This window comes from Marmota flaviventris, chromosome 9, assembly GCF_047511675.1.
Source record: "Marmota flaviventris isolate mMarFla1 chromosome 9, mMarFla1.hap1, whole genome shotgun sequence".
In the NCBI taxonomy this organism is placed as follows: Eukaryota; Metazoa; Chordata; class Mammalia; order Rodentia; family Sciuridae; genus Marmota; species Marmota flaviventris.
This window is the reverse complement of record NC_092506.1, coordinates 76,978,170-77,122,348: the sequence shown is the minus strand read 5'-3', so window position 1 is coordinate 77,122,348 and position 144,179 is coordinate 76,978,170. Positions and strand designations below refer to the sequence as shown.

The window sequence follows — 144,179 nt, the reverse complement described above, 5'->3', positions numbered from 1 at the left end:
CGCAAAATACAAGTTTTATTGAACAAAAAATGACTAAATTTGTCATAAATAGGACAATTTTAATATCATCAGATGGATTTCAAAACAACTGAAAGGTAGTAATCAGTAAACATGACCCAGCCATGTTTGTGTCCTACTAGAGAAGAGGTCTAGATATCAGAAGGCTGAAATCCAACTTAGATTCAATATATGGTCTCAGCAGTTAATGTAAGTCAGAGATTCTTTTCAGTAAAGGGTGCATATGTTGCTTTCCCTCAAATTTGATGTGTGATAATGAAGTGGGCACAATCATAGCAAAGTGATGTCTATTTATTAATGGTATTAAAAACAACTCAAGAAGAGATTTCTACTAAAGAAAAAAAGATTTTTGTTTTTTTTTCTGGAAAAACCATTCAAAAGTAGATATTAAATCACCCATTAACAAAGCACAGAATACCTTCAGTTTTCTTCTGATTGCCAGGATAATTTAAAGATTTCTTCATGCTAATGAGGGCACAGGAACCATTCTTCATATATGAGTGAGGCTGAGATCTCTCTACTCTCTATAGTTTCTTAGAGGAGGAGTAAATAGAGAGATTGATTAGGTACATAATCTTTGCCCAAGGCATGCAGATACCATTTACTACTCTGAAATTTTTTTTCAGTGAACAGTGGAATGATTAAAGGATGGGTCAATCACTATGTGAGCCTTTCTAATGAAATTAGAAATAGGATATTTGGAGGTGATGGTGCAACTGAAAATCACCAGACACTGGAGAGTTATGTTATATGGGGTGTAGAGGCCTTTAACTCTACTAGTAGTGGTAGACACTACTGGGAGGTGGATGTGGAGAACACCTCCAACTGGATTATAGGTGTCTGTAAAGATTTTACACGGGACAATTTTGAAGGTAAGAAAGGTTTTTGTCTTATTTTCCTTGAAGAACAACAACCACTATAGTCTCTCCACCACTCCCCATCCTTAATTCATTATTTGTAAAGGCCTGAGGGTCGGGGTGAGGTATTTCTGGATTATGAAAATGAAACTATGAGCTTCTGTGATGCTTATCAAGGTTACCTCATATACAGTTACTTCTGTTCTGCATTCACATTCCCTCAGACTTGTATTCTTTTCATTGGTTCTCCATAAAATTGAGGTTTTCCTGGGTATGGTGTCACATGCCCTTAATCCTTGTTACACAGGAAGTTGTGACAGGAGGACCACATGTTTTGAGGAAAGAATGGGAATTTATAAGAGAGATAAAAATGGGGGTCAAAAGTCAGGTATAGACTTTAGTAGAGCACTTTCCTAACCTGTGTGAGTCTCTGTGTTCATCCACAGTAATGAGAAAAGAAAAAAAATATTTTTAAAAATAAAGAAAAACTGAGAAAATTCATAAAAATATGATAATTCACTGGTGAATGCACATGTCTGAAGAAACTGTGTTTTTGGGAGCTTCTCATGTTATGTTATATGTCTACATATGATGTCTGGGGGCCTGTTTTAACTTAAGGAAGTATAATCATTTTATGGTCATAAGTTGTGACAACCACATTGAATTTACAAATTTGTTTATAAAATTTTACTTTAATAAAATATTGTGAAACCAACCTGATGTGATTTGAGGTTATTTTTCAGTCCCTTCAAAGAAACTCAATACCTATTAACATTAAATCCCCATTCATTCCCACTTCCCACTACCTGGAATTCTCTTAACTCTTTAGGTTATTATGGATTTGTGTATTCCAGAAAGTTCATGAAAATGGAATTATATGTGTTGCTCTTTGTATCTTCTGTCAATTAGTATAAAACCTCCAAGGCTCATTAACATTGCAAACTATGTTTTCAATGTACTTTTTAAAAATCAAACCTGTGGCAGGAGGATGAAATTATTTATATCTTAGCTTACTAAAGAACAGAAAGCAGCTAAAGTGATTAGATTTCTGTCAAGTCTGACCTAGTTATGTAGATCCAGGTATCTGACCGATTATCATTTCTGCAAGTCCTAATAATTCATCACATTTCAGTTCAAAGTTTTTTCAGGAAAGCCATCCCTGCCTCCATATACCAGGGTGGTTTCTCTTACTCCACACTCCAAGTATACTATACTATCTCCTAATATTCAACAAACTCTCATCAAATTGATGTTTACTTATTGACACTAGACTCTAAATTCCAAAGTCAGAAGGGTGGTATTTGTCATATTTACTACCATATTCTCATTATCCAAAACACAGTTCTTAGAAGGTAATAGATGATACAAATGGAGTGACAGAGTGCATTAATAAACTAATAAAAGTTAGTATCAACAAATACCAGTATAGAATTAAGAACACTTCCCAAAATGGAGCTAACAAGGGAAGAAAACACTAATAAGTAATTTTAATAAAAGACAAGTAATAGATTGATTTCCAGATTTGTAATCTTCTATGGGCTGGATCTGAAAGTCCGTGAAAGGGCCATGTCTTTAAAGACTCCTTCTTGAGATATGCTGTTGGTTCACCAGTTATACAACCTTGGTGGTATACAAAAAGAAAAATGATTTCCCAGGTGGGTGGCCCAGGACCGCATGGTGAATAGACCCTCTGGGACTGAATTGCAGATGACTTAGAAGTGTTGAAGATGAGATGCAGATTTTTGTCTTAGTAGTGAGTCATATTCCTGAGCCCTCCTCACCTAAGTGTGTCTGTTTACTTTCTTACAAATCCACATCCAATGAAGAAAAACATACCAGTTCAAAGTGGTTGTGTTTTCTTAGAAAGGAGAAGACAACCACACCTCAACTTTGCTTTCTCCTGATCCCTATGGCACACACCTCCTCCATCAGGTGACTGCCATGCGCCATACTCAGAGACGAGAGGTAAAAATAGAAGCACGGGTAAGACTTGTGGATAGAATCTGAGCTGCTGCTCCAAGAGTAGCACCTAGGGGAGGCCCAGGTCATCCAAATGTGGGGCATGAGGGTGATGACCAGAAATGTGTTTGGAAGGTTGAACTGAAGATGCTACATGTTGCGTTAAGAAAAAAATGGTTTTTCTCACACACCTCACAGTGGATGGAATCTGGCACTACTGGGATAACAAAGCTATTCCACCTTCAGAAGATTTCCCAGAGGAAGCTGAAATCTTATGGCATGCATAGGGCCAGCCTTCAGAGTGTCCTGAAATTGGCCACCTTATATGTCTTGCTCGGCATATGGAGATTTTTATGCAAAATTTTAAACCATGGACATCCCTTTCATGATCGCATTTGATCACTAGAAACATAAAGATAAGAATATGGATGTGAATGTCACCATATGCCCAAGCGGGACTGATTGTGGTACCCAAGATGTAAGAGCAATTTTGAAATAGTCCTTGCCAATTGAGTAAACTGAATGCTAGGGGGCACACAGTTACCCTGACTTTGGAAATGCTGATCTCATTTTTGGCCTTTTTGTATCACATGTGTTCAGCATTCTCTTTTTAACCAATCAGAAAGTTTCTGTGAACTGTATGATTTTTAGAAATCACACACATGGAAACTACACTTTGAGTGATTTATAACCACATGAAAAAAAAAAAAAAAACAGTGTCAACAGTGTAATTTTGTAATGACTTAGAAAATGGTGAGGAATGGCAATGAAAACATAATCTCCAATTTAAGATTGGAAGACCTGCAGATGAGAAATATAATTTTTAAAAGTCATGTTTCCAAACACATCAGACTATTACTTTTTTTTGAGAACACACTCTTATATAGAAAAATTACCACATGTATATATTGGAAATATAGGCTTACCATTTTTTACTTAATTTTTTGTCATCAACCCTTCCACTAAAATAAGCCTTGGGTGAGATAATTAGGCCCCATGACCATGTTTAAAATTTATGAGACTTTTTTATTATTATAATTCTTTCAGTGGTGGTGGGAATGAATTCAACTCAGTTCCACCAGAACCCACTGTTCCCTAGATTTAGCACTCTATCAATGAGCTCAGCCTTAGACTTTTCTGTGCCATGCTTGGTGAGTTGTGCACACCTGTATTCCCTAACAGCTTAGAGTTAGAGGTAGGAGGGTTGTAATTTCAAAGCTAGCCTCCACAAATTAGCAAGGCGCTGAGCACCTTTGTGAGACCTACTCTAATATATATATATATATATATGAGAGAGAGAGAGCACACAACTGAGAGAGACTGGGGATGTGGCTCAGTAATGAAGTACCCCTGGATTCAATCCCTGCTACAAAAAACAATCATTTATCCAACATGCACCATATGAAAAATATTTTTTCTGTTGTTCTCCCAAGAACTGTTCAGAGAGGAATACTATATGAGAAATAAACCTTCATATAATTAAAATCATGCAATGTTTGATTTTGGTACCTTTACCAAAAATCAGTTGATTTTAGATGTGTGGGCTTATATCTGGGTCCTCTCTTGTAATCCGTAAGTTATTTCCTTGATGATTCTAAGGAAAAAAAATGAACTATTAAAGTTTCTTTGGGAATAAGGGCATGTAATCCTTTTAAATGAATATTTCTTCGATACTGTGTGTCTTTATTGAAGAACATGATCCAAGCTCAATATCAAATGATGTATCACTTTCTCTTTGAAGAAGAGAAATTTCAACTGGCGACACCGGACAGAGAAGCAAAGAAAATTTTTCAACTCAGGGACAGTGAAATCAGATTGGCCCCAAAGAAGGAAAGGCTGAAGAAAATGTAGAGATAGTTGAATGAGATGTGACACAAACCTTAAATGACATTGTTTCAGGTGAGGAGAGAGGATCCATCCTCAGAGATAAGAATAATGGTTTGGGCAACATTGCTTGCCGAGACCACTATGCTCAGTGGAGGGACATGTGATCCTTCATACCCAATCTTACATTGGGTCAATCACTTGTTTCTGTGTATTCTGGTAATCTTGGAAAATATTCGGCCTTTTAGTAGCTAACACTGGACAAAATTATTTTCTCTGTGTCCAGAAGACTATTCATACAGAAAACTCTGGCTAAGGGGAGATTAACTTCATTCTTTTTTCTCAAATTATGTGACCTCATTCACCACATTCTGTTGTATTACCAGAAAGCAATTTCTGAAGACACTGCCTAAGCAAAGTTGCAGAATTTGTAACCAATTCCCATGCTTTCTGTTTTATGTGCTTCCCTGTTTGGTTTTAATTGTTGTCAGTTTGGCCAGACCTCTCCTTGAGATTAAGACTGTTAGATGAGTGACACTGGGTTTCTGGGTCCCATCACCTCAGTGCACAACTTCTTACTGAGCTCCCTCATTCTCAGCACACACCAAAGATGTCTCTCATGGGCTAGTTCTCTATCAATAAAAGCTCTGACTACTACTTACAAGGAAATAAGAAAAAAAATACTTTATTAAAATAAATAAATAATACTAATGCAGCAGAAGGACAGAACTCTCTTGATTAACATTATTTTTTTTTTCTTGCAGGAATTGAAAAGCACATAGAAAAGGTATTTTTACACCATGATCTCTTATTTTTGAGAAATTTGTTTTCTTGTTTATAGTGAAGATATGTTTTGAATTATTAATCATTCTCTGTGGCTATTTAACAAATTCTCTGAAAATAGGCTGTGAGGGAATAGGTAATTTGATTCAGAAATTTCCTCCTTTTGTGGGTGAATTTAAATATACTTATTTATTCTGGGCTTTGTTTCACCCACTTGTACTATCCTCTCCAGCACCACCTAAACAGTCATAAAAAGAGATTTGTTCACAGGCACCCCAGAGAACCCGTACTTTTGAGAAGTAGAAGTTGAACACACACACACACACACACACACACACACACAAATAAATAAAAATAAAGAAAAGAAAGAAAGAAAAAAGAAACATTCCATAAGGATGGGAAGCAGGGTGTGTGTGGGGGGGTTCATCATGATGGTAGCAATATCCAGATGCTGTTCTATCACTGCATGCCCTAGGTATAGGGAGAACAGAGAGTGGAAGTGTTGCCTGAGAACCCTCAGGATCAGGAATGCAATGCTGTACTAGAACCCTTCCATAGGCAAAGATGAGTAAAGTCTCTGATCCAAGGAACATTTCCCTTTAGTACTTGATGACTACGTCATTGTTGACTTCTGTGGACTGAAATTCCAAAGGCTGAACTTTCTGCTTTCTCTAAGATATCCAGGATCTTTGTATTTTCCAGTGTCTATTGAGAAATAAAAGGAGGGAGTGATATTAAATAATTTTAGAAGTTAGATAATGTCAGAGAAGAATGAAGGCATTAAATTTTGATATAAATTAAATTTACAAAAGCCATAACATTTCTTATATCAGCAGGAGTTTAGAATAAAATATATACCAAATTAACCCCCAAATGGAAAAATTCTGTTATTTTTACAGAACAGAGTTGTAGAAAATTCAAATGCCTCAGCTGGTAAACCAGGAGAGCTCACTTCAGGGCACATCACTGGAATTCTGTACATGCTGAATACCTTCAGGGGTAAAAAACAGTCCTCTTGCAATCAGGCCTCAATTTCTTTCTGAATTTCTTTTTTGATCTCTTGAAATGAGCAGTCCCCGTGTTTAATTATTTTTAAATTTATTTTTAAATTATATATATGTATATGTATTTGTAATTCTTTTTTAATTATTCTAATTTGTTATATAAGACCCCAGAATGCATTTCAATTCATATTACACATATACAGCCCCCTTCATGTTCAAAACACTAGAACAACTAGGGACATCAGGAACATATGTCAACATTATAAAAGCTATCTACACTAAGCCTCAGGCCAACATTATTCTAAATGAAGAACAGAAACTCTACCCAGAGCAATTGGATGAAAGAAATTAAAGGGAAATGGATAGGAAAAGAAGAATACAAATTATCACTGTTTCCTGACAACCTGATTCTGTACCTAGAGGATACAGAAAACTCCAACACAAAACTTCTAGAACTAATAAATGGATTCAGCAAAGTAGCAGCATGTAAAACCAACACCCATAAATGAAAGGCATTTCTGTACATCAGTGAAAAATCCTCTGAAATAAAAGCGAGGAAAACCACCCCATTTACAATACCTCAAAAAATAAAATATTGGATACCAACTTAATGATAGAGGTGAAAGACCTCTACAATGAAAACTACCGAATACTAAAAAAAGAAACTAAAAAGACCTTACAAGATAGAAAGGTCTCCCTTGTTCTTGGAAAGGCAGAATTAATATTGTCAAAATGACCATACTACCTAAAGCACTATAGAGATTTAATGCAATCCCAATCAAAATCACAATAACATTCCTCATAGAAATAGGGAAAGCAATCATGAAATATATCTGAAAAAATAAGAGACCAGCAAAAAGAGTGAAGCAGATGGCATTACTGTACCAGAACTTCAGCCAAAGTGCAGGCAATAGAAACAAAAACAGCATGGTATTGGCACCAAAAGAGACTTGTAGATCAATGGTACAGAATAGAGGACACAGAGACTAATCTACATAATTACAGTTTTCTAATATTAGACAAAGGCACCAAACACATACATTGGAGAAAAGATAGCCTTTTCAACAAATGGTGCTGGGAAAACTGGAAATCAATATGCAACAAAATGAAATTAAACCCTTATCTCTCACCATGCACAAAACTCAACTCAAATTACATAACAAACTTAGGAATTAAATCAGAGACAATGATTCTACTAGAAGAAAAAATAGGCCCCAAACTTCGTCATGTCAGAGTATGCCCTGACTGCCTTAATAAAACACCTATAGCACAAGAATTAAAATCAAGAATCAATAGATTGGATGAATTCAAAGTAAGAAGCTTCTTTTTAGCAAAGAAACATTCTGTGAGGTGAATAGAGAGACTATATTCTGAGAGCAAATTTTTACCACACATACATCAGATAGAGCACTAATCTCTAGGCTATATAAAGAACTAGAGATATACACTACAGTTTATTTGTCAAACCTGACAAATAAAAGCCATCTCTCTATAGACAAAGAAGAGAGGCCAATCCTAAAATCTTAACACCAGGAAAAAAAAAGAAAAAAACAATAAGTGTTATAAGGAGTGGAACAGACACTTTGCAGAAGAGGATATACAATCAATCAACAAATATATGAAAAAAAAGTGTTCAACATCTCCAGCAATTAGTGAAATGCAAATAAAAACTACTAAGATTTCATCTCACTTCAGTCAGAGTAGCAGGTATTAAGAATGCAAACAATAATAAGTGTTGGCGAGTGTGTGGGCTCTTTCTCGTCCATCAAGGAGGTCCACAGAACAGGGTAGAGGAAAGTGTGGCTGTAGAGTTGCTAATCAAGTCCTCTGTAGACCAAGCAGGAAACAGGTCTAATTTTATTATACAGTTACCATGTATATATACTCAGGCAGTAGCTAAACAGATTACAGGGTGCCACCAATGCAATTTCTGCTAACTATCCTTGCAGCAACCAATCAAGAAGTGGGCTGTGGGGCAAGCACAGGGACAGCAACACATGGCCTCATGCCCAAGGTTGTGCTTATGGAGTAAGCAGCCTGCGGCTCATGTACCTAGCAGGAGGAGAGTGGCCTGCCACTCAGACGCCCTTAATGTATGTCATGTATGCAGTACTCCATACATACAGTAATCCAAATCTCCCCACAGGTGAGGATGTGGGGAAAAAGGCCACACTCATACATTGGTGGTGGGACTGCAAATTGTTGCAGCCAATATCCAAAGCAGTATAGAGATTCCTTGGAAAACTGGGAGTGGTACCACCATTTGACTCAGCTATCCAACTCCTCCTTTGATATCCAAAGGACTTAAAAACTGCATACTACAAGGACACAGCCACATCAATGTTTATAGCAGCACAATTCACAATACCTAAACAGTGGAACCAACCTAGATGTCCTTCATTAGATGAATAGACAAAGAAAATGTAGTATATATGCACAGTGAAATATTATTCAGCATTAAAAGAGAATAAAATCATGTCATTTGCAGGTAAATGAATGGGGTTGGAGAACATAATGCTAAATGAAGCAAGCCAATCCCCCCCAAAAAACCAAATTCTGAATGTTTTCTCTGATATAAGGATGCTAATTCATAATGAGGTTGGAGTGGAGAATTGGAGGATTAGATGAACACTAGATAGTGCAAAGGGAAGCAGAAGGTATGGGGGTAAGAAAGGCAGTACAATCAGATAGACATCATTACCCTAAGTAGATGTATGAAGACATGAATGAAGTGACAATACACTACATACACCAGAGATATAAAAAAATTGTGCTGTATATGTGTAACATGAATTGTAATGCAGTCTGCTCTCATATATAACAAATGAGAAGAAAAAAATTTTAAATTATATTACTAACTGAACCAACATATATGGAGAAGATATAGCATGCCACTCATTGTGCTCAATCCTGAGATTATGATCATTTCCTTTACAAAACCTAAAATGTATGTGAAGACAGATAATGAATATTTAATTAAATGTATCAATTTCCAGAAGTGCCAGTATTTCCTTAAATATGAACATTATCAATACCCTATTAGGTACCATCTGTAATCAATATCTTGACAATCCAATATGAAAAATCTAGTTATCTTGTTCAATATATCTTTGCCTTTTGTTGATAATAGAAGATGCAAGCATTCAAAATTCCATTTTAATTAAGCTCATACCAGAAGGGGCACTATCCAAAAATAGTTTCTAATAGTACCTACGAAGTATTTTTTAACAGTATCATTTGCATCTTGCAAAACACACTTAACAAAGCAACATTGTTGATTGATATAAACACTTTTCAGTTTTTTCTTCAAAGTTGGAAAGTGGACAAGATAGGTTTTTCTATTGGAAAAAATAATTTCACTAAAACTACTTGACCTGATAGCTATACTTTTCCATCATCCTTTGATTAATATATTGCATTGCTCTTTGAATCAAACTAATTTGCCATTAATTCTCAAGACGTTATAAATTACATTTTTTTTCCAATTATTTCTAGTTTTAGAGTCTTAAGACACTTTTTGTCAGGCATCCGGTTAACTGAAACTTCTCTAAGAAGGATTCAAAATATTCTTCAGGTAATTGAAAAAAAGAAATTCTTGTAAAATGAAAGAGAATTAGATGAAAGGTCCAAATAAAATTGAGAATCTATAATCTCTATAATTAGTTTTCCTTATAATGTAAACAACTTAATTCTTATTGTTGGATCTAATAGGCCAGTGTTAAAAAAGAAAAAAAAAGAAATGAAAAAGTTTGATTTTGGGGGGGACTTTTAATTTTTGTACAATTTCAAATGTTTGGCAAATTGGCTTGACATGGTGGTGTATGCCTGTAATCCCTGGATATATTTCTTGTGTTCACACTTAACAAACTAAACAATTACCCTTTTCTAACCGTATATTTAAAAATGTATTAATTATCTAGGGAAGTGGTTCCTAGCAGAAAGTCCCCAGACCAATAGCATCAATATCACTTGGCAACTTGTTAGCCATGACAAGTAGTTCCAATCCTGGAACTACTGAATCAGAAATAAAGCAATTTATGTATATCAAGTACCACAAGTGGATTCTGATCAATCCAAAGATTAAGAAACACTGAAATGAAGTGGCAGCCTGTAATTCCATCTACTGTGGAGGCTTAGGCAGGAAGATCACTTGCATCCAGGCTTGAGCCAAGTAAGTTGGTACAAACCTGAGCAACATAGAGAGACTTCAGTTTACAAACAAAGATTTCAGAGATTTGTTTGTGTTTGTTTGCTTTTTAGTTATGTGAAGGTTTATCCTGTCATGTATTACTCATTTTCTCAAAACAGTTCTTGGGAGAACAAGAGAATAAATGTTCCACAGCTGCATGGTGAATAAATATTTTTCTTCTTTTTTTGAGCTCACAGGACAGTGAATCCAGAGGAACTTTACCACTAAAGCATATGTCTGGCCCTTTATATTTGCTATTTTGAGACAGTTTCTCACTAAATTGCTTAATTCCTCATTAAATTACAGAGACTGGTTTTGAACTTGCAATCCTCCTGCCTCATGCTCTCATCAGCTGGGATTACAGGTGTGCACCACCCAACCCAGTTTGGATAAATCTGTTAAAGTTGCATTCGATAGGCTAGGGCTGGGGCTTGATGACAGAGTGCTTGCCAACCTAGGGAGCTCTGGGCCCTGATGGGCCTGATGAGTTGAATTCACTCCCGGCATGACTAGAAAATTTTTAAAAAGTGTTGTAATTTCAACGTGGTTATGAGGCTTAACTACCTCACTGAGAAGTATTTCTTTAGTGGAGGACTTGATAATAAAATATAAATAAGGAAGAAAAACCTAAATTCCCAATATAAAAATAAATTTTAAAAATATTTTTACACATCATAGAATGTCTCCTCGAGGAAAGGTAAGGATTTAATATACTCGGAATAGGACATTTTTTAAAATTATATTTCTTAGACATAGCTCTTTAATTTATAAAGTCTTTACAAAATTAAATAGTTGATACTGTTTTTTTCATGTGCTTATAGAGCCCTAAAAGTGTAGCTTCCATGTGTGTGACTTCTGAAAATCATATCTGTCTCATAATCTTTCTGATGTGTTAAAAAAAAGAGAATTCTGCATACATGTGATCCAAAAAAAAAAAAAAAAGCTAAAAATGAAATCAGCATTTCCAAAGTTGAGGTTACCGGGTGCCCCCTAATGATCAGATTCTGCAACTGCCAAGGCTACTATTTCAAAATCACTATTGAATCCCATACTCCACAATCAGTCCTGTTTGGCATATGGCTACACTTATATCCATATTTTTACCTTTATGTTTCTAGTGATCAAATGCTATCATGCAAGGGATGTCTATGACCTACAAGTTAACATAGAAATCTCCATACGCCCAGCAAGACATATCAGGTGGCTGATTTCAGGACATTCTGAAGGGCTGGCCCTATGTACTCCTTCAGATTTCAGCATCCTCTGGAAAGTCTTGTGGAGGCCAAAGGCTCTGTTATTCCTGCAGTCCCAGATACCATGCACTGTGATGCCCAAGGTGTGCCACCAAATCAATTTCCACCTGTAGGTGACACTGAGCTTCTTCAGACCAATCCTCCAAACACATTCTTGATCATAGCCCTCTTGCCCCACATTTGGATGACCTGAGCCTTCTATAGGTGGTCCTCCTGGAACAGCAGCTCAGATTCCTTCTCAGTTTTACTCATGCTTCTATTTTTACCTCTATTTTCTGAGTATGTCACATGCAGTCACTACTGAGGGGGGTGCACTGGAGGCCACAGGAGGCAGCAAATAGTTGTTGCCTTCTCCTTTTTAAGTAATTGCCATCCTGTTGAAATGGAACTTTTCTTCATGGATTTGCAAGAAGTGCACTGAGCGCCTACATGAGGAGGGCTTAGGTATCTGTCTCACTGCCAAGACAACAATCCATGTCCTATATTCAAGACTTTTAAGTTGTCTGCAACTCAGTCCTAAAGTGTCTACTCACAGTGCTAGGCCATCCACCTGGGGAACCCTTTTTCATCTTGCCTACAACAAAGGTTGTATACCTGGTGAACCAACAGCACATCTCAGGAAGGAGCCTTTAAACACATGGCTCTTTCAGATCCAACCCATGGAGATTATGAATCTGGAAATCAATCTATTGGTTGCTTTTTGGTGACATCATTCATTAGTATTATATCCCCTATCTTGTTAGCTGCATTGTTTGGGAAGCATTCTTAATGTTATAATATTATTTATTAATACTAACTTTTAAAAATTAATCCACTCTTTCAATATATTTGTATCATGTACTACCCTTCTCAGCATTACATTTTGGGTAATGAGAATACAGTAGTAAATAAGACAAAAACTACCCTTCTGATATGGGAATTAAGAGTCTAGTAGTAATAAGTAACTATCAATTTGATGACAGTTTGTTGAATATTAGGAGATGGTATAATACACTTGGAGTGTGGAGTAAAAGAAACTACCCTGGTCTATAGAGGCAGGAATGGCTTCCTTGAAAAACCTTTGAACTGAGATGTGATGAATGACTAAGACTTGGAGAAATAATAATCTGTCAGATACTTGGATCTACTCAGCTAGGTCAGATTTGAGAGAAATCTAAGCACCTTTATCTGCTTTCTGTCATTTAGGAAATTATAAGTCAGAGTATCTTTCTGCCACAGCTGGGCTCAAGTATGTTGATTAAAACAGTTTGCAATGTGGATGAGCCTTGAAAGTTTTATAACAAATGATAGAAAACCCAAAGAATCACAGATATAATTTTATTTTCATGAACTTTCTGGAATACACAAATCCATAAAGACTTAAATAGTTAAGCAATTTCCATGTGGTGCTGACTGGGTATGAATGGGGAGTTAATGTGAGTAGGTATTGAATTTCCTTGAAGAAACTACAAAAATAACCTCAAATCACATCGTGGTGGTTTCAAAACACTTTATTAAAATAAAATTATGAATAAATTTATAAATTCAATATGGTTGTCACAATTTATGACCATAAAATTATTATATTTCCTTAAGTTAAAACAGGCTCACAGACATCAAGTGTAGACTTGTAAAATGACATGAAAAGGTCCCAAGAACACATTTTCTTCAGACATGGACATTCATAAATTAATGCTCATTTTCTTTATTTTTTATTTCTTTTTAAAAAAAATTATCTTTTTTTTTTCTCAGTACTGTGGATGAACCTAGAGCCTCACATAAGAAAGCGCTACAGATATAATTAGGATAGGCTACACCTGTCCTTTTACCCCCATTTTTATCTTTCTTTTAAATGCCCATTCTGGCCTCAATGTCCTCCTGTCTCAGCTTCCTATGTAGCAAAGATTATTGGTTTGTGACATCATGCCCAAGACAACCTCAATTTTATGGAGAACCAAAGAAAATAAAAAGATTCAGAGAGGGCTGGGGATGTGGATCAAGCAGTAGCGCGCTTGCCTGGCAGGTGTGCGGCCTGGGTTCCATCCTCAGCACCACATACAAAGAAAGATGTTGTGTCCGGAGAAAACTAAAAAAATAAATAAATATTAAAATTCTCTCTCTCTGTCTCTCTCTCTGTCTCTCTCTCTCTCTCTTTCTCTCTCTCTCTCTCTCAAATATATATATATATATATATATATATATATATATATATATATATATATATATATATATAGTTCAGAGAGGAGGTGAAGCAGGAAGGAGAGAAAACTGCATATGAGGGAACCTTGGTAACCATCACAGAGTCTCATACTTGCATTGTCATAATCCAGAAATACCTCAACCTGATCCTCAGGCCTTTTCACATAATGAGTTAAGCATGGCAAGTTGGTGAGCCCTATGGCAGTATAACATAACACCCCAATGTCTGGAGATCTTCAGTTTCACCATTTTCTCCAAATATTCTATTGCTGACTTCATCAGAAAGGTTCATATATTGATTGGTCCTCCTTGAATCTTTCCATTACTCACTATAAAAAAACCCCAAATATCAGATCAGTTAATGGCACTTTCATGTCTTGGGCAATGATTGTCTACCTAATCAATCTCTTTATTTGCTCCTCCTCTAAGATAAGGTAGAGAACAGAGAGATTTCAGACTCATTTAAGTATGGAAAAGGGTTCCTATGCCCTCTTTAGCACCCAGAAATCTTTAAACTACACTGGCAATCAAAAGAAAACTGAAGGTATTTCGCCTGTGAAGGGGTGATTTAATATATGCTTTTGGATTGCTATTTCAGAAAACCCAAAAGTCTTTTTTCTTTAGTAGGAAACTCTTCATGTTTTGTTTTTGATACCATTAATAAATAGACATAACTTTCCTATGATTGTATCTGCTGCATTATCAAACCTCAAGTAAACTGATGGAAAACAAGGTCTGCACACATCACGCAAAAGAATCTCTGACAGGCTGGGGTTATAGTTCAGTGGAAGAGCACTGGGATCCTCACACAAGCTCATGTGAGGCACTGGGATCCTCAGCACCACATGAAAATTAAAATTAAAATTAAATGAAAGTATAAAAGAGTAAAAAAGAAAGAAAGAAAGAAAATCTTGGGCTCTCATGATCTGTTGAAACCATAGCCTCCTCCTATCTAGACCTCTTCTCTAGTGGGGCACTAACATGGCTGGGTCATGTTCGCAGATCACTTTCCTTTCAGTTGTTTTGAAATTGTCTCATTTTTGGAAAATTCAGGCATTTTTTTCTAGTAAAAGTTGGATTTTATATATAATAATTTCTATGTGCCCATTGCATATCATAAATACACTTGGAACATAGAGAAGATTAAAAACCAAAATATCATATAAATCTTCAAAATTAAAATAAACTGAAATAACACAAAATATTGATGGCTGATCTGAGAAGTAAGCACTGTGTTGCTTAATATCCACAAGGGTTGAATACTATTTCTTCTCTTGTACTGTCTGTATCAGAACTAAATACAGACAATACAAGAGAAGAAATAATATTAGAAAAGAAACAGAACTGTCTGTATCACCACAGAGTGATGATGGATTTGGGAAACAAATATTTCATCAACAAAGTTAGCCTTTATATGACCCCTGAGATTTTTGATAAATTTTCTGTGTGTATAGTACTCTTAAAAACAAAAGAACTTTGTCTCATTTATCTTCTAATAGGCTTACAATCTCTCAAGATTACTAGAATATACAACAAGTGATTGGACAATGGTGGGCATGAAGGGGAACATGTCACTCAGCTGATCACAGTGGGCTCTGCAGGCAACATTGCCCAGACAAGGATTCTTCTCTCAGGATGAACCCTTCCTGCTCATCTGGAGCAACTCCACATTGGACTTGTGGCTCATCTCAGTAATCTCCCTGTACATTTCCTTCAGCCTTTCTCTCTGTTGGGTCTGAGTTGCTGAAAAATATCTTCTGCTTCTCTGAATAGTTTCTCCAGTTCAAATAGCTCTTCCTCAAAGAGAAACTAATGCATCATCTGATATTGGTCTTGGATCATATTCTTCCTTGAGGTCACATAGTCCTGCAGAGATATTCATTTTAAAAGGTTTACATGTCCTTACTCTCAGAAGAAAATGTAAATCTTCAAATATTATTGTTTTAGCATCAAGAAAGTATGTCATGTACTTTCTGTCTCCCATCTGCAAAGGGTCTTAAATATTTACTAATACCATCTACTGTATTTTCTATTTTTCTTGCCTATCTCCTGTTTAAATCAAGACCTGTAAGTAGTCCCAGGCTATCTCCCTAATGATGCCCCTTCAATATTCTTAATTCATTATTTTCTCATTTATCTGCATCTTCCCCAATTTCTCTTGTTCCTTTGTCTGATTCTTCTAAATATTTTAAAATATTTACATATCCACTGAATTATACACTTTTAAAAAAGTACTCCACTTTGCCCATGTGTAGAATTCTGTTTCCCTCCTTTGCTTCCAACTAGGTAGTTAAGTACTGTCTTATCCTCAGTGTCTGGGAAAATTTATCCAAAACTTCAAAGTTGGATAGTAATACCAGTCATGTCTCATTCACCCCACATACCAGCATTTTTTCACATTACCTTGTGTTAGCCAAATCTGTTTGTGTAAAAGAAAAGTGACATAGATAATTTCATAAAGAGAAAAATCAGCCCCAAATCAGATAGTTTTTATAAATTATAGAGAAACAAGAAGAATTAAATACATATGTGTGTGTGTGTGTATATATATATATATATATATATATATATATATATATATATACTCACACACACATATATATATATATACTCACACACACATATGTATTTAAACAATAAGAAGAATATGTATTGTATGCACACATATGTATATAGTCATATAATATTAAGAATAATGACGTATGAAAATCAGGGTGTTAGAAGCATAATGAATGAATCTACTTCAAATATAGTAGTCAGATCTATTCTTCAGTGTTTATCTTGTTCTCAGTTGCTTTTGCTTTTACTCTTTTTGTTTGTTTGTTTTGGGTACTGAGAACTCATCGCAGGGGTGCTTTACCCCTGGGCTACATTCTCAGCCTATTAAAATTATTTATTTTGAAACAGAGTCTCACTAGGTTGCTAGAGCTTCATATAATTTCTGATTCTGGCTTCAAACTTGCAACCCTCTGCCTCAGCCTATGGAATCAGTAGAATTAAAGCATGTATTACAAAGCACAGCTCTAGTTCTCAGTCTTAAGTAACAACCTGGTTACAGATTATCAGAAATGGAAAGTATTAATGAGAGTGAAATAAGCTAGGCACCATAGGACAAATACTGCATGATCTCACTTACCTGTGGAATCTATTAAAGGTGTTTTCAACTACCCATATGGTAGGATGTTACATCATGTCCAATCAGAGAAATGAAAAAGTTGTGCTGCAGTGGTGTACAATGAATCAAAATGCATTCTATTGTCATATATACCTAATTAAAAAAAATTAGTTAATGTTTATAAAAACGTGATTTTGTAGAATCTTTATTCTCATTATGTTTCCAGAGCTATTGAACATGGATAGAATTATGTGGCACTGCATGGTCTTGTTTTCTAGAAAGCTTAGCTGAGCCTGGCATCCATGTGCATATCTACAGTCCCCATCTCTTTCACACAAATGTCTGGATCTCCAGTGCTAGAGGTACATGCTGTGAAGCTTACTTCCTGGTTGGGCTTGTGATTGCTGATGGGCCATTTTTTGGTCACCTCTTCCTAGATGGCAGAACAGCCCTTCTACCCACAATTCTTCTTTTTGGGAGCCATTGTGCCTGTGCCCAGGCTGCAAAGGAAGAGCACTAGGAATTATAAGGCTCTGTTTTTTGCATGAGGCAAAAATAGGTTGGGGATGCTGATGACTAGGTAAGCAATAGTGATTTCTAAAGTTTTTGAGAGCTCTCTTTATACCTCCATTTTCTGTTTGTGCCATGCAAAATAAAGGCTATTCTTCCTAGACATAGGCTTATTATTGGGTCATCACTTGAGTACAATTTTGATTAGTTTAATTCTAGAAGCTCGGGAGGCTAAAGTAGAAGAATTGTGAGACCAAAGCCAGTCTCAGCAAAAGCGAAGAGCTGAGCAACTCATTAAGACCTTGACTTTAAATAAAATACAACATAGTACTGGGAATTTGGCTCAGTGGTTGAATGACAATGAGTTCAATTCCTGGTATTCCAAAAAAAATTTTTTTGTTTGCTTAGTTTCTTGTCTTTCCAGACTACATATATGAAATTGTTCTGATTCTCTTCCCTTAAAAAAATAGAAAACAAAGAAGAAGAAAAAAATGGACTCAGACATCCTGCAAGCCTTCCTGAGAGAACTCACCTGCTCCATCTGCATGAATTATCTTATAGACCCAGTCACCATATGCTGTGGGCACAGCTTTTGTTGGCCCTGTCTCTGCCTCTTCTGGGAAGAAGCCCAAACTCCTGCACATTGCCCTATGTACAGGAAGCCATAACAGCAGATTGACTTCAAGAGCAATATTTGTTTGAAGAATCTGGTATCCATTGCCAGAAAAGCCAGTGTCATGCATTTCTGAGCTCTAAGGATCACATGTATGTGACCCTCAAGGAGAGAAAGAAGATCTTCTGTGAAGAGAACAAGACCCTGCTGTGTTTGCTCTGCTCCAACTCCCAGGAGCACAGGGCTCACAGACACTGTCCCTATGAAGAGGCTGCTGAGTAGCACAGGGTAAGTGATGCTTCTGAGATAGCTAGAGGACAGGGTGACTAAGAGTATAAGGCACAAGAACCATTGTTACTGAGTGCCATATATAAGCACAGGTACCAGTGATAAAATTATGAATAAAGTATGTGAGAGTATCTACATTCATGGAAACAAAGAGTGTGAGGAAATTAATTTATTATAACTTATTTCAGTAAATTGATGATATGGTTTTACTGCTTACAGCACTTTAAAGTTCTCATGATTATAAAGAATATCTAAATTAACAAAACTAAATGTTCTGCTGGTTGTGGTGGTGTACACATACAAACACAGATACTCACAAGACTAAAGAAAGGAGGATAATCACCTGGAGGATGGCTTGGGAAAATTAGACCTTTTCTCTAAATAAAAAACAATAATAACTTTTAAAAAGGACTGTTAATGTAGGTCAGTGGCATTGCACTTTCCTAGCATACATGAGACCCTGGGTTCAATTTCTAGTATGGTGGGCACGGAAGTGGTGCCACAAATTCAAAAGGCTTCTATGTACCATATACAATGAAACTCACAGAACCTTATTGTCATTAGATCCAAATTCTGAAGCAAAGTGCCACACTACCTAAGATTTAACTATGCCTATGTATTTGTCAATTTCTCTAGGAAATTGGTTTTATTACATTGTGTGATTCCATAGTGTGAATCCCCTAAAATTGACAATTACCTTTACCAAGCAGGAAAACCCCAGCCTCTGTACTCCCTAAAACTTTTTTTTTTCAATCTGAATTGCTTGAAATTCTTTGTCATTGTGGGCCTGAAATCATGATCAATTTGCTTGTCTAGTGCTCAAATTTTGTTATCTTACAGAAGAAGTTTCTAAATCCAATGAGATCTCTTTGGAAAAAGATCTAAGAAAACTAGATAAATCTAAAAGAGAGCAGAAAAATTAACCTATGGGTTGTAAGTATGAGAGTCTATTTCTCTCAAGATCACCTTAGGACAGAAAAGGTAGACATTTATTGATTCATCAAGTGAGTTGGAATCATCACAGGATTTTAGGAAGAACTTTCTTGATAGCTTCTACATGTTGGAATACAACACAGCACTGCTGCTCAGGGAGAATTGTTGGGCTATGGAGCAGGGAAGTTTGATATTATTAACTTATTTTCTAACAGAAATGGAAGTGTTGCATACAGTTATTTATGAGTTATACATGAATTCCAAATGGCTTGCATTGCAGACTTTCTGATTTGAGAATATATATAAAGAAGTTACCAATTAAAATCTTTCTTTCCAGTTGTTTCAACAAGTCATGAAGTAGATGAATTTGAGAGAGGAGTGCTCTGCGTGTTACCCTAGTTAATAATGAGTAAAAAATAAATGAAGGGAAGAGAAGAATAAATTAATGCTTAATTAGAAGCAGAAAGACAAGAATTTATGTACATAGTTTACTAGCATAAGACATGAGTCAAAATGAATAGATGATGTTATAAAGTGGAGGAGGATAAAATTGACCTGATATTTGATCTAAGAAATCCATGTCCTCGCAGTGGTATGTATCTGCACAGAGAGAATACCTAGGCAGCTTATGGAATGCTGCATCCCAGTGTCCATGAGGAAGAAAAAGAACATTTGGAGACACTTATGAAGGAATGCAAAATGACTATATAGCAAATTAAGAAAAGCAAAGCCAAAATGCTTCAAAAGAGGAAACAACTAAAGAAAGGCTATCAGGGGCTAATGAAAATGTGCCATAAATCAGATGTGGAGCTGTTTGAGGTAAGGACTTGGAACGTGATTGAAAATGTTTTGTGTCTTGACCACATTATTTGGTACCAAAGATATATTTCTCTGCATTTTGTATTTTTGGTGGGATCTTCCCCATTTGGGAATAACAGACATACTCTGACATCTATCCTCATGCAGCAAGCAAGCTTTATTAAATTGTGATCATAGGTTTATCAGGATATGTTTATTTCTAAAATTATCCTTTTGTAGATTAAGAAATAGAAAGAAACAGGCTGGGGCTGGGGCTCAGTGGTAGAGCACTTGCCTAGCAAGTGTGAGGCACTAGGTTCAATTCTTAGCACCAACCATAAATAAGTAAATTAAATAAAGCTCCATCAACATCTAAAAAATATTTTAAAAAGAAATAGAAAGAACTATTTATTTACGGGTATTTCATTTTTGTCCAGTTGAGCAACATGAAGAAATGTGAAAATAGGTAATATTTATTACATTCTTTTTTGATTTGAATATCCTTCATTCAAATTATCCTTAGCACATGTCACTTTGTGAACAAGCCCTATAAAAGACCTCTTTTCAGACTATTGCTGGTTTGCAGCCTTGCACAGTAACTCTCAGGGTTCTGAATTTAGCAAAAATCAGATTCTTACTGTTTTATCTTTATGGTAGAAAATTGATTTACAAGGAGTGTTGAGGTGGTGGTTGTAATTTTTTTAAGTTTCTCAAATACAAAGGCTTAATGATAGAATAGCTAATTCTGATGAAATTTAAGTTTTTCTTCTTTTTGTTTTTTCCTTTACAGAATTTAGAAGATACATTGGCAATGTAAGTTTGACATTTAATGCAAACTGGGACACCACAAAGTCTGTGAATACCAAGGTGCTTCTGATAATGATGAGAGTACTAATTGAGGTAGTGTACATTTCCTCTATGTGTCTGTGTTTTACTGAATATAATTTCTTGTTCCCTTTTTATCAATAGTTAGCTTTTCCCTCCCTGGAGCTGAAGAGTATATTTATTGCTGAACTTAATCAGACGTTTCTAAATACAGCTATCTATAATTTTAGATTTCAAGTCATAAACAATTTGAGGTACATGGATAGTCCTTACCAGGTGATAAGTGAGAGAAGTAGTCAGAGAAAAAAAGTAAGAAAGATTCCTTAAGACTAGAACAATCCTGATCTGGGCACAGTGCACTAAGCCTGTCATCCCAGTAGCTCAGGAGGCTGAGACAGGAGGATCATGAGTTCAAAGCCAGCATCAGCAATTTAGGATACTATGTCTCAATTAAAAAAAAAATATATTGGGGATGCTCTCAGCACTCCTTGGTATCAAAAAAAAAAAAAAAAAAAAAAAAAAAAAAAAAAAACTGGAAGTATCCTACCCCATGATTATGTAGTTACACTAAATGTCAGTGTTAGGTCAGTTGTTAAGTGATATTGGAATCTTTAGGGGAAAACTCCTACATTAACATACTGTCAATGTGTCCTTTCATTTTTTTTGGCTAAAACTTTTGGAGAAATTTATGAAGACTCAGCCAATATCTCAAAGATCACTGAGGCAATCTAAGTTTTTCTTTTAGACCCATTACATCATTTAGCTAAGCAAGTTTTTTTTTTTTTTTCCTGTCAGCCAGAAGGGTTTTCATCAGCCATCTTTAAGTGTTCTTGTCTGCCATTTTAACCTTTTACTGTATGCTCAATGATCTTCCCTTGAGCATACTAAGGAATATATGCCATCTCTTCAACTTGAACTATGGATCCTTAATTGAGCATGTTCAGAAAGGTACATATTTTGGCTGGACACAGTGGTGCAAGTCCTGTAATCTCAGCAATTCAGGAGGCTTCAACTGCAATTCAGGAGAATGGCACATTATTTGAAGTCAGTCTCAGCAGCTTAATGAGACCCTGTCTGAAAACAAAAATGGTTATATGTATAGCTCAGTGGTAAAGTGTTCCTAGGTTCAATCCATGGTACCAAAAAGAAAGAAAGAAAAAAAAAAAAACAGAAATGTACATCTTTTTTTTTCTTCCTTTTTATTCATGGGGATTTCAACAAGGGCCTCCTACGTGTCAGGCAAGTTCACTGAGAAATATTCCCAGTCCAGAAATGTACATCCTAATGCAGTGACCCCCAAAGTGAATATGTATAGACTCCCAGAATAAAGTCCTCAAGATTTCTATCTTCAGAGAGAGCATTGCTTTTCAGACAACACCCATCCTCTCCTTATTTCCTGTGGGCTATAAATATTTTTCCATTCTTTTATATTCTGGTGTTCTCCTTGGCTTCACAATCAACAAAGTGCAAACCCTTTTCATTAGGTTTCATTAGAATATGATTTTGAGGAAGAACCTTTAGTTGAGCCATTATGTCTTAAACACTTTTGAATCTATTATGGTTGAAGTTGGTGCCAAAATGATCTATTTAATTTTTTTTCCTTGAAGGTGTGAGTTAGTGTTCCTGCACATGCCCCAGCCTGTGAGGCCACAGCTTAGTGCTCAACCCATCACTGGATTGAAACATGGACTTAACCACTTCCAAGGTGGGTGTCAGACTGTTTGAGGGATAGCTACACTGTGCCCTACAATGATGGTTTTCTATGGGTAATCACTCCCTCTTCATTAATCATTCACCTAATAAAAGGGATCAGCCTACAACTAAGAATGTAAAACATATTTAGTGATGGATACCATGTTAAAATATGGAACAATGTAAAGAAAAAAAAAAAAACATAAATGAAAGGTGGTATAATGTCACCAAGCCTGGTCATAAAAGTTACAATTAGGGAAAGGAAATAAAAAGTCTCACTAAGCCCCAGAAACATCATCACATACAATATCATTTGTTCACTGAGTCACACTAATGAACTCAAGTCAAGATAATTTCAAGAGTAGTTAATATGATAATGGGTTTATTGAATTTAAATTTATAAAAATGATTTTCTTTACTGTTTTATAGTGAATAAATTTGTAATACATTACACTTGATATAATAAACAGTACACAAATATAAAATAACCTATGCACAGAACACTTTTTGAACAATAATGAAGTAAGTTGTCATTTGGTGAAGCAGTATATGGTACTCCATGGTAGACCTAACCCTGACAGGTTAGTTTAGCAGAAAAAGACTAAGAGTCAGATGGAACCAAAAGTAAAAGGCAGAAAATTCTTAGAGGGAAACCAATTTTGTAATAAATAGATTTTCTTAAATATAAACTTGGTTTCTTAACCAGAAGATTGTAATATCCCTGATACATTTATGTAATCATGTACAAATAATCACATTATCTAGTATCCATGATTACATTTATTTTTGTCTTTTTTTCACAAGACAGAGTAACGGAGATTAGTTTTATTGCTATGGACTTGAGAATGTTCAGGTCTCCAGATTTTGGGGTGTCATAAAAAGTAATCCGCAGAAGTAAGCTCTATAATCAATGGATTTTTAGGAATGCTTCCCCCTGTAGGTAGTAAGTGTTCAGATTTAGCCCTTGAATCTGATATTTTTCTAACCAAAGCTTTTCCATTAATACTTTCTTGTTTTTTCTTGTAAGTCTCTAAATCAACTCTCATCTTGTATGAATTGGGGGTGGGGGGTGGGGAGGCCTGATTTTGGCTGAATTATTCTCTCTTCACAGTGAACATTTCCTTCCATAGTGAAATAAGCAGTCACAATGTAGTGTTGTGTGATGTGAGAAGACTGATGTTTGGAGAAGATGATGAAGATGAATCTTTGGATTCTGACAGATCAAACTATTTTATTGAATGGGGAGATCAGGTCTTTGCTTCTGGGAAACATTACTGGGAGCTGAATGTGTGTGGCTCCTGGGACTGGGCTGTGGGAGTCTGTTGGGATTCTGTGGTAAGGAAGAACCACACACTGCTTGAATTTGAGGACATGTTTCTCCTTTTATGTGTGAAGGCAGACACACATTTCAGTCTGTTGACCATCTCCCCAATATTTTCTCTCTATATAGAGAGACCTCTGGGCCATGTTGGTGTGTTCCTTGATTTTCAAACTAAAAGTGTAAATTTTTTGAATGTTGCCAAGAGTTCTCTTATATGGAGATCTCCTATTGCGTCCATGAATTTCCCTGTCAGCCATTTATTTTCCACAGCCAACACATAATTAGGAATAATTCAGAAACCTATCTTCTCTGCCTGAGAACTTCATATTTGAGGGACCCATTCTCAGTTGAAGCAGAGCAATTAATATGGCTGTCTTCTTTTCCTATTTTAATGTAAACTCATTTTATTAAATATGATACAAATATAAAATTTGTTTGCTCAATTTTACTTTAATAAAATCATCTTTAGTGTCCTATAATATAGGCTGTGGTTGGCTCAATGTTTCATGACCTTTGTGTAATTACAAAACATGTGTCTGTGATTCCAAGTCAAGATTAATGCAGGAACACAAGAGTTTGCAAATCTACAGAGATCTGGCTATACACAATGCACCTGTCAGTTTGAAATCTTCTTCTGGATCTATTCAGTTCACTCTAAAGTGGAAAAGGTAGCATAGGTGTGTTACAGTCATGGTGGGCACACATAATTTTTTACATTAACTTAATGAACTGTCATTGTAGCTCAGTAGAATATTTATCTGGTATGCAGGGTTGGATTTCTATCAGGGGTGTGTGTGTAGGGGTTTAAGGTTTATGATAATCCCTCAGGGCATGAGACATGAGATGGGAAGTGCATGAAACAGAATACAAACTTGTACTCTCTACTGACTTTTCCATCCTTTCATCATACAATAAATACTCCATTGATTTTTTATGGTTGTCATGTCATACTTAATCATATATGTTTATGAATGTGTTTCTGCCATCAAATGTTCTTCCTGAATGCATTATAGAAATCAACAACTGTTTGTTAATAAAAAATGAAAATGTAAAGCTTGTTAAACTTTGTTGTCAGCCATACCTGGGAATGGGTGTTCACTATGGAAGTTAGCTACATTAATTAACCTTGCCAGTTTTATTTCTTATCACTCCTGGTGAAAAGATTTATGCAGTTTATATTTCTTGAACATTTATTTTGTGGCTTACATATAAATATGTCCTGTATTATTTAAATTAAATAAAAACCATATTGATATTCTTGGTGGAACATGCCTGTAATCATAGTGACTTGGGAGGTTGAAGCTCAAGACCAGCTTTATCAATCTAGTGAGGGCCTAAACAAATTATCAAGAGCCTGCCTCAAAAGTAAGTAAAGGTTTGGGGTGTAGCTTAATGGTTAAGTGCCCTTCGTTCAATACTCAGTATCAAACAAAACAAGAAAACCACCTATACTACACTAATTATAAAAAAGAAGGTGAGCCAGGAGGAATTAAAGAGACTTGAAATAAGGTGATGGTTTCCAAATGAGATTTCTTTAGGTTCTGTGTGTTCCCTCTCAGGTGATTCAGCTTAAGTGATAAACCAACATTCATTCCAATGACTGAGTTCAGATAATACAATGCAAGTATAACTTACTCTAGTACCTAACAGAGTATCCAAAACATAAATATTGGCTGTAAATATTAAAACATTATTAATAGAAATGATTAACTACTTTAGTTTTCTTGATATGCATTTACATCCTACCATTGGCTTATCTAGGATGTCAAGTGCTACCAGCAAGCCCAGTCTACCTTTTTTTATTCTCAGTAGGTGAAGTTGCAGCCTACACTGCTAATAAGATGGAATTTATGCAGTTTCTTACATTCATGTTCATACTCATGTATTGTTAACCTTGACAGTAGCTTCATTACTGCATTTTAATTGTGTGCACAAAAAGCAAATTAAAGTTAATTTATATTTTTCATATAGAGTATGTATTCATGAAAATGCCGGACTTAGGCTTAACATGAATTATTATGTTCTAGATCTATACAGTTTTTAGTATTTTAGAATTTTCCTTCTAACATTAGAATGAAAGCAGAGTGTAAGCACATATTGTGCTAGCCTGAGGAAAGTTTACAAGGTTCTGCTAACAAAATAAGACAGGAAAATATTAGAGGATAATATCAATGAAAGGCAAGAAATATAGATTTCCAGCTGTGAATGATAAGGAGGGTCCACTGTTTTGAAATTTGAAATTACTGTTTTATGCATAATGTTGATTTTGAAATTTCCCCGGAGATAAAACTATGTACCAGGGGAGTATGAAGGTCTATAGTGATAAGAAAGCATTAAATTTGACTTAGAATGATGTAGAAAATCAAGAATAAAATTGACATATTATCAAATCACTAAGCCAAAGGTTCTGTAAATCTCCTTCCTTGTGGCAAACACAAAATACTTTTACACTTTGAAGACAAATGCATAGGAAAAAGAATATGTGTTTTATAACAAATGAAATATATCTGTTTTTTAAAAAAGAAAATATCGATTGTGGGGGTATATCCATGAGAAAAATAATTAGTTGTGAAGAAATTATATCATTTATAATATGTTAAATTCCACCAAACTGTGGGTTCATTTCTCTCTTTCTTATTGGTATTGGAAATAGAACTCATTGGGTACTTTACCCATGAGTAACATCCCCAGCCATTTTTTTTTTTTTTTTGAGACATGGTATTAAGTTGCATAGGGCCTCATTAAGCTGCTGAGGCTGACCTGCAACTTGTGCTCCTCCTGCCCCAGTCTCCCAAGTCACTAGAATTACAGGTGTGAGCATGTGGCCTGAGGGTTTGTTTCTCACAGATACTCAGTGTAAAAGTAAAGTCTCTCATGGGATCTATTAGAGTACAGGCCAATAGATGCTAATTTTAAAGCAATTGGCCAGTGTGTTGTTCTCACACATTTCTCTGAATATAGGAGATGGTCAAAAGGAAGATTTTCAACAACTGGATTTTTAATTATTTATGCAAAAAGGGCAGTTTGTTGCCATGTGCCATCCAGTAGAAAAGCTGAAAAATATCCTGAGCAAGCAAGCCACTGGGAAATGGCTTGATGTTTTCTACAGCATATATATTCAATTCTATGGGTTGAAATTTATCCTTTTGGCACACCAAGCTGCAAGATATTTCTGGGTATGATGGATACACAATGACAGAAATTTTATTTATTTAGAAAAAAATAAATAATAGTGGGCAAAACAGAATAAATAATCAAGAGTCATGTTCAGTGCAATAGGTACTTTTTTTTTTTTTAATTGCAGTTGAATCCAGAAACTCTTAACCACTGGACCACAGTCCCTGTTATTTTGATTTTTTTTTTTTTATTTTGGAACAGGATCTCACTAAATTTTTTAGGTCTCATTGCATTACTCAGGCTGCTTTTGAACTTTTGATCCTCTTGCCTTAGCCTCCAGATTGGCTGGGATTACAGGTGTGTGCCATGCACCCAGCTGAAAGTAAGATAATCTTTAATCAGGGATTTGAGGATACTTTGAGTTGAAACCAGGAAGGTTTCAAGTGTGGGTAAACTCTGCCCTTCAACCTTGGTAATGTGTTGAGTGTATTCTTATTATTTTCTAAGCGAGCGTCATATGGCAGCATACTTGTTTTTAATCTTTTAAATGGATGACTAAAACAGGAACAGTTCTCCAAATTATGAAAATGCTTTACAGAAATGTTCCCTTATTCTTACTGTCTGTACCAACTAGATTCACTAGTTCTCTCTCTCTCTCTCTCTCTCTCTCTCTCTCTCTCTCTCTCTCTCTCTCTCTCTCTCTCCCCTCCCTCCCTCCCTCCTGTTCATTTTACACATTCCTTTATTAGCTAAGTATATTACTGATTTTTTTTTTGTCACCATGACCAAAACACCTGACAAGAACAGTCTAGAGGAGGACAAATGTATCTGAGGCTCAGAGTTTGGTTTCAGATATCTCAATTCATATATGACTGACTTCATTGCTCTGGGTTAAGAGTGAAGCAGCTCTTCCAGGGGAAAGGTCCCAGAAGAGGGAGGCTGCTGTCATTGTGGTGGCTGCAAGAAAGAAGACAGGATGGGGGGAACTGGGACACAGGGAAGATGTAACCCAGGAGAAATTTATGTATCTATTTGGTAATTTTTTTCAGCCAGTATAACAAAAACTTCTTACTCTAATGATGCTCCTGAAAATATTTAATTACATTTAAAAAAAAAAAAACATTTTTGTGGTACTGGAGATTAAGCCTAAGGGAACCCTAACAATGAGCCATTTCCTATTCCTTTTTATTTATTTATTTATTTATTTATTTTGAGATAGCATTTTACTATGCAGCTGAGGTTGGAATCAACTTTGTGATCCTCCTGCTTTGGACTCCTGAGTCATTTGCATGATAGTTTTGCAGGACTGCATGCAGATTGTTACATTTACTTACTACCTTTCAGTTTTGAAAACAATTATCAGAATTATTATAACCTTGGATATAAATAGAAAAGTAAAATCAAGGATAGAACACTGGAATCCTTGCCAATTATATCAAAGATACAAGACTCCTTGTTGTTTATTCATTTACTTTTTTTTCTTTTGGAAGAAATTTAATTCTTCAAAGAAATAACAATAAAAACTTATGGGGAAAGCATAAGATGTGTTGAGTTATAACAAAGCAGGTAAATGTAAAGGGAAGAGTTATAAATTGAAAAAGAACATCATTGATACAATGCTGAGAAAGCTGTTATATGGAGGATACACTGTGGAAAATACATAGTCAAGGAACTAATTGAGATGATGAATTAGTAGCTAAAAAAAAAACCTGTGTGTAACAAAATTAAGCAAAGCAATGATAAGAGCATAAATGGAGTGCTTGCCCTGAACCCTCAATGTCACCAGCAGAATCCAGTTTATTGCTCCAACTGTGGCTGAGGGTACTGTGGACTTGGAGGAACATCTTCCCACTATTCTGCTGTCATGTTCACTTTGGTCTATTGCTAATGACCAATGATTCAGGATTATCTGTTAAGGATATTAGATGATGAAAACTGTACTACTTTCAAATCAGAAAATGTTACTTTGGCTTCCAGCTAAACTACTAGTTGTGTGTGTGATTGGGGTCCAATTTACTCATTTCTCTTTGTTTTTTCCTTATATCTCTTGATATGTTGTTAAATAGAATATATCGGAGGACATTGATTTTGACTGAGCTCCCACACACTAAGCCTAACAGACCAAGAATGGTGCTGTTCTGCATGCTGGTAATCCCCGTGGCTCAAGAGGTCTTCAATTCTCCGATATATATATATATATATATATATATATATCAGACCAAGTCATTACAGAGTTTAACCACAGTATCTGAATCTGAGCTTCAGACAATCACAGAAGGCTCTGCAATGCTACTGCAAGTAAGTTGTCTCTATACCTCACTTCCATTTTCCATAAATATTGTTAGATAAAGTCTTGGGCTGGAGTTACCTGAAATTGTTTTAGTCTGGGGACTGTCTGATTTGATAACTGCTTTTGTTTTGTTATGCATTGCACTGTTTTACTTATAATTGCTCACATAAATACTTTTGAATTTAATTAAGATTTTTCTTTTGATTCATAGAAAGGCAAAATTTCAACAAATTTGGTCAAATAATCTAATTCACTTTATTTTCAACTCATGAATTTTATTCCATTTTTAAATAGAGAAGTGTAAAAAGAAATGAAAACACAGAAATAGAGATGCACTCTGCCAGGCTTGGCAGAATAAATGGTTTTTATAAGGTTGTTTGAGCTGAAGCTAGGGAAAGGCATAAGACCAACTGAACTGATTAACATCACTTTGCTTTCCTTGTAAGGGTGAAAAGAACCCTTAATGTTAACCGAACATTATCTTACTGTGTTGAATAAAACTGGCCTGTTTAGGTGATTGGCCATTCTCTCCTGTTTTCTCAAAAGGAGACTCCTATCCATATTATTTATTTATTTTTAAAATTGATTGTTTAAAAAATACCCAAGAGTGGAATGCATTACAATTCTTATTCCACATATAGACTGCATTTTTCATATCTTTGTATATAAAGTATGTTCACACTAATTCATGTCTTCATACATGTACTTTTTTTGCATTACAATTCTTTTTTTTTCTTATTAGTTGTTCAAAACATTACAAAGCTCTTGACATATCATATTTCATACATTTGATTCAAGCGGATTATGAACTCCCATTTTTACCCCATATACATATTGCAGAATCATATCCATATCCATATACAATTGTTATTACACATATATACCACATTTTTTCATATCTCTGTTTATAGATAAAGTATATTGACACCCAATTCATATCTTTATACATGAATTTTGGATAATGATGTCTGTCTATTTTATTTAACAAATGCAATATACATTTTTAAAAAATGTAATTATTTATTATGTACAACTGTAGAACACCAATTAAAAATATGAGAAACTATTCAAGTGTCAAATTTCTATAGTGTTATAGGTTAAATTTCCCATCTTGGATTCCTGTGATCTTTCCTTTGAAAAGGTTTAGGGGAAAAATGCTGAGGCCAGTCACCAAGGCATATAATTCTTTGAGACCCCAAAATCTTTCAATTGAGAACTCAGCACTTTACACTGATGTCTTTGGTTTAAGTTGGAAGTTTAAAGTCAGCATTCTCTTAATTGAGAAAATCTAAGAAAGTACCATTTTGAAAGAGGGAACAAAATACAAAGAAGTGGAACTGGAGGGAAATATAATGTGAAAAAGAGATCAATGATAATTATTTCCTTCAATAATGATTATTATTTTTTGTACCAGGGACTGAATTGAGTGACACCCAATCACTGAGCCACATTCCTAGCCCTTTTTATTTTTTTTATTTTGAGACAGAATCTTGCTAAGTTGCTTAGGCTGACTCTGATCTTGCAGTTCTCCTGCTTCAGCCTCCTTAGCAGCTGGGATTACAGTCATGTGCCACTGGTCCCAGCTCCTTCAATACAATCTTGGAGAAAGATCATTCGTTCACTAACGTGTTCCTGTACACCCATCCCCTTGGATATCTTTCATCTTCTTCATATATTGTTAGTCCATTTCCAAAGAAATCTGGGAAACATTCTATTCTAAAGATATCTGGGACATACCCATAAGTATCTTTACATTACCATAATTCTATTAAGAAATGAAAAAAAAGATCTTTTGCTCATAGTCTATTACCATCTCCACCATGAGGTCAACTTTATTTTCAAGATTGTATATTTTGTCTTCATTGCCTGAGGACCTGTCTTCCAAGTGATCCAGTCTGTTGGTGATGTTATGTATTCAGTTTTTTAATTTGTTTATTGTTTCTTTCATTTCATGGATTTCTGTTTTTTTTTCTCAATATCTCTCTTTCTTAAAGTAATCTTTTGCAACATGTATTTGCTCTCTTATCTCTTTGTTGGTGTGATCTATGGTTACCTGTACTTGTTCTCTTATCTCTTTGTTGTAGTGGTCAATTTTTGCCTGTATTTGCTTACTTAGGTTATTCATTAATTCACAAATAATTTCAGTAATGTATATTCTGAACTCCTTCTCTGACATTTCACCTACTGCCCTATCTATGGATTCTATTGTAGTATCTTAGCTTGTTTGAGGCACTTTCCTCCCTTGTTTTTTCATGATGTCTATGTGTCTTTCTCTCTTGCAGTGTACATCAGAGGTATTACAGCTTCTGCCCTATTGTCTTATGGTGTCCCTATTGGTTACCAATACCTCACTCAGAAGGGAGAGATCAATAACACAGCACTCAATTTACCCAAAGTGCAGCCATATATCATTTAGGTTCTATTTTTACATTTATAGTTTTGTCATTATAATTAGAAATGATGAGTTTGGTTATCTTTTATCATATAGTCAAATGGTTTGCATAATGGTTTACAGTTTTTATGGTGAAAGGGAGAATGTGGGGTTTGCTGAGATGTTTATGAGGTAGAATGGTGAGAATATTAAGTAATAGATTATATAAAAAGTGAGAGGATAATCATAAGAAGTTGGCTATTAGTAGGAGAAACAAGAGATAGGGAACCCCATGCAAGAACCCATGTTACCTCAGCAACAGGATAACTGTTAGCACCTCTAGTAGAGAAACCTCTGGTGTAGCCAGGTCCCCAGGGATCTTGGTGATGTATTACCAGGTCCTTATTATTATCCCTTGATTGAAGTGGTGATATTCCAGTTTTGTGGTGATGGCAGCTTCAAGCTTCAACCCTGATGTTGGACTGTGGAGCAACGATTTTGTGAACCCCAGCACAGGTGGCTCTCCACACATGGACATGGCCTCTCTCCAGATCTCCAGGTGTAGGGTGGCAGGGCAGGCAGGCCTCTCCTCTGGATCCAAGCATGTCTTCTTTAACCACTTCTATTCAACATCATCCTTGTAACTCCTGCCTGAGTGATTAGGCAGAGGAAAGAAATTAAAGGGATATGAATAGAAAAAGAAGAATTCAAACCATCACTATTTGCTGATGACATAATGTATATTTAGAAAATCCAGAAAATTCTGCCAATAAAATCTCCTAGAACTAATAAATAAATTCAGCAAAATAGCAGGTCATAAAATCAACATTCATACATCAAACCTATTCCTGTACATCAGTGGTAAAATCTACAGAAAGAGAAATCAGTAAAACTACCCCATTCACAATAACCTCAAAAAAATTGGAAATAAATTTAATAATAGAGATGAAAGACCTCTACAATGAAAACTGAAGAACAATAAGGAAATTGAATAAGACTTTAGAAGAAGACCTCCCATGCTCCTGAATAGGCAGAATTAATATGATCAAAATGGCCATACTACCAAAAGGGTTATATAGATTTAGCACAATTTCTATTAAAATCTCCATGATATTCTTTATAAAGCAAGAAAAGCCATCATAAATTTATTAGGCAAAATAAGAGACACAGAATAGCCAAAGCAATCTTTATTAAGAAGAGTAAGATAGGCACCATCACAATACCAGAACTTAAATTATGCTAAGAGAGCATAACAAAAATTACATGGTATTGATACCAAAACAGACACATAGACAAATGGTTTGGAATACAATATATGTAAACAAACCCACATAAATATAGTTATCTCATACTAGACAAAGGTTCCCAAAACTTTCACTGGAGGAACGATAGCCTATTCAACAAATTGTGCCAGGAAAATGGGACCTCCATAAGTAACAAGATGAAATTAAACCCCAATCTCTCTCCCTGCATGAGACTTAACTCAAAGGGGATTTTTAAGATTTAGGCTCTACAAAGACCCTATGCCTAATAGAAGAAAAAGTAGTCCCAAATCTTGACCATGTTAATCTAGGCTCTGAATTCCTTTAAAAGACTCAAAAAGTGCAAGAAGTAAAGTTGAGAATTAATAAATGGGATGGATTCAAATTAAAAAGCTTCTTCTCAGCAAATGAAACAATCAATAACATGAAGAGAGAGGCTATAAAATGGAAGAAAACCTGCTGGGTCCTGCCCCAGTGGGGTCCAGGGAGCCCTGAAGGATGAGTGGTGTAGGCAAAAAGATGAGACAGGAGTCGTTCCATTGGAGCAATTTCCAGAGAGAGAGAGAGCTCTAATGAAGCTTTCTCTGGGTCATCTTTTATTGCAATTGTTTTCATCATTATAGATTCAAAATATGTAATTGATTATACAATTTCAAAACTTTGTCAAGACATAACATTTCCTTAACCATAACTAGGGGTATAGAAAAATGTAACATCAATTTACATTTTTCCAGGATGTGACTTTTAGTTTTCAATCATTAATAAAATGTGTCACTAATTTACATTTTTTCAGATTTTCCCAAGATGTACTATTTTACCCAAGATATGCTATTTTCTTATTAACTAATGCCAAACTATGTAACCAGACTATAAGTCTTCTAACCTATTGTTGACCTTTAAGTTTTAAAGTACACTTGCACTTTTATTTCTAATCTAAAATTTTCATCTAAAAAAGTCCCCTTAAATCTTATACTTAAAATAACCTTAACTAAAAACTTAAGAATTCTAAACCCAAGAATTGAAATAGGATAATATTTCTAACATTATTCTAAAAATATGTCTTTTTAAATTTTTTTTAATATTTATTTTTTAGTTATGGGTGGACCCAACATCTTTGTTTGTATGTGGTGCTCAGGATCGAATCCGGGCTGCACGCATGCCAGGCAAGCGCGCTACTGCTTGAGCCACATCCCCAGCCATAAAAATATGTCTTATAAAGCTAATTTAATTAATTCCTAAATTTATTCTCATAAAACTGGTTGAGCCACTTTCTCAAAGAGTTTCTTTGTTTCTCAGTTAAGGTGCACTAGTTCTTATATATTTATAATCTTTCTCAATAAAATGTAAGTTTTAACCATCATTCCACTTTTTGCCAATATTAAGTATGCTCAGCATAAATCCCTATGTGAAGTAAAAGAGGGTTTATAGAAATCAAAAGAATGTATCCTTATATGTCTTAACTTTCCTAAGTGTATAACATAACTTTCCTTAATCAAGAATGAAACTACATATGGTGGGTTTTGTACAATGAGCATAATTATTAGGTTGTCTAAGAGGCTGGAAATATGGGCTTGGGTTCTAATTGATATAATCAATGTGGTGCCTAAAATTCTTGTGACATTTCATAAAATGATTGTTGTCCATTATCAGTTTTGTCCTCAATGTACTGAGATAGAAGAGCAACTTTCTACTTTGTCCTTGATATGCTGAGGGTAGTAGAACAGCCTTCAAGGCATGAACTATCTGTTATGTTCTAGCCATCTGAAATTCAATTTGGTTTGGCATTTAACATGCACATGCCTCCTGTCAGGAACATGAGCATGAAAATGATAAGTCCCAATTACATAAAAAAAGGTCTCATGGTTTCAGTTTCCCATGAACCAGCATGGCTTTGACAGCATTCATTCTCACTGTGACCTTGTCAAGACAGTGGGAGAGCCGCTTTGCCAGCACTTATTTTCACTATGACCTTGTCAAGATAGTGAGAGGGGGATCACCTTCACCAAATACCTTTATCGTGTGCACATCATATAGAGCATTAATCTCCAGGATATAAAAACATTTCAAAAACTTTACACCAAATAAACAAATAACAGTCAATAAAAAGGCTAAGGAACTGAACAGACACTTCACAGAAGAACAAATACAACCGATCAACAAATATATGAAAAAATGTTCAACATCTCTAGCAATTAGAGAAATGCAAATCAAAACTACTCTAAGATTTTATTTCACTGTAGTCAGAATGACAATCATCAAGAATACAAGCAAAAACAAATGTTGGTAAGGATGTGGGCAAAAGTTACTCATACATTACTGGAGGAAATGCAAATCAGTGCAACCATTATGGAAAGCAGTATGGAGATTCCTCAGAAGACCTGACATGGAACCACCATTTGACCAAGCTATCCCACTCTTTGGTTTATACAGAAAGGACTTAAAATCAGCATACTGTAGTGGTGTAGCCATATAAGAGTTCAACTCATAAGATCTAAAGGATGGAAACAACCTAGTTGCCCTTCAACAGATGAATAGATTTTTTAAAAAAAAATATATGGTATATATACAAAATGGAATGTTACTCATCCTTAAAGAATGAAAGTACATTTGCTGGAAATGGATGGAAATGAAGAATATCATGCTCAGTGAAATAAGTCAATCCCAAAAAACAATGGTCAAATGTTTTCTTTGATATTAGGATGGTAACTTACAAAAAAGGGAGGGGGCTGATAGAGAGAATGGATTAGGCAGAGGGAAGGGAAGGGAGGGAAGGGCGTATGGACATAGTAAGAACAGTAGAATGATCTGGATATTATTACAGTATGTACATACATGACTACTCAACTGGTGTGATTCTACATCATGTACAACTAGAAGAATGAGAAGTTATACTCCATTTACATATTATGTGTCAAAATGCATTCTACTCATGTATAACTAACTAGAACAAATTAAAAATTATTTTTTTTAATTCATGTAGCATGATTGATTCCAGATTTTGGCAGAGGAAAAAAAGAAAGTTATTCTCATTCCATGGGATAAATAGAGAAAAATCATCACATCTCACTTGCAGTATGTCCCTTGTATAATTTATTTATTTTTATTAATGTTTATATAAAAGTGAGTCCTTCTGAATTGAATTTATGCTTGCCTTTCATCTGCTGGATTTGAACTATTAAAAATCTTCACCTCCTATTTCATTCTACCTTCTGCAAAGTATCACTTGAACTTATTAAATAAAATTAAAAAGGACAAGCATTATACCTCTTAAAAGATAATGCATCTCAAGGCCTTAGAAAAAACAGAAGAAACAATACCTAAAATGAGTAGATAGAAATATATAATAAAGGTCAGAGAAGAAATAAATTAAATAGAGATTAAAAGAAAAATACAGTGCATATATGGAACAAAGAGTTGGTTCTTTAAAAAGATAAACACAATTGACAAACTTTACCTAAATAATCAAAAGAAAAAGAAAATACCACAATAAATAAAATTAGAAAAAACGGAAACATCACAACAAGATGCCACTGAAATTCAAAGAATGACTACAAAATATTTTTTTAATTATATGCCAACAAATTGGAATATCTTAAACAAATTTCTGGAAACATGTCCTACCAAGATAGAACCAAATAAAGGGTAGCTGTAAACACTGTGTGAAACAGATTTGGGATTTTCTACATAAAGACCATCCAGGAACAAGGATCTGAAACTGGTATTAGTAAAATATCAACTGAGAGTTTGTAAATAAATCTTAAAAACTTGATTGTGTAGATTTTGGTCAGTCTTAATTGCCCCCTCCATCTGGTATTCCCACTCTTATCTAACAGACACACTGGAGAAGGCCTGAGTTTAAAACTGTCAGTTTGGAGTTGTACTTTGAAAGATAATGAGACGAGAGGCACACTACTTTATGACCTGCAAAATAATAGCACTGATATAGAGAAATACATCAAAAGAAGGTAAAACTCATCCAGATGTGGTAGTGTACACCTTTAATCCTAGTGGTTTAGGAGGCTGAATTAAGAAGACCACAAGTTCAATGCCAGCCTCAGCAACTTAATAGATCCTGTCGTTGAAGAAAATATGAAAGGGCTGAGTGTGTGCCAGTGGATGAGCACCCCTGGGTTTAATCCCTGGTACAACAAACAGCAACAACAACAAAAATAATAATGTAAACTTCAAAGCAAAATTACTTTCATCTGACTGGATTCTCCCCTTAGAGCCACCTTAGGATAGTTTGGAGTTTGCATGTCTTAGTAAAGCCAACATACTTTCTATTCAACATTTGACTAGAAGTTTGTCCAGAAATGCAGTGACACAAGAATTAACTTATTCCCCATCTTGAAATTAAATCTTTTACACAGACACATTAATAAAATCATAACTGCGGTTTTATTGTTCATTGTGTAGAAAATGTATGCTTTCCAGGTAAATAAACACATTTAATTGTTTGTTTTGTGGTACTAGGGATTTAAACAAAGGGCACTCTACCCCTAGGCCTTACCTATTTTTTTTTTAATTGATATAGGGTCTTGCAGGTATCTGAAACTTGTGACCTTACAGCCTCTATCACCCAAAACACTGGACTTACAAATGTGTGCCACTGCTGCTGGCTCAAATAAAAAAAAGAAAGTGTTTCTGTTCAAGTCTTAGAGAGTTTTTATAATCATAAAAAATTTTCTCTGAACACATCTATAAATGGAACACATTTCAGAGTCTGGATCTTTTTTTTCTTATTTTAGTTGTTTTTATTTTGATGCATAAAATATAATAAAATAAGCCAAATATAGAAAGACACCAAAATACCCTGCAAGAATCTCCAAGAAGAGTATAGTCCAAGAAGATATTGTTGAAAGAAGTTTTAATGAAATGAAGCTACATTATCAATATAGTCAGTTTTTTCAAAGTTTGACTATTCATACTCTCCAAATCTTGCTGAATGTATAGACATGTTGCAGGTCTTTGTATTCACCAAAAATGTGTATTTGTTTAAAGTATAAATTCTGTGAAACTTATTACTAATCACATTATAGGCTGAAAGAACCTTGTCACACCATGAAATTCTCCCTTACCTCACCAAAAAATTATTAATGAATGGTTTGAGTAATATTATTTTTATAATAAATGAGAGATCCTAGATAGAATTTTTCAAAATCATAATTAATGTAGTTTTAGAAAACAGAGATATTATACATCCAAATTGTTTCTTGTTTTCATCTCTATGACAGGGTCTGCTTGTTACTGATGAGCATGTATTTATTAAGTTTCAAAAACCATTCTTTGCATTAGTGAAACAATGCATATTGATAACTACACAAACAACAAAATGAGTTAAGCCAGCAGTTTTCAAAACTCTTAGATTGTTTAGTGGGTGTATTAAGGTTATCCAAACAAACAAACAAAAAAACCCAAATAAATCTATATATCTATATTTCTATGTTCAAATCTATATCCATTTGAATATGTATACCTGAAATTGGTCCATGTGTCTATAGATACCAACAAGTCTATCTTCAGGGTAAAATAATAGGCTGTAGACCCAGAGAAAAGTTGATGTTGCAGTCTCAAACCTGAAGACTGCCTGCAAGCAGAATTCTTTCTCCTCAGAGTACCTTAGTCCTTTTCTCTGATTGGATATCCTTCAGCTGATTGGATAAGGCCCATTCACATTTTGGAAGTTAACCTGATTTAATCCAAGTCTATTAATTTAAATGTTAAACAGGTCTAAAAAATTTCTGCCCAGCACATTTTGATTACTTTGATTAAACCTTGGTGCAACTGATGCATAAAATTAATCATCACAGTTGGAAAATCAGAAAATAATAAATAATAAGAGTATGAAAGCTATATTTGAAATATTATCAAATTCCATGAAAAATAATGGGTAATGGCCTTATATGGTAAGCAAGTTGAATAACATTGAAGAGGTCAAAATAGTCCTCCATGAGAGAATACTAATTGATCCAAGACAAAGACTGAAAAATCAGGTGAGCGAGGAGCTAAGAGGTTTCAGAAATGTGGTTGGAAATCAGAAAGGATATTTAGTTGTGAATGAGTTTTCATTTGGTTATGGTACAAAATTACAATTTTATTTTAGTGCAGAAGGAAATATGATGGATCATATTTATGTGGAGGAGTGACTATACATACATATATACATGTATATGTGTGTGTAAATATATATATAACATCCATAAGTATGTGTGTGTGTAAATATTAGAAATCAAACACACAATACCAAAATAATCTGGTTTTTTTATTTTGGTATACTTTTTCTAAACTTTTATTTAGAATTAACCAATGGCACATCATTTTCTATTTCCTAATCATATGCAACAATGAGTCTGGGTAATCTATTACCAAAAAAAAAATTGCAGATTTTTTGTAAAGGTGAATGTTTTGAATTATATAAAATATATTATTTAAAAGGGTTAATTGAATTTTCTTATTTATATACACATGATAATACTTGGTCCATGGATTCAAAAAAATTATAAAACAAAGTTACAATGGGACTGCTTTGAGGAATAGTTTGGTTTGATATAGCTAAACTACTTACTTTTACGTTTTAGGATTTTTTTTTTTTTTTAGGTTTTTTGCTTTAGATTTAGAGATTTTGTTTTAATATTCTCATATGATTCAAGGCTGGAAAAAACAACTGATTCACCAAAATTATTTTTTTCTCATCTATCAGTCTTGGCAATCAAAAATCTGTAATTCTGAGTTATTACCCATGATAGATTTCTCCATCTTTCCTATACCACATTTATCACATAGTGAAAACCTCTTGTGAGTTAACTCTGGTGTAAATGAAAGTTTTAAATTCTTTAAACAAATGGGTAGATGCTTCTATGATTAAATTATCTGAACCTGCCCTTAGTTTAGAAATAATCCCCCAAAACATGTGTTCTAGAAATAGTCTACTTGCATTTGTTAACCGTACACAAGTTGGTTGGTAAGGTGTTATCTAATGTAAAAGTTGTAATAAAGTTTCACAATAAATATATTGACTGCTATTTGGGATGCTGAATGATAACCATGGACATAGGAATAATCCTTTCTCTCCTTCTCTTTCTTGCCCTACCTACCCCATTCTTTCTTTCCTCACTAAACTTTCTTTCTCTTGTTTCCCTTTTTGTTGTAGGGTTTATGACTCTTCAGAAAAAAGAACATTAGCAATTTAAATAATTTTGTAGTACATGTTCTTTTATTTTTCTTAGTAGATTTCATCCCTCAGAATTATATATATACTGGTTATTGAACTCAGGAGAACTTGACCACTGAGCCACATCTCCAGCCCTATTTTTTATTTTATTAGAAACAGGTTCTCATTGAGTTGCTTAGTGCCTCTCTGAATTTTTGAGGCTGGCTTTGAACCTGGAATCTTCCTGTCTCCACCTCCGGAGCCTGTGGGTTTACAGGCCTCTGCCACTGTGCGAGGCCCATCTCTCAGAATTTGTTTGCTAATTTTCTATTCACACTTTTTTTCTGTTAGTCAGCATTTAAATAGTTTAAATAATAAAATATTTGTATACAGTGTTCACTGCCCACATGAATGTGCAGAGGATTCATAGCACTGGGATTTCTTCAGGACCCCGTGGATAGCCTCCAAAATCTCTGAATAGGAAATCCTAGAGTTGAACTGGAGCCTAGTGATTAGAAGTTGGTTCAGAGGAGTTTCACAGAGTACTGGTTCCTTGGATTGTCAAGAACTCCCCTAGAATAGGGAAGAACCCAGAAATAAAAAAAAAAAAAAGTTAATTAGGTTAGATTGACTTATTAGATCAGATTGACTAATTAGATTAGATAGATTTACTAGATTAAGTTAGATTGACTTCTTAGATGAGATTGGCTTATTAGATGAGATTGACTTATTAGATTAGATTGATTTACTAGATTTGATTGGTTAATTTCCTTTGATCTGATCACTAAATATTATTTTTATTTTCTCCCTTCTTAGGTAATAGGGAAGAAAGCATTAACTGAATTATGTTAAAATAAGAATAGTTGAATAATATCATGATTCAGAGATTATTAAGAGATGAAGAATTTTTTTAATGGTCATTAGCCCTGTGTAATGGCACACACCTGTGACTTCAGCAGCCTAGGGAGCTGAGGAAGAAGGATCACAAGCCAGCCTCAGTAAATTAGCAAGAACCTAAGTAATGTAATGAGACTCATGTCAAAACAAAAAATAAAGAGGTGGGTATGATTTTTTGTGTTTAAGCACCTTTGGATTTGATGTCTACTTAAAAAATATTGTTACTCAATAAGTTTCAGAGAAAAAAAATTGAAGCAGCATAAATTGAAAAGAAATCACTTGTGTTTTTACCATTTTATATTGCTACTAATATTACCTGCATTATTCCTTTTTTCCAAAATTCATCTGCTTTTTATTGTTGCTTTTCTGTCTTTCATTCTGTGCAGTCACCATTTTCATATTTCCAAAATGATATTCATAGTTTATGTGAGGGGGCAGGGAGTTACTAGAAATTAAACCAAGAGGTACTTTACTACTGAGTCACATATTGAGCCCTTTTTATTTTTTGAGATAGTATGTCTTGCTAAGTTGCTTAGGGCCTCTCTAAGTTGCTGAGCCTGGCCTCAAAGTTAGACTCTTCCTGTTTGGACTCCTGAGTTGGTTGCATTGCAAGCATGTACCACCATGCCCAGTTTCATGTGTTCTCTTTGCACAGAATGTGGTTCCAGGATGAGCAAATTATAACTTTTTTTTTCCCTCTGGAGTGGAGAAACCATTTGCATTGTCAAATTTGCTGGGCAGATGATTTCATATTCTTGGACCAGATGGGCATAATATGCACATATGTCTCTGCCCTTCATTCCAAATGTTTACTCAATGCATGCAATAACAAGGACAGCACTCTGGAGATCCCTGCATTTTCATTGTCAAGGACTTTTCCTCCAGTTAGCAAGCTACCATTAATAAATAGTTTAGGCATGGGGAAAAAAAAGTTCTATTATACACTGAATATCTGGAATATACAAGACTATATAGCTGAATAATTGTTGAAAGCTTTTTTAATAAAATATGCTTCAAGGCGGGGTTGTGGCTCTGTGGTAGAGTACTCCTCTAGCACAGGCAAGGCCCTGGGTTTGTTCCCCAGCACCACATAAAAGAGGAAGACTGACCTGGGAAGGACAATCTTACAATTAATGCAAAAGTGCTTCAGGATCCAGAGACCCCATGGAGGTGAAAGCAGAGAAGAAGAGGGTTGGGAGATGGGCGCCCTACCGCTGAGATGTTATGATTTCCTCCTTCACAGTCAATGTCCAGGCCTCAGGATCTCTCACAGGCACAAGCCTATTGTTGTGTGTCTATTAATATTTTTCAGTGCTGTTTGCAAGCTCTGCTACTGAAAAGATTGCTATCCTTTTGGATATTCCTTTAAGATTTTTAAATCTTTATTGGAACAAGGTTTAACCCAGACTTAACTATTAACCATTTCTGAGGCAAATATTTTCTGTGTAGTCTACCTTTTATCCTATAAAAGTTATGAATATTTTCTAATAATATATATTATTTGGTTAATAGATACTGTAGTATACCAAGGAAAGGACTGATACTAGAAAAATTAGTAAAGCAATAGAAAAAAATTCTTGGAGGCATTTATAAAAATCATGGTCCCCAGGAAAGATTAGTTTTGCCTTTGGAATCCAAGATAATTTGTTAAAAGTACAATTGTTAAAACTTAATACAATCATTATCCTGAAATATACAAAACAGTAAAATAAAAGGTTTAGAGATCGGGTAACGATTTCCATGTATCCCAAAAATGTAGCACAGTCAGAGCTAAATCATTAATTGAAGAATGCATAAGAAAATGGTGGCATCCATGTTAAATTCAATTATCATGTTTTGGGAAAGCTGGGACAAAAACTATTTATTTTAAGTATTCCTTGCCACTGTATACACTACTGTAATTTTGTTGTTGTTGTTACACTGCAATTTGTGTAAATAGTTAAAGAAATTTTGGGACACTTTCTTGTGAACAGGCTCTAGACTCAGAAAACATGGCTGTCAACACATGCTTTTGCTTTACAACTTGTACCCATAGCACCAGGCTCATAATTTTGACTACTAACCTTTCAATGAGATCTTTTTAAATTTCAACAGATATTTCATATTTGTGGAGCCAAAGTAAGAAAACAAGTTGAGGCCCATATATGGAATGTGCACAAGTTTGAAATGTGTAACTAGCTAGTAAAATGATAATGAAATTTTTTATTGTTCTATTTTGAGACATATTATATACTCTCATAACAAGAAAATCTTGCCTAGAGTTTGCCAAGGAATAGTGTGCCTGTCTGCTGTGGAAGAAAAGGAAGAAAAAGCTAGGTAGCCCCTGGCTCAGGCAGGGAACTAGGGACTCAAGACATTATGAGGAAATTTAGGAGCCAGAAAATCTTACAAACTTCTATGCCAGTGTGATCAATGTGGTTACACATGGTGTGTCTGGAGTGTCAGGATGTTTCAGGAAGTGTGTGGGAGGTGGTGCTTGTAAAGGTTTGTTGATCAAGATTAGCCAAAGTGCTAAATCAATCTTCTCTATTTTGAAATTAAAAACCCATCCTAGCCTAATCTATTTTACTAACCTAATCACTTATACTATCATAATGACTCATACTAATTCCTATTGGAAGCTTCATGAAATCTAATCACTTGGAGAAGAGGGTGTGGTCTTCAGCGCCTCAATAAATGGAAACTGCAGGAGGAGCTAACCTCATTCCTCTCCAGATCAGAGTAGTTTTGGAACTCAACTAGCTTTGGAGACCCCTGAAAAATACTGGTTCTACTGTGTGAAGCGCTGATCCCCAGACAGACTTCATATCACCTCTACAGCAAGCATTGGTGAGACCATAGCCACATTCCTTAGGTGAGTATGTAATTTACAAAGGAGATGTACCTATTATTATTATTATTTGTTTTTTGTACAGCAATTGGACTCAAGGGTGCTTAGCCATTGAGTCATATTGCCAGGCTTTTTTGTATGTTTTATTTTGAGAAAAGGTTTCACTGCATTGCTGAGTTTGTCTTTGAACTTTTGATATGCCTGCCTCAGCTTCAGGTGTGACTGGGATTACAGGCATGCACCACCATGCCCTGTGCAACTATTTTCTGAAACAAACAAATCTTCAAAAATGCATAAATCTGTTAACTAAAATCATTTGAATGAATTGATGTTCTTTGTTTAGTTTGGAAAAATACCTCCTTTTCTAGAAGCTATATAAATTAAATAAATTGGTCATCTAATCTTACTACATGATTTTTGCTTATTATTTTTTGTATTCCTTGGTTTGTGCATATGAATAGTAAGGATAAAAAAAAAGCTGCCAGATGTCTTATAGTTTTGTATTTGGTGTAGATTTTATAAATTGGTTAGGAACATTTTGTTCTGTAAACAGGTCATACATGTATTATTTACTACTTACAAATAATGCAAAGGTATTCTCAAAATATAACTAAATAGTTCATAAAATGATTAGGAAAGTATTCCACTTGGTTGTGGTAATATCATCTCATTAGAGGTTGGTTTATTAACTTAAATTCTAAAGAAGCAAGGAAATGTATAGGCCTGCAGGAAAGTGACACTGGCTATCAGAAAGAAACCTGAGTATAAGGGGAAAGGCAATTTGTAATTATGTAATGTAGAAATTAGGACCTCAATTTTTAGCTTTTGCAAAATAATTTTTTTTACATGATAATAATTTTTTTACAATGTACTTGGGGTAATATTTTAAAGGACTGTAAGCTATTACCATTCCCATTTTCTTAATTATTGATCCGTTTGAATTCAGGCATGTAGATAATAGAAACAGAGATTCAACAGTTTAGTATATTCAAATATAAAGATGCTGGATGAAATATCCCATTTGACAAAGTTCACTTTAGTCTTTATTAATTTTTATATATTCAGAAGTTGATTTTGGTAGGGATCCATTTCAGACAACAAAAGACATCACAGGGAAATTTTGGTCATAGTTTTTTTTTTTTTTCATTCTTATCAATGGATTACAAGAAAGATATTTTCTGGATTATATGTGAAAGAATACATGCAAATGAGTGGCATTGTGCACTGAATTTTATTAATGTGTTTTTAAAACTTATGATTTATTTATAAGGATGTAACCCTTAAACATGATAACCTTAATTTGCTAGACAATATCTGAAACAATCAATACACTAGAGAATTATTGGTGATTGAATTACCATTATTGATTAAGAAGATAATGTGTTAGTTGTTACCTTATTTTAATGTTGATCAAAAATTTGTGTTCTGCATCTCCACCTCCGCCAACCACGCTCCAGCCTGCACTGCTGCCGCCGCCACTGCTCAGCCATGGGAGCCGTGACTGAAGACGAAGTGATACGGAAGCGTCTCCTTATTGATGGAGATGGTGATGGAGATGATCGAAGAATTAATTTGCTAGTGAAAAGATTCATTAAGTGGTGCAACTCTGGATCCCAGGAGGAAGGATATAGCCAGTACCAATGGATGCTGAGTACACTATCTCAATGTGAATTTTCAATGGGCAAAACTTTGCTGGTGTATGACAAAAATCTCAGAGAAATGGAAAATTATGAAAAAATTTACAAAGAAATAGAATGTAGCATTGCTGGAGCTCATGAAAAAATTGCTGAGTGCAAAAAGCAGATTCTTCAAGCAAAACGAATACGAAAAAATCGCCAAGAATATGATGCTTTGGCAAAAGTGATCCAGCATCATCCAGACAGGCATGAGACATTAAAAGAATTAGAGGTTCTTAGAAAAGAATTAGAGCATCTTTCACATATTAAAGAAAGCATTGAAGATAAGCTAGAATCGACACGAAAACAGTTTCATGTTCTTCTTAGTACTATCCATGAACTTCAGCAAACATTGTAAAATCATGTAAAGCTCTCAGAAGTAGAAGAAGCTCAAGAAACAAGCATGGAAGCAGATCCTAAGCCATAGGCCGGCAAATCACTGTTCCCTCAAAATATTGAAAGAGCTACACAATCTTAGTGTGTTTAGAATTTGTTGTGCTCTTGACATATTTGAAATTTAGCTAGTGAAGTACTTTGCTATTAAATATTAATGCACCTCTCATTTATATTTCTTCATACAAAGGAAGATGGCTTCAGTACATATGTTTTTATTGAAATGCATTTTTCATTCCTAAAAAGTAGGAAACAACATCCAAAAATGTTTAATAAAATATCTTCAAGCTAAAAAAAAAAAAAATTGTGTTCTGGCTACTACACTTACTAGTAAAAAAGTCAAAGGCTTCATCAAGATAGAATGATTATGAAGTTAAAGACAATAATAAGGTTAAAGCTCAGGCCCATGCCCTTTACTTAACCAAGGCTAGAAATGAACATTAGGATTATTTCATTTCACTTCAGACTTCCATCCTGGAGTTATAGATTGAATCAAATGCCTAAAGGTCAAACAATTAGGGAAAAATTTTTCCTCAACCAAATGGGAGTACAATTTATGGGGGGGAGAATAGGGTTTGGCATAATACAATAGGTAATCTAATTATCTATTCTGATCTAAGTAGATGTGTGTATTGAATGAGAACTTGAATACAATTTTGTTCAGGCCTTTCTCTCTTCAAGAATAGATAAGAAAAATTTCCTAGTTTTCTTCCCTCAGAACAATGGAATCAGAAATCCCACAACCCTTCTAGAAAGAACTCACCTGCTCTATCTGCATGAAGTACCTTATGGACCCAGTCACCATAGGCTGTGGGCACAGCTTTTGTTGGCCCTGTCTCTGCCTTTCCTGGGAAGAAGCCCAAATTCCTGCCTGTTGCCATGTGTGCCAGAGGCCATCACAGCAAAGAGACTTCAAGCCAGATATTTGTGTGAAGAGGATGTCTTTACTTGCCAGACAAGCCAGTCTAAGGCAAATCCTGAGCTCCAAGGAACACATATATGTGACTCATCAGGAGACAAAGAAGATCTTCTGTGAAGAAGACAAGAACCTGCCCTCTTTGCTTTGTTCCAACTCTCAGGAGCATAGGGGTCACAGACACTGTTCCATTGAGGAGGCTGCTGAGGAGTACCGGGTAAGTGATGGTCCTCATGATGATTAATCCAATCTTTACCAAGGGCCTAATAGGAACCAGATACCATATAAGCATCAAGATAGAGATATCAATAGAATTTCTAAATATACCTGTCTTTGTGAGGCTAGCATTCCAATGGGAGGCCAATAAAGTCAACAAATATCATTTCAATCTATATTTAGCAGAATTAGGGTAAGACATCTTAAAACCCCCATTTTCAGAAGGTCACTGGTGACCAAGAGTACATAAAAGATTATTATTATTATTATTATTTGTACTGGGAATTTAACGCAGGGTTGCTTTACCACTGAGTCACATCCCTAGCCATTTTTATTTGTCATTTTTGAGATAAGCCCTCACTAAGATGCTTAGGGCCTTATGCTGAGGCTTGCCTTGAACTTCTGATCCTATGGACTTAGCCTTTGAAGTCACTGGCATTTACAGACATGCACGACCTTGACCAGCTGAAAGAGGCTTTTATATTGGAAATACGTTTAGTAATACTAGATGAATATGAAGGAGATCAACAGGAGAGAAGCATTAGCAGATAAAATGATGAGGCAAGACGCCTATCTGAAAAGTAGTCAACTACATAAAATTTCTTAGTCTGTTACATAATAGAAACTTAGGAGGTGAAACAGGCACACAGGTGCATTTTATTCTCACTGAAGTATTTTATTTTACATTCCTTGACTCTCTCCATCTGTTAGGGTCTGAAATGTGTATATCTACTTTACATTTATAATTCCCTTACAGGAGAAGCTATTGAAGCAAATGAGATCGTTATGGGGAAAAAAATCCAAGAAAATAAAAGAAATCTGAATGAGGAGAAAAGAAAAATTCTAACATAGGATGTAAGTATCAGATTTATTGTCCTAGGAAACAGCTTGAGCCGTTTGTGCTACAAACTTCCCCTTTAAGAACATGTGAGGGGATGGGGATATGGCTCAAGCAGTAATGAGCTCGCCTGACATGTGTGAGGCGCTGGGTTCGATCCTCAGCACCACATAAAATAAAGATGTTGTGGACACCGAAAACTGAAAAATAAATATTAAAAAATTCTCTCTCTCTCTTAAAAAAAAAAGAACATGTGCAGAGGGCTGGGGCTGTAGCTCAGTGGCAGAATGCTTGCCTAACATTTACTGGGTCTTGGGTTCTATCTCTATGTAAGGCAAAATGAACTGAAGTCATCATGTGACCTAAGGGTCCTCTGTAGAACAACAGGAGAAATAAATTTGCCTTTCAATGTAAGTTCACACTTACTATTTCTAGACCCTGTATTAACAGCCACAAAAGAATGACATCAAAACAAAGCTCAGCAAATGGTAAGATGAAGGAACATACAGGGATTTGAAGACAATCAGTAAACATTAAGGAGCTCAGACAAAATTTCTTAAATCTAAGATCAATCTGAGTTTTGACAGTTGAATCAGTATTGAAGACCTGTCATAGGTATTTAAGGCAGAAGCTGAGGTAGAAGATGAATTGTAGAAATTCAAGAGCATATAATTGTGCATTCAATGTATTTCTTGCTGATCAGGACAATGAGCTCTTGGAGATAAAAAAGAGGTGCGAACAGCAAAATGGGAAGTGCACCTGTGCTGCTGAAAAGATTGCACAGGAGCCAAACAGTATGGGTTCAAGGAGAAAAGAGAACATATTAAAAAGTTGGGGGGTGGGGAGACACAACACAAAGGCCTGGTGAGTGGGAGTGGATACTGAGAGGAGATAGGCAATGAAATGAGGATTAATGCTCTTAATGTAACAGGACAATATAGAGCCTGCAACCTCAAGTAAGAAGGTAAAATTCAGAAGGGCCCTAATGCTTTTGAAACCTTAGGCTTAGATGCTTTAGGAAGACCTTATTGTATTGCTTTTAATCCTGAATGTAATATGCAATATTTCTGCAAGTTCTACATGGTCAGGTTATAGATGTGGGGAGATTTGAGATTAGAAACTAGCATTAAATAAAAATCTCACATAAAGATAACAAAGCATCAATGTCAATGGTTTAAAAGTAGTCTTTCAGATTTGAAGGGTATATAAAGGAATTACCTATTAAAGGGAATTTTCCAGGTGTCTCAGAAACTTGCTAAAGACAAGCACTTTTGAAAAATTTTTGGATGGACACATTTTGAGGAAAAGTAGATTGCTCTTTTTATTATAGAGGAAAATAAATTTTTAAAAATGTGGATTCTGAGAATTGGGACAACCTGAATTGAGGATATATATAGCTGATTGGTAGAGGATTGAGCCAAAGAGAAACAGGTGAGGGTTAAGTAACGAAGGAGGTTATAGTTGTCCTGAGTGTGTGACCCAGGATTCACATCTATGCAGAGGTATGTACGTCATCAGGAAAACATGATCAAGACTGAGTATAGGAAGCTGTACCCGGTCCTCTGGATGGAGGAACAACAGCATTTGTAGAGACTACAAAAGTAAGGTGAAAATATTGTAGAGCAACTCAAGAGAAGTGAAGCTAAAATGGTTCCAAATGAGAAACACCTAAAAGGAATGTATGAGGAGCTGTTGGGAATGTGCCATAAATCAGGGGAAAAGATGTTCCAAGTAGAGTCTTTGTTGGTTTTAAACTCCATCTTCTATACATCTTTAGTCTTCATTATTTCTTAAGTACTAAAATATATATTTTGTCACCTTCCGTACTTGTGGTGGAGGCCATTCCACAAATGGGCATAATAAACTAATTCCTAACTATGAACAAGTTGTACAGAATTGTAAGAGTAGCATCTCCAGAGAATGATCTCTTCTAAAATTCTGATTTATCTTATTTCTAATAACAACATTATTGTGGACATTTTATTTTTGTCTCGAATGAGCAATATTTGGGGAAAGATAACATTTCCTTGGCCATTGGCTTTGCATATCCTGAATTTAAGTTGTCTCTATTTTGTAATACCTCAGCTGTTAGGAAAAAGTCCTTGGACAGACCTCTTGGCAGACAGCTTATGGTTACAGCAATGCCCACTTACTGTGGTAACCATGTCTTTTACTCACACCTAGGGTTCCAAGTGCATCAAAGATTTAGATGATATCTATGTGTTGTACTGGGATTATACTTTAGAGAGGAAAAGGAAATCCAATTTAAGGGGTTTGGGCATGGTTGTGATTGATATTTTGGAAGAATTCTTTTTTTTTTTTCTCCTTACAGGATTTGGGAGACCTATTGACAATAAATTTGGCTCTCAGTGTGAACTAAAATGATAGGAGAGCTGTGAAAGAGATCAATCTTTTTTCTAACAAAATAAAGCCATTATATATTAGATGAGGTTAAATTATGACACAAAAACAAAGAGTAAGAATTATCTCTAAATACTTAAAATGACCCTCAATTAAGAAATGGAGATTCTGCCACAGACTCATGTGGAAAATGAACATTGACTGGCAGAGAAGAGGATAAGAATTCATCAAAGGTTAGAATATTGAGGAAAAAATTATTTTTTTATCCATACCTGTCAAAGTGGTATCAATGGTTCCATAATTAAAGAAAATTTGAAAATTATATCAAATATATATATAAATGAATATGCGTAAGTTTAGTATATAGCACATTATCTAGTGTTCTCAAAAATTTTTGAATACAAGTATGTGTGTATGTGTGTGTGTGTGTGTGTGTGTGTGTGTGTTTTACTGTACATAATTTCTGCCCTGCAGAATTTGCTAGAAGTCAGCTACTTGCAATTTTAGGATTCAAAGTCATAAATATCTTTAGCTACATAGACTATTTTTTCCAGGTAGTAGATGAGTGAGGCAAGTACCTTTGAGAGTCAGGGCACTGGGTGCATGAAAGCAAAAAGAAAAGAAGGAATAATACCCTAACAATGGCACAGTTGTAGATGTTTATGGGAGTAATTCACAAGAAGGGAGCATTTTCAATTGCATGCTTATGTCTTTCCTCAAGCACTGTGGTGAATTCTCTAGCAGTCAAATGACTAATTGCATTCTCCTTCTTCCAGGAGTGAGACAGTGCAACAGCATATGCCTCAGCCTGTGATACCAGTTCTCAGCATAAAACCCATCATCGGACTGATAGACAGGCTTAACCTCTGTTGTGGTGAGTGTCAGTCCACTAGTTGGACTGACTATAGAGAGTGCAATTCAGGGATAGTTTTCAATTGTGATTGTTTCCCCCTTTATTGATCTTTCACTTAAGAGAGAAAAGACTTCTCTCCAGGACAGGTATTTAAATGATAGGTGATGATAGAATAGGTATTTATAAACAATCGTGCTGTCAAAATATAGACAAAAGTAAAAGAAAGCCAGGGAATGAATAAATTCCATTCACATTTCTAATAAATTAGTTTTTAAAAAAGGCACTTCTGCAGTGGCACATGCCTGCAATTCCAGCAGCTTGGGAGGCTGAGGCAGGAGGATTGCAAGTTCAAAGCCACTTGGTGAGGCCCTAAGGTTCTATCTTCAGTGCCAAAAAAAAAAAAAAAAAAAAAGGAATAGGGCTACTTGGGGCCTAAAATTAGTCTTAGATAACATATAGCATGTAAGTGTTGATTCATATAAAACAAGTGAACTTATTCAGTTCCTTCCAATTTTCATATTCATGATGGTGATGGTGTTTTTAAATTTCTTAGTAACTGAATTTGAAACAATGTGTATTACAATTGTATATAATCAGAAAATTATGTAAATAAACATAAAAGTAATTGGATGCAAAAAGTAATGTTTTATAAAAAACAAAAATAATATTGTGGATAATGAGGCAAGATATGGGACTTAATAGTAAATCTAAGCATGAAGAACTGCCTAGCGAACTAAGGTAGTTTAAGCATGAGCCAGGAGTAAAGGCAGAAAAATATTAGTAGAAGCCACTTTTACAAAGATGTTTAGGTTTTCTGCTTGAGTGTAAATCAACTGGTATATAACACAGACAAAGTGATCTGCATTTGTTTAGGTTTAAGAATGGCTCTGTCTCCCTGAAAGGGCAGTAGGGGTAAGTTTGAATGCTAGGCACTTTGGAAAGCAGTATGGAGATTTCTTGGAAAGCTGGGAATGGAGCCACCATTTGACCCAGCTATTCCCCTTCTCGGTCTATTCCCTAAAGACCTAAAAAGAGCATGCTACAGGGACACTGCTACATCGATGTTCATAGCAGCACAATTCACAATAGCTAGACTGTGGAACCAACCTAGATGCCCTTCAATGGATGAATGGATAAAAAAAATGTGGCATTTATACACAATGGAGTATTACTCTGCATTAAAAAATGACAAAATCATAGAATTTACAGGGAAATGGATGGCATTAGAGCAGATTATGCTAAGTGAAGCTAGCCAATCCCTAAAAAACAAATGTCAAATGTCTTCTTTGATATAAGGAGAGTAGCTAAGAACAGAGTAGGGTTGAAGAGCATGAGAAGAAGATTAACATTAAACAGGGATGAGAGGTGGGAGGGAAAGGGAGAGAGAAGGGAAAATGCATGGAAATGGAAGGAGACCCTCAGAGGTATACAAAAGTACATACAAGAGGAAGTGAGGGGAAGGGGAAAAATAATACAAGGGGGACAAACGAATGTCAGTAAAGGGGGCAGAGAGAGAAGAGGGGAGGGGAGGGGAGGGGAGGGGAGGGGGGATAGTAGAGGATAGGAAAGACAGCAGAATACAACAGACACTAGTATGGCAATATGTAAATCAATGGATGTGTAACTGATGTGATTCTGCAATCTGTATATGGGGTAAAAATGGGAGCTCATAACCCACTTGAATCAAATTGTGAAATATGATATATCAAGAACTATGTAATGTTTTGAACAGCCAACAATAAAAAATTAAAAAAAAAAAAAAATTATGCAAGGTGTCAAGGAACAAGTTTTTCACGTGCCATGAAGAGTAGCCAGAACAAAGTAGGCATTGCCTCCCTTCCCTCTATAATTCATGGATTTTTCACAAATTTTATTATTATATATATGTTTTTATATTTTGTATTTGAATCTGTTATTTTTCTAGCTAGAACAGCCTTTGTAGTCTTGGCCTAATTCTCAATGAAATGCTAGACTGTCTTATCATAGATAAATTAATTTTACTTTTTAAATTTAAATTTGCTTTTAACTGATACACAAAAATAGAAATTAGACATATCTATAGGCTTATGTGAGATATTTGCATATATACATTGTGTAATGTTTAACACAAGTTAGTCATATCTATCTCTTTAAATATTTATCATTTTTGTTTTTGGTAAAAACATGCAAACTACTTTCTTATAGCTTTTTTACATGTACAGAACATTCTGGTTTTCTAAAATCATACTACTGCATAATACCACATAAGAAATTACTATTAGCTATTTATAATTTTATACTCATTGATCAATCTTTCCCCCTGATAACTTTATTTTTTATAATGAATTTTGACTGGAGTATTCTTTTCTTTTCACAGTGGAAATTTCCCTCAGTAATGAAATAAGCAATCATAATATCAGGCTTTTTGAGGATGTGAGAACATTTGTACTTAGACAAGACCGTCAAGATGAATCTCTGAATTCTCACAGATCCAACTATTTTGCTGCATGGGGAGCCAATATCTTCATCTCTGGGCAACACTACTGGGAGCTGGATGTGGATGACTCTTGGGACTGGGCTGGAGGAGTCTGTAAGTTGTCCTGGACAAACATTGGCACTATGCTTGCATCTAAGGAAATATTCTTCCTCATGTGCATGAAAGAAAGTGATCAGTATAGAATTTTGACCTGTCCCCCAGTGACATGCCAATATATAGAGTAGCCTCTGGGCCAGATTGGTATGTTCCTTGATTTTGAGAGCAAAAGTGTGAGTTTTTTGAGTTCCCTTATATGGACATACCCTGCTGGTTCCCTGAATTTTCCTGTCAGGCCTTTTTCACTGGCCACAATGATCAGGGATAAGTCAGGATCTTGATTATCTGGGAACTCCATGTCTATGCAAGTCCTCAGTTGAAGAAAATAAATAATACTGTACACTCTTTTACTGTTTTTCTACTTTATTGTAACCTCATTTTATTATTAAATATGAAGATAATGTGAAGTGCAAATTTTGGACTATTTTAAATTCAGAGCAGCTCTTCTCACCCATTATCTAAAGTATAATCTGTGCTCGCTCACCTGCTTTGTGAACTTGCTGGATTTCTAAATATACAGAGATGTGTATTTCTAGTTTAAGGATCTAATAAAAGGAATGAAGCTTGCAAGTCCTCAGTTGAAGAAAATAATAAATGAAGTTTGTATATTGTGGAACATCATGGTTTTCCACAATGCAAATGTCAGTCTAAGATCTTATCCCTCATCTAGTAAATACTGCATATCAATTCATCCTTAAGTAAGAGAAAAAAAAAAATCTTTTACAGGGAAAACTTCTGACTGCCATGATTAGAAAAAAAAAAAAGCTGGTTCTTTTCTTTTATAATATAATAAAGTACAAAAGATAAATTGCCTTATATTTAGCCTCCATTCCTAGCAGTTTCACAATGTCTAGAATATAATAGGAACTTAACAAATATTTGATTTATTATTAATGAGTGAACAATTGATATGTTTTAAACAATGGTCATTTACAGTGTGCTGTTACATAATCTCTGTTATGGCATCACAGAAGACTTAATAGCTTTACTAAGTAACATTTATGAAAAGAAAAAAGTTATTTCTTCAAAATTATTCTTTGAAAGACCAACTAATAATAGAGAATAGCAATGAAAATAAATGCTATGAAATATTAAAAAGGCTTCTAAACACAGGGTGCACAAATTGAATAGGACATGCTAAGACAATGTGGAATAAACCAATGATCCAGGTTTGTGGTTCTCCAAGTTTGGTTCTAGGTCAAGCAGCATCTGGTGCTTATAGAAATGCAATCACATGATACAAGTGTGGTATTGCAGACCTTATAGTCCCAGGCATTTGGGAAGCTGAGGCAGGAGATTGCAAGTTAGAGGCCAGCCTCAGCAATTCAGAAGTACCCTCAGGGAGATAGCAAGATGCTAATTCATAGAAAAAAAGTAAAAAGGACTCGAGATTTAGAGTGGTGGTAAAGCACATCTGGGTTTAATCCAAAATGTTTTAAATTATTATTATTTTAAAATGGGAATTAAGTACAACTGATTTCATACTAAATCTTCTCTCTCTTCCTCTCAATACATATAGAAACAAACTTCCCATTCAACCCCAGGCATTTTTTTGTTGTGTGTGTGTGTGTGTGTGTGTGTGTGTGTGTGTTTCTTTTTTTGCAAATAGCAAAACCACTTGTGCCTAATTGTACTGGAAGAGTTGAGGTAGATGACTATCCAATAGTAGCCATAGAACTCTGAATGAACAGTAACAAAATTCCTTTATAGAAGTGAAGCCCAGAATCTGCCAAGGTGCCCTGGATGTGAATCTCCAGGGGCAGATGCAGTTCAAATCTAACAGTAATCAGAAGCCAGAAAATCTGATGAATACAGCTCACTGTACTGACCTTCCATTTTGTACTTCTCCTTGAGAAACCTCTATTGTCTGATCCTGTCTGCCCCATGTCACCACCATCTCCCGCCTTCCAACCACCCCCCGATCCCCACCACTACCACAGTTGAAATTCTGTCAGACCAAACCATCCAGATCCTGGAAGAGGAGGAGGCAGCAGAGAGCTAAGTGTTTTTCTTACCATCTGTCAAGTGCTTTGCATCTGAGCTGGAATCTTACTCAGATGAATATCAAGGTACTTACCTAGTACATGCATCAGAACCACCTGCAAAAGTTGTTAGAATATTGATTGCTGGGCCTTGACAACAGAGAGTGTTTGTTCAGTAGATCTGGGATGGGAAAAAAAAGTTCAAATTTTAAACAAATTATAAGATGCTATTACTGATGCTGATCACTGGACCATCATTTTAAAATCTTTGATTTAGCTCAATATTAAATAAGATACTTTTAGATTGTATTTGAATGGAAAACTTTTTAAAAATACATACATATACACATATACGTATGAATATGCACATATTTGCTTGTATGTATTTGTGTGTATATATTGAGAAAACACAAAAATTGAAGTACAAGCTGTAGAATTACTGCTATAGCTTCTTGTTGCCTGTAATTGGGAGAAGAAAGTGATGAAAAAGCATGAAAACCATCCCCTTTTGCCCATACAGCTGCAGCATCTTGGGAAGGTTGAATGGGTACTGTACAGCATCATGGATTTTTAGGGCCTAAGAGAAGAAGGAAACAGATACATGTCCTGTGTTCAGGGGGCTAGGCATTCCCACCTTTGGACTATTCTATTCTGTATCCCAACCCCACAGCTAGTAAACTAGTAGGTGATCAGGGGTGGACACTTACTATAATGGTACTCTCTCTTTTTTGAGGTATTGGAGATTGAACCCAGGGGTTCTTTACCACTGAACTATGCCTGCAGCCATTTTTATTTGTTATTTTGAGACAGGGTCTCACTAAATTGCTGCTGGATTTGAACTTGTGATCCTCTTGTCTCAGCCTCCTGAAATTCTGGTATTACAGGCATGCACCACCATTCCAGCTCTACAAGTGTTATCAAAGTATCATTCTGAGAACCTCAGAGGTTATAATAATTTTTATATTTTTTTTATTATATTTAGACATGATTTGTCTAATGAGTGTACAAGAGTTTTCCAGGGGCTACATCACACTTAATATCACAAATGATTGAGCAGAAAAGAAAAAAAAAATATGAATCCAGATGTTTTCTATGAAGGAAGACATTAAAGGAGTTTGCAAAATGTTTCAAAATGCCCCTCTTCTATTTTCCAAAAGAATGAAAATCAGGCTGTCAAAAGACATGTCTGCACTACCATATTTATTACAGGGCTCTTTACAATAGTCAAGAAAGGAAATCAAAGTAGGTATTCTTCAATAGATTAACAGAAAAAGAAAATATTGTATATAGACACAATTGAATATTATTGCACCTTAGTAAGATTGAAATTCTGTTATTTGCAGCATCATGGATGAGCCTGGAAGACATTATTTTAAGTAAAATAAGCCAGGCACAGAAAGACAAATACCACATGCTGCCCTCATGTGGCATCTAAAAAAACTGACCTCCCACAGGTAGAGAGTAGAATCATGGTTAACAGAGCCTGAAAGTGTAGAAGAGAGGGCAACTAGAGAGGCTGATCATCAAGCATAGGGTTAGATGTCATGAGTAAGTTTCAGTGTTGTACAGCATGGAGTGTGGTAGAGTCAACAGTAACTTATTGCATATTTCAAAATAGCTAGAATAAGTGATTTTGAGTATCCCCAACAAGAAATGATACATATTTGAGGTAATGGATGTGATAGTTACCCTCATTTGATTTTTAACATTATATACATGTACTGAAACAATATACTTTACCACACAAATGTGTATCATTATTTGTCAAGTAAAATTAAAAAAATATATATCATTCCTGACATGTTCTAAATAGTTAATTTTATAATGGTTGTAACTATATTAACCATTTACAGACTTTATTTTCTTGCCATTATCCATGTAGTATATATTTCCTTACCATTTAAATTATAGTCGGTAGTATGATCAATCAAGAGATAATTTAAAGTATGCATGAAAAACTGCACAGGTTATCTTTGTATTTTATAGAGACCTGAGCATTTATTTCTCCACAAGCAATGTTAGTCATTTTCCTTTATTTCTCTAATCTTTTTATTCTAATATAAATGAGACTATTTCAAGATGAGGATGATCAAGGACATTATAATATTGAAATATGAATTACTACACAATTGTATGTTTGCATTGCTACTATCATTGATATAACCTATTTTTCAACTGGTCTGTCATTCCACCTTTAGATCAGTTCCACATCCTACAGGATCAACACCCCTTCTTCTTTTACTATGCTCTCTGCAATCCAATAAGAGAACTTATTAAATTGTATTATTTATTTTTACTTTTGGTACCAAGGATTGAATTCAAGGGCTATTAATCACTAAGCAACATCTACAGATCTTTTTGTTTTATTTTGAGACAGGGTGTTGGTAAGTTGCTGAGGTCCTCAATAAGTTGCTGAGGCTGGCTTTGAACTTGTGATCCTTAGGCCTCAGGCCTCTGAGCCAGTGGGAATACATGTGTTGGCCTGAATTGTTTTAAAGAAACTCAGAACAGCATATCTATTTTTTTTTGGTATATTTAATCTAAGTATATTTATGTCTACTATAACTCTAGTAGTTACATTAAATACTGGAATGAATATTCCAGAATATAATATATATTTAATATATAGATGTTTTATCATATAAATATTATATATGTATTATTATTATGAAAATTTAATATATAGATGTTTTATCACATAAATGTTATATATGTATTATTATTATGAAAAAGATACATGGACAAATATTTTTAGTCAATAGGCTATTTTAATGCACCTGTCCTTTGAAAACTTCTACAATCTAAGTAAATTTTGAACCTAACTGAAATGGAATGTGGCTCCCAATTATTCTGTTTACAAAACAATATATGAGTTTTCCTATCTCTCCTACTGAGTATGTGTGTCCAGTGACTATGTCTACAGAAATGTTATCAGTAAAATCTCATAAAGTTTTCCATATTTTCAGTCTTATTATCTGTATCATTGTCATCGTATTGAGTTCTGTGTCTGCAGACAGTTCATGTGACAGTTATAGAGAACTCATTGGATATAGGTTATTCCTTTAATTCAGCTGACTTATCATTCAAAAGATGTGATACAGCATAAAGATTGGTGAATAAGTATTCTAAGAGAGAAATTTTTATTTTTAGAACTTCAAATAATTAATAAGCTTAACAATGTCAACACTTAAAAAAATAAAAAGTTCCAAAAACATACTGGACAAAAAACAGTCTTTTTAACACGTGTTCTTGGGAAAAAATGGTTATCCATATGCAGAAGAAGACTAGATTCTTATCTCTCACCTTGCATAAAAGTCAAATTATGCCATTTGAAGGTAAATGTATAAATCTTGAGAACATTCTGTTAAAGAAATAAGCTAAAGTTGAAAAGTCAAGGGTGATATGTTTCCTCTCACAAGTGGAAGCTGGAGATGAGAGAAAAGAAATTTGGTGGATGGGGGAATCTCATGAAAATTGAGAGGAGATCAGTAGAGTAGTGGGACCAGTGAAAGAGAGAAAGAGAGGTGCTGGCAAATGATTTGGATCAAATTATATTGTTGTGGTATGTGCATGAACAAATATGTAACAATGAATTTCACCACTATGTGTAATATAATATGCCATTCCCAATTTTCCAAGAAATCTCCATACTGCTTTCCAAATTGGCTGCACCAATTTGCAGTCCCACCACCAGTGTATGAGTGTACCTTTTTCCCCACGTCCTTGCCAACACTTATTGTTGCTTGTCTTCATAATAGCTGCCCTTCTGACTGGAGTGAGATGAAATCTTACACTGGTTTTGATTTGCATTTCTCTAATTGCTAGTGTTGATGAACATTTTTTTCATATATTTGTTGGTTGATTGTATATCATCTTCTTAGAAGTGTCTGTTCAGGTCCTTGGTGCATTTATTGATTGGGTTATTTGCTATTTTGGTGCTTAGCTTTTTGAGTTTTTTATATACCCTAGAGATTAGTGCTCTATCTGATGTGTGAGGAGTAAAGATTTGCTCCCAAGGTGTAGGCACCCTATTCACTAAACAGATTGGTTCTTTTGCTGAGAAAAAACTTTTTGGTTTGAGTCTATCCCATTTATTGATTCTTTTTTTTTTTTTTTAGGATTGTTTGGTCACTTTTTTATTCTTTATTTTGTAATTTGGTGTAATTTTTTATTTTGTAATTCGGTGTAATTCTTTATTTTGTAATTTTGTAATTATGATCCAAGAACGTAGTTTTCAAAAGTTGTTCCCTCTTTGCGATCCAGTCCACGATTAGTATTTTGTCAACGTTCAAAGTACATATAAAACAACGTGCGTCCTCTACTTGAGAAATGTGAGCTTTGTATCCTAACTATGAAATTAGGCGAGTTGATCATTTATTTAGTTCCCTCTGTGTCTTTAGATTCAGCCTTCTCTAGGAAGGCCTGTCAGGAAGGAGATACATTGAAACCTTCCTGTATTTTTAATCATGTACTGCTTGAATTTTTTTTTTTTTTTTTTTTTTTATTGTTGGCTGTTCAAAACATTACATAGTTCTTAATATATCATATTTCACAATTTGATTCAAGTGGGTTATGAGCTCCCATTTTTACCCCATATACAGATTGCAGAATCACATCAGTTACACATCCATTGATTTACATATTGCCATACTAGTGTCTGTTGTATTCTGCTGTCTTTCCTATCCTCTACTATCCCCCCTCCGCTCCCCTCCCCTCCCCTCCCCTCCCCTCCCCTCTTCTCTCTCTGCCCCCTTTACTGACATTCGTTTGTCCCCCTTGTATTATTTTTCCCCTTCCCCTCACTTCCTCTTGTATGTACTTTTGTATACCTCTGAGGGTCTCCTTCCATTTCCATGCATTTTCCCTTCTCTCTCCCTTTCCCTCCCACCTCTCATCCCTGTTTAATGTTAATCTTCTTCTCATGCTCTTCGACCCTACTCTGTTCTTAGCTACTCTCCTTATATCAAAGAAGACATTTGACATTTGTTTTTTAGGGATTGGCTAGCTTCACTTAGCATAATCTGCTCTAATGCCATCCATTTCCCTGTAAATTCTATGATTTTGTCATTTTTTAATGCAGAGTAATACTCCATTGTGTATAAATGCCACATTTTTTTTATCCATTCATCCATTGAAGGGCATCTAGGTTGGTTCCACAGTCTAGCTATTGTGAATTGTGCTGCTATGAACATCGATGTAGCAGTGTCCCTGTAGCATGCTCTTTTTAGGTCTTTAGGGAATAGACCGAGAAGGGGAATAGCTGGGTCAAATGGTGGCTCCATTCCCAGCTTTCCAAGAAATCTCCATACTGCTTTCCAAATTGGCTGCACCAATTTGCAGTCCCACCAGCAATGTACAAGTGTACCCTTTTCCCCACATCCTCGCCAGCACTTGTTGTTGTTTGACTTCATAATGGCTGCCAATCTAACTGGAGTGAGATGGTATCTTAGGGTGGTTTTGATTTGCATTTCTCTGACTGCTAGAGATGGTGAGCATTTTTTCATGTACTTGTTGATTGACTGTATGTCCTCCTCTGAGAAGTGTCTGTTCAGGTCCTTGGCCCATTTGTTGATTGGGTTGTTTGTTCTCTTATTGTCTAATTTTTTGAGCTCTTTGTATACTCTGGATATTAGGGCTCTATCTGAAGTGTGAGGAGTAAAGATTTGTTCCCAGGTTGTAGGCTCTCTATTTACCTCTCTTATTGTATCTTTTGCTGAGAAAAAACTTTTTAGTTTGAGTAAGTCCCATTTGTTGATTCTAGTTATTAACTTTTGTGCTATGGGTGTCCTATTGAGGAATTTGGAGCCCGACCCCACCGACTGTAGATCGTAGCCAACTTTTTCTTCTATCAGACGGCGCGTCTCTGATTTGATATCAAGCTCCTTGATCCATTTTGAATTAACTTTTGTGCATGGCGAGAGAAAGGGATTCAGTTTCATTTTGTTGCATATGGATTTCCAGTTTTCCCAGCACCATTTGTTGAAGATGCTATCCTTCCTCCATTGCATGCTTTTAGACCCTTTATCAAATATAAGATAGTTGTAGTTTTGTGGATTGGTTTCTGTGTCCTCTATTCTGTACCATTGGTCCACCCGCCTGTTTTGGTACCAGTACCATGCTGTTTTTGTTACTATTGCTCTGTAATATAGTTTGAAGTCTGGTATCGCTATACCGCCTGATTCACACTTCCTGCTTAGCATTGTTTTTGCTATTCTGGGTCTTTTATTTTTCCATATGAATTTCATGATTGCTTTCTCTATTTCTACAAGAAATGCCGTTGGGATTTTGATTGGCATTGCATTAAACCTATAGAGAACTTTTGGTAATATCGCCATTTTGATGATGTTAGTTCTGCCTATCCATGAACAGGTTATATTTTTCCATCTTCTAAGATCTTCTTCTATTTCTCTCTTTAGGGTTCTGTAGTTTTCATTGTATAAGTCTTTCACCTCTTTTGTTAGGTTGATTCCTAAGTATTTTATTTTTTTTGAAGATATTGTGAATGGAGTGGTTGTCCTCATTTCCATTTCAGAGGATTTGTCGCTGATATACAGGAATGCCTTTGATTTATGCGTGTTGATTTTATATCCTGCCACTTTGCTGAATTCATTTATTAGCTCTAATAGTTTCTTTGTAGACCCTTTTGGGTCTGCTAGGTATAGAATCATGTCATCTGCAAATAGTGATAATTTAAGTTCTTCTTTTCCTATTTTGATGCCTTTAATTTCTTTCGTCTGTCTAATTGCTCTGGCCAGTGTTTCGAGAACTATGTTGAACAGAAGTGGTGAGAGAGGGCATCCCTGTCTTGTTCCAGATTTTAGAGGGAATGCCTTCAATTTTTCTCCATTCAGAATGATGCTAGCCTGAGGCTTAGCATAGATTGCTTTTACAATATTGAGGTATGTTCCTGTTATCCCTAGTTTTTCTAGAGTTTTGAACATAAAGGGATGCTGTACTTTGTCGAATGCTTTTTCAGCATCTATCGAGATGATCATATGGTTCTTATTTTTAAGTCTATTGATGTGGTGAATAACATTTTTTGATTTCCTTATATTGAACCAGCCTTGCATCCCAGGGATGAATCCTACTTGATCATGGTGCACAATTTTTTTGATGTGCCTTTGTATCCGAGTGGCCAGAATTTTATTGAGGATTTTTGCATCTAGGTTCATTAGAGATATTGGTCTGTAGTTTTCTTTCTTTGAAGTGTCTTTGTCTGGTTTAGGTATCAGGGTGATGTTGGCCTCGTAGAATGTATTTGGAAGTTCTCCCTCTTTTTCTATTTCCTGAAGTAGCTTGAAAAGTATTGGTATTAGTTCCTCTTTAAAGGTTTTGTAAAACTCTGCTGTATACCCATCCGGTCCTGGGCTTTTCTTAGTTGGTAGTCTTTTGATGGTTTCTTCTATTTCCTCAATTGATATTGGTCTGTTTAGGTTGTCTATATCCTCCTGACTCAATCTGGGCAGATCATATGACTTAAGAAATTTATCTATGCCTTCACTATCTTCTAATTTATTGGAGTATAAGGATTCAAAATAATTTTTGATTATCTTCTGTATTTCTGAAGTGTCTGTTGTGATATTGCCTCTTTCATCCCGTATGTTAGTGATTTGAGTTCTCTCTCTTCTTCTCTTCGCTAGCATGGCTAAGGGTCTGTCGATTTTGTTTATTTTTTCAAAGAACCAACTTTTAGTTTTGTCAATTTTTTCAATTGTTTCTTTTGTTTCGATTTCATTGATTTCAGCTCTGATTTTAATTATTTCTTGCCTTCTACTTCTTTTGCTGTTGTTTTGCTCTTCTTTTTCTAGGATTTTGAGATGAAGTATGAGATCATTTATTTGTTGGTTTTTTCTTTTTTTAAGGAATGAACTCCAAGCAATGAATTTTCCTCTTAGAACTGCTTTCAATGTGTCCCATAGATTCCGATATGTTGTGTCTGTGTTTTCATTAATCTCTAAGAATTTTTTAATTTCCTCCTTGATGTCTTCTATAACCCATTGATCATTCAGTAACCTATTGTTCATTCTCCAAGTGATATATTCTTTTTCCTTCCTTCTTTTATCGTTGATTTTCAGTTCCATTCCATTATGATCAGATAGGATGCATGGTATTATCTCTACTCCTTTGTATTGTCTAAGAGTTTCCCTGTGACATAATATATGATCTATTTTTGAGAAGGATCCATGTGCTGCTGAGAAAAAAGTGTAACTGTTTGATGTTGGGTGGTATATTCTATATATGTCAATTAAGTCTAGGTTATTAATTGTGTTATTGAGTTCTATAGTTTCCTTATTCAACTTTTGTTTGGAAGATCTGTCCAGTGGTGAGAGAGGTGTGTTGAAGTCTCCCATGATTATTGTATGGTGGTCTATTAGACTCTTGAACTTGAGAAGAGTTTGTTTGATGAACATAGCTGCACCATTGTTTGGGGCATATATATTTATGATTGTTATGTCTTGTTGGTGTATGGTTCCCTTGAGCAGTATGTAGTGTGCCTCTTTATCCCTTTTGATTAACTTTGGCTTAAAATCTATTTTATTTGATATGAGTATGGATACTCCTGCTTGTTTCCGAAGTCCATATGAGTGATATGATTTTTCCCAACCTTTCACCTTCAGCCTATGTATGTCTTTTCCTATCAAATGCGTCTCCTGTAGGCAGCATATTGTTGGGTCTTGTTTTGTGATCCATTCTACTAGCCTGTGTCTCTTGATTGGTGAGTTTAAGCCATTAACATTTAGGGTTATTATTGAGATATGGGTTGTTCTTCCAGCCATATTTGTTTATTTATGTTACTAAACATGGTTTGTTTTCCACTTTGATTATTTTCCCCCCTTTAGTGTCCTACCTCCCACTGTTGGTTTTCATTGTTATTTTCCATTTCCTCTTCCTGTAATGTTTTGCCAAGGATGTTTTGAAGAGATGGTTTTCTAGCTGCAAATTCTTTTAACTTTTGTTTATCGTGGAAGGTTTTAATTTCATCTTCCATCCTGAAGCTTAATTTCGCTGGAAACACAATTCTTGGTTGGAACCCATTTTCTTTCAGTGTTTGAAATATGTTATTCCAGGATCTTCTAGCTTTCAGAGTCTGTGTTGAAAGATCAGCTGTTATCCTGATTGGCTTACCCCTAAATGTGATCTGCTTCCTTTCTCTTGTAGCTTTTAAAATTCTCTCCTTGTTCTGTATGTTGGGCATCTTCATTATAATGTGTCTAGGTGTGGGTCTCTTATGATTTTGCACATTCGGCGTCCTGTAGGCTTCTAGGATTTGGGGTTCTGTCTCATTCTTCAAGTCTGGGAAGTTTTCTCGAATTATTTCATTGAATAGATTGCTCATTCCTTTGGTTTGAAACTCTGTTCCTTCCTGTATCCCAATGACTCTTAAATTTGGTCTCTTGATGTTATCCCATATTTCTTGGATGTTCTGCTCATGGTTTCTTAACAGTCTTGCTGAGCTGTCTATGTTCTTTTCAAGTTGAAATACTTTATCTTCATTGTCTGATGTTCTGTCTTCTAAGTGTTCTACTCTGCTGGTAGTATTCTCAATTGAGTTTTTAAGTTGGCTTATTGCTTCCTGCATTTCTAGGATTTCTGTTTGTTTGTTTTTTATAACCTCTATTTCCCTGTATAGTTGATCTTTTGCTTCTTGGATTTGTTTATGTAATTCATTGTTGAAGTGATCTTTCATTGTCTGATTTTGCTGTTTGTCTGATGTCTTCCTTGAGACTCCAGATCATCTGAAGCATGTATATCCTGAATTCTTTATCTGACATTCCATCAGCTGCAGCTATTACCTCTTCTAAAGTTGAGTTGACCTGCAATGCTTGTGGTCCTTTCTTTCCTTGTCTCTTCATACTGTTCGCGTTCCTTTCTTCTTGGTGAAACTGTTGTGCTATTGAATTTTCCCCCTATATATTTATATTGGTCTTGTATAGTTGCAAAGTCTCCCTCGCAGGCACGGGCGGCGGCTCTGCCCCTCCGCCAATTGGGGCAATGTGCCTACCACGCCGGCAGGCCGCTGGGCCTGCTCTGCCAGTCGGTAGCAGGTCCGCCGTCCTTGCAGGCGCGGGCGGCGGCTCTGTCCCTCTGCGGGCCGCTAGGCTTGTTCTGTCGGTGGTCGCCGTTCTGCCTACTTTGCAGGCGCAGGCAGCGGCACTGCCCCTCTGCAGGCCTCTGGGGCTGTACTGCCAGTGGGTCGCAGGTCCGCCTACTTTGCAGGCATGGGGGGGGGGGCGGCTCTACCCTTCCTCAGGCCACTGGGCCTGTTCTGTCTCTTGGTTGCAGGTCTGACCTGTTCTGATGGTGGTCTCAGTTCCGATTACCTTGCAGGCGCTGGGGGGAGGGGGCGGCTCTGCCTCTCAGCAGGCCGCTGCTCCTCTTCTGCCGGTGGGTCGCAGGCCCGCCTACCTTGCAGGAGTGATTGGAAGCTCTGTCCCGCCGCGGGCCACTGGGCCTTTTCTGTCGGTGGTCACCCTTCCCCTACCTGGCAGGCGAGGGCGGTGGGGGGCGGCTCTCCATTTATTGATTCTTGATTTTAATTCTTGTGCCACAGGAGTTCTATTCAGAAAGTTGGGTCCTAATCCCACGTGATGGAGATTAGGATCTATTTTATCTTCTATTAGACACAGAGTCTCTGGTTTTATTCCTTAATCCTCAATCCATTTTGAGTTGAGTTTTGTGTGTGGTGAGAGATAGGGGTTTAATTTCATTTGTTGCATATGGATATTCAGTTTTCCCAGCACCATTTGTTGAAGAGCCTATCTTTTCTCCAATGTATGTTTTTGGTACCCAAAGGACTTAAAAACGGCATACTACTGGGACACAGACACATCAATGTTTATAGTAGCACAATTCACAATGGCTAAACTGTGGAACCAACCTAGATGCTCTTCAATAGATGAATGGATAAAAAAATGTGGCATATATACACAATGCAATATTACTCAGCAAGAAAAGAGAATAAAATCATGGCCTTTGCAGGTAAGTGGATGGAGTTTGAGAAGATAACGCTAAGTGAAGTTAGCCAATGCCCCCCAAAACCAAATGACAAATGTTTTCTTTGATATGAGGAGGCTGATTCATAGTGGAATAGGGAGAGGTTGCATGGGAGGAATAGAAAATCTCTAGATAGGGCAGAGTGGTTAGAGGAGAAGGGAGGGGGCATGGGGTTAGAAATGATGGTGGAATGTGATGATAATTATCATCCAAAGTACATGTATAAAGACACAAATTGGTGTGAATGTACTTTGTATACAACCAGAGATATGAAAAATTGTGCTCTATATGTGTAATTAGAATTGTAATACATTCCACTCTCATATATTAATAAAAAATAAAAATATAATATGCCAATATAATATGAAAAAAATAGTACAAATGATATGTTGCATGGACATCATAAAATTAAAGCCAATCAAGTATGCATTAACCTGACCTTCTCAGCTTAATGGCATTCCTGATATGCATGGTTGGGTTTCTGACTGATCATGTGAACCCAAAGGAGAGAAAAGTTCTGAGAGGCAAAGAGAAGGAACATAGGACGAAGCTACCAAAAGGGGAACTATTGACCACATTAGCAAAGTTCACACTGGCAAACTCATAATCCAGGATTACCTCAATATGACCTAGTGGCCCTACTATGTACTGAGGTACTAGTGAGGAGGAGGTAAAGAGATGGCACCCATTGTCCTTTATGACACAGAAAAGTATAAAAACTCCCTCAGAATTAACAAGCATGTTATTCTCCATTGTTAAAAATCATTACAAATTCTAATTACCCATTTCCCACATCTACCTACCAGTAATACAGCCAGAAGTGCATAGCTGGTCTCTCCTTGTAAGAAAACACACAGGTCTTGTTGGATTATGTGTGACATCAAGATGACCCAGAGTAAAGAACAAGCATCTCAGGTCTTCAAACAGAGGAAGGGAACAAGTAGTTATTTCATTATCCCAGGTGATATGTTCCTGCTACAAAAAAAATGCATTATAATGCGTTATGAATTTTTGAGAGACATTGTTTTCCATAGTGTCAGTTATACTACTTTATTGCTGGAAATGTGCATCATGGCAGCCAAGAATTCTTGAAATTGACTGATGGTCAAGGACTTCTAGTCCATATTTTTAAAATCAAATCTTTAACCATATAAGTGAAAGAAATTGAGTAACTTAGAATATATTAAAGTAAAAATCCAATTATTTGGACTATATATAAAACAGGAACATTGACAAACTCTCTTCCTGTCTGAGAAACACATAAATCATGGAATTATTAATAATTCAATGTCATTAATTAAAATACCTTGTCATCTCAGAAAATTAATAATAACTATTACACAAGCTTCTGACAATTCAACAATGACCATGTTCAACTTCAGATGAAATATTCTAACTGTAGATTGATATTCATTTGTTTCTTACAGGGTTGAAAACTAAATCTCAGCATGTAGCAGTCCATAAAATCTTTATCTATTGTTGAGTGTTTTGGGGTCTTTGAAAATAAGGCACAGAGGGGAGAGATAGAATGACAAACTTAGATGTTCTAAACATTTCAATTATTTTTTTCACATATTTTTCCTGTAATGGAAATCTTGGTCATCAAATTTCTCAGGAACAATAGTTCAATATTTTGAGCAACTGGGGAAAATTTCCATTAGAGAACAAAACTGTAATGGAGAAAATTTAAAGGTTTCTTGCCAAAGGGCTGCCTATTACTTCTGAATTGGTTGAGCATGTCCATCAGTCCAGGTAATGACTATGAGCTGAGCTCTGGGTTCAAAGGCTGGGGCATGGGCATCTGCACAGACTCATTCAGATAAGACTAAATCCTCTTTCTTCGCTCAAGGTTTCATCAAGTTTACGATATTTTTGTCCCTCTAAAAATGTTCATCAAACTCCTCAAAATTAGTTTCAGGAGTATAAATTTAACTCCACAAACTCCAGGATATAGCAAATGCCAATTCATTTTATGAAAATCAAGTGACATCCACTCCAATTCATGTATTAACACTTGAATCCTACTGCAGAATTTCCATAATCATGAGTGTATCTGTTTCTTCTTTCCCAATCATTGTACTGTGCAAAGTCTCCTGAATTTGAAGACTTTCAAGAAGGGCATTCTGAATTTTGATCCAAATTTGTTCCCACTGAGATGTTCATTGTCTGTACCCATAAGCCAGGGATTAACAACTTAACCTGGGCAAAGATCCTGCTTACTTAGATCCAGCTTCCCTAATATCTATTTTTTCAACCTAATTCCTGGCATAATTTGGAGCTATATGTCATCTTCTTTACATAAATTTTACATCAGGAATAATACTCTTATTCATGAAACTGCCACATATTCTCTTGAAAACAACACCATTTACCAACTGGAATCTTAGCCTGGGAAACAAAAACTTCATATATTTTCAGAAAGAGAAGCTAAATATACCCTGAAACAATCAGATGTGGTGGCACACAGTTGAAATTCCAGCAACTCAGGCTGCTGACTCAAGAGAATCCGAATTTTTAGGCTAGCCTGGGCAATAGAGCAAAACCCTGTCTCAAAAAAAGTGGGTAAGTGAATATGGGGCTGTAGCTCAGTTGTGGAGTGGCCCTATGTTCAATCCCAGTACATCAAAATCAAACAAACACACACACACACACACACACACACACACACACACACACACACACTGAAAAAAGAGGTTATATTATTTTAATAAATGATGTTTCTACTTCAATACCAACAGATTGATCACTCTTATAACCTTCAGTCCTTGAATATAAGGGTGAACTTACCTTTTCTTTTTTTTTAATAGTAGACACAAGTTTATTAGAAGGAATAGGAAAAGAATAAAAGGGGACACTCTCAAGGGAGATAGTGGGCCCTTACAGAGGAAAAAAGTCAACATGTCCTTCCTGCCCACCTGCTTTATTGGGCATTCCAGGAAAATTTCCAGAGTCTCACCCAAATCTACCTCTTGACTTTTGACTGACAGCAGGATTGCTTCAGACATTTAAGTCTTCCCTGTACATGGTCTTACCTCATGGAGGAGAGATTTTCTATTAAAATGACATGCTTAAGATTCAAATCAACTGTGAATCATCTCTGCCTACACTGACCAATTCATTTTTTAAAAATTTTTTATTGTTGGTTGTTCAAAACATTACATAGTTCTTGATATATCATATTTCACACTTTGATTCAAGTGGGTTATGAACTCCCATTTTTACCCCGTATACAAATTGCAGAATCACATCAGTTAATTTTACTCATGAAACACATACTCTTTTGTAAACAACTCCACTTATCAACTGGCATCTTAGCCTGGAAAAAAAAACATTTTAAATTTTCAGAAAGTGAAGCTAAATATACCTTTTCTTCTTACATTCACCAACTGTCCACATTCATTTAAAAAAAGGGGGACAACAGTATTCTTTTTCTTTCTCTTATCCCTTCTTTTCTATTTAGTTGTTTATTGTGTTGTACTCAGAAGGCAATATCTTACCTTCAATTACCTTCCATCAAACATCCACATTTTATTAAAAATAGTAATTTATAATTTAAAAATAAATAGTATGATTTAATACTTAATATTTCTATGTTATATAGGAACTGCCTGATTACTAAATCCCTTTAATCTACTTTATCTTCCAATATCTTAGTTACAGACTTACACTTCATCCTGATAAAATAATGGTAAATATTCCTTCATAGGATAAGTTAAGATCTTCTCTAAATATTTTCCTTCCAGGTCCACAATGGCATGCTCCCCAGATCCTTGCCTCTTTTTATGCTGCTAGCCTCTTGTTGTCCAAGGCTCCATATTCCATTTCTTCCCTGACTTCCACACTGTCTTCAGAGACATTATTCAATAACTGCCTTCCAGTATTAATTCATTTTCCTTTTATCATTTCTCTTATTTTCTCTTAGTATTTAAACATGGCTTATGTAGCCCTACTATTTTGAAACAAAACTAAATATTGACCATTAACGTAACATTCTCACTTGGTATTTATTTTCTTTTTTTTCTTTTATGTTATTCATTTATTTATATTTGGTGCTGAGAATTGAACTCTTTGCCTTATGCATACTAGGCAAACACCCTACTACTTAGCCACAGCCCCTTCACTTGTTTGTTTTTATTTTTTAATTTGTTTTAAATTTTATTTTGTTATATATGACAATAGAATGAATTACAATTAATATTTCACATATAGAGCACAATATTTCATATCTCTGGTTGTACATATTGTATAGTCACATCCTTTATGTCTTCATACATGTACTTAGGGTAATGATGACCATCACATTCCACCATCCTTCCTACCCATATGGTCCCTCCCTTTCTCTCCCTCCATCCATCTTCTTTTCCCTACCTAGAGTTCATTTAATCCTCCCCACCCCCCCACACTGCTCACATCATATTATGAATCAGCATCCTTAAATCTGATAAACCATTTTGCTTTTGTTTTTATGGGATTGGCTAACTTCACTTAGCATTATCTTCTCTAACTCCATCCATTTACCTGCAAATGCCATTATTTTTTTCTATTTTATTGCTGAGTAATATTCCATTTTGTATATATGCTATATTTTTAAAAATCCATTTATCTACTGAAGGGCATACAGGTTGGTACCACAGTTTAGCTATTGTGAATTGTGCTGCTACTAACATTGATTTGGCTGTGTTCCTGTAGTATGCTATTTTTAAGTCCATTGGATATAGACTTAGGAGTGGGATAGCTGGGTCAAATGGTGGTTCCATTCCCAGTATTCCAAGGATTCTTCATACTGCTTTCCATATTGGCTGTACCAATTTGAAGTCCCACCAGCACTGTATGAGTGTACCTTTTTCCCAACATCCTCACCAAACTTATTGTTGTTTTCATTCTTAATAGCTGCCATTCTGACTGGAGTGAGATGAAATCTTAGTTTTGATTTGCATTTCTCTAATTGCTAAAGATGTTGAACACTTTTTCATATATTTGTTGATTGATTATATATCTTCTTCTGAGAAGTGTCTTATTTCCTTGGCCCATTTCTTAATTGGGTTTTTTTTTTTTTTTTTTTTTTTTTTTTTGGTGTTAAGATTCTTAGTTCTTTATATAGTCTGGAGATTAGTGCTGTATCTGACATGCATGAGCTAAGGATTTGTTCCCAATTAGTGGCTCTCTGTAAACTTCACTGATTGTTTCTTTTGCTGAGAAGAAGCTTTTAGTTTGAATTCATCCCATTTATTGATTCTTGATATTAATTCTTGTACTATAAGTGTGTTATTAAGGAACCTGGGCCCTAATTTGACATGATGGAGATTTGAGCCTATTTTTTCTTCTAATAGACACAGTGTCTCTGGTTTAATTTTTAAGTCCTTGATTCACTCTGAGTTTTGTGCATGGTGAGAGGTAGGGGTTTGATTTGATTTGTTGCATACGGATTTCCAATTTTCCCAACACAATTTGTTGAAGAGGCTATATTTTGCCAATGTATGTTTCTGGCACCTTTGTCAACTATAAGATAACTGTAATTATGTGGGTTACTCTGTGTCCTTAATTCTGTACCATTGGTCTACAAGTCTATTCTGGTGCCAATACCATGCTGTTTTTGTTACTATTACTCTGTAATACAGTTTAAGACCTGGAATAATGGTGAAACCTGCTTCAATCTTTTTGCTAAGGGTTGCTTTGGATACTTTGGGTCCCTTTTTTTCCAGATGAATTTTATGACAGCTTTTTCTATTTCTTTGAGAAATGTCATTGGGATTTTGATTGAAGTTGCATTAAATCTATATAGTGATTTTGATAGTATGGTCATTTTGACAATATTAATTCTGCTTATCCAAGAACATGACAGAACTTTCCATCTTCTAAGGTCTTTTTTAATTTCTTTCTTTTGTATTCTGTAGTTTTCTTTTCAGAGGTCTTTCACCTCTTTCATTAAGTTGATTCCTAAGTATTTTATTTCATTTATTTTTTAGATGCTATTGTAAATTGATACTTTTTCTCATTTCCCTTTCAGAGGATTTGTCACTGATATGCAGAAATGCCTTTGATTTATGGATGTTGATTTTGTATCTGCTACTTTGTTTAATTCATTTACTAGGTCTCGAAGTCTTCTGGTGGAATGTTTTGGGTCTTCTATGTATAGAATCAGGTTGTTGGCAAATAGTGATAATTTAAGTTCTTCTTTACCTATCCATGTCCCTTTAATTTCTTTCATTTGTCTAATTGCTCTGGCCAGTGTTTCAAGAACTATGTTAAATAGAAGTGGTGAAAAAGGGCATTCTGTCTTGTTCCAGTTTGTAAAGAAAATGCATTCAGTGTTTCACCATTTAGAATGATGTTGGCCTAGGGCTTCGCATAGATAGCTTTTATGATATTGAAATATGATTCTGGTATCCCTAGTTTTCTCTAGTGTTTTGAATATGAAGTGGTGCAGTATTTTGTTGAAGGCTTTTTTTGCATCTATTGAGATGATCATATAGTTCTGATCTTTAAGACTATTGACATGATAATTTACATTGTTTTCGGTATGTTGAAACAAACTTGCATCTGTGAAATGAACTCCACTTGATTGTGGTGCACAATCATTTTGATATGTTTTGTATTCAATTTGCCAGAAATTTATTGAGAATTTTTGAATCTGTATTCATTAGGGATATTGGTTTCAAGTTTGCTGGTTTTGATGTGTTTTTGCCTGGTGTTGGAATCAGGGTGATATTGACCTCATAGAATGAGTTTGGAAGTGCTGCCTCTTTTTCTATTTCCTGAAATAAATTGAAGAGTATTTATATTAGTTCTTTCTAAAAGTCTTGTAAAATTTGGCTGTGTATCCATCCAGACCTGGGCTTTTCTTGGTTGGTAGGCTTTTCTTGATAGTGTCTTCTATTTCATCACTTGAAATTGGTCTGTTCAAATTGTATACATTATCCTGAGTCAATTTGGGCAAATCATATGACTTTAGAAATTTGTCGATGCCTTTGATATTTTCTATTTTATTGGAGTACACATTTTCAAAATAATTTCTAATTATCTTTTGTATTTCTGTTGTGTTTTTTGGGATATTTTCTTTATCATCATGTATACTAGTAATTTGAGTTTTCTCTCTCCTCTTCATTAGAATGGTTAAAGGTTTATCATTTTCATTCATTATTTTTTTAAAGACACAAGTTTTTATTTGTCAATTTTTCAGTTGTTTCTTTTGTTTAAATTTCATTGATTTTAGTTATGTTTTTAATTATTTCTTGTCTTCTACTGCTTTTGATATAGATTTGCTCTTTTTTTCCTAGGGCTTTGAGATATAATTTTAAGTCATTTATTTGTTGGCTTTTTTCTTCTTTTAAGGAATGTAATCCATAAAATGAACTTTCCTGTTAGTACTGCCTTCATAGTGTTCCAGAGATTTTGATATGTTTTCTCTGTGTTCTCATTCACCTCTAAATTTTTAAAAATCTCTTCCTTGATGTCTTCTGCAACCATTGTTCATTCGGTAGCATATTATTTAGTCCCCAGATATTGGAATCGGTATTATTTCTTACTTTATCATAATTTCCAATTTCATTCCATCATGATCTGATAGAATACAGGGTAGTATCTCTACTTTTTTTATTTGCTAAGAGTTGCTTTGTGAAATAACATATTATATATTTTAGAGAAGGATTCAAGTGTTGCTGAGAAAAATGTGTATTCTCTCTTTGAAGGATTAAATATTCTATATATGTCCATTAAGTCCAATTTATTGATTGCATTATTGAGTTCTATAGTTTCTCTGTTTAGCTTTTGTTTGGAAGATGTATCTAGTGGTGAAAGAGGTGTGTTAAAGTCACCCAAAATTATTTTGCTGTGGACTATTTGACTCTTGAACTTGAGAAGTGTTTATTTGAAGAACATAGATGCTCCAGTGTTTGGCATATATAATTATAATTGTTAGTCTTGTTGGTATATGGTTCCCTTGAGCAGTGTGTAGTGTCTTTCTTTATCCCTTTTGATTAACTTTACCTTGAAGTCTACTTTATTTGATACGAGGATGAAAACCTCTGCTTGCTTTTGCAGTGCATGTGAGTGGTATGATTTTTCCCAACCCTTCACCTTCAGTTTGTGGATATCTTTTCCTATGAGATCAGTCTCTTTCAGGCAGCATATTGTTGTTGTTGTTGTTGTTTGGATCCATTCTGCTAGTATATGTTTTTTGATTGGTGAGTTTAGGCCATTAACATTCAGGGTTATTATTCAGAGATTATTTGTATCCCCAGCCATTTTTGAGTATTTTTGGTATTTAACTTGATTTGAATTCGCCTCTGATTAGTTTTTCCTTTAGTGTAATACCTCCCTTGGTTGATTTTCATCATTTTTTTTCCTCTTTGTGGAAAATTTTGCTGAGGATGTTCTCTACTGTAGGCTTTCTAGTTGTAAAGTCTTTTAATTTTTGTTTATCATGGAACGTTTTTGTTTCATCATCAAATCTAAAGCTTAATTTTTTTGGATATAAGATTTTTGATTAGCATCCATTTTCTTTTAGAGCTTGGTATATGTTGTTTCACAATCTCCTGGCTTTGGGGGTCTGGGTTGAAAAATCTGCTGAGATACGAATTAGTCTCTCCATATATGTGATCTGATTCTTCTGTCTTGCAGCTTTTAAGATTCTATCCTTATTCTGTATGCTAGGCATTGTCATTATAATGTGCTTTGGTGTAGATCTGTTGTAATTTTGTACATTTTTTTGTTCTGTAAGCCTCTAATAAGTGGTTTTTCAATTTGTTCTTTATGCTTGGGAAATTTTCTGATATGTCTTTGAAGAGATTGTGCATTCCTTTGGTTTGAAACTCTGTGCCTTCCTCTATTACAATAACTCTTAGATTTGGTGTTTTGATGCTTATCCATAATTCTTGGATGTTCTCTTCATGGTTTCTTATGTTCACTGTGTTATCAACTTTATTTTCCAGATTGTATACTTTGTCTTCGTTATCTGACCTTCTTCTTTCCAAGTGATCTAGTCTGTTGTTTATGCTTTCTATTGACTTTTTAATTTGGTTTATTGTTTCCTTCATTTGAAGCATTCCTGATTTTTTTTTCAAACTCTGTTTCTCTTTCATGAAGTAATCTTTTGGTACCTGTATTTGCTCTCTTATTTCTTTGTTGGAGTGATAAATTTTTGTTCGTATTTTTCTCCTTAAGTCTTTCTTTAATTCACAGATCATTTTAATTATGAACCTTCTGAACTCCTTCTCTGACATTTTATCAACTTCACTGTCCATGGGTTCTGTTATTGTAGTATCCTGGTTTGTTTGAGGTAAGTTGTTCCCTTGGTTTTTCAGGTTGTCTATGTATTTTTTTTCTTGTTGTGTGGATCTGAGCTATTACACTCTCTACCTTATATTCTTGTAGTACCTTTGCAGATTGTCTGTACCTCACCTTGATGTTGGTCTCCGAGACGTTGCTGGTATCCCTCAATGTATGCTATGCAACCAAAAATTAAAGGAGCAATAACTGAGGTAACTCAAGATAATAATGGAGGTGCCCCAAGATTGATGCAGTGTCTTACAAAGATGGAGTTGAAAGGGTGGTCCTTTCACTGTATTTGGGATGTCTGCTCTGAGATATAGCTGCTTCTAGGCCCTGTCGGTTATCAAAAAGGTAGGGGCTACTTCATAGGGAAGGGTTTGGCAATGGCTGCAGTGTCCCAAGATGGAAGTTGCACTCCCAGGTGTGTGTGTGGGGGGGGAGTGGCGAACTCAGAACTACCCTGGGCCTGGGTTCTGCATAAGCCAGTGTGGGCAGATCTGGGCTGGTCCTGTGCTCCCAAGGTAGTCTGATGGTCAGAAGAAGCAATCCTGTGCCAGAGCCTGAGCTCCAGCTGGTGTCTGCAATTGGTGGGATAGACCCAGGCCTACTGTGAGCCTGGGTCCTGCGTAGGTCACAAATATTTTCTTGTTCAATTTGTAACTCTCCCTCTCACAATTTCATCTGCTCCAGTATAACTCAAACATGGTATGTTTTCCACATCAATTTTTATTCTTATTTCTATGAAGAATTATTCTTCTGCCAGAAAAGAAATTTAAAAAAAGGAGTATAAATAAACAATTGTAATTGATAAGGTTTCCAATGTTATGTCTTGATTTCACTTCTCTGTTATGTATGCCAGGTTATAATAATTCTAATATAGGTCTAAAGAACTGAAAGACATTAGGTTAATGCAGCAAGCTTGGTGCAGTGGTACACACCTATGAGGCCAATGATCTGGGTGTCTGAAACAGGAGGATCCCAAAATCAAGGCCAACCTCAGCAAAATTAAAATAAATAAGTAAATAGATTGATAGATACATAAAAAGGACTGGGGATATGGCTCAGTGATAGGCTGCCCTTGGATTTAATCTCCAGTATCACAAAAGTTTTAAAAAATGTAATTAAATATTTATAGAAGCATCATTAGAGTAAGAAGTTCTTGCTATAATGGCTGGAAAAAATACCAAATTGATATATAATGTTTTTCCTGGGGTACATATTTCCTGGTCTCATTCCCTCCCCCCACTTCTTTCTTGCAGCCACCACAAGGGGAGCAGCTTTCCTCTAGCTGGGCCCTCCCCCACTGAAGTACTGTTTAACTCTTAACCCAGAGCAATGAAGTCAACCATTAATAGATTGAAACCTATGAAAAAACTATGAATCTCAAAAACACTTCATCCTCTAAGTTGTTCTTGTCAGATATATTGGTCATATTGAGGAAAAAGTTCAATAATATATTTAGCTAATAAAGGACTATTTAAAATGAACAGAAGGAGAGAGGCAAGTATTAAGTCTAGTTGATACAGAGCGAAAGAATAAGGGAGGTGATGGGAGAGCAGGAGAGGGGAGGGGGTATAGGAAGGGCAGCAGAATACAACAGACACTAGTATTGCTGTATGTATATACGTGGCTGTACAACCAATGTGATCCTGCAGTCTATACAAGTGGAAAAATTAGAATTCATACCCCATTTAAATCAAATGTATGATATGTCAAGATCATTGTATTATCTTGAGCAACTAAATAAAAAAATAAAAAATAAATATCAAAAATAGAGTATATAACTGACTGTATGCAAAGCCTTGATGGCTCACAAGTGATTCAGAATATTGTGGTCTACATTATTCTCAAATGAATTACCTCAATATGTACACAATGGAATATTACTCAGCATTAAAAGAGAATAAATTTATGGCATTTGCAGGCAAATGGATGAAGTTGGAAAACATCATCCTAACTGAAATAATCCAGTCCCCAAAACGAAGGACTGAATGTATTCTCTGATAACTGGATGTTAATCCATAATGGTGGGGGATATGTGGGATAAATGGAGGAACTTTGGATGGGGCAAAGGGGTAATTAAGATGGTGGAAATATATGAACATCACTATCCTAGTTACACGTAGGATTGCACAAATGGTGAGACTCTACTTCATGTACAACCACAGAAGCAAAAAGTTCTGCTCCATATGTATACAATGAATCAAAGAGCTTTCTACTGTCATGTATAACTGATTAGAACTAATAAAAAACCAAATTATCTCAAACAAAGAATAAGGAAATATTTATGAAAAGGATTTTCATAATTTGGAGAATTTATCCTTTTTCAGTTTCAAAATTAAAAATAAGTAAGCTGTTCCTTGCCATATGTCCCTCACCCACACCATAAATAATAACCACTCAACACATCACCAAGGTTCAAAAGCAGAATTTATTCACTCTTGCATTGTACTCATTCCTGGTTTCAGCTCAAGTATCCTCACATTCATGATTAAAAATCACCTTAATTTCAGGTGCATGCAGTAGCCCACACTTGTAATCCCAGCCACTCTGGAGGCAAAGGCAGGAGGATTACCAGTTTAAAGCCAGCCTCAGCAAAATACTGAGACCCTCAGCAATTTAGTGAGATTCCATTCCCCACCAAAATGTATATAAAAAAAATTCAAGAAGACAGGGGCTGTGGTCTAGTTGTTAAAAACTCCTGGGTTCAATACTGGAAAAAAATTACATTATTGCACTGAATATAAACTTTTGAATGTTTATTCTTTTGTGACTATCTTTTTTTTTCTTCTAAATAAATCCATGTCATTGTTTATGCAGCATACCAAGAAATATCTTGCAGCTTGTTGTGTCATAGGATAAGTTTGAACCTATAGGATGAAACAGATATGCTGTGGAAAATACCAAGCCATTTCCCAAGTCAGGCTTCCTTGTAAAGGATGTTTTTCAGCTTTCCTACTGGATGACACTTGGCAACAAATTGCCTTTCATTACATCCACAGATAAAATCCCAGTTGTTATCTTCCTTTTGACCATCTTCTATATTTGAAGAAACAAGTGAGAACAAAACACTGGCCAATAGATTTAAAATTGACATTGATTGGCCTGTGCCCTAACAGATCCCATGAGAGGCTTTAACTTATACTGAGTGTCTGGAGACACAACCCCTTAGGCCACATGCCCACACATGTAATTCCAGCAACTTGGGAGACTGAGACAGGAGGAAGTCAAGTTTGAGGCCAGCCTCAGTAGCTTAGTGAGGCGCTAAGCAACTTGAGACCATGTCTCAAAATAAAAAAAATAAAAAAAAGAAGAATGGCTGGGGATGTGACTCAGGGGTGAAGTACCCCTGAGTACAATTCCCAATATCAACACAGAGAAGAGAGAGAAAAGAGAAATGAAACCTCAGTTTGGTGGAATTGTACAATTTCTTCACAAATCATTATTTTTCTCATGGATAGGCCTCCATAATAGATATTTCTTTCTTTTAAAAATATCTCATTAAGATATCTCATTTGTTATAAAAATATGTATTTTTATCTGTATTAGTCTTTAAACTGTAAAAGCATTTTGTGTTTGACACAATAGAGGAAATTTATAGCAACTTTGGTGTAGTAAGTGATTTAATAATATGTCAATTTTATTTTTCATTGTCTATATCAGACTAAGTCAAATTTTATGCTTCCTTATCACTATACATCTTCATATTCCACTGGTACGTATTTTTATCACTGGGAAAATGTCAAAATCAACCTTACACTACAAAATAAGGTAATAATTTGAAAATAGTGGATTATCTTTAACATGCAAATCTGAAAATCTCTCTCTTTCTTGCCTTTTATTGACATTTTCCTGTCCTATTATGTTAGTAGCACTTTGGAAACTTTTTTTGAGCTAGAAAAATACATGAACGCATGCTTACACTATGTTTTCATTCTAATGTGAGAAGGGAGATACTAAAAACTATATAGACCTAGGGCATAATAATTCATTTTAAGCATAAGACAGTCATTTTCATAAAACATGTACTCTATAGGAAAAAAATATGAATTAATGTTAAGTTCCTTTTATGTGAACACAACTGAAATGCACTAATGCAACTACTGTCAATGTTAAGAATACATGATATGAACATGAATGTAAGAAACTGCAAAAATTTCATCTTATTAGCAGGGTAGACTGTAACTTTATCTATTGAGAATAAAGAAGGTCAACTGGGCTTGTTTGGAGCACTTGACACTGTAGATTAGTCAATGGTAGAAAGGAGTGAAGAAAATGCATATTAAGGGCTGAGGATTCTATTAATTATATTTTAATATATGCTGCAAATATTTATTTTTGGATTCTCTTTTAAGTTTTTGGGTGAAATCTACTTGCATTATATTATCTGATCTTATAGTCATTGGAATGAATGTTGGTCTATTACTTCAGATGATTCACTTGAGAGGGAACATACAACCCAAAGTTAAAGCTCATTTGGAGAAAATAACCTTATTTCAAGACAGTTCAATTCTCCCTGGCTAGCTTCTTATTTATAATTAGTGTAGTATTAATAGTTTTCTTATTTTGTTTTTTGGCTTTGTTTTGTTCAGTTTTATTTGATACTGGGTATTGACTCAGGGTACTTAACCATTGAGCTACACTCACAACTCTTATTTACTTTTGAGACAGGGTCTTGATAAGTTGCTTAGAACCTCTACCCACACAACTACCCCTGCTAGAAATCAAACCTTCATTCAGTACAAATCTTCTACTAATGATCAATAGCCTCAGCACCTTAAGTTAACATAAAAAAAATTATGTGTACACACCATGATTTTAACACACACACACACACACACACACACACACACACACACCTATATTGCCTTTTCTCCCCTTAAGCTAAACTGATTAGTAGGCTTTACTAGATCTAGAGGGAGATTTCAAACTGACAGGTGCATTGTGGATAGCCAGATTGGTGTAGATGTGCAAATTCTTGTGTTCCTGCATCAGAAGTTGATTTGGAACCACAAACCCATGTTTATGTAATCATACAAAGGTAACAAAACATTAAGTCAACCACAGCCTATATTATAGATAATGGACTACTAAAGATGGTTTTTATTAAAGGGAAATTCAGCCAACAAAATTTTACATTGTATCCTATGTTCATATTTAATAAAATGGGGTTAGATTAAGATAAGAAAAGAATACAGCTAAAATATCATTGTTTTGTTCAAATAAGAAGGGGTCCCTTCAATATGGATTTCTAAGGCAGAGAAGTCTAGTTCCTGAACTATCCCTGATTATGTGTGAACTATGGGGAAAAACAAAACAAAACAAACAAACATAAAAAAATAAACAGCCTGACAGGGAAATTCAGAGACCTTGCAGGATATCTCCATATAAAGGAACCCTGGGCACCATTCAAAACACTCATATTTTCACTATGAAAATTAAGGAACATACCAAAATGATCCAGAGGTTTCTCAGATGAAGAAAAAATATAGTTTTCTCTCTATATAGAGAGAAATAATAATGCATAAATAATTGTACACAACAATTTGATTTCTGTTAGTAAATAGGTCAATATTATCAAACATTCCCTTATCCATAGCCCAATCATTCTCTTCAAGCGGCAGCATTATTTGGTACTCCCACAAATAGAAGCTGTCAACAAAGATCTTCCTAAAATCCTGTGATGATTTCAATTCATGTGATGAATTGATAAATGTCTACCTTTCCTGTCTTAAGTTGTTTCAGAGGGAAATAGACTCTCATGCTTACAACCCATTGGTTGATTTTTTTCAGCTTTCCTCCTTTATATTTCTCTGGTTTCCTTGGATCATTTTCCAAAAATATCTCATTTGTTTTTAGGAACTTTTCCTGTAAGAGAACAAAATTTGAGCATTAGACAAGCAAGTAGATTTTGGTTTCAGTCCCATAATGATGGAGAATTTCAAGTGATGTTAGGTTAAAAAAAAAAAACAGCTTTAGGGGGAAGAGAAGGATGATGTTTCTAGGATTGATATGGATAATTATCAATTTTAGGAGATTTACACTATAAAATCATACAATATAATAAACCATTTCCCTGGATAAATTGGCATATACAAAAGCTTAGTAAATTCTTAGATAGTTTGGCAATTCGCTTCAGAATTTAGATGCAATGACACTAATGTTCTGTGAGTTTCAATGTACTGTATCTTCTATGGAAGCCTTTTGAATTTGTAGTACCACTTCCCTACACAGTGTGCTACCAATTGAACCCAGGAGCTCATGCATGCCAGGAAAGTGCTGTACTGCTGAGCTACATCACCAGTCATCTTTTAAAGTTATTACTATTTTGCTTACAGACAGTGTCTAAGTTTCCCAAGCTGTCCTCAAACTGAGTATCCTCCTGCCTTAATCTCATGAAATTGGGATTGCAGGTGTGCACCAACACATCTAGATAAACATGTAGTTTCCTTAGTTTAAAAACTCTTTATACTCATTAGAACTTTAAAATGTATTAAGCAGTATGCCATATAATCAATTTATTATTAGAAGTTAAAGTAAATTTGGTTCATCACTCTCCCAGGCTCCATGAAGGCAGATATGCTCTCATATTTTATTCACAATTTATCACTGGTACCCACAGCTCTATGTGACAATCAGTTAAGAATGGTGATTCTTGGCCTTATAGTCCTAGTCATCCTGCACTCTAGCTTTCTCATGCCCTTGAAGCATCACTACCAGTTACTCCTCTGTAGCCTTTTCAATGGGACATTGTCCTTGAGTCCTGTGTTCCTGAGAGTTGGAGCAAAGCAAACACAGCAGGGTCTTTTCCTCTTCACAGAACATCTATTTGTCTCCCTGTAGGTCATACACATGTCATCCTTGGAGCTCAGGAAATGCCTGAGACTGGCTTGTCTGGAAATGGATTCCAGATTCTTCAAACAAATGAGTGGAGTATTGCTCTTGAAGTCAGTCTGCTGTGATGGCTCCCTGATATAGGGAAATGGTAAGGAGTTTGGGCTTCTTCCCAGTAAAGGCAGAAACAAGGGTGACAAAAGATATGTCAACAGCCATTGGTGACTGGGTCTTCAAGGTAATTCATGCAGATGGAGCAGGTGAGTTCACTCTGGAAGGCTTCCAGAAGTCTGTGTCCATTATTTTTTTCTTTTTTCTTTTCTATTTTCTTAAGTGAAGAGAATCAGAACGATTTTATTTTTCTATCCTGGAAAGAGAATGAATTAAGAAAAATTTTACTCAACTATGACCAATAATCAGCTTATGTCTAGGAGGAATTGCCTTTAGTTTGCATATGAGACACACACACACACACACACACACAAAAAAAAAAAAAAAAAAAAAAAGGCATGATGAGAGTTCTCAAAACTCTAAAAAAAATCACTATTATTTGCCTAGTCATCAGCATCCCCATCCTATTTTTTTCTCATGCATAAAACAGAACCTTATAATCCCTAGAATTTTTTTTTTCCAGCTTGGGCCCAGGCAGAATGGCTCCCACAATGTAGAGTGGTGGAGAGAAGGGCTGTTCTGCCATCAAGGAAGTGGTAACCAAGAATGCCCCATCAGCAATCATAAGCCCATCCAGGGAAGGGGCTTTAAGGCGCATTCCTCTGACACTTCAAGGTCCAGAAATTTTTTATGAAGTAGATGGGAACTCTAGATATGCACATGGATACCAGGCTCAGCAAAGCTGTCTAGAAAGGAAGATTCTGAATTGTCTGAAATTGCTATCCATGTTCAATTGTCCAGAAAACTTAATGAGAACAAAGATTTGCCAAACAATCATTAAACATTAGTAGCTTAATCTCAGTTGTCCTATGCAAAAACCAACAGACAAGGGCTGGGGATGTGGCTCAAGCAGTAGCGTGCTCGCCTGGCATGCATGCGCCTGGGTTCAATCCTCAGCACCACATACAAAAACAAAGATGTTGTGTCCGCCGAAAACTAAAAAATAAACATTTAAAAAAAAGTTCTCTCTCTCTCTCTCTTAAAAAAAAAAAATAAATAAATAAATAAAAACAGACAATAAAGGTAAGAATTTACTGTTGATTTTCAAATTCATTTGAGAATAAAATTTCCTTAAAAAGAAAAAGATAGAAAAGAAACTCAGTTTCATGGAGATGTGACATTCCTCTAAATAGCATTAACCATGGTTTTTGACCCAATTTACAGGTTTGTGGTTTCTCAATGCTCTTAACATCAATCATAAGGCTTACTGCCAGTAATTGGTACAGAACAGCCACTGATTTTACAACAATTGAACCTTCAAATGTTAACTTTAAATGCAATTTTTTTTGTAATATTTTCATGTGAGGGCTAGAGACTTAGCTCTATGGTAGAATCTTGCCCATCAGGGAGGAGGCCCTGGGTTTGGTTCCTGGCACTATTGAAAAAGAAAGAAAGAGAAAGAGAAAAGAAAAGAAATGGCACTGCCATTGAAATTTTACCTTAGTTATTTTACTTAAATATCACAGTTTATATTTTTATTATTATGATTATGATTATGATTATGATTATTATTTCAACCAGAATCCACTATCACAAAACAATTTCTAAATGCATGAGGGCTAATGATTAAAATTAACTTTGCAAATCTGGATCAGATTTCAGCCAAATTCTACTGAAAAAAATATACTAATCTGCTGTGGTGCCCTCCTATCTTTATTATCTATACTCCTGTAGTAGCAAAATACAGACAAATTACAACAAATAGTTATATTTAACAAGTTTTTACAACTATAATCAAGTACCCTTCATATTGGAAAAACATATAATTATTTTAATTGACACCAGGAAGTAAGCAGTGTTTTCTGTCAGATTTTTTCCCCAGATTTCCTGAATAGGACACCCGTAGCAGAGAAAATAAGAACCAACACATGGGATGGTATAAAATAAAAAAACTTACAGCACTGTAAGGAAACAACAGAGTGAAGAGAAACTTCTGAGTAAAAAAAAAAAAACAAAAACTTTCTCATTATCACTTCTGACAGAGGATTAATATCCAGAAATGAAAGAACTAAAAAAAAGTTAGGACTATAAAATCAAATAACCCAATTAATAAATGGATAAATGAATTGAACTGACAGTTCTCAAAAGAAGTACAAATGGCAAACAAGTGTACAAAAACATGCCCAATATGCACTGGGTGCACACCTGTAATCCTAGAGATTAGTGAGGCTGAGGCAAGAGGATTGAAAATTCAAGACCAGCTCCAAATACTCAGTAGGCCCTAAGCATCTAGGTGAGACCTTGTCTCAAAATGAAAAATAAAAAAAGTCTGGAGAGTTACTGGTACCAAAACAGGCGGGTAGACCAATGGTACAGAATAGAGGACACACAGACCAATCCACAAAATTACAACTACCTTATGTTAGACAAAGGTGATAAAAGCATGCAATGGAGAAAGGATAGCATCTTCAACAAATGGTGCTGGGAGAACTGGAAAGCCATATGCAACAAAATGAAATTGAATCTCTGTCTCTCACCATGCACAACAGTTAACTCAAAATGGATTAAGGAGCTAGGAATCAAACCAGAAATTCTGCATCTAATAGAAGAAAAAGCTGGCTCTAATCTCCACCTCGTGGGGGTGGGCTACAAATTCCTGAATAGGACACCTATAACACAAGAGTTAAAATCAAGAATCAACAAATGGGACTTTCTCAAACTAAAAAGTTTTTTCTCAGCAAGAGAAACAATAAGAGAGGTAAATAGGGAGCCTACATCCTGGGAACAAATTTTTACTCCTCACACTTCAGATAGAGCTGTAATCTCCAGAGAATACAAAGAACTCAAAAAATTAAACAATAAGAAAACAAATAACCCAATCAACAAATGGGCCAAGGACCTGAACAGACACATCTCAGAGGAGGACATACAATCAATCAACAAGTACATGAAAAAATGCTCACCATCTCTAGCAGTCAGAGAAATGCAAATCAAAACCACCCTAAGATACCATCTCACTCCAGTAAGATTGGCAGCCATTATGAAGTCAAACAACAACAAGTGCTGGCGAGGATGTGGGGAAAAGGGTACACTTGTACATTGCTGGTGGGAATGCAAATTGGTGCAGCCAATTTGGAAAGCAGTATGGAGATTCTGGGAAAGCTGGGAATGGAACTGCCATTTGACCCAGCTATTCCCCTTCTTGGACTATTCCCTGAAGACCTTAAAAGAGCGTACTACAGGGATACTGCTACATCGATGTTCATAGCAGCACAATTCATAATAGCTAGACTGTGGAACCAACCTAGATGCTCTTCAATAGATGAAGGGATTAAAAAAAGTGGCATTTATACACAATGGAGTATTACTCAGTACTAAAAAATGACAAAATCATGGCATTTGCAGGGAAATGGATGGCATTAGAGCAGATTATGCTAAGTGAAGCTAGCCAATCCCTAAAAAACAAATGTCAAATGTCTTCTTTGATATAAGAAGGACAACTAAGAACAGAGCAGGGAGGAAGAGCATGATAAGAAGATCACCATTAAACAGGGATGAGAGGGGGGAGGGAAAGGGAGAGAGAAGGGAAATTGCATGGTAAAGGAAGGAGACGCTCATTGTTATACAAAATTACATATTAGAGGAAATGAGTGGAAAGGGGAAAAAAAACAAGAGAGAGAAATGAATTACAGTAGATGGGGTAGAGAGTGAAGATGGGAGGGGAGGGGAGGGGAGGGGAGGGGGGATAGTAGAGGATAGGAAAGGCAGAAGAATACAACATACACTAGTATGGTAGTAAGTAAAAAAGTGGATGTGTAGAGAATGGGAAGATGGCAGTGAGGGGAGTGCATTGCCCCCGTGTGCCGCGTCACTGTGTGGGAGAATGACGAGTCAAGACGGCTAAAGGCTATCTTGTTAAGAATTTCCAGCAATAGTGGGGTGCTCCGGAACCTGGAGGAAAGATTTCCATCGCACGAGGATCGGCTACGGGGGCTCAAACGTGAGAGATTCGTCCGCACGGAGGATCACACTGCTTATTCAGCAAATCGCCCCGTGGCTAGAGTCTGCGGCTAGAGTCTGTGGCTAGAGTCTGTGGCGCGCGCTGGGAAACGAGGAGATAGCGACACAGGGATACAGTGCCGCACTTTCCGCGGGTTTCTGCCAGCTGTGCAATTACCGTACTTAGTGCTGAATTCTGGGTTTGAGACGGGGGAAGGAAGCGGTGCAATTCAGTTCTCCACACCGGTCAGACCACAGAGGAGGCCAGTGGCCACCATCGTGGAGAGCTGACGTCACCATCCCTGTTTTCGGCTGATAGCAGCTCATTCAGCCAGAGAACAGGTAATTTCAGGCTGCCATTCGCCTGCGGCTTGGAGACAAATTACTCATCTCAGTGCTAAATAACCCGCGGAAACTGTTTCTTGGAGCCTGCTCTTATCAGAGCATACACCGAGCACGGAGCGGCCGAGTTCCGGCTCCCAGAACTGCTCTGGCCCAGGGCTAAGGAGCCCGCGGAAACTGCTTCTCGATCTGGGTCCTGCTGAGTACTGTGGAAGTAAATACCAACCGAGCCTTCATGGGCAGTGGCAACAGGACTGAGACGGGGCCTGTGAGGGCCGGTCAGGACTCACCCGTTGCTTTGGTCACCCAGCAAAGGGAACGAGATGCTGCCATTCGCATAGGATACCAACATGGCAGAGATCTGATGTCATCAGAAAGCGGCGGAGGAGAGAACTTCATCAATACCAGCGGCGACAGAAACAGTTGGCCTCCTGGTAGGGAGGGTGAGTCACAGACACCCGAGTCTCTCTCGCTTTGTCGACGAGCCAGAGGGGAGGAGCGGGGGAGCCACCCGTGCTTGGAGCAGGCCCAGCGGCCTGCCGGCGTGGTACACACGTCACCCCAATTGGAGTAGGGGCAGAGCAGAGCTGCCACCCGTGCCCGAAAGGTGGTCAGACCTGCGAACGACCAGTGGGACAGGCCCAGTGGCCTGCCGGTGCGACAGACAAGTCACCCCATTTGGAGTGGGAGCAGAGCAGAGCCTTCGCCCACGACTGGAACAGGCCCAGCGGTCCGGGAGTGTGGTAGACAAGTCACACCAATTGAGGGGGGGCAGAGTAGAGCCGCCGCCCACAACTGGAACAGGCCCAGTGACCTGCCGGCGTGGTAGTCACGACACCCCAATTGGAGTAAGGGCAGAGCAGAGCCGCCGCCCGCGCCTGCAAGGTAGGCAGACCTGCGACCGACCAGGGCAAAACAGGCCCAGGGGTCCATGGGCATGGTAGACACCTCACACCAATTGGAGGAGGGGCAGAGCACAGCCGCCGCCCATGCTTGCAAGGTAGGCAGACCACCACCCGACCCTGCAAGGGAGACGTTTCAACTATACAAGAGCAATATAAATATATAGGGGGAAAAATTTTCAAAAACACAACAGTTTCACCAAGCAGAAAGAAACGCAAGCAGTATGAAAAGACAAGGAAAGAAAGGACCACAAGCAATGCAGGTCAACTCAATGTTAGAAGAGGTAATAGCTGCAGCAGATGGAATGTCAGATAAAGAATTCAGGATATACATGCTTCAGATGATCTAGAGTATCAAGGAAGACATTAGACAGCAAAATCAGACAATGAAAGATCACTTCAACAATGAATTACACAAACAAATCCAGGAAGCAAAGGATCAACTATACAGGGAGATAGAGGTTATAAAAAAAAATAAAAAAAACAGAAATCCTAGAAATGCAGGAAGCAATAAACCAACTTAAAAACTCAATTGAGAATACTACCAGCAGAGTAGAACACTTAGAAGATAGAACATCAGACAATGAAGACAAAGTATTTCAACTTGAAAAGAACATAGACAGCTCAGCAAGACTGTTAAGAAATCATGAGCAGAACATCCAAGAAATATGGGATAACATTAAGAGACCAAACTTCAGAGTCATTGGGATACAGGAAGGTATAGAACTCCAAACCAAAGGAATGAGAAATCTATTCAATGAAATAATACGAGAAAACTACCCAGACTTGAAGAATGAGACAGAATCCCAAATCCTAGAAGCCTACAGGACGCTGAATGTGCAAAATCATAAGAGATCCACACCTAGACACATTATAATGAAGATGCCCAACATACAGAATAAGGAGAGAATTTTAAAAGCTACAAGAGAAAGGAAGCAGATTACATTTAGGGGTAAGCCAAAAAGGATAACAGCTGATCTTTCAACACAGACTCTGAAAGCTAGAAGATCCTGGAATAACATATTTCAAACACTGAAAGAAAATGGGTTCCAACCAAGAATTGTGTATCCAGCGAAATTAAGCTTCAGGATGGAAGATGAAATTAAAACCTTCCATGACAAACAAAAGTTAAAAGAATGTGCAGCTAGAAAACGATCTCTTCAAAACATCCTCAGCAAAACATTACAGGAAGAGGAAATGGAAAATAAGAATGAAAACCAACAGTGGGAGGTAGGACAGTAAAGGGGGGGGGAAATAATCAAAGAGGAAAACAAACCATGTTTAGTAACAGAAATAAACAAATATGGCTGGAACAACAACCCATATCTCAATAATAACCCTAAATGTTAATGTCTTAAACTCACCAATTAAGAGACACAGGCTAGTAGAATGGATCACAAAACAAGACCCAACAATATGCTGCCTACAGGAGACGCATTTGATAGGAAAAGACATATATAGGCTGAAGGTGAAAGGTTGGGAAAAATCATATCACTCATATGGACTTCGGAAACAAGCAGGAGTGTCCATACTCATATCAAATAAAATAGATTTCAAGCCAAAGTTAATCAAAAGAGATAAAGAGGGACACTACATACTGCTTAAGGGAACCATACACCAACAAGACATAACAATCATAAATATTTATGCCCCAAACAATGGTGCAGCTATGTTCGTCAAACAAACTCTTCTCAAGTTCAAGAGTCTAATAGACCACCATACCATAATCATGGGAGACTTCAACACACCTCTCTCGCCACTGGACAGATCTTCCAAACAAAAGTTGAATAAGGAAACTATAGAACTCAATAACACAATTAATAACCTAGACTTAATTGACATATATAGAATATACCACCCAACATCAAGCAGTTACTCTTTTTTCTCAGCAGCACATGGATCCTTCTCAAAAATAGATCATATATTATGTCACAGGGCAACTCTTAGACAATATAAAGGAGTAGAGATAATACCATGCATCTTATCTGGTCATAATGGAATGAAACTGAAAATCAACGATAAAAGAAGGAAGGAAAAAGCATACGTCACTTGGAGAATGAACAATAGGTTACTGAGTGATCAATGGGTTATAGAAGACATCAAGGAGGAAATTAAAAAAATTCTTAGAGATAAATGAAAACACAGACACAATATATCGGAATCTATGGGACACATTGAAAGCAGTTCTAAGAGGAAAATTCATTGCTTGGAGTTCATTCCTTAAAAAAAGAAAAAAACAACAAATAAATGATCTCATACTTCATCTCAAAATCCTAGAAAAAGAAGAGCAAAACAACAGCAAAAGAAGTAGAAGGCAAGAAATAATTAAAATCAGAGCTGAAATTAATGAAATCGAAACAAAAGAAACAATTGAAAAAATTGACAAAACTAAAAGTTGGTTCTTTGAAAAAATAAACAAAATCGACAGACCCTTAGCCATGCTAGCGAAGAGAAGAAGAGAGAGAATTCAAATTACTAGCATACGGGATGAAAAAGGCAATATCACAACAGACACTTCAGAAATACAGAAGATAATAAAAAATTATTGTGAATCCTTATACTCCAATAAAATAGAAGATAGCAAAGGCGTCGATAAATTTCTTAAGTCATATGATCTGCCCAGATTGAGTCAGAAGGATATAGACAACCTAAACAGACCAATATCAATTGAGGAAATAGAATAAACCACCAAAAGACTACAAACTAAGAAAAGCCCAGGACCGGACGGGTATACAGCAGAGTTTTACAAAACCTTTAAAGAGGAACTAATACCAATACTTTTCAAGCTACTTAAGGAAATAGAAAAATAGAGAGAACTTCCAAATTCATTCTACGAGGCCAACAACACCCTGATACCTAAACCAGACAAAGACACTTCAAAGAAAGAAAAATACAGACCAATATCTCTAATGAACCTAGATGCAAAAATCCTCAATAAAATTCTGGCGAATCGGATACAAAAACATATCAAAAGAATTGTGCACCATGATCAAGTAGGATTCATCCCTGGGATGCAAGGCTGGTTCAATATACAGAAATCAATGAATGTTATTTACCACATAAATAGACTTTAAAATAAGAACCATATGATCATCTCGATAGATGCGGAAAAAGCATTCGACAAAGTACAGCATCCCTTTATGTTCAAAATTCTAGAAAAACTAGGGATAACAGGAACATACCTCAAAATTGTAAAAGCAATCTATGCTAAGCCTCAGGCTAGCATCAGTCTGAATGGAGAAAAATTGAAGGCATTCCCTCTAAAATCTGGAACAAGACAGGGATGCCCTCTCTCACCACTTCTGTTCAACATAATTTTCGAAACACTGGCTAGAGCAATTAGACAAACGAAAGAAATTAAAGGCATCAAAATAGGAAAAGAAGAACTTAAATTATCACTATTTGCAGTTGACATGATTCTATACCTAGCAGACCCAAAAGGGTCTACAAAGAAACTATTTGAGCTAATATATGAATTCAGCAAATTGGTGGGATATAAAATCAACACGCATAAATCAAAGGCATTCCTGTATATCAGTGACAAATCCTCTGAAATGGAAATGAGGACAACCACTCCATTCACAATATCTTCAAAAAAAATAAAATACTTGGGAATCAACCTAACAAAAGAGGTGAAAAACTTATACAATGAAAACTACAGAACCCTAAAGAGAGAAATAGAAGAAGATCTTAGAAGATGGAAAAACATACCCTGTTCATGGATAGGCAGAACTAACATCATCAAAATGGCGATATTACCCAAAGTTCTCTATAGGTTTAATGCAATGCCAATCAAAATCCCAACGGCATTTCTTGTAGAAATAGAGAAAGCAATCATGAAATTCATATGGAAAAATAAAAGACCCAGAACAGCAAAAACAATGCTAAGCAGGAAGTGTGAATCAGGCAGTATAGCGATACCAGACTTCAAACTATACTATAGAGCAATAGTAACAAAAACAGCATGGTACTGGTACCAAAACAGGCGGGTGGACCAATGGTACAGAATAGAGGACACAGAAACCAATCCACAAAACTACAACTATCTTATATTTGATAAAGGGGCTAAAAGCATGCAATGGAGGAAGGATAGCATCTTCAACAAATGGTGCTGGGAAAACTGGAAATCCATATGCAACAAAATGAAACTGAATCCCTTTCTCTCGCCATGCACAAAAGTTAATTCAAAATGGATCAAGGAGCTTGATATCAAATCAGAGACACGCCGTCTGATAGAAGAAAAAGTTGGCTACGATCTACAGTCGGTGGGGTCGGGCTCCAAATTCCTCAATAGGACACCCGTAGCACAAGAGTTAATAACTAGAATCAACAAATGGGACTTACTCAAACTAAAAAGCTTTTTCTCAGCAAAAGAAACAATAAGAGAGGTAAATAGGGAGCCTACATCCTGGGAACAAATCTTTACTCCTCACACTTCAGATAGAGCCCTAATATCCAGAGTATACAAAGAACTAAAAAAATTAGGCAATAGGATAACAAACAACCCAATCAACAAATGGGCCAAGGAACTGAACAGACACTTCTCAGAGGAGGACATACAGTCAATCAACAAGTACATGAAAAAATGCTCACCATCTCTAGCAGTCAGAGAAATGCAAATCAAAACTACCCTAAGATACCATCTCACTCCAGTAAGATTGGCAGCCATTATGAAGTCAAACAACAACAAGTGCTGGTGAGGATGTGGGAAAAAGGGTATACTTGTACATTGCTGGTGTGACTGCAAATTGGTGCAGCCAATTTGGAAAGCAGTATGGAGATTTCTTGGAAAGCTGGGAATGGAGCCACCATTTGACCCAGCTATTCCCCTTCTCGGTCTATTCCCTAAAGACCTAAAAATAGCATGCCACAGGGACACTGCTACATCAATGTTCATAGCCGCACAATTCACAATAGCAAGACTGTGGAACCAACCTAGATGCCCTTCAATAGATGAATGGATAAAAAAAAAATGTGGCATTTATACACAATGGAGTATTACTCTGCATTAAAAAAATGACAAAATCATTGAATTTTCAGGGAAATGGATGGCATTAGAGCAGATTATTCTAAGTGAAGCTAGCCAATCCCTAAAAAACAAATGCCAAATGTCTTCTTTGATATAAGGAGAGTAACTAAGAACAGAGTAGGGACGAAGAGCATGAGAAGAAGATTAACATTAAACAGGGATGAGAGGTGAGAGGGAAAGGGAGAGAGAAGGGAAATTGCATGGAATTGGAAGGAGACCCTCAGGGTTATACAAAAGTACATACAAGAGGAAGTGAGGGGAAAGGGAAAAATAATACAAGGGGGAGAAATGAATGACAGTAGAGGGGGTAGAGAGAGAAGAGGGGAGGGTAGGGGAGGGGAGGGGGGATAGTAGAGGATAGGAAAGGCAGCAGAACACAACAGACACTAGTATGGCAATATGTAAATCAATGGATGTGTAACTGATGTGATTCTGCAATCTGTATATGGGGTAAAAATGGGAGTTCATAACCCACTTGAATCAAAGTGTGAAATATGATATATCAAGAACTATGTAATGTTTTGAACAACCAACAATAAAAAATTTTAAAAAAAATGATAAATTTGATTAAATTAAAACCAAAAACAAAAACAAAACCAAAAAACTTCTCTGTGCCTCAGTTTTCTGTGTGCAATATATTTAATATAAAGTCTATTCTTCTTTAAACATATAGTTATTATTATATCACAAATTACATCATTTTTCTTAGTTCTTTGTCTTTTCTGGGTAACAACACAAAATTGTTTTGATTTTTGTCCCTTAAATTATTGAAAAAAAAAACCCAAAAAGAGAGAAAAAAAAGGGGGCTCAGACCTCTTCCAAGCCTTCCAGAGAGAACTCACCTGCTCCATCTGCCTGAACTACCAGTCCCCCAAGTCATTGGAATACAGATGTGAGCATGTGACCTAGGGGTTTGTTTCTCAAAGATACTGAATGACATGAGTAAATATGAATGATAAATGTAAAGCCTTTTATGGGATCTGTTAGGGCACAGACCAATCTGCCTTAACACAGGTGCAAATTTTTAAAGAATAGGACAGTGTTTTCTTCTCACCTGTTTCTCTAAATACAGGAGATAATCAAACAGAAAATTTTCAACAACTGGACTTAAAAAAGTGTATGTAAAAAAGGTGCAATTTGTTGCCATGTGCCATCCAGTAGGAAAGATGAAAAACACAAGGGCACTGCCTTGAAATGGCTTGGTGTTTTTCCAGAGCATGGTGTTTTCCAAACTATTGGTTCAAACTTATCCTTATGGCACACGAAGCTGCAAGATGTTTCTGGGTATTCATAATATACAATGACAGGAATTTTATTTATTTAGAAGAAAAATATAAATGACAGGCACAAAAAAATAAGTAGACAAGTGTTTATATTCAGTGGAATAAGGTAATCTTTTTTGTTTTTATTCCAGGGATTTAACCCAGGAACTCTTAAACACTGGACCACAGCTCCTGTCCTTTCTTATTTTGGGACAGGATCTCACTAAGTTGCTGAGGTCTTACTACTTTGCTGAGGCAGGCTTTGACTTTTGATCCTCTTGCCTTCGATTCTGGACTAGCTGGGATTACAGGTGTGGCCCACTGTACCCAGCTGAAAGTAAGGTAATCTTTAATCAGGATTATGAAGGTCCTTTGAGTTGAAACCAGGAGTGAGTATAGTTCAAGAGTAAGTAAACTCTGCTTTTCACCCTTGGTGATGTGGCGAGTATTTCCTTGCCAATTACATTAATGATGAAAGACTCTCCTTGTTGTTTATTCGTTTGCTTTTTTGGGCAAAATTATATTTTTTTCATAGAAATAAGAATAAAAATTGATGTGGAGAACATGACACGTTTTGAGTTCTTTTTTTAAAAAATTTATTCTAATTAATTATTCATGACAGCAGAATGCACTTCAATTCATGTACACAAATGCAGTACAATTTTCATTTCTCTGGTTGTACACAATGTATGGGTTGGGTTCTAACAAAGCAGATGAAATGGTAAAAGAGTAAGTTATGAATGGAAGAAGAACATCATTGATGATACAATGCAGAGAAAGTCATAATATTAAGGATATACTGAAAAACAGATAGTCAAGATACTAACTGTGTTGGCAAACATAGTATGTAAAAGAAAAGGGTATGTAGCAAAATTAAACAAAGGAATGATAAAAGCATGAATGGTGTGCTTGCCCTGAGCCCTCAATGTTACCAGCAGTATCCAGTTTATTGCCCCAACTATTACTGAGGATACTGTGAACTTGGAGGGGACATCTTCCCATTGCTTTGCTGTCATGTTCACTTTGATTCATTGCTAGTGACCAATGATTCAGGATTATGTGTCAATGCCATTATATGATGGAAAGTGTACTACTTTCAAATCAGAAAATGTTATTTTGCCTTCCATCTAAACTACTGGTTGTTCATGTAACTGGGATCCAATTTCTTCATTTCTCTCTCTCTCTCTCTCTCTCTCTCTCTCTCTCTCTCTCTCTTTTCTTATATATCTGGATATGTCTGTTAAATAAAATTCATGGGAGGATATTTATTTGGACTGAGCTTCCAAACTAAGCCTAACATACCAACACTGGGGCTGTGGTGCATGCTGGTAATACCTTTGGCTTGAGAGTGGCTCAAATTTCAGGATTAAAAAAAAAAAAAAGACTCTCAGACTAAGTTATTATGGAGTGTAACCACAGCATCTGGGCTTCCATTAATCACAGAAGGCTATGTAACCCATTATCCAGTTAAATTGTCTCTAGACCTCACTTCCATATTCTATAGATGCTGTTAGATCAAATCCTGGGCTGGGGTTCCCTGAATTTGTCTTATTTCTGGGGATTGTCTAATTTGAGAACTACTTTTGTTTCATTTTGTATTTCTCTTTTTTAATATAATTTTTGAAATAAATAATTTTGTATTTAATTAACTTTTTTGATTCATTGATAGACTTTCATTTGCAACACATGAATATCATCTCATCTGAAAATAAGATACTTGGGAATCAACTTAATGAAAGAGTTGAAAGATCTTTATAATGAAAATTACAGAACCCTAAAAAAGAAATCAAAGAAGACCTTAGAAGATGGAAAGATCTACCTTGCTCTTGAATAGGCAGAATTAATATTATCAAAATGATCATACTACCAAAAGCACTATACATATTTAATAAAATTTCCATCAAAATCCCAATGACATTCCTCATAAAAAGAGAAAAAGCAATTATGAAATTCATCTGGAAAAATAAGAAACCCAGAATAGCTAAAACAATTCTTAGCAGGAAGAGTGAAGCTGGTGGCATCACTGTACCAGACCTTAAACTATATTATAGAGCAATAGTAACAAAAACAGCATGGTATTGGCACCAAAACAGACTGGTAGACCAATGGTACATTATAGAGGACACAGAGACTAATCCACACAACTACAATTATCTTATATTAGACAAAGGTGCCAAAAACATACATTGGAGAGAAGAAAAAAATCTTCAACAAATGGTGCTGGGAAAACTGGAAATCCATATGCAACAAAATGAAATTAAACCCCTATCTCTCACCATGCACAAAACTCAACTCAAAATGGATCAAGGACCTAGGAATAAAACCAGAGACATCATTATCCAAAGTACATGTATGAAGGCACAAATTGGTGTCAACACACTTTATATACAACCAGAGATATGAAACATTGTGCTGTATATGCGTAATAAGAATTGTAATGCATTCTGCTGTTATTTTTTTAAAATGAATTTAAAAAACCCCCAGAGACACTGTCTCTAATACAAGAAAAAAGTAGGAACTAAGCTCCATCATGTGGGATTAGGTCCCAACTTTCTTAATAAGGCTCCTTTGGCACAAGAGTTAAAATCAATAAACAATAAATGGGATGGACTCAAACTAAAAAGTTTCATCTTAGCAAAAGAAACAATCTTTGAGGTTAATACAGAGCTTACATCTTGGGGGAACAAACTTTTACCCCTTACACATCAGATAGAGTACTAATCTTTAGGGTGTATAAAGAACTCTAAAAGCTAAGCATGAAAAAAACAAATAACCCAATCAATAAATGGGCCAAGGACCTGAACAGACACTTCTCAGAAGATGCTATACAATCAATTAACAAATATATGAAAAAATGTTCATCATCTCTAGCAATTAGAAAAATGTAAATCACAACTATGCTAACATTTCATCTCGCTCTAGTCAGAATGACAGCTATTATGAAGACAAACAACAATAAATGCTGGAGAGGATGTGGGGGAAAATGTACACTCATACACTGCAGGTGGGCCTGTATATTGGTGCAGGCAATATGGAAAGCAGTATAGAGAATTCTTTGAAAACTGGGAATGGAACAACCTTTTGACCCAGCTATCCCACTCCTTGGTCTATACCCAAATGACTTAAAAACAGCATACCCCAGGTACACAGCCACATCAATATTTATAGCAGCACAATTCAAAATAGCTAAACTGTGGATCCAACCCAGATGCTCTTCAGTAGATAAAATGATAAAAATGTGGCATATATAGACAATGGTATATTACTCAGCAATAAAAAAAAATATATATGGCATTTGCAGGTAAATGGATGGAGTTAGAGAAGATAATAGTAAGTGAAGTCAGCCAATCTCAAAAACCCAAATGCCGAATGTTTTCTCTGATATAGGGAAGCTGATTCATAGTGGGGTAGGGAGGGGGAGCATAAGAGGAATAGAGGAACTCTAGATAGGGAAGATGGGTGGAAAGTGAAGGGAGGGGGCATGGGATTAAAAATGATGGTGGAATGTGATGGACATTGTTATCCAAAGTACATGTGTGAAGACACAAATTTGTCTGAATATACTTAGTATACAACCAGAGATATGAAAAATTGTGCTCTATATGTGAAAAAAAGAATTGTAATGTAGTCCACTGTCATATAGAAATAAAAAATAAATAAAAATTACAAATAGATATACACAAAAAGAAAACAGAAATAGACAGACATTATACCAGTTTTGGCAGAGAAATTGATATTTATAAGGTAGTTTGAACAGAAGCTGGGGAAGGGCATAAGACAAAACAGAATGGTTAGTAGCATCTTGCTTTCCTTGTAAGGATTAACATGCAGAATATTCTCTTACTGTGTCGGTGAATACTGGCATGTTTAGGTGATTGGCCATTCTCTGGAGTTTCTCAAAAGGTCAAATAAACTATTTGGTTTTTGTTTAGTGGGAAGGAACATTTGTGCAAGTGGCTGTATTTTGATTGGACTGTTGAAGACAAGTTCAAATCAGTGAACATGTACTTATTTTAGTTAACAGAATATACATTTTAAAAAGCATTTAACTATATACAACTATAGTGAACAAATAAAAATTTGAGAACATATAAATGTCAAATTTTTTTAATGTATGAGATTTACTTTCCATTTTCAAATTTTCTGATCATTACTTGTAAAGGTTGAGGGGGAAAAAGAAGGTTGAGGCCAGTCACCTAATGCATATAATATTTTGAGACCTCAAAATCTTTCAATTGAGAACTCAGAAATTTATAAGGATGTCTTTGGTTTAAGTTGGGAGTTTAATTTCAGCATTTCCTTAATTGATAAATTTTGAAAAAGAGAAAGAAAATTTAGAGAGAAGTAGAACTGGAGGGAAATGTAATATGAAAAAGAGATCAATGATACTTTTTTTTTTCAATTATTATTATCATAATTTTTTTTGTACCAGGAATTGAACCCAGAGACAGTTAACCACTGATCTACATTCCCAGCCTTTTTTATTTTTATTTTTTATTTTTATACTGAGTCATGCTAAATTGCTTGGGCTGACTTTGAAATTGCAATTCTCCTGCTTCAGCCTCCTTAGCATCTGGGATTATAGGCACACACCACTGCTCCCAGCGCCTTCAATTTAATCTTGAAGAAAGATCAATTGTTCACTCATGTGTTCCCTTACCCAAGTCCACTTGGATATTCTTCATCTTCTTCCTGAATCTCTAATCCATTTCCAAAAACATTTGGGAAACCCCCATAAGTAACTTTACATTATTGTAATTCTATTAAGAAAAAAAAAAGAAACTACTCCCAGTGGTGCATACCTGTAATCTTATTGACTCAAGGCTGAGACAGGAGGATCACAGCTTTTGAGGACAGCCTTGGCAATTTAGAGAGGTCCTCAGCAATTTTGTGAGACTCTATTTCAGAAAGAAAAATACAAACATCTGGGGATGTAGCTCAGGGGTAAAAATGTCCCTGGATATAGTCCCCAGTACCAAAAAAACAAAAACAAAAACAAAAAAACAAACAAACAACAACAAAAAAAAAAACCATCAAACAAACAAAATAATTGAAAGGAGGCAGTGGGCAAAGGGTTAGAAGAGGATTATAAAGAAGAATTCTTATTGTTTTTATAGGCCTGTTCTTTGAAGATCCACTTTGTTTTTTGAGACCTGGAAAAGTTCAGTACTTCAATGAAGTTTTTCCTTGTTTTATGGTACTGGGGAATGAACTCAGTATGGTTACCGCTGAGCTACATCCCCAGTCTTTAATATTTTGTATTTTGTGATAATCTCTCCCTAAATTGCTGATGCTGGCCTCACACTTGTGATCCTCCTGTCTCAGCCTCCTGGGTTGATGGGATTACAAGTGTGACTTACCTCACCAGTCAGGGAAGATTCCTCTATGGAGTGAAGGAAGCACTGTTTCAATAGAAGTTCAGAGCAATCTGACATAATTTATGACATATCTTTACTGACATCCTTGGAAAGTCTAGTAAAAACAAACTCTAGAGGCCATTACTTACCCCAACATCTTTTTCTTCAATACTTATTGTAATTCTACATACTATGTATCAACAAATTGTTTTTTCCTAGAAAATGTGTTGCTAAGCAGTAAGTAAATAATGTTTATTATTTTCCGTTGACAATTATGTATGCTTATTTCATGTAAGCAAAGCTTATACTGATGATTTTATATTGTAAGCAAACTAACAGACTATCTTATGTGTTACTGCCATATCTGTTCATCTAGATTTGAAGAACCAGGTCACATGTCTAAACTTTTTTTAAGACCTTATAAATGTCTCATGTTTATATTTTTTTCTCAATACAACTATTTTAAATGGAATGATATGTCTTTTTCTAGGGAACATTTGTAGATGTCTGAACTATTTGTGATTGTTATACTATGGTGTTCTCCACTGGTATCTAATGAGTAGAGACCAGAGATTATGGTGAACATGCCACAAGGTATTGGACAGCCCCCTCAGCAAAGAATGGTATCTAGATCTGCTGTTGAAAAGTTGTAAACTAATGAATCTTACCATAAGTTAATAATAATACTTAAATTAAAGGGCTGGAGATGTAGCTCAGTAATAGAGCAATGGTCCTATATGCATAAGGTCCTGAGTATTTTCTCCAGCCCTTTAATTAATTAAAAAAAATAGTAAATAATATTTAGTCAGCAATTGGAAATAACAGTCAATTAGTAGAAGTCGTACATAAGTTGCAAACTAATATTAAAAGCCAAAATTACAGCAATCTAATTTAGTAATCAAATACTTCATTCCATAAAACATAGAATAAGTATTCTGAAGGTTTGAGCAAAGGAGTTTGGTATTTTGGATAGAAAAAGGACAAAGAAAGCAGAAACAAAAAGCATTTGGATTTATTTGAATTTATCTACCTTGTAAGATGGGGACAGAGAGATGGAGTGATAGAAAAAATATTGTTTAATATTCAATTACTTTAAGATTACATGATTTTGTGTAAAGATTAAGACAGAGGAAGTTTCATTATCCTTCCCATGAAATTAGCCTGTGTAGGAAAATTTGGCCTTTTTCTCATAATCTTTTTAAGAAGGGTAGATGGGACCAAGGATTGAGCATGGTGATACTTAATCACTGAGCCATATCCCTATTCTTTGTAATATTTATTTTGAGACAGGGTCTGAAGAGTTTGCTTAGGGCCTCACTAAATTGCGGAACCTGCCCTTGAACTTGTAGTCCTTCTGCCTGAGCCTCCAGAGGCACTGGATTACAGGCTTATGTCATGGAGCCCAATTTCTGTAATCCGTATTTCTACCAAAATCAGATTAGGCAGTTTAGTCTCACCTTCATGAGACTCCATTTTGTTTTTGATTTGCTCTGTTGGAGAGCTAATTCAGGGAGTGACACCTTCCAGCATGGAGCTACTTACCTAGGCCCTCAATTTTCACTTTTATCCTGGTCCCTGGGGTCTTAGTACACAAGCTTAGTCCAGAAAATGAAGGCCTTTTATAATTTCTGTTTAATACTTCGAGTGGGAATAAAATGCTTGTGGTCTAAGATTTATATGATCTTCCCTGAAATCAAGCTAAATAATATTCTCTCTCTCTCTCTCTCTCTCTCTCTCTCTCTCTCTCTCTCTATATATATATATATATATATATATATATATATATATATTACTTTAACTTGTGATCATTGCTACTATGATTTTACACTCTGATTTTCAATTAGTAAATATGTTCTAAAAATTGTAAATAATGATTTTAAATGTATTAGCTAAATTTTTTATTGCTTATTTGTTGCAAATTTCTTGGTACTGAGAAGCAAGTCTACCTCATTAAAGCTATAGTAAAGTCTTATCAGGAAACAAGGCATTAGATATGCAAGTGTAGGGATTAGGTTTTTTTAATAAAAATAGGGGAAAGCTAAGGGAATACATATAACAAATATAAATTTAAATCAGAGTAAGAATTTGAAGATAGACTTAAAAGATGGTTAAGGCATGGTGGGTGGGAATTCCAAGGTAGGAATGTCTTCAAGAGTCAGAAAAAACCCTTGAATTAGAAGGGTGGGAAAAAGTACCAGAACATTTGAGGTTTTGTACATCCCCAAAATTCTTTCTTTTCCAAATTCCTTTTTTAACTGACATAATATTTCTACATTTTTATGGGTAGAGTATTGTAATTTGAGATATGTATATAATGTGCGATTTAAATCTTGTCAAATATAAGCATTTCTGTGTGTTGGCAACATTCAAATTCCTTCCAGTTATTATAAAATATATAATTAATATTCAATACATTTTCTTAACTTTTTTCTATTTTTACAATTCACAATAGCTAAACTGTGGAACCAACCTAGATGCACTTCAGAAAATAAATGGAAAAAGAAATTGTGGAATACACAATGGAATATTACTCAGCAATAAAAGAGAATAAAATTATGGCATTTGCAGGTAAATGGATGGAGTTGGAGAATAAGTGAAGCCAGCCAATAAAAAAATGACAAATGTTTTTTTTTTTTTTTTGATACAAGGAGGCTGATTCATAGTGGGGCTGGGTGGAGTATGAAAGAATTATATGAACTCTGGATAGGGCAAATGGGTAGCAGGGGAAGGGAGGGGTCATGCAGATATAAAAAATGGTGGAAGGAGTTGGACATCCTTACTCTAACTACATGTATGAAGACATGAATGGTATGAATATACTTTGTATACAACCGGATATGAAAATTTTTGCTATATATGTTTAATATTATAATGCATTCTGCTGTCATATATAACAAATTAGAATAAATAATAAAAAGAAACAACAAAAAATGTGCATTCCTCAGCTATCTCCTATAATTTTATTTTTCTTCCTATCTTCAAACTAAGAACTGGGTATTTTTAACCTAAGTTATGTTGTATGTACAGTTCAATTGTATGTCTTACTAATAAACTAAACCCCTAATTTACCAACTCTTGGTGCATTTTTAAATTGTAATAATAATTGTAAAAATAACTGAAATGGAAGCAGACATCATGGGCAGTGATTCTGTTTATCATTTTGTGTAGTCAATCAGTCAGGCATTGGAGGTGCACATTTTGAGGGTGGAAAATGGACACTGGGAACAAGAGGAGTCTATGTTTTATAGATTACACTGAGGGTGACTTAATCATTAGAAACTTAAAACAGAACCTCTCAGTTTGGACAGTCAGGAAAACACTTATAAAAGTCTGAAATCCATTGTTACCAGGATGAGATGAAAATTTAGAGCCTGGAGCTCACTATTTCATATTTTCCTCTGCAACTCATTGTTATCCAGTGCTCACTGACTGCTCTCTCCCTCCAGGACCCATCCTCATTGGGAAAGGGTGAAAGTCCAGAGCCCAGGCTCAGTATTTTACTCCTCTCTTCGGGATCCATTGTCCTCTTTTTTCCTTGGGTGTTGTTATTTTTCATATCCTTAATCTATCAAAATACATTTTCACTGGGAAACATAAACAAATGGATCTATGCAAGGTAAACATTAACTTTGACAGGTGTCAGTGTAGGACCTTCTATAACACACATATTTGTCCTTATTCCCTCAGAGTTGCTTAACTTTCAATTTAAGATATTTAAATGTTACGAATTTAAAAAAATCTTTTTGAGATTTTATGATGTCAACATTTGTTTATCTTTCCACATAATCCTTAACAAAGCCCTAGCACTTAAAATTCTCTGACTAGTCATTGGGATCTTAATTCAAACATCTGGAACACCTGTGGTGGAAGAGTTTGCTGTTAACACAGGCAGCAACTTCTTTGGCTGTCCACACAGAGTAATTGGATTTGTCAGATGGTCCACAGCTTTCTCAAGTTTGCCTTGATCTAGTAACTCTTTACTAAGCTCTATTTCTTCAAGGAAGAATCTCTGAATAGCTTCAGCTTTTTTAAGATCCTGTAATTTGGAAAACCCCCTCTCTCCTTTGCAAATTTCTGCTTTTCTCTTCCTTCCCAAAGTGTGCTCTTGAAGTTGGGGTTCCTCAACCTCTTGCCAATGAAGTAAATGCAGTAGTGATGATGAGCCCTGCATTATCCTACAGCCAGGGTGCAGCTTGGGCTCACCTTTTTCCCTAGTGGCTTAGAGTGCTGCTGCCCTGCCCATGGAGAAGCAGTTGGAGGTGCCTAGATAAAGTAGAATTTTAATAAATTTTTAAAGAAAATTTTACATATTGATTGTGTTTTATTCATCAGACTTTGCTCTACTTTAAATACCATAAATGCCATTTTCCTGACTTGGCCTTCTTAGTCTCCCTTGCTGCTTTTTCTTTCATGTGAATATGTGTATTTTCTTAGTCCTGAAGTCACCATACCTGGTGCTTTGATCTATCATTATTATATTAAGACCAAAATTGTTATCTAGATGTGTCAAAAACTCAAAATTCATCCTACTTCGTATTGCTTGTCATTTTTTTTGTACTTGTTGTATTCTTTTTTGTTAACTAAGTACCCAACAGCCCACATCCTTCCCCTTCTTACTCAGTATGTTCCGCTTGCTTCTCCATTGATTCACAATCTTAAATGAGTGTCAGAGTACTGTGGCAATAGCATAACTTTCTGGGGATTTTGCTGATGTGCATTCACTACAAGTCACTGGCCTGCTGCACTATCTAGAGGCCACTGATGACTGAATGTTAGAGTCTGTAAACAAGTCTGGATGGCGCCTGGCATTTTGCCAGAGGGAGTGGTTTGTGAAGTAATGCCAGCGAGCCATTAAGTGTGGAGATTCCTTATTGGTTGACTGCTGTATCTAGTTTATGTTAATTAGATAAGCTGTGTGGAATGTATAAATACCACTCCTGTCCTACAATAAATGGCTCCTACTCCTGCTGTATCAATCTACACAAGTTGTTCGTCACCCCCCGCTTATTTTGCTGCAGCCGGACTGTGGCAACTGAAGAACTCTAGCACTCAGCAACCAGCTTGTGATATTGGCTACCTCTTCAGTTTTTCCATCAAGGAAAACTGGCCAGTACCATAAGCAAGATTGCTCCTGAAGCTATTGGGGCATCTTACATAATTACATTTACAAAGCTTTCCCCAAAATTGGAAAATGACTGGCTTAGCCACAATATAAAAACAGAACAAATATTATGTTCTAAACATGTATCACCACATGCATTTATTCTGTAAATATATCACTCTATATTGTAGAGAGGGATAGTTGGGGCTCATTTACCCACAATACTCAAATAGAAGGTCACATGTAGGAAAATAAGTATACATACATTTCTTCTAATGTTCAGACTATTTTAAATGATGTTTTCTCAGGAGAAATTTTCCACAATCATGAAAGGGAAGTGGGCCTCATTTCAGTGATGTTTTCCCTATTGTCTCCTCAAGGAGTAAGATATAAACCTTGTACTGGAGTCATTATGTAATTGAACATACTTACACATATTTTTTTTTACTTTTTCATTAGCCCATGGACATCAAACTTAAAATGAGAACACATAAAGAGGAAATAGTTAGCCTTTTACTAAAATCATACATGCCATCAATGCTATTTTTCTGATATGTGTCATTAGAGGCATGGGTCACATAGCATGGCTGCATGTTCAGTTTGCTGAGAGCAACAACTAGAGACATGAGAAGCAATCTGGCGTAAAGGTGGTCAGCTGCCATGTATGTCACCTCCCAAAAGAATGGGAAAAATACATTTGCATCTCGAAGGTTAATACTATGATGAAAACAAACAACAACAACTATATATATACACACACACATACACACACACACACACATTCTTCTTTTGAGTATGTCATGGTTTACATGACACAAGGAGAGGAATTATTGAATTAAGGTTTTATACTTGCTAAAAGCTGTCGAGTGAATTCTTATTTCCTAGAACTAGAATTGCTGGGCTAAGGCCAAATAGATTTTAAGGGTTTTAAGGCACAGGTGTTTTGTTGTTGTTGTTTTAAATCCCCAAAGTTATACAAAAACATCTAATAGTATATGAACGTACTCACTTCATATTGTCATAATATTGGAGGCTATCATTTCTTAATAATCTCTAATTTCATAGTTCAATAGTCGTAATTTGCTTTCCAGAGAAATTGAGTGTCTTATAATAATGTATGTAAAGCCCATGATTTTTAGTAAGTGAGTGTTCTAAAATTATTCAAATACTGTATTAAATACATAAATATATAATATTTATTTATTGGTTCAATAAATGTATAGTTGACCAAATAGCATTGACAAAATATTGCCTTATTTAAAATTAATTATAGGGGCTGGGAATGTGGCTCAAGTGGTAGCGTGATTGCCTGGCATGTGTGCAGCCCGGGTTCGATCCTTGGCACCACATAAAAACAAAGATGTTGTGTCCGCTGAGAACTAAAAAATAAATATTAAAAATTTCTCTCTCTCTCTCTCTCTCCCACTCTTTAAAAAAATAAAAATAAAATAAAATAAATTATAAATGCACACACCTAAATAACTTTTTATGTGATTTTATGGGAGATATACATCTTATTAAAATAGTTTCTTTTTTTATGAGTGGTTTATTCTTTTGTAGCATTTATTTTTATTACTAAAAAATCATAATATATAAAAAAAACAAAAGGATAAAATAAAAATCACAGGCATTATTACTGTGATTAACTCACCAAGCTCCTGTTTCAGCCTCCTGAAAGCCACTGGGATTATAGGTATATGCCACCATGCCATGAGAGACTATGCTATTTTAAGTATCGGTGGATTTACATTTTTTTCAATGTCAATGATAATTTGTCAAACTTAGTGGGATATGTTCTCAAAAAATAGAAGTGACATGGTATGTGACTCAGTGATAAAGCATCCCTGGTTTCAATTTCCAGTGACCCTCCCCCCAAATAATAATATATTTAACAAGCATGTATAAAAGATACAATATATATATGCATTATAGATGCTATGTTGATTGATTTGAATTGTCAGTTTGGATTAAAGGATGCTTAAGATTAGAAGTCTTCTGGGCATGTCAAGGAGAGTGTTTCTAGGAATGATTGACATTTGGGACAGCAAACTGAAGTAGAGATTCACCCTAAGTGTGGGCAGCCATAGGTTGAGGCCCTGGATGGAACAAAAGTTGGAAAGATGAGGCATCAGTGCCCTCTAGCTTGATTCTTCTTGAGGGGTTCTAGATTGCTGCTGCAAAATCCTGAGAGCATCAGACTCTAGCTCCTTCACTCTTCCAAAATAAACTCTGACCAGTGACTATCAGGTTGTTTCTAGGCCTTTGATCCCATTGGGGCTACATCACTGATCCCTCTTGTTCTGAAGCTTCAGCATGTTAGACTAAGCAGCTACTGGTTTCTCCAACTCTCCAGCCTGCAGACAGCCATTGTGGGATAATACAGCTTCTGGTTCTGTAAGCCAATCTAATAAATCTCCTTTCAGTAAACATATATACCCTGTTGGTTCTGTCCCTCTAGAGAGCCCTGACTAATACAGATACATAAAGTTTGCTAAATAAAGAAAGTGAACCTGCTAAAAAACTAGATAACTTTTTTTTTGAATGACAATGTTACAAAACAGAATATACATATGTAGTCAGTGAAATATGAAAAAGTACTCACCTTTATGAGCCATTAGATTATTGCAAATTCAAACCATATTGAATCACTAGGGCTTGAAAAGAATAAATAAAATTTAAAGATAAATAATATGTGTTGACAAAAATGTAGAATAAATGAAGTTTACTCAAGGCTAGAGAAAGCATAAATTGAAGAAAAAATAATTTTTGGCTCACTTACTGAAAGCATTTCCTAAAGCCTAGGTATTCCAGCAGAGACAAACATATATTATCAGCACTTTCTACATAGTTAAAAGTTATACACAATGTTGCTGATTTCATCACTTCCCATAATACCCTAAAATTTGGAGCCAAAGATACTTACCAACAGTAGACTAGCTAAATAGTCACACACTCATGCAATGCATCCTTCAATGCAGGTTTTTGTCTCTCCCCTCTTCTACCCCCAAACACTCCAACAGAAAGTGAGGAATGCTTTGCTGGTTCCCAGGTGAAACTCAAGTTCATGGCTAAGTTTTTAGCAGCATTAACATTGTCTGAAATTAGCCCCCCAAACCATTTTTTTTTTTCAGATCATCTTGCTCAGCTTTCCAGTCTGGCCTTAAATTCTTTATCTTTCCAAGTAGCCTCAGCCTCCTGAGTAACTGAGATTTTTGACATGAACCCCTGTGCACAGCAGCTGTCTCAACATTTTTGCCTGAACTTGACATGCTTTGTCCCAGGTGTCAGAAATCACTGTGACCACACTTCATCTTCCAGATGGAAAGAATGGATGCCCAAGCCAGTGTCTGAAAGCGTGTATCTCCTTGATTTCTCTTTTAGGGAAGAAATTTAGCAAATGTGAGCATTTGAGGTCTGCCAAAATGAGGAGCTTTCCTCATCTAACACTTTGAAAATGTGGTGCCACAGTCCGGCTGCAGCAAAATAACCAGGGGGGTGACGAGCAACTTGTGTAGATTGATACAGCAGGAGTGGAAGCCATTTATTGCAGGACAGGAGCGGTATTTATACATTCCACACAGCTTATCTAATTAGCATAAACTAGATACATCAGTCAACCAATAAGGAATCTCCACACTTAATGGCTTGCTGGTGTTACTTCACAAACCACTCCCTCTGGCATTTTGCCAGGCACCATCCAGACTTGTTTACAGACTCTAACATTTCTCTGGCAAAATGCCAGGAGCCATCCTGACTTGTTTACAGACTCTAACATTTCCCCCTTTTGTTTGATTTAAATAACGACCACAGTGGTTTTTACAGAAACACCATATATAATCTGCTACAAGCAGAAGGGGAGGATACAAAATGTCACAATACCAAGCCAGTTGATGGCTCCATGCAAGAAGCCCTTGGAAAAATTATACCAGCAATGACACCGTTAGCAAAGATACCGAGTTACAATTTGTTGTAGATTACAGTTTGTTATCTCAGTCCAGGTAAAGCAGTGTCTCAATAGATTAACTCACAGTCCAGGTAAATCACAGTCCAGGTAAGTTCTGCAGGCAGCTAGCTTAAATCACAGTCCAGGTAAGTTCTGCAGGCAGCTAGCCTAAGCTGTAGCAGCAGAAACAGCAACAGCTCCGAAGTCTCCTCCGTTTCTCAGCCGAAGTTTTGTCGGGTTCTCAGCAACACTGGAAATTCTTCCACCTTCGTCTTCACTGGCACTGGGACGAAGGCAGGAACTCCGGATGGCTAAAGAAAATCCTGTAGTATTCCAGCAGGCACTAAGAAAACAACCTTCTGAACAATTTAGTACATTATCTCAAGGTTTTTTTTTTTTTTTACATTTGAAATAAACCTTAATAGTGCTCATTATAATTTTTCTTCCTACTAAAGTACTTATATCTTATTCATTGATTCTATCATTGTGAGATGGAAACAAATATATTTGTTTCTCAAGTGTTTTAATTATATATATATATATATATATATATATATATATATATATATATAATGTACATGTACACATAGATACAAAGGAGAAGCTGCTAAAGCAAATAATATCATTATGGGAAAATATCCAAGTAAATCAGAAAAATCTAAATGAAGAGACAAAAATAATCAGCCTATTGTTGGTAAGTATAAGTCTATTTCCCTAACACTCAGCTTGAGACATACAAACAAAAAAGTTATCTCTAGTCACTTTAACATCATGGTGTAAGAATATTAGGCATAGCTTTTCTAATCTTGAAAGTAACATTCAACTATATTGGTCAAATAAATGACCAAGCAGTGTTGTAGGGAGGTTTGAGATTAAAATTAATTTAATAAACAGAGATGAGACTATTGCATATAATGATGTGTGACTCAACTATAAATTCTAATTGCTTGCATAGAGGCTTTTATATGTGGGAGGATAAATTATCAGTCAAAACTTTTTCTTTAGATATTTTACACACTCATGAAGCAGATAAAAGTTGATAAATGCAGATAAAAGGATGGCTTGGTTCCTTCCATCATTATAAAGAATAGAAAAAGAATCAAGATTAAAGAGGAATAAAATTGCAATTTCTGAGAAATGGGTAGATATGAATTTATGGTGTATGTAACATACTGATAAAATGTACTGGCCAAAGAGAGAGGTTTAAGTGGAGAAGGATAAAATCTTGCTGAAAGGTGATCTAGACAACCTATCCCTACAGTGGTACATGTATCTATGGGAAGAGCTGATGAGGGCTGAGTATAAGTAACTGTGTCCCATTCTTCATGAGGAAGAAAAACTACATACAGAGTCTTAAAAAGGAAAGGAAATTAATTTTTGAGCATCTCAAAAAAAGCAAAGCCAAAATGGTTCAAAAGAAGACACACCTAAGAGAAATACATAAGAAGCTAGTGAAAATGTCCCATAAACCCTATATTGAGCTTCTCCAGGTGAGCACTGAGATGCAGGTGAAAGTGTTTTACATGATCCTAGATTCTCAATTTTGACCACATTACTTAGTGCCACATCTAAATTTTCACATCTCCTGCATCAATGATGAGGTTCTTTCCTCTTTGGATATAATCTAGGTAAAGTTTAACTTCTATTCTGACTACAAATAAGCAAAATTTATGGAATTTTGTGAGTAGCTGTCCTAGGAAATGTTTTCTTCTTAAACTGTTGTTTTGAAACTTACTTCTCTAAGAATCAGAAAATAACCACTTATTCATCAACATTCTATTTTTGCCTGCCACTGGACAATATGAAGAAATTTTGGAAAAGCTAATGGTTCCTTACTTCTGTTTTGAAATTGTGGGTTTGAAATGCCCTCATTAGAGACATTGTCTGCTATGTGCTACCCATGTCCTTCCTTCTCACTCTTTTCTCACCCTCTGGGTGTTGAATTCTTGAAGAATTCAGTTTCTTCAAATATGTGTTACCAGTATTGTCCTGAGAGATGAAAATGAATTTATAAAAAGGGTTGCTGTGACGATATTTGATACTTACCTGAACTTTACAAAAAACAAAATACCATCCTATTTCTTAAAAAAATCTAAGCCTTTCTTGTTTCCTTTGCAGGACTTGGGAGGTCTATTGACAAAGTAAGTTTAGTCTTTAGTGAAAACTAGCACACCATGTGAGCTATGAAGAAGATCAAGCTATTTCTAACAAAGTGAAGAAATACTTTATGTAATTAGTAATCAACTGTGTGTGCATGTGTTTGTGTGAATATGATTTCCTGTTCCCTTTATCAGAAGTTAGCTTCTCTTTTCTCCTGTGGTTGAGGGATGCATGTTTTGCTGGGCTGAATGCTGACATTCATAAATACAACCCTGTATGATTTTACATGGTAAATCAGAAACACTGAGGTGCAGGGGATAGTTTTTCCTAGTTAGAAAATGAGATTGGCACCTCTGAGAAATGAGCTGTTAACTGGCAAATATACTAAAAAAAGACTCCTAGGAATAGTCCCTTCTCATGAAGATGGAGGTACACAATGATGAGAAAAGGGTTTCAAGAAATATTTTGAGTGGAATGGTTGTTTGGTTCCTTAAAAACTGTTATGACATCTTTCACACCACAAGATTCATATCCTCTTCCTCCTTACAGAAGTGAGTCAGTGCAGTTGCCTCAGCCTATAAAGCCAGCACTTCCTGCCCAGACCATCACTGGACTGATAGACAGGCTCATCTGCTTTCAAGGTGAGTATCAGCCCACTTATGGAAACACAGTATAGTGCCCTTCAGTAATGATTTTCTGTGGGAAATATTTACCTTTATTAACCTTTAGTATCCAAAAAGGAAATGCCCTGTCAATTCGTATTTATAATCACAATTAGTAAACTGATTACCATGATTAAATAAGAAAAAAATAAATAAATGCAGGCTGTTATAATGATAAATGTGATTCAGGGAATAGATACAAAATCACTTAAATGAGTCAGACAATTATAAATTAGTTCAGAATGTTCTCACTTTAAATTAGGTGCAGTTAGTGATGGAGATTATTTAAATATTTTCCCTTAAAATATCTTAGTAATTGAATATTTCACATGTAATATATTAAATGTAATATATAAAAATGCATTAAATTTAATATATTAAAATACATGAACAAACATAAAATAATGAATGCACAGAGCAATATTTTATGGGCATCAAAAATAAAATGAGTTGGTGAAGTTGAGGCAGTATATAGATTTTCATGGTAAACCTAAGTAGAAACCAAAGCAAGTAGTAATTTCCTTGGATTTAGTGGCAATGCAGACCTCCAGTTCTCAGGTAAAATGAAAACCAATGAGCTAGAAATAGGCATGACCACCTATTTTGTTACAGTGTTCATATTTTTAACAGTGTTTTAATTGTTATTGGGCTTTTGTTTCTGCTGCAGATGTTCTGGAAAACTTGCAATGTACGTCAGCCATAATTATCCCTTTACTTCTGCCTTCTAACTCATCTCTCCTACTAAAACAGTCAAAGGTATAACTTCTCATCTAACAGGAATTTAAAAGATGATTTTGACTGGAATATTCTCTTCTTTCCACTGTGGAAATTTCCTTCAAAAATGCAGTAACCGATCATAACATAAAACTATTTGATGATGTGAGAAGTTTAAGATTTGAGCATGTCCATCTAGGCTCATGTTTGAATTCTGATAGATCTAACTATTTTGCTGCATGGGGAACAAAGAGTTCCCTGGGAAATATTACTATAAATTGGATATGAAGGACTCTTTGGACAGGGATCTAGGAATCTTCAAGGACTCCTGGGTAAGGAAGAATGGCACACTGATTGACTCCAAAGACATGTTTCTTCTCCTCTTTGTGAAGGAGGATGATCACTACAGTCTCTTGACCACCTCCCCAGTGTTTTTTCACTACGTAGAGAAGCCTTAGGTCCGGGTTGGTGTGTTTCTTAATTTTTGAGAGTGGAAGTTTGAATTTTATGAATATTATCAAGAGTTCCCTTATATGGCAGTACCCTGCTAGCTCTTTGAATTTCCCAGTCAGGCCTTTTGTTCATATTGGCTACAAATAACCAGGGATAAATCAGGAAACTCTATGCCTAGGAATTCTGTAATTCAGGCAGCCCTTCCCAGTAAAAGTCAACAATATTATACTTTAGTATTTTTTCAGTATTTTTTACTAGATCCCGATGTGGTGGTACATGTTTATTCATTCCAAGAGTTCTAGAAATTCAGGAAGCTGAAATTGGAAGACCTCAAGTTTGAGGCCAGCCTTGGAACCTTAGCAAGGCCTAGTCTCAAAAAAAAAAAAAAAAAAAAAAAATAGAAAGGAGTAGAAGGGGCTCAGATACAGCTTAGTTGGTAGAGTGATTCCCTCACTTGCACATGTTCTGGGTTCAATTCTCAGTACCCCAAAAAAAAAAAAAAAAGCCTGGGAATGTAGTTCAGTGGTAGAGCACCTCTGGTTTCATTCTCAGTCCAAGAAAAAGAAAAAAGAAAAATTTTTTTTCTTGAATGTAACTTCACTTTGCTTTTAAAAACAAAGATGGTTGAAGATAGTATGAATGCAAAATTGTGTTGATTAATTTTCTTTAAATGAAGATCATATTTTGTGGCACATAAAATGCTTTGCAGTCCCTTTTTTTCCATCTTCACTATAGGCTGTGGATCTTTGAGTATTTTGTGAGTTTTTCAGAATTAACAAATTTACATAAATGTATGATACATGTTTAATAGAATTTTTTTAGGAAAAATTTTCACATCATAGGCAGAAATATTTGTCCACAATAAACATACCATTTTGATGTTTTCACCTTTCTGTTAATCTAAGAAATTCTAATTTATTCATCCTTAGGGAATAAAAAAGGAAAACTCTTTCACACACTCAGGATAAGATGTGGTGAGCCGTTCCTATAGACCGTGGCCGCCATTAGAAGATGGCGCCGGCTTCCACTGTGCCTTTGATAAACAACTCCTTTTTTGGAGAGTTGGCACGTAATCCCTTATCACCCTATGAGAAAGCTCCACGTGGCAGCTTTGCATTGGGGCTTGAGATGCTTTATTAAGGCTGGGAGGGGCATCCAAGAGGGAGAAGAAGAAATATCAAGGGCCTGAATAAACTGCTGAAAGAAGATTCCTGAGTTGCGTCTTCCTTGCGGGCAGGGGTCGCGACAAGTGGTGCCGAGACCCGGGAACCAGAACTTTCAGCAGTCAGGGGTGGTGCACCGGTTAGTCCCAGGTAAGTGGGATCCGCGACCAAAGTGGGGTTAGTCCCAGGTAAGTGGGATCCGCGACCAAAGCGGGGCAGCTCCTCTGTAAAGAAAGAGAGAGCATTACATTTTATTGCAGCTGCACTGTGTACTTTCGCTTTTGTTTTTTGTGCTTCTTTTGTTGTTGTGTCATGGGTGCCGCATCTTCAAGTCCGCTTCTCCTGGCCCTAGATGGCCTGTTACGTTCCAAGGGCCTGGAAGTGAAACATAGTACTTTACAGAGATTTTTACAGAAGATAGATATCGCTGCACCGTGGTTTGCATTTTCGGGCAGCCTTACTGTACCTAGTTGGGATAAATTAGGCAAAGATCTTGACTTTGCTTCTGAGCAGGGCATATTAGAGGGTGGGGTGATACCCCTTTGGAAAATGGTCCGTAGTTGCCTTACAGATGGTAAATGCCAAGAAGCTGTGAGTGAGGGTCAGGCCGTTCTTGAACAACTACATGAGGAAAAATCTGAAGGATCACATAGTGAAGTGGCAGAGAGTATCAAAAGTAACAGTAGTGAGAAGGCAAAAGAGCCTGAAGATAAAAATAGGAGAAGGCTCTATCCAGACTTGACCGAATTCAAAACATCTGAGGACACAAGCAGCTCAGAGTGTTCTGAGGACCTTGATATATTGTTGCAACAACTACATAAGATAAAAATGAAAAAGAAGAAAAAGGAGACACAAGGCGCGCATGCCTACTGTAAGAAGGGGGAGGGATCTAATATTGGTCAACAGAATTCTGAGGAGGAGGAGGTTGAAAATTTAGAAGAAGATATGATGCCTGTTGCCCCACCCCCGTATGTGGGGGGGAGCCAAGGTTCCGGGAGGTCTTTTCATGCGCAAGTTTGGAGGACAGTTAATACAGATATGGGACTTGCGTACCCGGTGTTTCAGGACAATAATAGGGGAAGATATCATGAGCCTTTAGACTTTAAGATAGTTAAAACCTTGGCAGAATCCGTCCGCACTTATGGCATAGATGCCGCTTTCACTCTCACTCAGGTGGAGGGACTTACTAGATTTTGTATGACTCCCTCAGATTGGGCTAGTCTAGTCCGCGCTTGTGTTTCCCCAGGGAAATATTAGGAGTCCAAAGTTGGCTGTTTAATGTTTCTGGCAGTACCCAAGACTCGGAGCGAGGTAGGAGGCTTAAAATTTTTGCAAATAATTCACAATTATCTAATGCTACATTACCCTCCGCAGCAGTCTGTCTCCAATCTCCGTTCCTGTTTCTTTTGGCTAATGTTACATTACAGGGGATGCTTAATTGTTCTAATGTTACTTGCTACTTGTCTGAGTGTTGGAATGGCTCCTGGACTATGGCAGTGATTATGAAAATTCCAACCTTTGTCCCGATCCCGGTTACTGCAGATCCAGAATCCTTTCCTATTGTTGAATTGATTAGAACCCGTAGAGATTTTGGAATTACGGCAGCTATAGTGACAGCTGTGGCGGTATCTGCTGCTGCAGCAGCTACAGCTGGAGTAGCCATGGCCAGCCAAGTACAAACTGCTGCCACTATTAATCAGGTTATTCAACAAACATCCACCGTACTTGAATCCCAAAGTAAAATTAATCAACACATTTTATCTGGGATTTTGGCTGCTAATCAAAGGATAGATCTGCTTCAAGCTCAAGTTGAGGAGTTGTCTGATCTAGTACATTTGGGTTGTGTCGACCAACGTGCACATTTATGCATAACCTCTGTCAGATTTAATGATTCCAGGAATGCCTCCCGCATCATTGGCGAATATTTGGCCGGAAATTGGTCCATGGCAGCGGAAGACATGATCCAGTCTCAACTAACCCAGATAGCTGTTTTGAACAGTACCCGTGTCGATCCCGTGACTTTGGGTCGATTCACCGATTGGATATCTTCTGCTTTTTCCTTCTTCAAAGAGTGGGTGGGGGTAGGCATTTTTGGGGCAATGTGTTGCTTCGGTGTTGTACTTTGTTTGTGGCTTCTCTGTCGCCTTAAAGCTCGCCATGCGCAAGAGAAAGCTATGATTGTACAGGCTCTTGCGGCCTTAGAAAATGGCATTTCTCCACAAATCTGGCTTGCACATCTTAAACAGTGATTTCTGGGCATGGCCATTGCACCCCAAGTTATTTTCACATTGCACTGGGATTGGCATGCCCTCTTCTTTATGCTCTCCCAGTGCTGGATAGCCTTTGCACTCTGCAGGTCTTGTTACCATTGCACGCAGATGGGTTTCAGGACTGGTCTTTCTTCTCGGCTACAGACTCTTTACCTTCCTCTGGGGCTTAGGGATTGTGTTGCCAACTTAAATTTTGTCATCATTACCAGGCTACCTGTGTTATCCTACTTCTCACCGTCGTCATGATGCAGGATGCGAGGCAAGGCACTGCACTTGAGTGATCCTTGACGTGGACCTCAAGGAGAGCATGTCCTATTGCATGCGGGTTAGACGCGTTCACGCCCCGCCCTACGAAAAAAGGCGTCGGCTGATATGGGATCAGGTCTGGGGAAGGCGCCTCCTTAGGACTGAACCATACATTGCAGCCACTTCTGCACAGTGGGATAGGACCTCTACTTTCGCCTGCATTGTTTTATAAAACAGAAGGGGGAACTGTGGTGAGCCGTTCCTATAGACCGTGGCCGCCATTAGAAGATGGCGCCGGCTTCCACTGTGCCTGTGATAAACAACTCCTTTTTTGGAGAGTTGGCACGTAATCCCTTATCACCCTATGAGAAAGCTCCACGTGGCAGCTTTGCATTGGGGCTTGAGATGCTTTATTAAGGCTGGGAGGGGCATCCAAGAGGGAGAAGAAGAAATATCAAGGGCCTGAATAAACTGCTGAAAGAAGATTCCTGAGTTGCGTCTTCCTTGCGGGCAAGGGGTCGCGACAATAAGAAGCTATTTTTCAGTGAAGCCAGTAAAGTTTGGCCCTTTCTCCTTCCCTACTATTTCCTTAACTATTTTTTTTCTTTCATTTTCTTCACTATTTTTATTTTTTATTCTAATTACTTATACATGATAGCAGAATGCATTTCTATTCTTTGTATGCATATTGAGCACATCTTTTCATTTATTTCTCTGCCTGTACACAATGTAGAGTTGTTTTACATGTGTAGTCATACATGTACCCAGGGTAATGATGTTCATCTCATTCCACTATCTTTCCTACCCCCATTCTCCCTCCCCTACCTTCCCTCCCCTTTGCCTAATCAAAGTTCTTCCATTCTCACCCTCCACCCCCATTATGTATCTGCATCCACTTCTCAGGGAGACCTATACAATAAACACTACAGAAGACTAAACAAAGACATTGAAGAAGATCTTAGAAGATGGAAATATCTCCCATATACTTGGATAGTAATAATTAATGTTGTCAAAGTGGCCATACTGCCAAAATCATTATATAGATTTGACACAATCTCAATTAAAATCCCAACAACATTCCTCATAGAAATAAAAAAAGCAATCATGAAAATCATTTGAAAAAAATAAGAGACTCAGAGTAGCCAAAGCAATCCTTAGCAAGAAAAGTAAAACAGCATGCATCATAAGATCAGACTTTAAACTATACTGCAGAGCCATAGTAACAAAAAATGGCATGGTATTGGTATCAAGGTAGACTTGTAGACCAATGGTACAGAATAGAAGACACAGACACAACACCACATAAATACAGTTATCTGATAGTAGACAAAAGCACTGAAAACATACATTGTAGAAAAGATAGCCCTTTAACAAATGGTTCTTGGAAAAATAGAAATCCATATGTAGAAAAATGAAATTAAACCATTATCTGTCACCATGCACAAAGCTTAACTGGAAGTGGATTAAGGATCTAGGAATTGGACCAGATAACCTGCACGTGATGGAAGAAAAAGTAGGCCTAAATATTCAACATATTTGATTAGGTCCTGACTTCCTTAACTACTTTTTAAAGAAATTTTATGTTAACAGCAAAATTGAGAGGAAATAAAGAAATTTTACACATGTTCTCTGCCCCTTCTCTATATACACAAGTTTATAGCCTCAATCATTATCCATATCCTCTGTCAGAATGATATATTTTTCATATAACCAATGAACTTAATTTGGTACACAGAATATGTGGATACCATATACTTATAATGAGGAGAGAATTTTGCCTCTGTTTTCTTACTCTCTGAACTGATAACTCTAGTCTATTCATGAGAAAAAAAAAATCTACAAAACAAAATTGAGGGTTCTTTTACAAAAACCCTGACAAGTATTCCTTGAAATTGTGAAACTCATAAAAAGTAAGGAAAAAAGCTCTTTCAAATGAAACCAAAGGAGTCATCAGAGTAAATTCAATGCTCCATTCTAGGTTGGATCCTGGAATAGAAAATAGGATTTTCATGTACAAGCTGGTGTAATTTTTAAAAATTTTAAAAATGTCTGACTTCATTTCATGATAACTTACCAATGTAAGCTTCCAATGCTTCAAAACTGTCTCATGGGATGTATGAACATTTTAGAGGAATAGGAAACTGGCCATAGAAACACAAATACAAATTAAGTCAGTATATTACATTTTTAACTTTTATTTAGATATAAAATATTTTAAAGTAAAATTTGAAAAGTTTTAACACAGATATCTATGTGTCTATGTTCCATGACACACTTAGATAGTCAAAAAAGCAATTTTTAGAAAAATTTATATAAAGTATTTAAGCTTTTAAAAATATATACATACACCAATTAATCATCCATTAGTGGTGGCCAGTGTCTGAAGTATGAAGCCCCATGCAGTACTGAGCCTCTGAATCTGCTGAGCCTGGACCACTTTTCTTCTCAGTTTGCTGTTTATTCTATTTCCCATTTGAGATAGCAGTTGTGGTTGCCAGTTCAGGTGCAGCATTTTATGTTTTACCTCAATGGCATTTTGTGATAATTTCTTTCTCAGTTTCTTGCCTCTCTCCTGTTTAAATCAAGACCTCTGTGAGATCTCAGGCTATCTCCTTATGATGTCTCTTCAGGGTTCTTAATGCATTATTTTACCTCTTTTATATGAATCTTCTGCCTTTTCTTTTATACCTTTGTTTGATTCTTCTGAAGATTTTTGAATATATTATATAACACTGTATTATACATTAAATAACTCAACTTTGCCATAGTTAAAAATATTATATATATATATCTTCTCTTTCAAACTAAATAGTTCAATACTGTCCTCAGTGTCTGGAACAATTTATCCAAAACTCCAAAGTTGGACAGGAAATACCAGTCATGCCTCACTCACGTCACATACTAGTAGTATTCATCACATTAGCTTGTGTTCACCAGTCAATTTGTAATATTACCAGCAATCCCTGCATATTCTGAAAGGAAAATACTATCCTCCAATGACAACTCAAACTGAGCTGACAACATCATTTTAGTCTGCATAAAAACAAAGAAAACCTTTTCATATTTACCATGAAGAAGTGAGTTTTGTGAACTTCCTCATTTAGATTTTTGCATCTCTTGAGTCATTTTCCATAACAGATCAATTTCCTTTAGAAGGAAATTGAAAATAAACATGGGCTTTAGTGTTAGGGAAGACAGTCTTGCAGGATTCATCTTTGTGTACTGAAAAAATAAAAAAGCAGTGTTTTAGAGTAGAGCAATCTTGAGTTAGAAGACAGTCAGATTTTCACAAATTAGTCTAAATTATTATTTGGGAAGCAAATAATAATGATGATGATGATGATGATAATAATAATAATAATAATAATAATAATAATAATAATAATAACAGTTTGAAGGAATCCTAGATAATGTAGTCCATTTCCTGACAAGGCACTTGTTACATAACCTCACTATGAAAGGGTCCAGCTTGCAATTAAAGAAGCCCATGTTCCTAGTGCTACCCATCTGATCTACTGCTGCCAGAATTTCACATATTTGGACAATATGTTTATTTTTATTTTCAGTACTGAAGATTGAACCCAAGGTTAAATGTATGGTAGACAAGCATTTACCATGAGAAGTATCCTCAGCCCCCTAAACACACAAACCAAAAAAGAATAATGTCTTGCTAAGTTGCCCAGAGTTGCCTGAAACATGGGATTCTCCTACCTCTATGTGCTGAATAGGTAGGATTATTGGCATGGCCACCATGTCCTGTTATTTGGACAGTGTTTCTAGGGGAACTTTACTTCATGAGCATTCATCTTAGTTATGATCATAGTATCAAACTGGGAAACATTTAAAGTTATTTATATCTTGAAATTTATACCTAAACAGCACTAACTCCATCTGCATGATCATCTGCCCCACTGTCATATGCCCTCATCTTTCTCTCTTATTTGGATGCTTCAGTTTCCAAGTTGCTTCATGACCATCACTCACCCTGTACTCCTCAGCCACCCATTACACTGGACTATAGCTGTTAAAAACGTGTTTGACTGATTCAGAACAAGGTGCAAAGAGCAAGTTCTTGTCGACTTCACTGAAGAGCCCCTTTTTGTCCCTGTGTGTCCTGCAGAGCTGCCCCCCACAGCTGCTCTGAGAGTGAGGTGTGGCCTATCTGGCAAGCGAAGCCAGCTTCTTGAGGACAATGTTGGTTTTGAAGTCTACCTTCTCTGCGATTTCTCTACACTTCTGGAAGCACATTGGTGTTTGGGCTTCCTCCCAGCAGAGGCAGAGGCAGGGTCAGCAAAAGGTGTTCTCACAGTCTATGGTAACAGGTTGTAAGAAGTAATTCATGCAAATGGAGCATGTGAGTGCACTCTGGAAGTCTTGCAAGGCCTTTGAATCCATGTTTCTGAAACTGAAAATATAAGGGAAGTGGGTAAGAGGAAAAAGGGAAATAAGAGAGACTTATCCTTCTGCTTGATGAGGAAATAAAAAACATAAAAGAACTTTGGACAGCTCTGCTTGTTCAGTTGAGTTGTGCTTAAAGTTTCTATTAACTTCTATCAATACAATCTAAATATGGAAAATATAGAGAGGCTGGGTTTGTTTTGACACAAATGAACAAGATGAGATGAGCATGATCTTTATTTTAAAAAAGAAACTTTCTTAATCATTTGGATAAGTTCAATATTTGGACAAAGAAGAATGTTTATGATGATTCCAGACTTACGTACATTAGCTGATCAGTCTGAGTGATCATCTCTCCCTCACTTTGTCTCTCTGACTCCATAACTGTAACAAACATAGAGACAGCTTTTATGCCAAATATATATTCTCTCTGCCTCTCAACCCATGGATGTGCTTCTGTAAAGACAATTAACATTGAGTTTAATTCATTTGAAGATTGCTTGGTTTAATCACTGTTGTGTTCAACTTCCAACTCCTGAAACTTCAAACAGTTGAATTTATACTTCTAATCTTAATTAAATAATTTCTTTCAAAAAATAAAATGTAAGCTAGGCATATTGATGCACACCTCTCATCTCAGCTACTTGGGAAGCTGAGGTAAGAGGATTAAAGTTGTGAGGCCAACTGCAACAATTTATTGAGATCATGTCTCAGAATAAAAACTAAGAAAGGGTTGTGATGTAACTCAGTTGTAGAGCAACACTCTGTCCAATCCCTAGTACCAATAAAGAAAGAAATTTTTAAAATTAGAATTTAAGACTAGAGATGTAATCAGTGGTAGAGGACTTACTTGCCCAAAACATGTAAGCTCCTGAGTTTTAGCCCCAGGACTGAAAAGGAAATAAAACAGGTAATTTTTTTCTATTACTTTTCATTACAGAAAATAATTTCTCCCATATTCAGTTCTGACCATCAGAGTACCTTCATATTTTGAGGAGATGTGTATGCATGCTGAAGTAATAATCAGCAATAATTAATCTATTGTTATTTAAAACAAAATCAACTGGAGACCCTAGTGAAATGGTGCATGCCTACTATCCCAACTACTGGGGAGACTAAGTCATAAGGAAACTAATTTCATGGCCAGCCTGGGCACCTTAGTGAGACCATTTCAAAATGGGTTGTAATACAGTGGTAGATTAGCCCTGAGTACAATTCCCAGTACAAAAAGAAAAAAAAAAAGAAAAGAAAAATTAGAGAACCAGCATAAATTAACAATGGTAACAATGGTGCTTTCCTCTCTATACTAGAGTTGAGAGACTTCACTTCAGTTTAGAGATGCAGTTGATAAAGCATGATAAATTCATGTTAATTTCTGGTATTTTTCTGTAGTGATCAATATTTCCACTTGGAAACTTTTGCAATTTGTTTGCACATAGTGGAAAACATTTCAACTATTTTGTGAACTGAAGGTTGTAAAGGGACAACATGTAGGACTTTTACATCAAGGGTTTTACTATCAAAGCTATACATTAAAATTTGAAACCAAGGGTAGTGGCACACATCTATAATCCCAGCTGCTCTGGCAGGTATGGCAGAGGGATCTCAAGATCTGCCTCTGCAAAAGTGAGGTGCTAAGAAACTCAGTAAGACATTCTGTAAAATACTAAATGAGGCTATGTGGTTGACTGCCCTTGAGTTAACTCTCCGGCACCCACCCTCCCCACTAAAAAATTAAATCTATGTGCATGAAGACTATTGCATGCATATAATATACTGAATATTATAAGCAACTTATGACTTACAAAATTGATAAAACTGCAGAAATATTTCATGTAAAACCTGCAAAATCTAATAAAAAACAAGGGAATAGAATGAAAATTACTCATATTACTTATTACAATTGCTCTAGTTATATATTAACCAAGGAAATATAAATAGTTTTACTTGGACAAAACTCAAGTAGGTTGAAAAGTAAATTTAAAGAATTTTTAGGAGAGAAAGACAGCTTGAAAGTATTTACTCTAAATTCCCAACTCATCAGAGTTAGCTATGAGAGAACTCTGGTGTGGAAGTTTTGGAAAATTTGTTAGTATCACCATGAGCAGTAACTCTCAGGTATGCAAAGCTCAGAAGCTGAGAATTCAAGTCTGCTACTTAGATTACCTTAGAGGTAAAGGCATTCTTCAGACAAGTACTCTTCTTAGATAACTGGGATTCACCTAAGACCATAGCCACTGTTGGTTACCTCTTCTGAAAGTGGTGGGAAGGACTTATAAGATCATACTGATTAGGTTTATGAAGTAGAGTAAAAAATTTTGATGAGGTTTGGGGTCAGATGCAAGAAAGTTTACATGACTTAGGTTTTTTAAAGAGACATTTTAACTAAAACAATTATTTCATTAAATAATACTTTGTTCTACAACAACAACTTCACAATTTTAATAATTTGCTTTTTTCTTCGACTGCTGTTTAAATTTTGAAATCTCTGATTTATTTATACCTCTTTCTTTTTTTTTTCTTTCTTTCTTCTATTTTTTCTTTCTTTTTGTATTTTATTTTATGGTACTGGGAGTTAAACCCAGGGATTCTTTAACAATGTGCTACATTTCCCACCTTCCTTCTTTTCTTTTCTTTTCTTTCCTTCCTTCCTTCCTTCCTTCCTTCCTTCCTTCCTTCCTTTCTTTCTTCTTTTTTGAGACCAGGTCTTGCTAAGGTTCCAAGTCTGGCCTCAAACATGAGGTCCTCCAACCTCAGCTTCCTGAATTAATAGAATTGCTGGAATTAATAATCTTGTACCACCACACTAGGTTCAAGTAAAAAATACTGAAAAAATACTGAAGTATATTGTTGTTGCCTTTTACTTGGAAGGGCTGCCTGAATTACAAAATTCCTAGGCATAGTTTCCTGACATCCCTGGTCATTTTTGGTCAGTATGAGTAAAAGGCCTGACTGGGAAATTCAAAGAGCCAGCAAGGAACTGCCATATAAGAGAACACTTGGGAACATTCACAAAAGTCACACTTCCACTCTCAAAAATCAAGAAACACACCAACGTAGCCCTGAAGTTTCTCTATGTAGTTAGAAAATATTGGGGAGGTGGTCAAGAGACTGTGATGATGATCCCCCTTCACAACGAGGAGAAGAAACATGTCTTTGGAGTCAATCAGTGTTCCATTCTTCCTCACCCAGGAATCCTTGCAGATTCCTAGATTCCAGTCCAAAGATTCCTTCATATCGAATTTCCAGTAATATTTCCCAGGGAACTCTTTGTTCCCCATACATCAAAATAGTTAGATCTATTAGAATTCAAACATGAGTCTGGATGGACATGCTCAAATCTCAAACTTCTCACATCATCAAATAGCTTGATGTTATGATTGATTACTGCATTTTTGAAGAAAATTTCCACTGTGGAAGGAAGACAATATTCCACCCAAAATCATCTTCTAATTTCTGTTAGATTAGAAGTTATACCTTTAACTCTTTTGGGAGGAGAGGTGGGTTAGAATGCATAATTGTGGCTGGAGTATATTACAAGAGTTCCAGAACACCTGCTGCAGAAACAAGAGCCCAATCACAATGGAAACATGGCTAAAAATATGGACACTGTAACAAAAAGGGTGGTCATGCCTACTTCTAGCTCACTCCTTTAATGAGCTAGAAGTGGAGGTCTGCATTGCCTTTAAGTCCAAAGAAATAACCACTTGCTTTGTTTCCTATTTAGGTTTACCATGGCAATATATATACTGCCTCAACTTCACCAACTCATTTTATTTTTGATATTCATGAAGTATTGCTCTGTGAATTCAGTTATATTATGTTTATTCATGAATTTTAATATATTAAATTTAATGTATTTGTGTATATTATATTTAATATGATACATGTGAAACATTCAATTACTAAGGCATTTTAAGGGAAAATATTTAAATAATCTCCATCATTACTGGAACTTAAAGTGAGAACATTCTGAACTAATTTATAATTGTCTGACTTACTTAAGTGATTTTGTATCTATACCCTGAATCATATTTATTATTATACCAGCCTGCAGTTACATTTTTCTTATTTAATCATGGTAACCAGTTTACTAAATGTGATTATAGATACCAATTGACAGGCCATTTCCTTTTGTGATATTAAAGGTTAATAAAGTTAAAGATTTCCCACAGAAAATCATTACTGAAGGGTGCTATACTGTGTTCCCATCAGTGGGCTGATACTCACCATGGAAGCAGTTGAGCTATCAGTCAAATGATGGTCTGGGCAGAAAGTGCTGGCTTTATAGGATGAGGCATGTGCAGCTGCACTGACTCACTCCTGTAAGGAGGAAGAGAACATAAATCTTGTGATGTGAAAGATGTCATCACAGTTTTTAAGGAACTAAACAACCATTCCACTGAAAATATTTATTGAAACCCCTTTCTCATCAGAGTATGCCTCCATCTTCATGAGAAGGGACTGTTCCCAGGAGTCTTTCTTACTTTATTTATCTATTAACAACTCATTTCTCAGAGGTGCCAATCTCATTTCCTAACTAGGAAAAACTATCCCATGCACTTCAGTGTTTCTGATTTACAATTTAAAATCATTCAGAGTTGTATTTATGAATGTCAGCATTCAGCCCTCAACCCTCAAACACAGTGGCAAAGAGAAGCTAACTTCTGATAAAGGGAACAGGAAATCATATTCACACACCTGCGCATACTGTTGATTATTATCTACATAAAGTATTTTTTCACTTCTTTAGAAACAGCTTGATCTTTTTCATAGCTCACATGGTGCCCTAGTTTGCACTAAAGACTAAACTTACTTTGTCAATAGATCTCACAAGTTCTGCAAAGAAAACCAGAAAGGCTTAAATTTCTTAAGAAATAGGATGGAATTTTGATTTTGGAAAGTTCAGGTAAGTATCAAATATCATCACAGCAACCCTTGTTATAAATTCATTTTCATCTCTTAGGACAATTCTGGTAAAGCATAATTGAAGAAACTGAATTCTAGAAGAATTCAGCACCCAGAGGGTGAGAAAAGAGTGAGAAGGATGGACATGGGTAGCACATAGTAGATAATGTCTCTAATGAGGGCATTTCAAACCCACAAATTCAAAACAGAATTAAGGAACCATTAGCTTTTCCAAAATTTCTTCATATTGTCCAGTGGCAGGCAAAAATGGAATGTTGATGAATAAATGGTTATTTCTGGTTCTTAGGAAAGCAAGCTTCAAAACAATAACTTAAGAAGAAAACATTTCCTAGGACAGCTACTCACAAAATTCCATAAATTTTGCTTATTTGCTGTCAGAATAAAAGATAAGCTTTACCTAGATTATATCCAAAGAGGAAAGAACCCCAATCAATCACGCAGGAGATGTGAAAATTTAGGTGTGGCACTAAATAATGTGTTCAAAACTGAGAACCTCAGATTATATAAAACACTTTCACCTTCATCTCAGTGCTTACCTGCAGAAGCTCAACATAGGGTTTATGGGATATTTTCACCAGCTTCTTATGTATTTCTCTGAGGTGTGTCTTCTTTTGAACAATTTTGTCATTGCATTTTTGAGATGCTCTAAAATTCATTTGATTTATTTTTTAAGACTCTACATGTAGTCTTTCTTCCTCATGAAGAGTGGGACACAGTTACTTATACTCAGCCCTCATCAGCTCTTCCTGTAGATATATGTAGCACTGTAGGGATAGGTTGTCTAGATCACCTTTGAAGCATGATTTTATCCTCCTCCAGTTAAACCTCTCTTGGCCAGTACCTTTTATCAGTATGTTACATACACCATAAATTCATATCTGCCCATTTCTCAGAAATCACAATTTCACTTCTCTTTAATCTTGATTGTTTTTCTATTCTTTATAATGAAGGAAGGAACCAAGCCATTCTTTTTTGTGCTTTTATCCACTTTTATCTGCTTCATGAGTGTATAATATATCAGAAGAAAAAAAGTTTTGATTGATAATTTATCCTCCCACATATAAAAGCATTTATGCAAGCAATTATAATTTATAGTTGAGTCACACATCATAATATGCAATAGTCTCATCTATGGTTAGTAAATTAATTTTAAACTCAAACCTCCCTACAACACTGCTTGGTCATTTGTTTGACCAACATAGTTGAATTTTACTTTCAGAATTAGAAACCACCAGAAAAGCTATGCCTAATATCCTTATACTATGATGTTAAAGTGACTATAGATAAATTTCTAGAATGTCTGCCTCAAGCTGAGTATTAGGAAAATAGACTTATACTTACCATCCATGGACTGATAATTTTGTTCTCTTCATTTAGATTTTTCTGATTTACATGGATCTTTTCCCATAATGATCTTATTTGCTTTAGCAGCTTCTCCTTTGTGTGCATGTATATACATATGTGTGTGTGTGTGTGTATATATATATATATATATATATATATATATATATATATATATAATGATATATATATGTATATATATAATATATATATATAATATATGTATATATTATATATATACATATATATATATATATATATACATATATATATATCATTAAACACTTGAGAAGCAAATACATTTGTTTCCATTTCACAATGATAGAATCAACAAAAAAGATATAATTACTGTTGTAGGAAGAAAAAAAATTATAATGCCTTCTTTTTTTACCATTGATGATTATGAATTTTAGAAGATTTCAGGCTGCAAAAGTACAAAATATAATGTAGCCAGGGATATTGATATATAGCTTTCAGATAGTGTGGCAATTCCATCAGAATTGGGATTTTCTGAGGCTCTCCCACACTAATTCCAAGCACTTTATCCCTTGTGTTAGTATATATGCATACTATATAGAAATATTTTGCATTTATTATTGGAGTATCCTGTAACTCTTTTCAAATGAGAACTTTCTAATGCCTTAGTGTTAAACTCAAAATTAAAGTAAGCATGCACCTTATCACGAGCCCTGTAGAAGCAAGCTCCACTAAGGCAGGTATATTTGTATACTTTATTTATTGCTTACACCTTTGGCACTTAGCTTCTTCCTTGATGCTTGGAAAATTTTGTAGCAAGCAGTAAAAAACAGGGCAATCATCATCGTGATCCTCATCTTTGTTATAATCCCTGAGTGCCCTCACTCACACTTCACAGTGCTCTTAGGGGATTCACTTACCTGGTACTCCTCAGCAGCCCCTTCTACAGAAGGATGTCCCTGAGCCCTTTGCTCCTGAGAGCTGGAGCAGAGCAAACACAGCAGGGGCTTGTTCTCTTCACTGAAGATCATCTTTGTCTCTTTGTAGATCACACACATTTTGCTAGAGCTCAGGAATTTCCTGAGAGTGGCTTTTCTGGAAGTGGACATCAAATTCTTCAGAAGAATATTGTTTTTGACATATTTCTGTTGAGATGGCTCTCTGCACACAGGGAAACAGGCAGGAGTTTGGACTTGTTCCCAGGAAAGGCAGAGAAAGGGTTAAAAAAAAAGCTGTGCCACTGCCTATGGTGACTGGGTCCATAAGGTACTTCAGGCAGATGGAGCAGGTGCATTCTTTCTTGAAGGCTTGTGAGATTTCTAAGTCCATTTTCTGAGGGAAGAATATCAATAGAATTTATTCATTTATCCTTGAAGAGAAAAAGTCCTGAACAAAATTTTACTCAAGTTGTTATTGACTAGCACACTTCTGCCTATGACAAAATAGACTTCCTTTAATATATGACCAAATATAAAAATTAATAAATAGATAACTCAAATAAATTATGCATTTAAGAGAATATCTCTCTCTACCAAGCCCAAACTATTTCCAAACACTGCTTCACACTGTGAAAATATGTAAATATTTTAATCTGTTCCAGAAAACAAGGCATCATTTATAATTTTATTTTGCTAAAGATTTGGGTTCTAATTTCTACAGTGGTTGAATTTCTAGAAATAAGAGGGAAGAAATATTCCTAAATATATTTTTAGATCTACAAGTACAAAAGTACAAGTTATCTGGAAGCTAATTTCTGAGTCCTTATAAAATACATAGAACCAACTAAGGGATACAAAACTAACAAAATTAAATTAAATATCACTTTAATTCCAAACTATATTCAAGTCAAGACAGAAGAGGAATGATTTTTATACTAAGTAGAGAAACAGCATCATTTCATAGAGATAACCTAATTTGAAGATCATTTAAAATAGGAAATTTGACTTGATTTGGCTTGGTAAAGCAACTACAGTTCCACTATGAATGGTGTACTTACCTAACTAGTGGGTCCATGGTTTCACCAGTGCTTGTTGCAGAAGTGTAAGTATGAAGTCAGCTCCAGGATTACGTGCTCCAGTTGTAGAGGAGGTAGATTAAAATGTCCCTCAGCGAGATGAGTTTCAAACTCTGCTCTGGAGAAGAATGAGCTTGTCTCCAGGAGTGCCCTTTTACTGAGTGCCTGAAGACCACACCCAGTTCTTCCTTGATTGCATTTCAGGATGCTCAATCAGTGTTAGTGTAGGTAATTGGGTTAGTGTGGGTGTTTTGCTCATGTTGGTGATTAGTTTTCAGGTACAGAGTATTGATGTATCACCTTGTCTAATCTTCATAAATAAAGCTCCACAGGCTTACCAACAATGATCGATTAAAAAAAATAAAACAAAATGAATCCTCAGCTTCAGATTGTTTCTAATCTTTAGTTGTGTTCTTTTAATTTTTTTTGCTTTAAAAACATAGAAAGAGGGTGCCATCAATATACGATTTTTAGTAAATATATTTTTTAATATATATATACATATATATATATATATATATATATATATATATTTTATTCTGACACTTAGAGAGGGATTTAGTTTAGAAATTTTATTTTACTCACCAGGTGTGGGGGTGCATGCCTATATTCCTAGCTATGGAAGCTGAGGCAGGTGGCTCCGCAATTCAAACCCCAGCCTCAGCAATTAGTAAGGTCCTAAGCAAGTCAGTAAAACCTATCCCTAACTAAAATATGAAAAAGGACTAGGATGTGGCTCAGTGGTTAAGTGCCCCTAGATTCAATCCCTGGTATACACAGACACACACACACACACACACACACACACACACAAGAAAGAAAATAATTTTGTTTTTCTCACCTCAATCTCATTCTTTCCAGTAAGAGACCGAGGGTCCTGCCTTCCAAGTGCTTCTAAAGGAATGACACATATTCAGTGTAAACTGCAAGAGCAGATGAGGCCACACCTGCAACCCATCCTGTTTGGAACATGAAAGATGCAACCACAAAGCCTCTACAGACTCTTGATACACTGCATGGACTTTTTCTAGAACTTCCCTTGTACACAGATAAGTGTCAAGGATGAATTTGCCCAGCTGTTACTAATTATGATCTTAGGATATAAAATCAAGACTTTTAATACAAGAATCCTGGGATTTAAGGGAGAGTGTTCAGGAGAAGTAGCTGCCCTGATATTTCCTGAGCTACAAAGGCATTAGGCTGCCCAGGAGGCCCTGTTTTTTGCCCCAGATTTTCAAAGTGTTAGGTGAGGAGAACTCCTCATTTTTGGGGACCTCAAACGTTCATATTTGCCAAACTTCTTCCCTAAAAGAGAAATCAAGGAGATACAAGCTCTCAGACATTGGCTTGGGTATCCATACTTTCTATCTGGAAGATGCAGTGTGGTCACAGTGATTTCTGACACCTAGGATAAAGCAATTTTATAAGGTCTATCTCAGGCAAAAAAAATTCGAGACTGCTGCTGTGCACAGGGGTTCATGCCAATAATCCCATCTACTCAAGAGGCTGAGACTACTTGGAAGGATAAAGAATTTAAGGTCAGTCTGGAACTGAGCAAGATGATCTCAAAAAAAAAAAAAAAAATGCTCGGCGGGGGGCTGGTTTCAGACAATGTTAATGCTGTTAAAAAGTTATCCATGAACTTGAGTTTCACCTGGGAGCCACCAGAGCATTCACCACTTCCTGTTGAAGTGTTTGTGAGTAAAAGAGGGGAGAGACAAAAAAAACTACCAAATAATCTCAGAGTCTGTGAAGTCAAGATACTTAACCTCTGAGATATTGACTGTTTCTATCTCCTATGATTGTGGAGGCATGTTACAGGCAGGAAGTGGAAGCTACAAGCTGAATACCCAGACTTTTTGCACAGACAGCCAGGGTGGGACACTGTTAAACCTTTTGCATGTAGCCAACAGCATGAACATTTGGAACACACTTCAATCTTTATGTTTCTTCCCCATGATTTTTATTTTTAAAGTTTATATCACTATCTTAACTTTTAAAATTTGCCTTTTAATATCAAACAGAATAATAAATAGAAGACTTTACCAAACTTGAAATAACTGAAATAAATGAGTGATCTGTAGAAAAGTAATAAATCTGATCTATTTACAAAAACATTGTATAAAATGTCATTTTGTAGCCAGCATGGTAGCACACTCCTGTAATCTCAGCTACTCAGGACACTGATGCAGTAGGATCACATGTTTTTTTATAGGCTGGGCAATTTAGCAAGGCCCTGTCTCAAACTCAAAAAATGAGTAAGGCTGAAGATGTAGCTCAATGATAGAGGATCACTACGTTCAATTCCCAGTACCACACATACTCAAAAAGAAAATTATTTCCTTTCCCTTTCCATTCTGTGTAAGTAACCTTAAAAGTTACAAAAAAAGTCACAATTTGCAAAGACACCTTACCAACCTTTTGAAAAATTGTGCCAACTGATCTAACTGTAAAGAGTACAATGTAGCGCTGTTGATTGCTTCATGTCTGAATGGTGTTTCTTTTACTTTTTTCTTGTTTATTTTTATATATTATAATTTCCTTATAAAAATGGAACAATTCTGTGATATGTAGAATGTAAATTGGCATGCTTTCTCTCATACTAGACTTCACCTGTGTGTATTGTGTCTGAATCAATCTGGTGGGAAGTTGAGTTGGTTTTGGGATTCATTACTGATCTCATTATTTCAGTGCTGCATGGGCTGCATATTCACCTAGCATTACTTTGTTTTAAGTGTTGGACTGGCTCACCAGTTTCTCTCAATATCTGCTCCACACTCTAGTTCTCCCTACAAACTCTTCTCAGGCCCTCAGATAAACTGCTTTTACATGTTACTCATCACTTGCGAGTCTCATTGGGCAATGGCAACATGAAGGATGTAGGAACATTCCTTGTGTTTCTGATGATGCAACCATGATCTTAGGCACTTTCCATGTCCCTGAGTCTTGGGAGGGGCTCTATCAGTGATTATGTCCACCTCCACCTGTAGGTCTAGACTCATCACATATTTGTATCTACTTTAATTTCTCTCTGCTTTTTAAATGTCTTTATTTCCCCTTTTCCAAAGGCAATAATATATTTGGCTCTTTGTGGCTTAAAGTTTTTTTTAAAAAGGAGAGATAATTATCCTCCTGGTGAAACAAAATATGTCCCCCTCAATTGCAATTTTTCCTATATTTTATTCCCAGTTATTACTGACATGTATAGTTATTTTCTCATGAAGTTATTTACTATTTTAAGTTTGGAGCTTGGGATACACCTCAGTTGATAGAGTATTTATCTTGCATGCACCAGGCCCTGGGTTCAATCCCCAGCACCCCCCAAAATATATTTTAAGTTTTAATGTTATACCATAGAGTCTGAAATTTATTTAAGTAAGGTGCCATTGGTATTGTGTGTGTGTGTATGTGTGTGTGTGTGTGTGTGGTAAAAGGATCTAAAATGTATTTTCTTGGTAAATATCTAATAATCATTCCTTAGCTATATACAGTGGAAAAACTGTTTGAATATTTTTTTCATCCTATGCTTTTAAAATTTATTCATTTACATTATTGCAGTGAGAGTTTGTCCATTTTGATTTCTTCATATAATTGCTTTGCATGAGTGTACAACAATTTATCTATTCAACTGTTGGTAAGTGTCTTTGAATCCAAATTTTAGGGTATTATGAGAAATGATGAAAGGAACAGCATTGCCTATAAATTTTACCTAATAAGTATATGTAGAAACTGCTGATAATATATGCTTATCCCTACTGGAATACCTAGGCCTTAGAAAATGCTTTCAGTAAGTAAGCCAAAATTTATTTTTTCAATTAATACTTTCTCTAGCCTTGTGTAAACATTATTTATTCTACATTTTGTCAACACATATTATTCATCTTTAAATTTTTATTTATTCTTGACAAGGTCTAGTGATTCGATTTATGGTTTGAATTTGCAATAATCTAATGACTCATAAAGGTGAGTATTTTTTCATATTTCACTGACTACTGTTGGAGTCCAGCTCCAACAGGGTGTCTCAGGAGATGAATGGATGGTGAGGAGTCGGCGAAAGGGTGGTGGAGAAACAACAGACACCAAAGTGAAGGTGTTGATCCCAATCTTTACTTGTGGAATTGATCATATATACTTTTCATTTTGGCAGGCTCACAGTACTTTGTGGTTACAAAACAGGAATCATTATTCAAAGAAACAAAATATTTCATAGCTACAATTAGAATAGAAGAATGTATCTTGGCTTATGCATAAGCAAGCATTTGTACTTTCAGTTCGTGTTTTGCTTTGAGCTGTTTCTGCTTAGTTAGCTTTTAATAATAGTTAGAAATGTCCCAAACGATTGACCTATACCTTGACTATTCTTTCTTGACTTACTGACTGGAACTGGTGCCATGGTTATGGCAAGTGGTTGACTTGTTATTAATTTTAATCAAACAAGAGTAAGAGCACAACCCATTGTGCACAGGAACAAGAACAAGTTGCCCAGTACTAAGCACTAATCTGTCTTCTTAACATTAATTTTTCTTTTCTAGATTTTAATTTAATTTCTCAAAAACTTCCTTGACAGGAATACAGGGAGTTTTTCATTAGACATTAACAATTTATGCTCCACAGCTGAATCATTGCATTTAGAGCAAACAGATCTATTCTTTAGAAGTAGTTGCATTAATTGGGAAAGTAATGTTTTCTCCTTCATACTTAATGGTCATATGAGAAGTCACAACTATACTTATTAAAGGAATACAAAAACAAACCAGCCCATTCCCAGAAACATACTGCGCTGCTCCAGAGGATGGATGCCTTGCGCCATCCACCTCAGTAGGGCCTTGCCATTGCCTGAGTCAGGGGAGGGGCACAGCAGACTACATATGTGTATTCTGTTTTATGATATTACCATTCAAAAAAATTATCAAAATTTTTTTACCAGGTTCACTTTTCTTTATTTACCAAACTTTATGCATCTGTTATTCAGGGCTCTCTAGAGGAACAGAACCAACAGGGAATATATAATTATTGAAAGGAGATTATTAGATTTGCTTACAGAACCAGAAGTTGTATAATCCCACAATGCCTATCAGCAGGCTGGAGAGTGGAGAAACTAGTAGTTGCTTAGTCTAAGATACTGAAGCTTCAGAAAGAGATGGATTAATGATGTAGTCCCAGTGGGATCAAAGGCCTGGAAACAACCTGATTGTCAGTATTCAGAGTTCACTTTGGAAGAGTGAAGGAGCTAGAGTCTGATGCTCTCAGGATTTTGTAGCAGCAATCTAAAACCCCTCAAGAGGAATCAAGCTAGAGGGCACTGATGCCTCATTTTTCCAACTTTTATTCTATCCAGGATTTCAACCTATGGCTGCCCACACTTAGAGTGAATCTGTACTTCAGTTTGCTCTCCTGTATGTCAATCATTTCTAGAAACACTTCCATTGACATGCCCAGAAGCATCCTAATCTTAAGCATATTTTAATCTAAACTGGCAATTCAGATCAACCAACATAGCATCTATGATGCATGTTTATTTTATCTTTGATACATACTTGGTAAATATATTCTTTTTTGGGGGTAGTGCACTGGGAATTGAAACCAGGGATGCTTTATCACTGAGTAACATACCATGTCACTTCTATTTTTTGAGAAAGTATACCACTAAGTTGCTTAAAGTCTTGCTAAAACTCTGACCCTACTGCCTCAGCCTTCCAAGTGGCTGAGATTATAGGCATCTTCCATCATGCCTGGTTCTAGCTTTTATTTTTTTGAGAAAAGATCTTGCTTTATTGCCTTGAACACCTGGAATTAAATCAACCACCTTATTTGGCTTCCAAGTAGGTGAAATTACAGGCAGAGCTTATAGTGCATGGCAATTTTCCAACTCCAGTTTTGTATGTTTACACTTTTGAAATATTATCTTTAAGCAAAAAGTCATTAATTTTAATGCAGACCGGGCTGGGGATGTGGCTCAAGTGGCACGCTCACCTGGCATGCGTGCGGCCTGGGTTCGATCCTCAGCACCACATACAAAGATGTTGTGTCCGCCAAAAAAATAAAAAAATAAAATAAGTATTAAAAAATTCTCTCTCTCTTTAAAAAAATTTTAATGCAGACCAATTAAATTTTTCCTCATTGATTATTGTTTTCATGTCTTGTCTAGGCAATTTTTCTATGAGACTACTATTTTCTCTTAAGTCAACCTGTAAAAGACTATGTATAGGTAGGGCTAAGGTTTCTTTTTGTCCACCTGTATAACCATTTTATTCAGCACTAGATTGATTGTCCTGTGATTGCCAATGCAGAGGAGAATACTAATGATTGTAAATATTCACATGTATGTTTATAATTTTAGAAAGGAAATCACACAGATGATTAAGAATGATTACTCAGAATAATGGACAGAATGGATATATAGTAATATGTTTTGAATATGTTTTTTCCTCAAAAAAAAAAAAAAAAAACAAGTTAAAGTGTAATTTCATAGAGCAGTGGTGTTTTGACATGGGGCCTTTCAGTCATTAAAAAGGATCAGTGCATTTTTCCTGGGCCTGAACCTGAATGAAAGAGTGAATTTGGGGCCCTTGGAGAGTTATTTTTTTAATAAAGTGGGTTGTTATGAAGAATGCCATCCATGTGCTTTCACATTCTGCACTGGATGATTTCTCCTTCTGCTTCTCTGCTATGAGCAGATTCATCATGAAACTCACCAGAAACTGAGGCAGGATGACCTAGAACTTACCTGTCTTCAGAACTGTGAGGTAAATGAATCTTCTCTTTATAATTTACTCAGATGCAGGTTTTGTGTGAAAACAACAGAAAATGGATCAAGATGAGTAATTAAAGTTAGATTAAAAAAAGGAGAAAATTATGTTCTTATAACTATTGAGTCTTTATGGTCATGCTTGTTTGGGTAGAGAAAAAGACATGTTCTCTTAGGTTGAATTTTAACTTTATTAAATCATACTTTATCTATTCTTTCATTTGTGACAGTCCAGGAATAAATTAAAACCAGAAAATATATTCTATTTCATGTACCATAGGCAATTATATTCCTCAAATGAATAAATTTAAAAAAAAACTAATTTTAGGAATATATGAGCTTTTAATATTATCACCATAATTAATAACAAAGTAAACAAGTTTTCACAACATTAGAAGGAATGTAAAGTTAATAAAATATAACCTGTTTGATAATACCCAAGGAAGAGGGCTTCCTTGGATTTTTAATTTTTCATATATTGGGGCATAGTCCTTATCTATGTCTGGTCAGATGTGACTACAGCAGAAAACAGCATTGACAAGGGGAGAAAAGGAACAGAAAAGAATACTGTGTATCAGTGAACTTTGAGCAACATTAATGAAGCTCACTGTTCTGCCTTCATAATCCAGGAATACTCCTATTAGGCCAATAGGCCTTGGTACATATTGAATGGCAAGTGGGGAGGTGGTAAAGAGAGTGCATTGGGAACCCTCCTTAACACATCCAAGAAGGAAGAGCCCCTCCACCTCATTTATCTTGTAATTTCTGTTATTTTTCCAATCATCATTACAGACTCCCAAAGCCCAGTTCCAAGAGTCTCCCACTTCCACCTCCCAGTAATATCTGCCAGTGGAAAAAGTGTGAGTACCCCAGGCAAGAAAGCATTCTGATGTTGGAATGATCAAGGAGGAACCTTGTGGACTGCATGCAACATTCACACTTCTCAACTCTCCATACAGGAAGATGTGGGAGTAGACTTTTTCATGACACAGAGTAATATCAACTGTAAGAAAAATATTGCAGACATGTATGTAAAAAATAAGAAGTTAAAGTTCTAAAAAAAGTCTTTCTGAGAAGAAATGATACTACTGAGAAATGTGAAATTGTAACAGCAACAATGATTTTGGTTGTAAAATCTAATAAATTATGGGCATAAATAGTAAATCTACAGAACAAACAAATTCCTTACCACAGATACAGAAATTTGTTGAAAATGTGAAAAATCAAATATTGAGTAAAATATAAAACTAATGTCTTTTAATTTAATTTTTATTTCAAAATAGCTACAGAGAGGATGCCCTGAATTCTCTGGAGGCATCAAAAATAAGTATCAGAAAAATATTCCTATTTCAAAAAAATGGTGTCATTATTTGGATGAGAGGTGAAGATTTTCTCTCTTGTAACCTTTTCTAGATAACTGGATAAAAATAACATTTATACATTTTAGAAATTATCACTTGGTGAAATTAATTCTTATTCATAGTTACTAAATATTCAAATATCTTATAAATGTTGTTGGAATCCATATTAATCCTTTCTGTTATTCCTCAAATTCAGTAATTTTAGAAAGAATAATTTAAAATTTATTTATGCAAAACTTTTCACTATCCCTAAGTTTTCTGCATGCTCTGCATTGCCCTTCATGTCTGAGATTTAACATATAGCTCTTTATATTGAGCAAACCAAAATCAATTTTATGTGTATTTTCCTTTCTTGGTGATAAAGCTGATTTCTTCTCTTAGATTTCCTATAGCTATTCAAAATTTTATGTCATTTAATTATATATACCCATGGTAAAAACAACATAAAGTTCTAGTCAAATATTTACCCCCCAAAGCTTCTCCTAACAATTCAAATTAAGCAGGATGAGGTGGCTTAAGCCTGAAATCCCAGAAGACTGGGATAAGCAGATGAAAAGTTCAAGGCCAGCTTGGGCAAATTAGTGAGACTCTGTTTCAAAAAAAAAAAAAAAAAAAATCTGGGGGCTGCATTACTGACTAAGTGGTGTGGTGCTTGCCTAATATGTGTGAGGCCCCAAGTTAAAATGCCAGGACCAAATTTTTTTTCAATAATGAACATACTGAACAACTGCATAAATTTGTATGTGAAATTGAATAATGAATCTTAAATCTGAGTGTAGCTCTGCTTATTAAAATTTCCAATTTTATATCATTTTTATATAATTCAGGACATATAAGCCTGGATTCTATTTAAGTAGTTTTTTTTTTTTTAATCTTTCACTCGTTATACTATAAATTTGACTATAGAAACATACTCAAGAATTTGCAGTCAAATTATTTATTTCTAAAAATAAGTAAAATATTTAATGAAAGAGAAATTCCACTCATGTGGTCCTAACAACAAATAATAGATTGAGAGAATACTGACAATGGGCTTATGCTTACCTCGGAAGCTGTTGAGCCTGTCAATTAGTCCAGTGATGGGTCCTGCACTGAGTTCTGGATTCACAGGTTGGACTATATACAGCTGCATAGATTCAATCCTGCAAGAAGGAAGATGCAGTTAACATATGTACAGTCAGAAAATCATGACTCTTCTTCATAAGACACTTCATAAAAATTCTTGCAACACATAGATGTGGAAATACAGAAATTATCACTTTGTGAAATTAATTCTTATTCGCAGTTCCTAAATATTCAAATATATTGTAAATGCTGTTGGAATCCACTTTAATCCTTTCTGTTATTCCTCAAATTCTGTAAACATACTTAGTTCTCTGTTCACTTACGTATATTTAAGAGTAAAAATCTGGTGTCCATTTCCAGTCTGCACTGAAATCTCCCTATCTGCAGACACAAGCTTCTCTAAAAACTAGAACTGGCTGTTGTCTCCTTCACAGGAAGAATTTCTGAAAAATATTAGGCAGGGATATCTGCTTCCTGGAGGACCCACAGAGTTCTAAAATGCTATGAGTTTCTTTCAACTGTCATTTAAAACTGTCAGCTTATACATACAAAATTAACAAATCTCTAGAGATTTCACACATTGGAGCACTCTATCTCTCCTGTTAGCCGCTGTTCCCTCTATTAGCTCTATGAGGTGTTTGACTTCATCACCCTTGAGAACACTTACTACTTCTCCTTTATCTACATAGGCTTTCCAGAATTGAAAAGAAAACAAGGAATGGAAGGATTTTTTAAATAATTTCTCTTTTGCCACATTTTTATTGAAGCTGTTCCTAAAATCACTGAGAATAGGAAGTAAGAGAGATGTCAAGAGTAGGTGAGGGAGGAAAATAGTAGATCAATGACAATAGTGACTCAGTATTCCAATGAATCATGCACATAGTAGTCCTGACTAGTACTGTAGAAACTTAAAATAGCATCTGCTGGGAGGCAGGTAAACACTCACCTGTGCAGTGTGTCTCCAAAGACCTGTGAAAAGAAAAATAAAAAGTCTGAGTGATTTTCACAGGATCCCTCTACCATTAGTTACAGTGTGAGATTTTTGATACATCGCCAGAAGTTGCTACATCCTTGGATGCATGTCCCACTTGCTCTCTACTCAAACAAACAAACAAACAACAACAAAAAAAAACAGTCCACTATAGAGTCCTGGCAAAGTCTGGTTCTTCAATATTCTGTGTGAGTGGAAGGGGCAGAGACTGTGGAGTCTGGGCTCTGCTACAATCAGAAATAAGATCCCAGCCATTGTGCCAAGGCCCTGTGTCTCAGGTGAACAGCCATAAAGGAGTATTAAAAAGATCTATATTCTTGAATCACCCCATCTTGTTATGTCGGTGAGTTAACCTGAATACCTGTGTTCAGCTCACTATTTTTTGAATTTCTAAAAGTCCCAATTATGTTGTTGATTTTCAGATGGGGACTATACATTAATCATTCCATACAATTTTGTCTCTTACAGATAACATAGGAGGGAATCCTAGGTTTTTGGAAATCCTTGAAGCAGTGACCTGCTAGCAAAGTAACAGCAGTTGTGGGGAAATATGTTTATAGACCCAAACTGGAAGCAACGGGGGAAGTGGATTTCAGCTGGGAAATGCAACAGCTATACATGCTTGTCCTACATCCCCATGTATCAGTAGTTACCTGGAGTAACTCCACATCTGGTCTGTGGCATATTTCCTTCACCTCTTCATATATTCCTCTTAACATCTCTGTCATATGAGCCATTCTGGTTTTACTCTCTTTGAGCTGTTCAAAAATGTCTTTGCTCTCTTTTTGCAGCCTCTCTAAATGATGCTTTTCTTCCTCATAGTAAGTTGCAGGCATCTTCCCATATTCAACTCTAATTGCTTCTCTTCTTAAATTTATGTAGTTCTGCAGTAAAATTAAATTCATCAAAATATGGACCTATCCCTCTAACTCCTGTTGAAACTCCCTGATTCTAGGATATAACTTTCCTCTGTTTATATATGAATATATCACCAGTGAAATTCCACATCATATACTATCACAAGAATGGGATTCTAATCAGAATAAGTTATAATCTAAGTATGCATAATATGTCATAATACATCTAATCTCATGTATTTTAAAAGGACAAACAAAAAATAAAATAAAATAAAGAAACTCCCTGATTCTTGTTTATCTTATAACAATTATTTAAGCCTTCATCTTGTCAAACTTTCAGAATCCACAAATTTTTATTCCTTTCCTTCTTTTATAAATACTCATGGCTTCTTTCTTTCCTTTCTTCCTTCTTTTCTCTTTCTTTTAATTTTGTTAGAGAATCTCATTAAGTTGCTGAGGCTCGACTCAAACTTATAATCTTTCTGCCTTAGCCTCCCAAGCAGCTGATATTTCAGGACAGCACCACCATGTCATTTACTCTGCATCATGGTCAACAGTTTCATTCAACAAGTTACATTCACTTAATTCATGATTAAGAGTGTTATAAAACAATCCACACACAAAAATAAAGTTGTTTTATCCTTTCCAACCCATATGTGGAGAAACAACCCATTTCATACTTAAGTACTTTAGACCCCAAGGAGTGAATTGCAATCCATTCACTTTTCTTGAGTTTAAGCCAAGTCACTTAAAGCCTACATACTGTAACCTCAGAGTGCAATACTAATTTCCATGCACTTCACCCAGCTAACTGTCATACTGAAGTGTCATTTAGCATCTGATTCTATTATCTGTCTGATACCATTTCCTTCAATTCTCCTCAACAGTCATTCCAATCTATGACATCAACTTCAATGTGACTTCAGCAACCTCCCTCCCAATATACCAAGTGCAATTATTTGACATGTGCTTCTCTCTGGGTTGACACTCTATGGCTATGTTCCTCTTTGTGTCTTAATCTCAAAGTAATTTTTTAGTGAAAAATTTTGCCACCAACTACTTAAAAAAATCAAACCTCATCTCCAGTCTCTGCCCTTGTACCCGCTTTCTACTTCCCTGCTGAATTATTCTAAAAAACCCCCAAGTTATCATATTCTAATATATCAAGAATTTCACTTATTTACAGGATGGCCATTTTCCTTTCTGATTTGTATCTTAACCTTTCCAATAAAAGATATTTGCAGGTTGAATTCTGCCATATTTTCTAGCTTATAATTTGTCATAGTTATCATAAAACAAATTTTAAATTAATTTTCTTTTAAATTATAACACACTCAGGATAAACATTCACAAAGAAAATGAGTTATTTAAAAATTATTCTCAAACTTGTAATCTTCTACTCAAAACACAATGCTATGTCACCCATCCTATTTCCCCTCCATAGTTTATATTATGTTGTTAAATATTAATTAGTTGGGATAATTTCAGACTCTTCTTATATTTGAACTATTTATCCCTCTCTCTGAAAGTTTCTACCAGGAGTCAGCTCAATCTGCTTTGGAAGCTGCATTTGAATCTTCAGTGACTACCAAATGCCACTTTTTGCCTGTCACTTATATCTTCCCAGCACATGACATTGTGAGATCGCCCAGTTTTTTGTAGCTGTTGTGTAAGTACTAAGTGTACATTTACCTGTAGTAAAGCAGCGCACTTTTGATAATATCTGTATCTCAGCTAGAAATACTACCTAAGGGCCATACTGCCCTAAATAGGAACTGAGGAAATACTTTTACTATTGACCACACCCCTTTCTTGTTTAATCCTAGAGAAAACTAGGGCTTCAGTTCTATTTCCTACTTTAAACATTGCACATATGCCCCCCTAAGTTCATGTTGAAGGCAGAAGCATAGAACTAACCTCCCATGAGCCCATAATCAACATCTCCATAGTCAGGTTTCTGTAACTTTCACAATATTTTTCCCATAAACACCGCATTTTCTTCACCATATTCTCCTGTAAAATAAAATCACAAATCATAGATGTAGCAAAAAAAAATAGACCTTCACATTGGGAAAAAGCCAGAAATGAGAGATAAATTAACCCCAATGAAAATAACCGGGTCATTATGTTTTCTTTGTTCCTCTCAGATGTTTATCAAATATGGGAAGCCTGAGACTTGGAACGTGGAAGAGATTCTGAATGGGAAACAGAGAGAGTCATGCATTCCCCAAGGAAACAGACCCATATTGATTTCTTTGTTCTTACAGACATGGATCTTCAGAGGAATCACTTACCCTGTGTTCCTCAGCAGCAATTTCGATTGTCCAATGTTTGTGAGCTTCATGTTCCTGGGATTTAGAGCAGAGCAAACAGAGAAAGTTCTTGTCTTCTTCACAGAAGATCTTCTTCATCTCCTTATGAGCCCCACACATGTGTTCCTCAGAGCTCAGGAATTGCCAAAGACTGGTTTTTCTGACAATGGCTGCCAGTTTCTTCATACAAATATTTGTTTTAAAGTTTCTCTTCTGTACCATCTGCTTGCATTCAGAGCAGGTAACATGATCTGGGAGGTCATGCCAGCCAAGGTAAACACAGGGCCTACAAAAGCTGTGCCCACAGGCTAAGGTGACTGGATCTACGAAGTACTTCATGCAGAGAGAGCAGGTGATTTCCTTTTGGAAGGCTTTCATGATTCTGGAATCCATGTTTCTGAGGAAGAAAAAACAGGTCACTTCTGAGCCTGCTTAGGCTAAAAGGGTCCAAGAACTATGCCTGAGGAGTAAGAACTACATTTCATTTTCTTAAAAAATGCTCATTAAAGCAAGACAAACTATATTCTATGACACAAAGGGAGAACTGATGCACAAGGAGAGCCTTCAGCTTTATATCAGCCATAATTTTGACTAGATGACTCACATCCCCTCCACACTGAGTTCCTGTTCCCACCAGAATAGAAATTTGAGTATTGGTCTTCTGAATTTAGGTATAGGAATTGGGTCATAAGAAGTCTACAATCATAACTGTCCCCATTCCTCTTTCCAATAACTGGAAAAAGAAAGTCTATTTGGGTCAAGGAAGTATGAGAAATTCACAGAAAGTTTTATAAAATATCCCTGGAGAGCCAGGCATAGAAGCCCAGCTCTTTAAAAGTAAAACAAACAAACAAACGAAAGCCCATATGTATTACGGTTCTCTAGAGGAAGAGAACCAATAGGAAGTATAATTATAAAAAGAGATATTTTAGGTTGGCTTATGTGACCAGAAGGTGAATACTCCACAAAGGTCACGTGCAGTCTGGAGAGCTGGAAGAACCAGTAGCTGTGAAGTCCAAGAGGCTGAAGCCTCAGAAAAAGAGGGATCAATTGTTCTACCCTAGTCCAAGACTGAAACTTTCTGGATACTCCCTGGATAATCACTGGCATAGTCTGCTTTACAAGAGGAAAGAAGCAATAATCATATAGGTTCAATGCTCACATCAAGAACCAGTTCAATAAGAATCAAGCTTACATCTGCTGCTACTTCTTTGTTCTTCCAACTTTTATTCTGCCACAGTCTGGCTAGGCACAAATGCAGCAGTCTGGCTGGGCACACAATCACGAGCCACCACACAGCTTGTAGATTCAAACAGCAACTCTTTATTCCCGAACTCACACTAGCCGTCTACAATCACGTTCTGGGGAAATCCACGTTCTCTGCCCAAATCCACATTCTCTGCCCAAATCCACTCCACTGGGCTTCTCTCTCCAAAATATACTGTCTGAATCCCGTGAGAACTCAAGGGGAACTCAGGCAGCAGGATACGCCCTATTCCCAGCAGGAATAATCTTAAACCTTAAACCTGGAACCTAAACTGGGAACGCCC

The 144,179-nt window shown here is 35.9% G+C and overlaps 3 protein-coding genes, 1 long non-coding RNA gene and 3 pseudogenes across 7 annotated transcripts; 5 read left to right on the top strand and 2 right to left on the bottom strand.

Moving 5' to 3' along the window:
* Positions 1–18,181: 18,181 nt before the first annotated feature.
* Trim48 (tripartite motif containing 48) lies at positions 18,182–19,587 on the top strand. The gene is given in 3 exon segments (XM_071616983.1): positions 18,182–18,425; positions 18,428–18,591; positions 19,432–19,587. Coding segments are annotated over 3 exon segments (564 nt in total).
* A 570-nt stretch (positions 19,588–20,157) lies between these two features.
* LOC114080931 (tripartite motif-containing protein 43-like) lies at positions 20,158–24,441 on the top strand (annotated as a pseudogene).
* Positions 24,442–45,565: 21,124 nt separating this feature from the next.
* On the top strand, positions 45,566–46,170 carry LOC114080934 (THO complex subunit 7 homolog pseudogene; annotated as a pseudogene).
* Positions 46,171–46,868: 698 nt separating this feature from the next.
* Positions 46,869–113,224, top strand: LOC114080932 (tripartite motif-containing protein 43-like; annotated as a pseudogene).
* Positions 113,225–115,081: 1,857 nt separating this feature from the next.
* Positions 115,082–117,122, top strand: LOC139706900 (endogenous retrovirus group K member 13-1 Env polyprotein-like). The gene is made up of 2 exons (XM_071616596.1): positions 115,082–116,202; positions 116,601–117,122. Exons 1-2 carry the CDS (start codon positions 115,552–115,554, stop codon positions 116,670–116,672), a joined length of 723 nt encoding a protein of 240 aa, XP_071472697.1. The 5' UTR covers positions 115,082–115,551; the 3' UTR covers positions 116,673–117,122.
* Positions 117,123–118,710: 1,588 nt separating this feature from the next.
* On the bottom strand, positions 118,711–130,247 carry LOC114080933 (uncharacterized). Of its 4 annotated transcripts, XR_011708591.1 has the most exons (8): positions 130,137–130,247; positions 129,278–129,413; positions 128,202–128,613; positions 125,266–125,358; positions 121,362–121,491; positions 120,850–121,042; positions 119,706–119,859; positions 118,711–118,778 (listed from the first exon to the last, which is right to left on the bottom strand). It is a non-coding gene; the product is annotated as an uncharacterized lncRNA (long non-coding RNA). The 4 variants fall into 4 exon arrangements; XR_011708589.1 differs by lacking the exons at positions 118,711–118,778; positions 119,706–119,859 and having other exon boundaries at positions 119,995–121,042; XR_011708590.1 differs by lacking the exons at positions 118,711–118,778; positions 119,706–119,859 and having other exon boundaries at positions 119,995–121,042; positions 121,362–121,419.
* A 6,302-nt stretch (positions 130,248–136,549) lies between these two features.
* On the bottom strand, positions 136,550–143,022 carry LOC114080935 (tripartite motif-containing protein 51-like). The gene is made up of 6 exons (XM_027922516.2): positions 142,612–143,022; positions 142,235–142,330; positions 140,114–140,344; positions 139,416–139,438; positions 138,449–138,546; positions 136,550–137,046 (listed from the first exon to the last, which is right to left on the bottom strand). The coding sequence occupies exons 1-6, from the start codon at positions 143,020–143,022 to the stop codon at positions 136,550–136,552; spliced, it is 1,356 nt and encodes a 451-aa protein (XP_027778317.2).
* Between the last annotated feature and the right edge of the window lie 1,157 nt (positions 143,023–144,179).

Bases quoted from the DNA above. Each gene is read 5' to 3' on its own strand.
- LOC139706900 (XM_071616596.1), top strand. From the start codon at position 115,552: ATGCTTAATTGTTCTAATGTTACTTGCTACTTGTCTGAGTGTTGGAAT. The intron at 116,203-116,600 runs GTAGGCATTTTT...CATCATTACCAG, and splicing joins TCTTCAAAGAGTGGGTGGGG to GCTACCTGTGTTATCCTACT.
- LOC114080935 (XM_027922516.2), bottom strand. From the start codon at position 143,022: ATGGATTCCAGAATCATGAAAGCCTTCCAAAAGGAAATCACCTGCTCT. The intron at 140,345-142,234 runs GTTAGTTCTATG...ATTTTACTGCAG, and splicing joins TGATTATGGGCTCATGGGAG to AACTACATAAATTTAAGAAG. The intron at 139,439-140,113 runs GTAACTACTGAT...TTCTTTTCACAG, and splicing joins CAGATGTGGAGTTACTCCAG to GTCTTTGGAGACACACTGCA.